General features: G+C 34.8%; 8 protein-coding genes, 1 non-coding gene and 1 pseudogene across 9 annotated transcripts; 2 read left to right on the forward strand and 8 right to left on the reverse strand.

Annotated features, from left to right (window-relative positions):
• Positions 1-2,450: 2,450 nt before the first annotated feature.
• Positions 2,451-3,005, reverse strand: LOC116752709 (annotated as a pseudogene).
• A 7,620-nt stretch (positions 3,006-10,625) lies between these two features.
• Positions 10,626-11,186, forward strand: LOC116753420 (keratin-associated protein 13-1-like). The gene is given in 1 exon segment (XM_032631168.1): positions 10,626-11,186. A coding segment is annotated over 1 exon segment (510 nt). The 5' UTR covers positions 10,626-10,676.
• Positions 11,187-15,274: 4,088 nt separating this feature from the next.
• On the reverse strand, positions 15,275-15,790 carry LOC116753596 (keratin-associated protein 13-1-like). The gene is given in 1 exon segment (XM_032631495.1): positions 15,275-15,790. A coding segment is annotated over 1 exon segment (516 nt).
• Positions 15,791-19,008: 3,218 nt separating this feature from the next.
• LOC116752710 (keratin-associated protein 15-1) lies at positions 19,009-19,451 on the forward strand. The gene has a single exon (XM_032629448.1). The coding sequence runs from the start codon at positions 19,056-19,058 to the stop codon at positions 19,449-19,451; it is 396 nt and encodes a 131-aa protein (XP_032485339.1). The 5' UTR covers positions 19,009-19,055.
• A 10,480-nt stretch (positions 19,452-29,931) lies between these two features.
• TRNAG-CCC lies at positions 29,932-30,004 on the reverse strand. The gene has a single exon. It is a non-coding gene; the product is annotated as a tRNA-Gly (tRNA).
• Positions 30,005-47,707: 17,703 nt separating this feature from the next.
• LOC116752711 (keratin-associated protein 19-8-like) lies at positions 47,708-60,075 on the reverse strand. The gene is made up of 4 exons (XM_032629449.1): positions 60,057-60,075; positions 57,344-57,511; positions 51,986-52,030; positions 47,708-47,802 (listed from the first exon to the last, which is right to left on the reverse strand). The coding sequence occupies exons 1-4, from the start codon at positions 60,073-60,075 to the stop codon at positions 47,708-47,710; spliced, it is 327 nt and encodes a 108-aa protein (XP_032485340.1).
• Positions 60,076-70,502: 10,427 nt separating this feature from the next.
• LOC116752862 (keratin-associated protein 19-3-like) lies at positions 70,503-70,703 on the reverse strand. Its single transcript, XM_032629943.1, has one exon. It carries the CDS (start codon positions 70,701-70,703, stop codon positions 70,503-70,505), a length of 201 nt encoding a protein of 66 aa, XP_032485834.1.
• Positions 70,704-96,211: 25,508 nt separating this feature from the next.
• Positions 96,212-97,342, reverse strand: LOC116753370 (cytoplasmic protein NCK1-like). The gene is given in 1 exon segment (XM_032631084.1): positions 96,212-97,342. A coding segment is annotated over 1 exon segment (1,131 nt).
• A 37,276-nt stretch (positions 97,343-134,618) lies between these two features.
• On the reverse strand, positions 134,619-134,810 carry LOC116752744 (keratin-associated protein 19-7-like). The gene has a single exon (XM_032629508.1). The coding sequence runs from the start codon at positions 134,808-134,810 to the stop codon at positions 134,619-134,621; it is 192 nt and encodes a 63-aa protein (XP_032485399.1).
• Positions 134,811-142,505: 7,695 nt separating this feature from the next.
• On the reverse strand, positions 142,506-142,697 carry LOC116752736 (keratin-associated protein 19-7-like). The gene has a single exon (XM_032629490.1). The coding sequence runs from the start codon at positions 142,695-142,697 to the stop codon at positions 142,506-142,508; it is 192 nt and encodes a 63-aa protein (XP_032485381.1).
• Between the last annotated feature and the right edge of the window lie 1,482 nt (positions 142,698-144,179).

A 144,179-nucleotide genomic window follows, 5' to 3' on the forward strand; every position in this document is an offset into this window, starting at 1 on the left:
ATAATACAGTTTTCTTATTTTGACTATCTACCTGAAATAGGATATTATATTTAATTTCAGAAATAATTGTAGTATTATAAATTCATTGTCTCCACCATTGAATTTTAGTGTTTGTTTGTGATCACTTCATTATACTGCTAGTTACACTTAATAAATCTTTGAGTTGTTTTTATAAATTTGCTTGTTTACTAGTTTTGGTAGGGAGAATAATGGCCCCTTAAAGTTATTTATATACCTTTTGAATATGTTATGTTATGTGACAAAGGTAATGAAAGTAGTAGATGTAATTAAAGTTGCTAACCAGTTGATGTTAAAATAGAGATTGCCAGGTGGACCCAACATGATTATAAGCATACTTAAAAATGGAAGAGAGAGGCAGAAGAGTAGGTCAGAGTCATACATTGTAAGAAGGATCTGACCCACCATTGATGGCTTTGAAGATGGAGGAAGTGGGACATTGGCTAAGGAATTCGGATGGCCTCTAGAAAACAAAAAAGTAAGTAAATAAGTTTTCCCCTAGATCCTCTGGAAAGAAATGTAGTCCTTCCAGCACCATGATATTAGTCCAGTGAGACTGCCTGAATTTTGTCCTACAGAATTATAATAAATTGTTGTTTAAGCTATCATGTGTATATGTATATGTATATGTGTATATATATATATATATATATGTATGTATGGCTTATTTGATATAATTTGTTATAGCAATAATTTAAAAACTAAGATATTAGTATATTCCTAAAGTCAGAAAACTTTCCACTCCTGCATCTCAAATTGAGAGACATTAGTAGATGAGGCATCAGCTTGGCCAACAACTTCAGTTGTTCCCCATGAGTGTTCTGCAGTTGCTTATGTTTTGAAGTTTAAAATTTGATTATTTCTTTGGTTGGAGATTATGCACATGAGATGACCTTGAATCATTAAGATTCATAAGCAGGACACTTTACAGAGGATTTACTGTTTATCATTTAAATTTTTATAATGCAGTGGCTGATGAATTTTTTCCCAATTATTTTTCATTATTCCTTTATTCTTTTCCTTCTAACTATACAGTCACCATAACTATTTCTTAAACATGGGGGAGGAGAAGGAAGAGGGATAAGAAGGTGAGGCAGAGAAGGAGCATATGAGGGAAGAGAAAAGGGAGAATGGTACAGTTGGATGGAATAAAGTCATTCTACTTCGTCACTCTACTATAACTTGCTGTGTAATCTTGTAAAATTCTATTTAACTCCTTTATGCTTTATATTTTATCACGTTGGTTGTAAAGGAAGAAGTAAAGAGAACGTGATGAGAAGACTGAGAAATACTTATAAGACTAGATTTTGCTAAGCCTCTCATACCCTGCAACCCATTTCCTAATTTCAGGGATGTTTGAGAATCTTATAAAATAAAGATAGGAAAAATAATTGAACATTACTTGTTTTATATGGATATTAAGTTTCCAGTTATTATTATTTATGACAGTATTTTACTTTGTGTAACACTTGGATGTCAGAAGAATGGCATAAAATAAAGAATATCCAATTTTATTTCAATATACAATTGAAACATTCATTTTTGATAATATTAAAGCTTTCTTGTTTGCAGTTAGATTCAGTTTCTATGTTGGCTAAGAACTCAGGTGCAACCTCACACCTGCTGATCCTAGTTCCTTCCTAAGTTTGTTGCCTGCCTTCTTATACAAATGGTGATAATTAGAGCAGACTGAAAATAGTAACTGTTGTACAGGGATTTAGTCAATTAAAAAAATGAGAAAAATTCCACCACTGTGATTATCTAAAGCTCAGAGGTGGTCTTAGTCTAAAAATGTACACCCACACACTAGTCTTCCATTTTAATACCCTTTATGCACATGCCTCATCATAGAAGTCTAAATTTCATTCCTACACTCTTAAAACCATTCTCATACATAATATCTTTAGAGATGCATGGTCCATGTTTATTGTGTGAATAAAGATATTCAAATCACTTGGATTTTCTTTTAGAGAAAGTCTGTACCAAGAAACTGTGGGCATTTGGGGAAAACTTTTGCTTAAAAAAAAGAAAAATATCTAAGCCTAATCAAAATTAGTGCATAGTCCCCCAAATCTGACCTTACCAAAGCCCATTAACAGAAGCAATGACAATACAAATCCTAGCTGACACATTACTAGTAAATAACAATATTCACAGCATATTTGGATAGCAGAATATTAAAATCAAATTATTTGATTTTCCATCTATCTTTGGGAGAAGTACAAAACCATAAATTCTATCAACAATTCAATTTGAATTTCTCATTAATTTTGTAGGTTGACAGAGTTAATCTGTCTTTACCTCTGGAGAGGTAAAGAGTTGCCGGTGATCGGGGAACATTAGAATACTTTTCAGTGGAGGAAATTAATATAATAGATAATCACAGTACAGAATCTAAATTTCTTAATGGATTTGACTCTTCTACAAATTAATCAGTAGAAGCCAGATCTACAGATTGACCAGTAACCAGATGAATGGAAACTCCTGGAAGGAAATTTGATTGGGTGCCTGAATCTGGATCCACAGCCCAGGGAAGGGAAGCCACAGACTCCTTAACCCAGGGGTCTGAAGCCATGGGATCCAAAGCCCATTGAGTAGCAGCTTCTGTATCCAGAGCTCAGGGAGAGGCAACTGCTGGACTTAAAGCCCAGACATGAAGCATAAGTTGTCCAGCAGGAACTGCAGAGCCTGGAGGTCCTGGGGTGGTAGCAGGATGACTGGCAGGGAAAGGACACAACACGAGATGTCTGGAACCTGATGGGCTCTTAGCAGATCTCCTGACAGCTACATAATAGAGAGGAGCCCAGCAGGCAGGTGCTAGGAGAGCAGAGGTCAGTGCTGTAGACCAGGTTGCTGGGCTGGAAGGAGCCTGGGCAGCGCAGATAGCATCCAAGGGAGCAGGAGGGGAAGTTTCCAGGGCAGCCATTGTAGGACATGCTGACAGGAGGTATGAGCTCAGTTGAGTTACAGGGAGAAGATTCTGAGTTTGAATTTAACCTTCTGGACAGGTGTGTATATATATACTCTCAGCAGTAGGTGTGGTAACCTACAGGGTCATTTTTTACATATTTGTGCTCCCTCGTTTACATGTGTGTAACTCAGTAATCTTCCCTGTAATTGCAGTTGGAATCGTTTTCTCCATATTGTATTTATGGGTGCTATAATTTTGGTGTTATAGCCAAGGCCAATGAACTACACTATGTCAGAAATGCTATGACTGTTTCACACTAATGCTTATCCCATCATAGTCAGGAAATGGTGAGATAAGCATCATTTTCCTTTTCCTCTTGTCATAATCCTTGTGTGTTTTATGTCTGGCAATGATAAGAAAACACTTTTCTCAAATGGTGGTTAAATAAGATAAAATTATATCTCTTTTTTGTCAATGGATCAAAGGTGCAACTTTGGCTTAAATGAGGAATCTACTAAATACTGACCTTACTTGTCCCTATGTTTTCTCATTCTCCAAAATTATTGCACATCTATTACATTCTATTACATATGTGTCTCAGATACAATGGAGAGGAAAAAATATCAGCCAGGACAAATTGAATATCACTGATGGCTACAACCAGAGAGAAACCTGGACAATTATTTGGAGACATAGTGACAGTGAGGGACAGAACCAAGACAGAGTCACAAATGCAGGCCAGTTTGGACCCTTATGAAGAGAATCAAAGAGCTAAGAAATATTGAGATGAGGGAAGGAAAAATTGAGTTTTAGGTTCAGTGTATCTGATATGAGACCTGTAGTCTTAACAGATTCTCATCTGTATGTGTAGCAGCCCTGAGAATTTACGTCTCAGATCTTCATCTGCAGGAGGCTTGATTGACCAAGGGCCCCCCCCATGCTATGGTCTGAAATCGAACACTTCATTGGCATGGAAACCTTCCTATTCATGTAGGTTCCTATTCCTATTCATGTGGCTGCTGCCAGGCAATGACTGAGCATAGCAGAGACACATGGAATCCTCTGATGGCCAACAACTGAGGATTCTCCAATGGTCTTGAGGAACTATCTTTAATCTGTGGTTACCTGGGGCATGTCCTTCCCTCTCTTCTTCACTTTGGTCAGACTCGTATGGAAGTCTGACATCTCCTAGCCTTCTTCACTCCCTCTCCTAACTCTTTTCTCCCACAGACATTTCGCAATACAATCCTTGTACCTTTAATTCCATCTTGGTGTCTGCTTTATGAATGACCTGTACTAACACAGTAAGTTATGGAGTGACTTTTGCCAGCCCAACTATGTCTCTTCCAGGCCTTACGGATTTGTTGCCAAGAATCTATCTGGTGTTACAGATTTTTCATTTCCTTATTTTTTTAACAGTAAATTCTGCCCTTTTGTTAGTTCACTCTTTTGCTTAATCTGGGATTAATGTACTTTCCAATTTTCACTCCTTAGTGTGGATATGGATTCAGTGATTTTCAGCTATTCTTCTAAAATGTATGCATTTAAGGCTATAACTTTCCTACTAAGCACAGTTTACTTTTGATATTTTATATTTTATTGTGTTTTCTTCTTTGAGGATGGATTGTTTACAAGCATAATGCTTAATTTCCAAATATATGAAGATTTACTAGTTAATTCTGTTGTTCTAGTTGCTATTTCTTCTTAGCTTATACCACTATGATAAGCATATGATCTATTTTGGTAAATGGTTTGTGGGCATTTGAACATAACTGATATTCTGAAGTTTTGACCGCAATGTTTTATGCATGTTACTTAGACCATATTTGCTAATCATGTCTTTAATATTTTCTATGTCCTTATTGTTTGTTTGTCTGTCATCTATTTCTATCAGAAGTGAAAGAAGAGTATTAAATTTCTAGTTGTGATTGTGGATTTGTATATTTCTCTTTGTAGATTGTCATTTTTTTTTTTTTTGGTGTGACAGCGTGAGCCATCTTTTTCTTTGTATTTATTGTGTTTGAAATTTGTGATAGTTCCTTAATCTGTGTGTCAAAGAATTCCCAGATGCATTTCTCTGTTTTGCATGTTAAACATTCTAAATGCTTACTTTAAACATAAGGAAGACAGTCATTAAACTTTGTCTTAAAGAAGCAAAGGCAAGATAAGATTTAAAATACAAAGGGTAGATTCTGGTGAAGGAAAAATGCAGGTAATCTGAGTATGTTGAATCTTGTTTACACATTTTTGGAATTAAACTAATTGGTTGGTGGGTAGTAAAACATTCAGACTGGACATTCTGTCTTGTACATGCCAACCCAGGTTAACAAATAAAATTATTTCAGTTATTTAATAATTAAAGAAAACTGTTTGGAAGTTCAGCTTTGGAGCATTTGTTGCAGGCTGTCTCTAGGTAACGTTTGCTAAAGCCCATCATCTTTCAGCCATCTCAACCTTAGGCCAGCTCTTCTTATTTTCCTCATTACTATTTCACATGTGAGATGATGTCGTTCATCAATTTTGATAAATTGTCAACTATAGTCTCTTCAAGTATTTTTTCTGTCCCATTCTTATTTCCTTTTTTCCCTGAGATTCTAATTATAAGCAAAATACACTATTAAACTACGTTATATATGCCCCTTACAGTCTTTTCTCTATTTTCAATCTTTTTGTCTTTTTACGCTTTACTTTGGGAATTTCCTTCTATTCCATTTTCTAATTCACTAATTGTCTATTCAGCAATGTTTAATCCCCTGATAAAACATATAAATTAGGTTTTCCAAATCAGTTATTATTTTGTAAATTTCTAAAACTTTCAATTAGTTTCTGTTGTTTAGTTTTCAGTTTTCTGTCAAAATCTTCAATCATCTTTAATTCTTTAAACATAACTATTCCTTGATAATAGTATTTTCCTATTTCCTATTGTTAAATTCTTTACATAGGTATTTTAATGTCTGATTTTGACATGTCCATTATATGGATTGTGTATTTCAGATTCTATTTTCTGCTGTTCTGTTTTGTTCCAGTCTTATTTTCTCATATTCCTGCTATATTTTTAGGGTAATAGATATTTCATATATATTTTAAAAACCTGGGTGACTTTACCTCCCTCCAGAAAGATTTGCTTATATTTTTGGAAGGCTGCTAGGATAAAGATGTCAGAATTCTAGATTATTTTAATCCAAAGAGGGATTGAGAGAATTCAAACCTGGGCTTCAGTTCTTATAGGAAACTGTCTATTAGCAACTCAGTTTTACTTCTATGAACTGGTTCTCCATGGTCTGGGATATTTTCCATGGTCCCAACTCTTTAGTAAGTCCAAAATTCTAATTTTATTTCTCTAGCCCTGTTAGTTTATGAAAATTCTCTCAGCTCCTTAGTCACTACTTCCAAAATCAACATATAATTTGAAGGGAATAGCAAACTCCAGATATAGGCTCGTTTCTTTTGATTTCAGTTCTGACCCATATAGTGTCTCTGTGACTCTGGAACATTTTGATATGTCTCTGAAGTTTTCAAACACAGATTTTTTTTTTTTAATTTCTCCAGCTTTTCTATTCTCATTGAAAGGAATTGTTCAATGTTTTAAACAATGTTAGCTTGCTAATTTTATGTAATTTTGAAAGGTTTATTTATGTTTAGAATACATAAGAGCATTTCAAATAAGGGAGTAGCTACAGTGACGGTGACCATTTAAAAGTCTGTTACAGCAGTTTAAGTAGTAATAGATGACACCAGAAGTCATGGAATTTAAAGCTGCTGTTGTGAATATCAACCTTACTTTCTAACCCTGTCTCCCACCCCCGTACCACTTCCCGTGCCTTACACTGTTACAATATGGCCTACACTCACCACGTGCCTTCATACCTTTCTGATTTTCTCATCCCGTTTTAACCTTCCAGACCTTATCTTGTTCTGTTCCATATTTATTGCATCTTTGCTTTTCTAAGTGACACCCCACTCCCAACGGAAGCTGTCCACACCCTCCTTATGTCTCCTGGGTAATCATCTGTATATTCTGAAGGCTGATTCTTCAGCGCATCTGTAAAGCTCTGTCTAAGGACCTTTTCACTTCCCAGGGCATGCTGAGCCCCTGCACAGGAAATCCTCCACTAGAACTGAGCTCCAGATGTCTACAGTGGTGCCTGGCTTAGTAATGCACACCGTACTGCTTTCCTTCCATTCCCTGTCAATCTTCCCACCCCCTGCAGGTGTTTACTGTGATCACCTCCCAAGTAAAAAACTTGCCCTTGAATCCATGTTCTCAAGCTTTGTTTCCAGATAATTTATAGAAAAATACTTGGATGCCTCATTAATACATTTACCGAAAAATCTTCGATGTTTCTCCACCTTGTAAAATTGTAATTATAACACAAGGAACTATACTCAATATTTTATAACTTATAAGAGAAAAAATCTGAAAAGGAATATATATATATAATATGTACATTATAAGTGAATCTGTGCTGTACACCTGAAACTAATGCAGTATTCTAAATCAACCATAATTTAATAAAAATAAATAAATTGTAATTTTAAAGTCCTAGGGAAAAATACCAAGAATATATTACAAAGGGAAATGTGCTTTAGTATTGCATGTGACACATTTACGAAAGGCAGCCATGATATCTTTGTCCAATGAATATATTTTTAAGAACACAGAATTCAAAAGACTTCTAATCTATGTTGGATAATAATAAAGAACATATTTTGTGGCTAATAGGTAATACTAGATAGTGATTAAAGGGGATCTTTATATAAGAAGTATTGGCTTTTGTTTATTGTTTCAAACCTAGATGATTAATAAAAGAAAGATCCCCAGCAGGTTAGTGACAAGTTGACTGGTAATTTGGAGAAGAGTAGTAGCTGGGTGCCGACCATTGTAACTTTTAACTATGGATGAGATTCTGCTGGAAACACACCTCACATATCAAAACAACTTTGTTCATAACATAAGGGTTTAGACTCTGCAATTAAAAAATCAGAAGTCTCAGGATCACAGCTCAAAGTGTTAAATTTTACATGAAATATATATCTCATTTTTTGTTATAAATAACTCAGTTTAAAAAAAAGAACAAAAATAATGGTGGAGGTTTATGGTACATAGAACAAACAATATAATCTCTGTGCTTAATTTCGTCCACGATTAGGGAGTTTACAAATTCTTCTTGAATTTATATTAATTTAAGGTAGATGAAAATTTAGCAATTTAGAGCAAAGGGAAGAGAAGAATACCTCTTCTCAGGGAATAGTCCTTGAACAAGGAAACTGAAGTAACTGAAGACAAATTCACTCAATTTCCCAGTTTTGCCAGACAAATTTATGTTCCCCTTTTAACTCAGGTATTTTATATTCAAACATTTTTAAAATTTTGTCCAGCTTTATTGAAGTATAAATGACAAATAACAGTTGATATATATAGTGTACAATGTGGCGTTTTGCTATAGGTATATATTGTGAAATGATTACTGAAATCAAACTAACATATCCATCACTTCATGTGGTTACAATTTGTGTGTGTACGTGTGGTGAGAACACTTAAGATCATCTCTCTTAGGAAATATCAAGTATACAAAATAATATTAGTGGTATCATTAACTATAGTTACCAGGCTGTACATCAGACCTGCAGAATGTGTTCATCCTGCATAATTAACATCTTGTACCCTTTGGCCAATATCAGAATACTTTTAGAGTTATGTTTGAAAACAGAAAACACGGGGAAAGAATAGTGTCCACAGTATTGTATCAATTAGACATTTTACCTACTTGCTGAGGCACAAAGCAAGGAGAAATGAATTCTGGTCTTGAAGAACAGAAAATAAAGGACTCACCAAGTAACTATTTGAATTGGATGTATTTACTTCTTCCCTGGGTCCTCTTCCTTCTATAAGGTCTACATTATGTTACTTTCAAAGTTGCCATAGTTTTTTTTTTTTTTTTTTTTTTTTTTGCGGTAAGCGCGGGCCTCTCACTGTTGTGGCCTCTCCCGTCGTGGAGCACAGGCTCCGGACGCGCAGGCTCAGCGGCCATGGCTCACAGGCCCAGCCGCTCTGCGGCATGTGGGATCTTCCCAGACCGGGGCACGAACCCATGTCCCCTGCATCGGCAGGCGGACTCTCAACCATGGCTCCACCAGGGAAGCCCAGTCGCCATAGATTTTATTGATAAAATTCAATATTTTTAACATTATTATTTTTTGTAAGTTTATAACAGTTTTATTAGAAAATAAAATAAGAAAATATTGCCATCAACCATAACACTATATTTCCTCGAGTCTGGAATATAATTTAACTGGTTTTATTCTAACATTACATATTTTGTGAATGAACTAGAAAGTATCTGTTTATACTCTCAGAATATGAAAAATCTAGCAAATTTTGTTTTTAAGCTTATAATCTGTAGTTAAGTAGAGGCCATATATATATATATATATATATATATATATATATATATATATATATGAAAAAACAGAAGAGAAAGTCTAAGTTAAGCACAGAAAAAGGAGGAGAGAAAAATGCTACTGTGGGGACAGAAAGAGAGAAGAGAGAGAGATTCATACGTTCTGCAGAGGAAAAGAGAACTGGAAAGAAAAAAAAAAACCTTCAAACTGAGCTTCCCTGGTGGCACAGTGGTTGAGAGTCCGCCTGCCGATGCAGGGGACATGGGTTCATGCCACGATCTGGGAGGATCCCTCATGCCGCGGAGTGGCTGGGCCCGTGAGCCATGACCTCTAAGCCTGCGCGTCCGGAGCCTGTACTCTGAAAAAAAAGAAAACACCTTCAAACTGCAGCTCTGCAAAGGAACAACATATGAAAATTCATAAAATATACTAATTTTGAAAATTTTAATTAAAAAGACATTAGGAAACAGATAGTAATTTTAGTGCAATAGAAAAAAAAAATTCCTGAGCCTTCTCTGTTTCACTTTCATTTGTTTCCTCGCCTCATCAGACTATTCCTTCCTGGCTGAATAGAGATGGGCCCAGATTGATCTTCCCTGGTACTATTTCAACTGAGCCGTTTTTTTGTTTGTTTGTTTTTTGTCATCTTATCTTTACATACACAGCAAAATGTCTTTCAGTTTCTAGCCATTTCTCTCTCAGTCTCTGTTTTATTTATTTTTGGTCTCTCTTCATCAGTTTAAAGACACAATGTAACTGTGATACTTGGTGTATTAGTTTTCTGTTGCTGCCATAACAGATTACCACCAAGTGATTTTGGAGAATGGGAATGAATGTTGACAAGGCGGATCATTCCAGGAAGGATTCCATCCAGCTAGAAACTGTGCCTCTGATCCATTGTACCAGAAGAAAATTGATTTTGTCTCACTCCCCACTCTTAGGAGGAAAACATCTACCAGCAAAACCAGATGTGGATACACAGGAATCAGATTAGCATAAGCCAGAGGAAAAGGTTCTGGTCTTGTTGCTTTCCTGGCCATGATGGGATGTGCATTAATGTAGAAGAGTCAGCATTTCTGACACAGCAGTAGTCCATTGGCTTTGGCTATAACAACAAAATACAGCACCCATAAAAACAAATGTGGAAAACTATTCGAATGCAACTGCAATTACAGAGAAGACTATCTAATTACACATATGAAAAAGAGGAAATCTAACGTAGGGCCCATGACCCCATAGGTGTCACACCTATTGCTGAAAGTATATAAATGCCATAGTGCAGGAGTGACATTCAAACTTAGAATCTTCTCACAGTAACTCAGCTGAACTCACATCTCCTGTCAACATGTCCCATAATTGCCTCTCTGGAAATTCCTCCTTCCACTCCCTTGGGGGCCACTTGTGCTACCCAGGCTCCTTCCACCCCAGCAACCTGGTCTACAGCACTGACCTCTGCTCTCCCAGCACCTGCCAGCTGGGCTCCTCTCTCTACAGTCAGGAGACCTGTTATGAGCCCATCAGGTGCCAGATGTCCCTTGTGGTGTCCAGTCCCTGCCAGACATCCTGCTACTGCCCCAGGCCCTCCAGTCTCTGCAGTCCCTGTTGGACAACATATGCTGGGTGTCTGGGCTTTAGGACCAGCAGCTGAAGTTCCCTGAGCTCTGGATCCAGAAGCTGCTACTCACTGGGCTATGGATTCCATGGCCTCAAACCCCAGGTTTATGGAGTCTGTGGCTTCCCTTCCCCAGGCTGTGGATCCAGATTCTTCTGTCCAACCAACTTTGCCTCCAATAGCTGCCAATCATCATGTTACAGAACAACATGTGGATTTGCTTTCTATCGTTCAACTTGTTGAGGGTCTAGATCCTTTTGAGTATTGAGAGCAAAGTCTCTATCAGTACAGCCATCATTTTCATTCTCACCATTTACCACTGTTCTTTTATTCTAAAATCATCAGTTTCTTGCATCATCAACTTTTGAGAGACTCTGAATTTAATGAATAACCCAATATGAAGTCCTAATATCTGTACTATTGATAGAAAATATGCTATTGGATTTTCTTGGAAGAGCAGTTGAAAATGAAAATCTTAATCTGATAAATTTATATTGTCATCTAGCACCGAAATATATTGTTCGGCTTATTATTATTTGCCTATAGTTTATTTAGGATTTGGGAATTTAAAATAAAGACCAATATGACTCTGAAACTGGGTTTAGGAACATAGATTTTGATAGATTTGAGCAAATTTCTTTTGTCAGTGCATATGTTCCCTACTGGGAGTATTTATTTCCTAGAGGTCCATATTTTGTATGTCTCAATATCAGTGGCACTTGCCTGAGAATGGAGGCATGGATTTCTGCTGATAAAGGAAAACAGAGAAATTGGCACAAAACTAGAAATGCAGGCAACAAGAATACAATATAACTTATAAGATAAGGTTACACATAGACCAAAAACGTACCTGAAAGTCTAGTATCTGAGTGTGGATTTTCAGCTAAGAGAAAAGATTAGCCTTAAACAACTGCTAAGATAGATGTTTTGCTCCCTGTTGCTTGGCATAAGTGCCATGATCCTTCCCTGAGCCTGGTCCCTGAGTATGATCCATTCGTGAGCCGTCCCTATGAACATATGTAAAGAGATGCACAATGACCTTAAGTGGGGAGTAACTGGGTTAAGGCGGTGTGGGAAAACCTCCTGATGCTTCTCCAAGTTTCAAACTGCATTAACTAAGAGCAACACACCTGAGCAATGCCGAACAAACATTTGTATCCATTAGTCTTAGCCTGAACCCCTCTCTCCCCGAAAGCAGAGCTGAAGTCAAAACCTTGGGTGCAGACAGTGTATTTGCCACGAGACCCCAGGGAGCTGGTTTGGGAGACCATGGAAGGTGAAAGAATGAAAGATGAAAATTTCACAAAGGGACATATTTTTTGGTTGACTTTATGGTGGGCACTGGGGACTCAATCGTTCAGGGCCTTTTTAGGAATGTATAGAATGACTTTTGGAATTGTCCACCCCAGGATCTGATCAACAGGGGGAAGCATTTATGCATCAGCTTCTGTTTCCCATTGCTAGAATGTTGCCCGTGATGTTTGTCACTTTTCTGGAACGTCATTACCTGTGCAAAGAGGATTCATAGTGTGTTCCTTTTGTTTTCCTGGCTGTGCCCTCTGAGAAGCCCAGGTAGAGAGTGAAAGAAAAGTTGTCTATGCATGAAGGGAGAGACTGTCTGTGCAAAGAGGGTTGAAACCTGCATGAAATTGTTCACCATAGCTGTGCCTGGGATCATAGGTGAAAAAATGAGGATATAACAGGGAATACAAAGGTACCAGATATGCCACTTGCATTTAATGCTCAAACATCCTTGTGAGAAAGACAGATATTATGTCATGTAGATCTTTCTAGGCACGAAGGAATGAAAAGTCAAAAAGAATTAGAATCTTGCCCAAGGTTATACATCAAAGATCTAGTAGAATCCAATCTCTTGAATTAATCTTTTCTTGTTCTTTCCTGACATGCAGGCTCAGCGGCCATGGCTCACGGGCCCAGCCACTCCGCGGCATGTGGGATCTTCCCCAACTGGGGCACGAACCTATGTCCGCTGCATCGGCAGGTGGATTCTCAACCACTGCGCCACCAGGGAAGCCGTTTGTTTTTACTTCCACAAGAAAACTTAGGATTTAACACGAGTGAAAATGATTTAGAATAGTTATGTGACCTAAATGAAATGTATGCATCAGAGTGATATATTAACACAGCTTTTGCAACTACTAGTGATAAATAATTATCTTTGGAAATAATCATCTTAAAATTTCTATCTTTTGAAATAGATACTGATGCTTCTTCAGCAAAATTGCTTCTTTTATTTTTCATGTGGTAAGTGATATTTCTGATGCCAGTGGTGGAGAGTTAATGTTATTGAATTGCTGTACAAGTCATATATTCACCATCAATTTGCTTTAGTAATAGATATTAAGTATTCACATTTTTAAATTAAATATGAACTTTTAGCTTTAGCTCTTTGCTCCTAAACAGATATTTTTTTTTTGCAAAGGTTAAAGAAGAAAGATGTTCCCAAACAATTAAATGAATAGTTGTAGATTTAAACAATACGACATGTGGCCAAGCCACTGTAGCAAGAGCATTTAGATTAATATTTATATGCTGTGTGCCACCCTCAATTTTAGGCCCATATTTTATGTACACCTAATCAGTAATTCTAAATTCCCCACTATCTCCACCAACTGGTAGTTTGGGGTGTATTATTGCATCTTGCAGGCTGTGGAAAGAGCCGTAGCAGTACTGGCTAGGTTAGAATGACAAATGACCCTCCAGCAAGGTTTGAACATGTGAGCTGTCCTACCACTTGTATCTGAGTGTAATTTGTTTTCCATGGTCCCTCTGCAATAAAAGGAGTAGTTCCATTTTGTTCAGGCAGGATGACCAAAGAAAGGGTAGAATATAGCTTGTCTTCTTTCAGATTTAACACTGGTTAAAGTGAAAACTCTGTATACTATACATGTATGTCATACTCCACTAGATGAAACCATAGGAAAAGCAAAGTGGTTTCCTAAACTGATCATCACTTATGTTAACTCAATTATTCATTATAAATAAAAAGTGAAAAATCTAAGACAATTAACAAATGGGACTGGATGCTTAGACAAATGGAATAAACCAAGACATATGGTTACCCTGTGGGTGAGAATCTAGGTCATCTGTATCTTTCAGTAATGTTGTCCTTGACATAATGGATAAAAGTTTGGAGCATAACTGCTGATTCAGGAGTGATCAGCTCCTTAAACATTTAGTTGAATGTTGTAAAAAGAGAATATTTGCATTGTTTTTGAATTTCATTTTCTTTTTGTTTGTTTTTTTTCCAAACAAATGCTATCAACAGAACTAAAAAAATAGTAGCAATTGGGACTCCAAACTTGTATAACGGATTGTATGGAAAATGTTGGGCTTACTTGCTAATAAGTGCTGGAATGTTTTAGATGTTTCATTTATAAATCAATTAGAAATTTCATTTGATTTCTTATATGCCTGTAAAGCTGGGAGAACTGGAATTCTCACCAAATCTAACTCACTAAAATCTAAGTTCTTACTGAATATCCCCATTTCAATTTCTCAAATATTTTAGAATGTATTTATGATTAACTTTCCTTCCAGAATTATATGATGTAGTCAATTTAATATACCTTACAATCTGTAACTATTTTATAAGAAAATATCCGTTTCTAACCCACGACAAAACCAAAGGTCACAGTTATTTGTTTGTAGTCTTAAAAATGTATTTTCAGGTTTTATCATATTAAGGTATTAACAGATGGAGTAAACATAAAAGATGAGATAATTTCTTCCAAACCTAAAGGACACTGGGCAATTTTACATTTTAAAGTAAAGATTTTTTAAATGATGAATACAAGATACAGAAATATCCAGCCAGATATTTAGAAGTAGTTTTGAAGACAAAAAGTAAACAAATAATGTTAAAGCCAATATGTGGATGTCATACACCACATTTTTTTTTTTTTTCGGTATGCGGTCCTCTCACTGTTGTGGCCTCTCCCGTTGTGGAGCACAGGCTCCGGACGCGCAGGCTCAGCAGCTATGGCTCACGGGCCCAGCCACTCTGCGACATGTGGGATCTTCCTGGACCGGAGCACGAACCTGTGTCCCCTGCATTGGCAGGCGGACTCTCAACCACTGTGCCACCAGGGAAGCCCTACCATATTTTTATTTAAACTTAAAACATTTTTTTTCTACTAGTAATACCAGTTACTGGTATTCAAATTATCCCTAATCCATAGTAGGTAACAGTAGAAGTCAAATTTATAAGTTAAATGTAGGACAAAAGGTCAATAAATAGTATAGATATTGATATAGCAGGTATTGCATTAAATTTCTAGATGTAGTAGGTATTGTGTTCACGCATAATATTAGTAGAAGCCAGGTCCACAGGTTGGTTGGAAAGAAAGAGACTGACAGCTCCTAGAAGAGAGGTAGGTCAGAAGGTAAAAGCTGGATCTACAACTTAGGGATGAGAAAGCACTGGGACCACAAACCGCTGATTGGAAACCACTGGATCCAAAGCCCAGAGATGGGATGCCACAATCAAAAGATTGAAAGTTACTTGGAGCCAAAGCCCAGAGGCCCAGAGACACAGAGTAGGTCGTCTGGCAGGGAATGAAGAACATGGAGGTCCTCCAGTGGTAGCAGGACGTCTGGCAGGGACCGGACACAACATGGAATGTCTGGCACCTGATGGGATCACAGCAAGTCTCCTGAAAGCCAGTGTAGAGAGAGGAGTGCAGACGGCAGGAGCTGGGAGAGAAGAGATCAGTGCTTTAGACCAGGTCTTTGGGGTAAGAAGAGCCACAGGAGGAGCCTGAGTAACACAGGTGGTCCCCAAGGGAGCAGGAGGAGAAGTTTCCAGAGCAGCGGTAGTAGGACATGTTGACAGGACATGTAACTTACAATGGGAATACTCTAAGTTTGAATGTCGCTTTTTCGACAGGGGCATTTATATAACCTTATCATTGACTGTGTCATCCACATGGTTTATAAAAACAAGTCACCTTCCTCTTTTTAAATAAATTGGAAAAGATCAGCATAGTTATACATATGTAGTATTTGTGGTTTTACAACTGGAAAGTGCAGTCATGTTTGTGCCTTGGAATTCAGTTAATAGTATTGAATTTTCAAAGCTCTTAGTCATCTTTCTCTACCAAAGGTCACTGAGCAGATCACTCAGAAAACTTTAGATGTAGTGTCTGGGCTGAGGGAAGTGGGCTTAATTAAAAATAATTGATACCCCTTTCAAAGTCTGTCTCAAAATCGTTGCCATCTGGATAACAAAGTTGCTAACTGATCTACTCAAAGTCATTTTTTCAAAAGCAAAAACATACATTGACTGCTCCCAGGAAGTGGAAAGTTTACCCAATGGACAGTGCCATCAGGAAGCAGCAATGGTAACATGCAGATGTATGAGGATTATTTTTTTTACATCGGATCTTGATTTTAATGGCTTTAGTGAAATGTTAACTGAGAGATCCCCTTATTTCTGATGTCCCTGCTTAAAATTGTATGCAAACTAATGAGTCAGTCTTAGTTTTTCTGTCTTCTGTGTGTGTCTTTACTGTAGAATGAGTTAAGTATTAAATATAAATTTCTTTATATTAGTTTGGAATGTTAGAGGTTATTTATCTAAGATGCTGGAAAAAACAAACATTAAAAATGTGGCAAAAATGCCTAGTATTTCTCTCTCTAATCAGAGGCAATGTTTACCACTAAAAGGATTTCCCAGAATCTGAAAAATGCCCCTGTTCTATAGAAAGTTTATAAGGTAATTGCCTTGAACTTTTGGAGCAAAGGAGTCATCTTAAGCAGATTCTTCCTTTGCCTCAGAAAGCAACATATATCACTTTGACTTAAATTGTTTTCAGGTGTTTCTGGCAAGTATTAGAAAATTTCTAAAATAATCGTCATTTTTTTTTTGTTGTTATTGTTCTATGACTTGTATTCCACCTCTGTGTAGTAGGCTAATGAAGACTGACAACCTTGAAGAAGAGGAGAGATTAAGAAGGTTTATCTTTCTGTGGCTTCTGTGCTGTTTGATTTGTTCATTTCATAGAAAAACATTTCCCTTCTACTTTTGAACAAAAGTGCTTGGGTACACAAACCTCCATTTTGTTGAGAAAAGGATGTTCAAAATTACTTAATATCTGATCTCATAGAATATTCTTCCACAGAAATAGCTTATATAAGAGTGAATGACATTGAAGCAAGCAAATTCAATTTAGCTGAGTTAAATATTTATATGGATGTTTTGATGTTCAATAATTTATTAACAAATAAAACAGGAAGGTTTGGAATCTACTAGAATGTTTTTTTCTATTCATAATTAAGAAGCCTAATAAATAAGAATTGTTTATTACAGAAATGGAGCACGTATTATGTTACCTAGTATACGCAACATGATTGAAGACCAATTTGTCTACTCAAAATGTTCAGACTCATAAAATCTACAGTTTGGAAGGTAGTTTTTCAATTACCTTCAGTACTCTACCATGTTGGAATCCCATTTACAATACCTCTTTAGATGGATATCTAATAAGTGCCCCCAAGATGGAAATCTCACTTACCTGCAAAAGTACCTTGTTTTAGATTTTTAGCTGAATCTTTCCTCAAAACTTCCACTTAGTAATTTCAAGTCTTCATAGAATGAGTCTCAACTCATTTCCATTGGACAATACATCAGTTTTTGAAGATAGATGTCTTAAGAGATTTGCCTATACCCACAGGTTATCTTAAGCCATCCCCTGTACCAGGCACTACTCTATTTACAGTTAGTGATGAACTTTATGAGAGAGTCTAGAAAAATACTTATACTAGTCCTCTAGGCAGAATATATATACGTCATTTGATATATTTACCACATCAGAGGTCCCAAAAGGATTCATTCTCTTTTTTACATTATCATACATTTTGATAACCTCCACTCTCAGTTCAATTTATAAAGATCATTTGTAACTATGAATTTTTCTAACTTGATCTTTCGGTGAAGTTTACCCGGGGTAGACACTTTCCTAATTTCTTGATTTTACTTACCTTCTGTAATAAAAATCCCACTCTATGAGTGAAAACTAAGGGAATAAAAGCCCATTTTTAATGTATACTGCTTATCATTTACTTCTCAGTAACATCAACACCACCAAAAATTACTTAAACTTTATGAGGATAGAGATTTTTTTTTTTTTTTTTTTTTTTTTTTTTTGCGGTACACGGGCCTCTCACTGTTGTGGCCTCTCCCGTCGCGGAGCACAGGCTCCGGACGCGCAGGCCCAGCGGCCATGGCTCACGGGCCCAGCCGCTCCGCAGCATGCGGGATCCTCCCGGACCGGGGCACGAACCCGCGTCCCCTGCATCGGCAGGCGGACTCTCAACCACTGCGCCACCAGGGAAGCCCCGAGGATAGAGATTTTTTTGAGAATTAAATTTATTGATGAGTTCTTTCAAGAAACAAATCAACTTCAGAACAAAAATTTCTTGACTTAAGTATTTTTATAATGTAATCTTCAAAGCACTCCTGCAAATACTGAACCCTTATTTTTAAATCAAAGACTCATGCACACAAGAGCAACTTGGGTACCTGTGCTATAAGAAAACTAGAATGTAAATGTGTTAAACACTCATCTAACGTTTGTACCAATTGAGGATTGTAAGTAGGTTATTTCTTCTATAAGGTACACAAAATTTGGGAAATGGAGCAGATATTGAGGGTTTCTTTTTCTCAATCTGGTTGCTAAACTTTGAACTAAATAAATGTCCCCTCCAGAATACAAAGTATTTTTTAGAGCCTTAAACACAACAAAATTCTCACTGTGTTACCCATTCAATACAATATCTTTAAGGATAGGATGAATAAAACACCAATCTTATAGGTACAATTATAGTACAGTAACATTTTTGCTTCATGAACAATTACTTTGAAAAACGAATGCAATTCTTTCATTTAAAAGTCCACATTCATAAAAAAAGGTCTTTGAAGGTTAATGTATTTCATTTGGACTAGAACCTAATTAAGCGTTCTTATTAAAATGGGCACATGCTATTACACCCATTGCTAGAGTACAGTATATAACTGTCCACTATAGAAGGTAATGTTCACACTCACAAACCTCCCTCTGCAACTCAGTTGAACTTAGAACTCCTGACAACATGTCTTTCAACTGCAGCTCCAGAAACTTCTCCTCCCTCTCCCTTGGAGGTTACCTGGGGTACCCAGTTTCCACCTATGATTCTTTCTACCCCAGCAATATAATCTACCCCCACCCCAGCACTTTCCAGCTGGGCTCCTCTCTCCACGGTGGTTGTCATGAGACCTTCTTTAAGCCCACCAGCTTCCAGACACCCTGGGCTGTGACCAGATCCTACCAGAAATCCTACTTCCATCCAAAAAATATCATCTTCCACAGTCCCTGCCAAACAAATTACACTGGATCTCTAGGTTTTGGAAATACTGGCCTTGGATCTTTTGGTTATGGAAATACTGGCTTGCAGTCTCTGGGGTGTGGATCCAGCTTCTGCTGCCCAACTTACTTTTCTTGTTTTTAGGTAGGCATTCGTTGAAAAATATTTATTGTGTTCTGGTGCTAGACCAGGCATTTATGCTGAATGAAGACATAAATTCCCTGCCTTCACGGAATTCACACACACACTATTTTAGCTCACTGCCATGTAGCAAGTGCAAAATGGTGATAAAAACATGTTTCAAAGGGAACACAAAGAACAGGAACTTCAAAGAATGGTGAGAATATCACACAAAACTCATTATTAACAATAGTAAGTGTAAATTACCAGTTCATATAAAAATATAAATCTTGCTGTTCTAATGTGTTAGTTGTGGTCCTTTGAGAAATAGCTGCTCTCTAGGATTTGACATGACAGATATTTATTGGGGAAAATACCTGTCAGCGAAAATGGGGAGGTAGCTGGAGAAATCTGGGAGATCCAGCAGACAACAATGCAGGTCTGAACTCAGTGAAGGAAAGAGGGAAGGAAGGAAGGAAGTTTGCATTAGAATAATCTTCTTCAGGCAGTTCCAAGAAAGTTTTGGTAAGTCACCCGCAAGTCACAGAGATGGGCCTGCCTGAGTATCCCTGCCAAGCTCAGTTACTGGCCAAGAACAGTGCACAGCATGACCTTGGCATAAACGTGGGGGTAGATTCAGAGACTGGCAGCTGGGACTGTAAGTCAGTTATACTCCCTGAAGTGGGAGATATGAGAGCTACATTTTTTTTTAATTTATTTATTTTTGGCTGTGTTGGGTCTTTGCTGCTGCCCGCGGGCTTTCTCTAGTTGCAGCGAGTGGCGACTGCTCTCCGTTGTGGTGCACAGTCTTCTCATTGCAGTGGCTTCTCTTACTGCAGAGCACAGGCTCTAGGTGCACAGACTTCAGTAGTTGTGGTACGTGGGCTCAGTAGTTGTGGTGCATGGGCTTAATTGCTCCACGGCATTTGGGATCTTCCTGGACCAGGGCTCGAACCCATGTCTCCTGCATTGGCAGGCGGATTCTTAACCACTGTGCAAACAGGTAAGTTCTGAGAGCTACATTTTCATAGTTTCCATGTTCATGAAATTTATTCTGATTTCAAATAAGCCGAAATAATGACAAATAGTATAATAATAACTGAAAAAAGACTTTTCCATGAATTAAGTTCAATATACTTTATTTTACTTTCATCAATCAAAAAAATTAATTCCTATCTTAGACCCTATATAGGACTCACTGAGTGAAAGTCAAACCTTACAACTGAATGTGAGAAACAATTCAGAATTACTGGATGGCCATCTTTGATTTTAAATGCAAGTGATGTATTAAACAGATTGGACCCAGTAGGGCATCATTAGGAAAGTGCTTCATTTTTCTCCTGCTATGGAACTTCACTCTTTTTTTTTTTTTTTTTTTTTTTTTTTTTTTGTGGTACGCGGGCCTCTCACTGCTGCGGCCTCCCCCGTTGCAGAGCACAGGCTCCGGACGCGCAGGCCCAGCGGCCATGGGTCACGGGCCCAGCCGCTCCGCGGCACGTGGGATCCTCCCGGACCGGGGCACGAACCCGCGCCCCCCGCATCGGCAGGCGGACCCCCAACCACTGCGCCACCAGGGAAGCCCGGAACTTCACTCTTGACCTGCAGACTCTAACTTCCCTGAATTTCTGAATAATACCTTGTGCAGATCTATGATCACATTAAGAAACATTTTATTCCATATTAGTAGTTAAGTTTACTCTAGTATAAATTAAGAACCAGTCTTACAGCCATATTAAAGCCTCCTCCCTTTATCCTGAGTTCAAGCCTGTCATGTGATTACGTAGGCCGCCTGTGACTTGGAGGGGCCCAATAATTTTATTTACCTGCTTTGATCTCCTTTGTCTTCCATTAATGTGCTCCTCCTGGCTTCTCCTCTTCAAGCCAAAGAGAAAGGATGGGAGGAAAGGAAATGACAGCTGAGGCCATCTGTCTCAATCTGCTTTAGACCAACTGTGTCAGCATGAGCTAGTTGATTCAGGAAACTTTTCCTGGGAAAAGATGAGACTAAACCAATAAATCATTTCACTGTATGCTTCAGGAAACTCCTGTAGTATGAATACAACAGCCTGTGGACCTGAAAAATAGCTCTCTAATTAAGCAACAGTTAACTTATCAAGAGACTCATGTTGGTACCCTCTCTTTGCCATGCCCATCAATTCTAAACTATCAACTAATAAATTTGCCCAGTGCTGATCAATTCTGTGCCTTGAAACCATCTGAGCCCAAAATCTCACTTCTAATGTCTGTCTATAGAGACGCAGCCAAATGCCTCCATGCAACCGTGTTCCCTTTTCTGCAGGAAGTTTGAATACTCTTCATTTTGCTTTGTTAACAGATTGTCTGGTGATATTCTGAGATGTTCAAAAGGGACATCAAAAGTCTTTCCACTTAGCCAGTGCTAAGTGTCCCCTATGGTTCTGTCTTTGCTGTTGAATATCCTCACTTATCACTCATGTCTGGATACTAGCTCTTTTCTGGTGGTATGTTTTCCAGAAACCACCGTCTTACCACCCACCCCACTCCCTGGGACCCTCTGCACTGAACCGTACCCTGACAGCACACACACTTCCATAACTCCTCCGTAGGTCCTCACCCTCAGTTCCTGCCCACCACCAGTGCTGCACCCACCCAGCTTTCCTCTGCTAGGATCCACTTGTTGTGGAGCCAACCCTCTTAGCCTAAAGGAAACACACACACACACTTGCTACACTACTCATGCAAGCAGAGTCTGGCAGCATGCTTTCGATGGGCAGAATGTCTTCTTCTCTGAAGGTCTTAATTGGTTGAATGAGCCTGCCCACATTAGTGAGAGCAATCACCTTAAAGTCAATGGATTATAAACGACAAATTCATCTGGAAAATGCCTTTACAATGAGAGCAAGACTAGTATTTGACCAAACAACTGGGCACCATAGCCTAGCCAAACTGACACATAAAATTAACCATCAAAGTCTCTGTTTCCAAGAAAATCTGGGCTCACAGTTTCTGTTTCATAAAAAAATATAGTTTAAATTACTGCACAAGACTGAAAGTGAGAGTAAATCAAAATTTTACTTATAAGCAATCTTCCTCTCAGTTTACAAAATTATTTTCATACTTTTTAATAATCAATTTTTCAGATTCTTATGTCTAATTTGTAAGAGAGATTTCTAGCACAATTTCATGATCACTCACTAGAATAACTAAGTCTCAATAAAATGTCTATATTTGTTCACAAAAATTATTTCTTTTCTGCTAATGAGCCCTCTAGCCTCTTTAATATGGTTCTGCTAAGAACACAACTCTGACCCAGCTGTGCACAAGAGACTTATTAGGGCAGAGGTCAATGTTCAGAGAATTTATTTCCAAGATCATTTTTAATCTATTTGCTCAACTTATGCTATTTCTGTCATCATATTTCTCATATTTGCTTCATTAGCTTCTTTCATGCCCCCATTGTTTGTCATGCCCTTCTTTTATCATTTTCTACTTTCCTGCTTTGTTTCCTGTACTTTATACATGTATTCATTCTCTTCACAGTTTCCATAACTTTTGGCACTATCAACATTTAGGATGGATACTATTTTGTTAGGATAGGGCTGTTTTGTGCATTGTATGATGTTTAATAGCATCCCTGGTCTCTTCCCACTACCATCCCCTCTTCACCCCGGTTGTGACAAACAAGTATGTCTTCAGATATTACCAAATGTCCCCTGGAAGTGAAATTATCCCTTGTTTAGAACCACTGATTTAGATAGGTATTCTGAGAATGAGATGTTTGGGATAGGGCTAGAACAGTAAAAATGCAATAGTACTTTATTCCATGGATTAATGAGGTGTTATGAATGATGACTACCCAATAAATATATTTATACTTCATAAATCTAAAATAATGTTGAATACTTACTTGGCAAATATTATTCCACTGTTGCACATAAATACAGTAGTTGTGATTATGTTTACAACTATCACAATTATAATGATCTGTTCAAATATAATTAGAGAAAAGAAAATGGTATGTTTGTGACAAGATTCTCAGCTCTAGAATGTCTAAGTTGTCTGTTGGGATCACACCTATTCTGATCATCCCAGACCAAAAAGTAATAGTAAGATTTAGTTATCTTCTCACTCTGTTTCAAATAGTCAAGACAAATTGAGGCCAATTTCTGGTTTATAGACTCTGCTGTGATATCTCTTGGACATTCAGAGAGCTTTCTTCAATTTATCTGACTCATTCTGTGTACTCCACAAAAAAGACTTCAACTCTTTTAGTACGTGCCAGCAGTGATGAAGTTGATCATAAACTACATTTCTTCAATTTGAGGCTTTGAGGCTTTGAAGCTGACATCACTCTCTAAGTATCTCAACATTTCAATTCAATTCATCATATGGGTACTATGAACTTCAGTTGTATCTACCAAATATTTCATGCTAAATATTTCATCTACTCAAAGAGATTCATATTTCAAATACAAGAAAACAAGTTTATTTAAACAAACATTTATTTGTTCCTGCTATATGCCAGGGTTTATGCTAGATCCTGGAGAATACAAGTTTAGGTAATAATGTAATGAAATTGTTGAAACACAGCTATCAACAATACTGTAAACTAACTATAATTTTAGTTAGACTGATATAATCTCACAAGACAAGACATGAAGATTGGAAGACACTTCCCAGAAAAAGTAAAGCTCAAGGTAGGACTTAGAAGGTAATACATTTGAACAGGCAGATTAAAGTCACAGGAAATAGGACAAGTGAAATAGGCAAAGAGTATCTATGAGTATACCCCCTTGCCTTTGTGTGTGGAAAAGAAGCTTCAGCTTGAACTAGAAAGCTTCAGCTTGAACTAGAAATAGGCAAAGAGTATCTATGAGAATACCCCCTTGCCTTTGTGTGTGGAAAAGAAGCTTCAGCTTGAACTAGAAAGGTTATTTGGCCATGGGTATCATAGTTACAAATTTAGATTATATTATATAAGAAACTGGAGATCAATAGAAATTTCTGAGTAATAATTTTAGAATTTCATTCTGTCACCTCAATTTAATGTGCATTTTGGGGGACAGATTTTTAAATGAGAACTTTCATTTGATTAGTTTAGTCAATAGATTTTTTGCAATATATTTGCAATTCACTTTTTTTTTCATGTTTTATCATTTGGAATCATTCTGGCCAGAAAGGTATTAGAAATATTTTGTAGTTAGAGGGTTATATCCTTTTTTTCCAACTCTTGCCCACTTGCCTGAAAGGAAGCCCCAAGACAAGAACTGTATCTTCTTCATAATTTTTTACCTTAAGAGTATCATTTAATAAAATGCTAACAATTGAGTCACTCTTCTTTTAAGGGAGCACAGCACTTTAGTTATAAATTATTTATTAAATGTAGAAAACTACCTTGATATCTTCTGTCCCTCAGAAGTTGTCTTGATCGACAAAAATCTCTGTTATTTCCTGATGTTTCTGACATGTATCTTATTATGTCGCAGACAGGTCATGTTTCCTGATGAATAGTAGAAAATTTTGGAGACAGAGCAATCCTGTCAAAGGAGCTGAATGTTCCATCTCAGAAGCAGCATATATTTCTTATTAATGACAATTTCAAACATGCTTGTGTGTAAGGACGTTTTGAACAATGTCGCTCCATTAATACCAAATTACATTGTTAGGCTTTTATTGCTGGCTGAAAAAAGATCACAACATTTAAAAAGTTTCATTGTAGACAAAAATAAAAATTAGTTATCACAATTACAATCATTAATTCATCCACTTTTATGTTACTTTTAAAAGCAGTAGTCTAAATTTTGAGGGCTTTCATTTTTAATAATATATGTTATAACAAGATACTCTTATAATCCATAAAACAAGACAAAGAGTTGGGTTGGGTATTAGTTCAGCTTTTTTGTTTGTCTGTTTGTTTTTGTTTTGTTTTTAAATAATGTACAGAGAAGTCAACTTGTCCAAGATCATACAGCTAGTTAGTGATGTATTATAAACTCAGTTTTACTTTTAAAACTTTATCTTTTTAACATATCACCCAATGCAAAGAGTAATAATTAATTAATTAATTTAAAAAGAACACATCCTGATGATGGTGAACCATCACAGTCTTCTAGATAATAAAGTATCTATTTTCCTTATTAATATTTTCTAAGCTTTTGACATCAAGGAAATACTGAGCATTACTTTTTCAAAGGCCTTGAAAAATGTAGCATTTTGTTATTAAGAATCTATGCCATTAACAAATTGCATTTCTTCAAATTTATTCTGTAAAGGCCAGTAAAAGGTAAAATGAATGCTGAAAAACACTCTGAATAATTATAGCCATATGCATGATGGGTATCTAAGAATATTTTTTGAGCAAGTGAAGTACAAATTGAGAAATGATGACATGAAAGAAATAGTGTGGAGAACTGGACAAAATTGCCTGCAATTGAAGAGAGGCTCTATTTTACTTAAATTGTGACACCTCTACGCAAAGACAAGAGTGTTCATGCAGAAGACCCAAGCAAAGAGCAGGCTTTCTTACACATTGCACAATGCAGTCTCATTAAACCCATGTGGCTACCACGTTCTCAGAACAACTAAATTAGAGATTTCTAACTATTATGAGATCAACTTAAGTAATCAGATTTCACATTAATATAGAAGGGACACAAAAAGTACTAACAAGAAAATTAAAATTATGAAACATTTTAATTTGATCTTTTGTATGTCATGCACGGAATATTTTTTGCTGCCTTTTGAAACAGAGGAATGCAAGTCTGTAATGATAACTTCTAAATTGCTTAAGTTCATGGTACCAGGCTTCTGTGAAGCAGTGGTCAAGTGAATGCAAATCCATTCTAGCCCCTTAAAAATTATGAAATAGGCCAATTTTGTACAAATTCTATTATGAGGAATTAGGATGTATTTAGTTTGTTGATTCTTCACCTCAACCCCCAAAGATGCCTTATATTTCAATGAGTACACATAACTATTCATTATTTGTCTATGGTTCTTATTCTGTTGCATATACAACAATTTAATATATACAACCATTTTATATTTATATATAAAATGAGCTCTATTAAGAATAAAAGTGTTTTCCTTTTTTTTAAAGTGTTTTCTGAAACTAATAACACTATGTAATAGAGAGAGGCTGTTTTTATTGAGAAACTGAGATCCTGAATATCCTCTGAGCTCAGTTATAGTGGAAATATGACCCATCTCAGTTTCCACATCTTCTTCTTGAGAAATCTACTTATTTTTTTTTTTTCCTTTTAAACTTAGTTATCATGGGTGACTTTTTCCTGACATACAAACTGACTCTTGGTGACTTACCTCCTAACCTCAATTTCTTCATTTTTATAATTGAATAAAATCTTGTATTTGGCAGGTTTAGACTAGGAATTAAAGGAGACATTATATAAAAAAAAAACACTTGTTATCTAATGGAAGGTGGCCACAAATGTGAGGTCCTTTGATGTATTATTTTTACTAATTTTTAATTTATATGTCCTAAAAGCATGGAGATTTCTTCAGTGGATACTTAACCCTGAATGTCAACAATGTAGCAGTCACTGTTCTGGCCTTGGGTTTACAAAATGAAGAAACATAGTTCTTACCCTCAAACAACTTACATGGTAGTTAGAAAAACTGTAGCAGAAAGAAAGAAAATCCCCATGTGTATTTAAGTGGCATTAGAAACAATAGACTCCATCTAGCACAAGAAGAAAATTGTTTTCAAGTGCTAGAAGAGTAAAATGGGACACTTTGCATAGGAATTTTACTATTTCTCTTTCTATGTATGAGTCTTTAAAACTGTATCCAGAACAGTATCCAGAAGCTGTATCTACTCTTCTACTAGCAGATTTTCCACACCATCCCTGACACAGTGGTCTTCACTATGGAGGCAGGGCAATGGGGGACAGGGAAAGTCTTGTAATATCAGAGCCTTTCAAAGTATGTGTAACCCTGACCGATACTGAGAAACACATTTACTGCAGAACCTATTTCTCCTACTTTCTTTCTCTCTCATCTCTCTGTATGTGTCTCTGTGTGTCTAGTGTGTGTGTGTGTGTGTGGGTGTGTGTCGTACTCTCTCTTAAAAAACCAAACTTTCAGAAAAAAATGTGAGATATACTCTGAAATTTTTCCACACTCCCATCCATCCGCATCCTAATCCTATCCTATTCTATTATTCCTCACTAGAAAGAAGTACTTGGTCACCATCAAGAACTAGATTTTGTGCACCCATTAATGATACAAAAACTCACATATAGAAACTTTTGCTAAGGATATTACCCACTATGGGAGTTACTGAAGCACGATAATTCCATGTCCTTCTACTTAACCTTATCTCGAACATTTTCCATTATTTTATATAACATCCCACTATCTCTCTCCCAGTAAGTGGAACAAAATTCCTATTAAACAATGGTTCTACCATGGGTCACTAGATGGTCATAGAAGAAATCTTAGATTTCTGGACATGTTTTTTCAGATGAAATTACAAAACCTTAGATGGAAAGATGATTTAGGACAAAATCAGAAGTTGCTATTCTAAAAGGAGTAAATAACAATTAGGAAAGTATATGGATGCAAATTTAATAATCAATTAAAAAGTAATTCACATATATCTCTGCTTATATTTGTAATCAAAACATATTAATCAAGTACCTATTCAAGTTTGAATTATTTCAAGTAAAACTCTTAACAAAGTTTAATGTTCCTTAATTTTCATATAGTGTTTTACAGTTTATATGGTTTTTTAATACATTACATTGTGAACACCATCTATTGTACTATAGAAGATACAGGTATTTACTACTTTCTCAAAGGTATTGCATTACAATATCCTAATAATGGAGAATTTGCAGATTGCTAATATTCAAAACCAGAAGAATCCCAACAAAAGGACCAGCACGTTGATTGGTAAGTCCCACACATTCAGCCATAGGTCCTGGACACTCATGTACCAGTTGCAAGGTGACCAGTTTCTCCACCTGGTGAGATATCACAAGGGATCATAACTTAAAGATGGAAACCCAGGTGATTCTCTGCTCAGATGGTAAACTCCATTTCTGTAATCCCACTATCTGGTATAAATTCTTTGTCAAGAATGAGACAGGGAGAAAGTTTTGGCTGGATACACAGGGGTTGAGCACAGATAGTGAATGGCATTGCAGAAAGAATCATGGCAGCCTTCGTGGATTTGAGAGCCATCTTGAAAAGCATGAAGAAGAGAATTAAGTAGCTTGGATAGGAAGAATGAAGGAGAGAAGCTAAAGGTATGAGGAAGAGAATAAAGTGACTTGGATAGGAAGAATGAAGGAGAGATGCTAAAGGGAACCCTAAGGACCTGACTGAAGTTTCCAGAATGTCAGTTGGTAATAGTTCTGATGCATTCGTTTTTAGGGAGTGGTCTGAGAAAGTATTGCACCCAGTATTCTAACCTTTGTGCCTTACTAATGGATGTGATATCCAACCATGATATTTGGATGAATCTATCACCTTAATGAAACTGCAGGCAGAAATGTCATGATCATTAATATTTAGTTGAATTTCCTAGGAGTTGGTGGTGAGGGAGACTTACTTATATGTTATAAATCTAATAAAATACTTCATTTTCAGAAATCTTTTATCTTTTTATAGTAATTATTTCACATAATTTTAGCCATTAATTCTCAAAACACTGAATTAGAGTATGTGCCATGACTAAGCATCTAGGACAACCTGAGCTAACTGGATGCCTAAAAAGTAGGCCTTTAAAAATAGTCTGATAATACAGTTTTATCAGATATTTTTCACCTTATAATTTAATCTAATTGCCACCCACCCTTCTGGAAACCTTTTAAGAATATCACATATCTTCAAAGTAACTGTGGGAAACCAAAAGAATTAAAAACTGACACCTCTTGCCATTAAGATACTTAGACTCCAACTAAGGTAGTAGATATGCAAGTAAAACGTTAGAGCAAGTGAGTCAGAATGGGTTTCTACATCAATCAGTCAATCAGTCAACATCCTTTGACCCATTATGTGTCAGACATGCTGGGTATAGAGTGTTGAACAAGATAGAGAAGATTGCTGACTTCGGAGAGCTTACATTCCACTGATGTTACCAGGTCTAGTCACTAGAACAATAATAATTCAAGGCGCTCATGCAAATGCTGAGTTTACAATCTAGACTGACTCAAAACAATCACAATATAACTCATCAACTTGTAACAAATAAAAAGTGTAACGTTAAATACACATATCATGAGAACAGAGAAAAAATGAACAAGTTGGTGAAATCTGATTGCCTGACGCAGCCCCTTCCCCTGCCTCCATACTAGTTACATGTCCCATCCCCATTTTTCACCTCCATGACTCTTACCGACATCTACAAAGAAACTTTCTTTTTATTTTATTTTTTAATATTTGCTTATTTATTTGGCTGCGCCAAGTCTTAGTTGCGGCACGCAGGATCTTTGTTGCCACGTGCAGGAATCTTTAGTTGCGGCATGTGTGCTCTTAGTTGTGGCATGCACGTGAGATCTAGTTCCCCAACCAGGGATTGAACCTGGGTCCCCTGCATTGGGAGTGCAGAGTCTTAACCACTGGACCACCAGGGAAGTTCCTACAAATAAACTTCATATTTGATGTCTCTTCTTTTTCTTACCTGTTCACTCTTTGTTGGCCACCGCCACTTCCTCTCTGCTGAAATGCTGAGTTAGTGGTCACCAATGTCCTGCTAGTGATCAAACTCAGTACTTTCCTTCTCATTCTTAAACTTACCTGCCCTCCCTAAACTGTGTCATAGGACTATTTTTCTACATTCTCTTGAAATTCTCTCTTCCTTTGAACTTCTCGTGAAACTATTTATTTGATTCTGTGTCATTCAGATCTCTCACCATGCACCTCACCATAAGTTCTCCATTCCCATGTCCTTCTATCCAGTCCTCAAATGTAGGAATCTTACAAGATGGAGTACCATGCTCTCTCTTTTTTTAAGCTCCATATTCCCTCCCAGGACAATTGCATCTTCTTTCATGTTTTCCACTATCAATGTTGCAGATAATTTTAAAATTTGCATTCAAAATCTTAACTACTTTCCAAAGAAAGTCTTGAATGTCAACTAATTCCTAGATATCTCTTATACCTCTTGCCATGTAGTTCTTTTTTTCTTTTTAGATCTTTTGATGTGGACCTTTTTTTTTAAGTCTTTATTGAATTTGTTACAAGATTGCTTCTGTTTTATGTTTTGGTTTTTATGGCCCCGAGGCATGTGAGATCTTAGCTCCTCGACCAGTGATGGAACTCGCACCTCCTGCACTGGAAGGTGAAGTCTTAACCACTGGACCACCAGGGAAGTTCTGTCTTGCCATGTATGTTAACCATCACTATCTCAAATGCAGCTTGTTAAATTTGAACTCATTGTTATATCTTATTTCTATTAAGATAAACCATTACTTCTGTAACTGAGACTCAAAAATCTTGATATTCATTTGATTTTTATCTTTCTCTTAACCTTCATTCACAACCAATCGGATTAGTCTGTACTTTAAAATGTTCTGAATAGCTACCATTTCTTCTCACTTCTGTCCTACTCTCTTATGTAGGCCTGTGTGACCTCTTGTCAGACAATATTGCAAGAACTTCACTGCGTCTGGTTATTTTCCACATAAATCTAGTCTCTGCATTGAATAAAACAGAATTTAATTGATAAAACGAGTTGAATAATAAGACAGAGTTGTCTTCTTAAATCAGTTCAGATAATATCATTTCTTCCCTTAAAAATGTTCAGTGGTTTGCCAATGATAACAAGAATAAAGATTTATTGAGAACTATCTGTTGGCATATATGATACATACTTTACTTCAGAGTTCAAAAACTGTGGGCCACATTGGTCCTGCATTCATTTATTCAATCAATCATTCATTCATTCAGTCATCATTCATTCATTCAATAAGTAGTTATAGAGAATCTCTGTATGCCAATGATTCTTCCAAGTTTTGTTCAACTGACATATGTTGATTGCCCTAGTGTTTTTTGTTTTTTTTTTTTAATTTGAATAGGTTTTCAAGATTTTAAAAGGGAGAAATTAAAAGATATCTTGCTACTCGGATTTTTTATTTTTAATCTGGTAAGTCTCAGACTGACTCCTACAGGCCAATAGATTAAAACTGTAGACATATTTCCTTTTATCCTGGGATATGATCCTCACTTTGCAGCAGTTCACCTCTTTCTTTTAAACTGAGAACTAATGTGATTAGAATTTTTTAATGTACTTGCACTGTTTTCTATCATACAGTAAAATTTTAAAAGCGGTGAAATATTTCTTGAACCCTAGTCTCTATCAAAAGTGAAAAAAATACTGAGAGGTTTCTATGTTTTTAAAAGTATTAAAGCACATACTTCTTTGTGAAAGACTATTTCTACATACTGAATACACTAACCACACTAACCAAGTGTGTTTGTGAGAAAAAAAAAGGAAGCTAAGACACCATTTGAAAAATGATATACTGAATCCTTATGTGTGGCTCTCTTGTACTCATTTATATAAAGTGCCTGGCTCTCATTGCTGTTTAAATATGAGGTCTCATCTTTGTATGAGGTAGCTTAATTCTCACAACTCTGTGTGGTTGGTACTAGAAGTCAGGGAAAACAAATAATATGCCCAAGGGCACACAGGGTTAATAACTTTTGGAGCCAGGATTCTTAGCTCAGTCTGAATCCAAACTCATCTTTTCAGTACAGTTCTTTCACATAATAATCTATGATTTGGTTCCAACCTACTGTTTCCAGTTTATTTCTTGCCACACTCCAAATTATTCATCAGTTCCTCTTATACTATGCTTTTATATACATTTGCTTTTGTTTTTGACCTTGCTCTGTTTTTTATATATTGAAATACTCGACTCTTTCTAAGCCTGTTCTTACTTTCACCCTCTCAGAAGTGTTCCTCTGTTCTATGATATTGCTACTTATGACAACCATTTTTCTCTTTGTATTGGGAAATTTATGTATGTTTGTTTCCTACCATTTGAGTACATACTTCATTAAAAATCTAATACAGCATCCAAACCAGGTTTCTATTTTTTATTGCTATATACTAGAAATTTCATTTTTATTTATTTCATTGGACTTAATGTAGAGAAGGCTACCTAGACAAACAATGTTTTAAACAGTCTTAAACAATGACCCCTACAATATTGCTCTTCTTTCCAATTTTATGGCCATTAAAAAATATGGAAGTACTATGAAATGGTAATCATTTTATTTGTAATCTGCTACTTCTTTAAGAGATAGTTGATGTTGTTCTGATGAGGTGAGATATTGACATCACATTTGGAGTGCACACTTAGCTTGTAGCAGATGTTCCCAAAAATGTGAATTCTTGCATGAGTAAATAAATATTGGAACTTACACATAAACATCACTAGTTTAGCATCAACAGTGGGGTCAAAAGTGTTTGTACCTTTTTCCAATTTTCTCACCTTTTCACTAAAGGCACTGGAATATGGTATACTCACAGTGATGACTTTCTGAAAGGTTCGACAATTGTTTTTTCCTTATGAAAACCATGTTGCTAAGCAACACTTGTGCATTGGTATATTTATTTCCACAACCTTCTATCATGAGAACAGTCCAGGGTTTTTTCACTTGTAATTACCAGAGTCCCTTGAGAAATAAACCACAACACAGCCACTAAGCTTTGCTTCACATTTTGCATTGATTTAATAGGAGATGAGTATTCCACTTGATCCCCGAATGCAAAGATTGTTGCCAGCAGAGACATTTGCAAATTGAAATAGAATATGATTTATGGCATGCCTCAGAAACCACGTCAGATGCTGTTCTCCATTATGTTGCTTAACTCTGATCTGTATGAGGGATTCACCTTACAGAGACTGTGCCTTGCAAGGCAAATTGAAAATCATGTTTTCTATTATTGATACACAGCCTCTGTTTCCTTCAGGTTCAAGTGTTAAAAATCAATTGGCTGAGAATGCTCGGTTTTTATATTCTATTTTACATTTGCATTTCAATTTGTCCTGAAATTGTAATAAAGATGTGTGTGTGTGTGTGTGTGTGTGTGTGTGTGTGTGTACAGAGAAAAAGCAAGTGAGAGAGAGAGAGAGAGAGAGAGAAATCTCCTTTTCTTTTTGTTGACAAAGGCAAAAAGGCTGCAGTAGTACCTTCTGTACACCAAGGATTATGGTTCAGTAGTTTCAAAAATCTATATACTCTTTAATAACTAAAAATAAAGGATTTTTGCTAATGAATATTTTTTCTTTAAGAAGCATTAGACAGTATTCTAGGACTTTTTCTATGTGTCCTTAAGTATCACTAACGTTTCATTGATTTTCATGGGAATTGTTCTAAGTAAGGTCAGAAAGATCCTCAGCAAACTAGCAATGGAGTACACCATCCAAAGCATGTAAAACTAGGTCGTGCTCTTCCTAATTTGCAGCAGTTTCTACCTCAACAGAAGTGTCAGGCTTAATAAAACAAAGAATTTAGGCTTTGAAATAAAGAAAGTTTGAAGAGATTTATTCCAATCTTAAAATGTCTCTCAGTCGGCCTATAAACAACACTTGCAGTAGAAACTCCCAGCCAACTTCAAGGTCTTCAGACTCCAGGATAAAATTAGAAGAGACCAAAGGCAGTCTTGAAAGATAACCAAATGATCAATGAGCTGATGAGCAAGAGAGAGAGTGAATGAAAGTTCTGAAAATTACTTCAGAAATTTCCTAAGTGGAAAGTGGAGAGTAAACAATGGTGACATGCCCCCTGGTGGACAGAGGTACCTCTGCAGCCGTTTGCCTTGCTTAAAGGAAAAGATGTCTGCCTGTATCAGGGATTTTTAGAGGCTCTTCAATCTTGAGAAAATCAAATACAGTCTTTCCACAACCATGATTTTTTTTTTTTTGCTTTCAAATATTACTTTATTTACAACTACATTTAATTAACGCTTCATTTATATGACCTCTGCTGTTCAAACCATCTGCCCTCTAATAATAATCCAACCACTCTTAGCACAGAGAAGCTAGACTTTATGTGTTAGGCAACATTGCACATTAGGAAAATGCTCCATGAAGAGAAGAGTCCATCTTCCCTTTTCTTGAGAATCTGTGCTCCATTTGGATTATACTTTCAAATTTTCTCCTTCTAAATACCTAGGCTACCTCCCACAAAATGTCTTATTCCACCTGGGAGAATATTTGCAAAGTTTCCCTTACTTAAAATTTAGGGTTTGAGACATTATATATCCCATGGTGAAAGAGAGAGAGTAACAGGAGGATGAAGAAAGATTAGAATCTGCTGCTTACATGACTATTCTTCCTTCACCCATATCCCACTAGAGCGAGACTCAGTGTTGTGATCCTAAGCCTTACGAATTTTCCTCTATTTAAGTGATTTTCTGTCCATCCTCTACTTAAAATTATAGGTCTTGTTCAACAGCTATACACAAAGTATTTATTAATATCTGTTTCAATTTATGTAAAATCTGATATGCTAAAACAAAACACTATAGAAAATTACTCACAGTTGGCTTATACTAAAGTTTCCTAAATTTTTCCCAGGTATATGCCAATGAAAAACTTATGATCTTAAGCAAAATTCATTTTCTCTATTTTTTTCTGGTTTCTAAAATTCTATTGAGTTTTACCAATTAATGCTCAATGTAAATTAACCAGTGAAGACTACAAAATCAATATCATCTCTCGCAGTCCACAATTTATCCCAAATATCACCGCTGATGCCTCTCTCTGGCAACAGCAGGGTGTAGCATAAAGAAAAAACATGGGTTTTGAATCCAGATTCAAATCCTGACTTTACCATCTACCAGCTGCTTGGTCTTGGACAAGTCACTTTCACTGTCTTATCCAATTCCCTTATCTTTACAATGGGGATAGTAATTTTTTCAGAGTTTATGTAAGGTATTCAAAATGCCTGACTTAAATTAGGTAATTAATAAGTGATGTCTATAATATTTTTGTATATTATATTTCTCCTATTGTACTTGTCTCTTCTAAAGTTCTTAGTATCTTTAATGCTAGCTAATCTTATATCTTTTCTTCTCTGCAACTACATTTTTCTCCATATTAATTTTTTTATAAGGTCAATGCTTTATAAAGTCACCCATGGAAACTTCAGTACCTTTCACTCAAAATAGAAATAGCAGTACCTGCACTCCCATGTTTATTGAGCATTATTCAAGACAGAAGCAAACTAACCGTCCATCTCCAGATGAATGGGTTAAGAAAATGTGGTATATTCATACAATGATACTACTATAACACTGTTTCTCAATCTTTGTATGACAAGAACTAAAGCAATTTAGCAAAACATTTCTTCTCTTTTCTCTGCACTTTTCATTTTGATTTCTGAAGACTCAATTCTCTTCCTTAAGAGACTCACAGAAAAGGTATGGAAGGTGATGTGTTTAAAATTATGTCTTCACAATTCAGTAACACTAGCTGATGAACACTCAGACTGAAACAGCCAACTTTAATATTTTATCAACTCATATTAAAAGTACTTTCTCTTTTTCTTCTGCTTGGAGGTTAGATGCTCAAAAACCATTCAGTCATATTCAAAATTGAATGTATTCCTCTTAAAATTGATGCGGATAAAGATTAATACAAATTTCATTTTAAATAGTCTTCAAGACGGTCCTCACATATAGAAAGTTCAAAATCTACATATACATTTGTTCAAATGCAAACACATACTTGATATTTACCCCAAAAAGGGAGCTGTTTTTGATATTTATAGTTTCTGTCTAATCTGTCAAGGGATGATTTAGTTGATTCTGTATGTTTTTCTATTATTTCCTTTTAATCTAGAGATATAATGTAGGAAGAATTTAAGGAGGTAAACATGTTGGAAAGGAATTATTTTTTGTCTTTTGCAGTAAAGGAAATGTTTAGAGAAAAGAACGGGAAATTTGGACAAAGGTGATTAAAAGTGACCTAAAGAAAATATAATAAAGGAAGAAATTGAACCAATAAAAATAAGTTGATGAGTCCAAAGGTACTTTTGACAACTATTGCCTTGTAAGGAAGGGAATAAAACCTTAGTGAATTTTATGAAAGAGAGGGGTTTTCTTTCTTCCTCTTCCCCATCTATAGATATATGAGGAGGATAGAATGTTTAGTGTGAAATGGCACACTTAAATGGCAACTTTTTCTAGCTTTATAGAGGTATTATTAACAAATAAAGTCTGTATACATTTAAGGTGTACAACGTGCTGTTGTAATATACATATACATTGTGAAATGATTACCATAATCAGATGAACTAACATATCCATCATTTCACATAGTTAACTTCTTTTTTGCACTTGAAATTTACTCTCTTGAAAAATTTCAGGTATACAATACATTATTATTAGCCACAGTCCTCATGCTATATATTAGGTCTCCAGAACTTATTCACCTCATAACTGAATGTTTATGCCATTTGACCAACATCTGCTCACTTCCCCCACCCCGAAGACTCTGGAACCACCATTCTATTCTCTGTTACTATGAGTTTGACGTTTTTAGATTCCACATGTAAGTAATATCACACAGTATTTGTCTTTCTGTGTCTGGCTTACTTCACTTAGCAAAATGTCCTCCAGGTTCATCCATGTTGTTGCAAAATATTGAGCTTTAAATGGTTGATTTTTTATTAAGTTAAATTTAATTGATCCCAGGTGATTAAATTTGAGGCCAGCCAGACTAACTGCTAAGCACTGTAGCTCAAACTCATCAAAAAGCATATGCTTACTTGTTTTATTTTTAGCAATAAAAATCAATTCGTGAAGGGTAAGAAAATATCTTGAAAATAAAAATCAGTTAACCCAAGTTATTTCAAGTCATGAATTTAAAGTCTCAGTAGATTCTTCAGTAAACACTAAAGAGCAGTTATCTTTTATGCCTTTGTACGTTAGGTAAAGCTGGAAATATATTTGGCTTGAATGTTGTAGCACTTTCCTTGCAGATTTTATAGGCTACCTATTAGATAATCAGACAACTAATAGAGACAAGGAATCTCAGCTTGCTAATAATAATAGTAAAAATAGTGTCTATTCATACTTATTATGTGCCAGAAACTTTAGAAGTATTAATTCATTTAAGACAATCATCCTGTGAGGTAGATACTATTATTACCCCCATTCCACAGATGTCACAGAGCACTTAAGTAATACCATGCCCCAAGGCATCACAGCTATTAACTGCATAAGTTGGTTTTGAATTTAGCTAAGAGGCTTGAGAGCTTATCTGGTTTTCACTTGCCTGAACTGCTGATTTAGAGAGCCCCCAGAGGAGAAATAAGATAGACACTTCTTGATTGTGTTTCTACAACACACTTAGAACAAGTAAAAGCTTGGGGCATAATTTTTGTAGAGGTGATTGATCTTTGGTGACTTCTCATCCATTTCCTTTTGGTCACTGTCTCTCACCCCTGTCACATCTGTTCTTAGGATCTCTGTCACCAAATGCTTTTCCCTGAGTTTGTCGACTGAAACAAAAAAGCACAACCTAAAAATTGAGAACTATGTTTTATTTGGAGGACTTTATGAAGAACTTCAAGCTGGGGAGACAGCCTCTCAGAAGAACTCTGAGGGACTGCTCTGAAGAGGTAAGGGAGGATCCAGGATGTATAGGGGTTTTTACAACAAAGGCCAGGTAGTCGGAACAGCAAAAGATTACTATTAATTAAAGAAAACCAGATACCTCAAGTTAATGAATTTAGCACTTGTCTATGTATGGGAAGATGCAAGAGTCTGGGCTCATTGAGATTATGCCTTTAATATACACCTTAGCTATCCAGGGTCAGTATCCTGTGCTTTCTCATCCTGAGTCCCCTTGGGGTACACTGCTGGGGAGCTGCAGTGGCTGAGAGCTTGGCGGTGGGCAGCCCATTTGTCTCCATCCTGAGTTCCCTCAGGGCTCAATGATGGGGATGACTGTAGTGGTTTGATGGCTGCAACCTCCTTTGTTTACTAATATGGAGGGCAACATTTTTCATTCACAGGTTCCAAGGCTCTCACTGTGTCACTCCACATGAGTCTGCCCTCTTGACACCATATCTCTTGCTCCAGATTTATCTCTTTGTTTTCTTCTTTCCTTTTCCTCCCAATATTTTTGTGTCTAGTGTTTCAGGGACAGGTGGGGAGTAATGTACCGCCTGTGCACTCAAACCCTGGGAAATAAATTGACAGTTCTAACCATGATCACATGTCATACCTTAAGTGCTAAGTGGTGATTTGATTTGATTTAGGGAAATTTTCACCACATAGTAGAGAACTGGAGGAATTGTTTGGAAGGTGCATCTTTGGGGTGTCCAGATAAACTGAAGTAATAGTGTATACACCACACACACACACACACAACCTGAGGCTGGAAATTCAGGCAGGACTTGCTACTGCAGTCTTAAAAGCATTCCAAGTCCTTCTTTGGGAAACCTTAGTTTTTGCTTTTAAACGTTTCCAATTGATTGGTTTAGATCCACCCACATTACACAGGTAATCTCTTTTACTTAAAGCGGACTAATTGTAGATGTTAACCACATCTCAAAAATACTCATGGACTTGAGGACATGAGGAGGGGGAGGGGTGGGCTGGGACGAGGTGAGAGAGTGGCATGGACATATATACACTACCAAATGTAGAATGGATGGCTGGTGGGAAGCAGCCGCATAGCACAGGGAGATCAGTTTGGTGCTCTGTGAACACCTAGAGGGGTGGGATAGGGAGGGTGGGAGGTAGATGCAAAAGGGAGGAGATATTGGGGATATGGTGTATACATATGGCTAATTCACTTGTTATACAGCAGAAGCTAAGGCACCATTGTAGGGCAATTCTACTCCAATAAAGATGTTGGAAAAAAAAAAAAAGAAGAAGAAATACTCTCACCATGTAGTGTAAACCCTTGACAGTTGTCTTGTTTTGCTTTTTTCTTTTTGTAAGTCAAGTGGCCCTGACTTAAGCTTTGATTACCCAGGCATCCACTTCAGAGAGACATCCACTTCAAAGAAGGTATCTCAAATAAACACATTTCAGCCATATGATTAGATAAAGAGAGTCAAGCCACCTTTGTTTTAGAGCTCTTGGTTGATTTCAATAATTGACCATTTGGGCATTTGTTCTTTTCTCTTCCTGCACTGTAAATTCTCACTCTTATGTATTAATTCACCAATAAAGAGTAAGACCATGAAACCCTAGGTTTTCACCCTCAACCTCAATAAAGCAGAACCTCAGACCATGCATTCCCTCTCTCGTCCCCTTGGACCTCGCTGTGTGACCCAGGTGTGCTGTGTAATTTCCAGGTCCTGTAAGTAATAAACCTTTCTTTTTCCCCAAAGTTTCCTGATTATTGCTAATAGTTTCTAACAATTATAAAAACCACAGGGCTGGTCCCACCACATCAGTCCAACTGTGACAGTAATGGATAAAGTGATATTGTAACAAGACTATTGCTGTAGCATTGGTTTGGTTGCTATTCCAGCCATCTTTACATCTCTGGATCCTGTATGGTTTGTTAAATTCATCTCTCAGCTTACCAACAGGTTCTTTGAGTTACCTGTACTATCAATAAATTTATTTTTTAAGTGGTTTCCATCTCTTCCAATCAAGAACTATGTTAGATATATCCAATTTCTCCTTCCATTTTTACTTCTGGAAGAAAAGTACACGATGAAGACAATGATAATGACTTGGTAATCTTTCTTTTAACTACTTCCTTGCTTAGTAAATAGTGCTTTCCTAAGATCTCTGAAGAGAACCTTGGAGTAGACAGGTGGATAGAGGAAGTAGACTGGTGGAGAGAATGTGGGTTTGAGCCTCTTCATATGGTACAAATGACTGTTGGAATGTGGGTTCTGATAATTTAATTGTGTATTTACTGTCTACCTAGGAAGCAATGCAGTGTTTTATATGGGCTGTTTAAATCTTTTTAGCAAATTATTTCCGTTCTCATTTTAGCATAAAAATATAGCATAAAAGAAATTCAACTTATAATAAGATCATATCAAGTTTAAGAACCATCTGGTATTACAGTTTTAATAGGAATCTAGTATTACAGCAATGAATGGAAAAAGAAAGACATCTCACTGTATAAGTCTGTAATGAATTTCAATGTAGCTGCATTAAACTTGAGTAAATCTAGACTTCAGTGAAGGAGCTCACTATTGAGCAGGGGAGAAAGATAAGTAAACGTCACATTATAAAATAAAGGTTGTTGTGAAAAAATAAAACAGGTGAAAAGAATATAGTTGAGGACAGATTTTTTATTTTATTTTTTTCAGGACCATGATGTAAGAATAGTTTTTATATGCTAAGCCTTACAGGATGAGGAGGTGCTTCTATGGAATGAAATAGAGGAAAAAGGTATTATACAGCAATGAAAGTATTAGAGTAATAATTATACTTATAGCTCAAGTCTATTGTTTACTCTGGCCATTCTTTGGGCTTTACAAACATTAGCTCATTTAATCCTCACAACATTACAGGGAAAACAATGAAATCATCTTCAATTTTCAGATAACAAAAATGAGACTTAATGAGGTAAAATAAATTGCCCAAGGTAATAGAGTTATTCGACATTGACATTGTAACCCAAGCAGTCTGACTTCAATGGATGTAAAAGAGAATGTCATCTTAAGATGTGAATGGAGTAAAAATTGATTTAAGAAGACTCTTAATGGAGAATATTGTGATGAAGAGATGAAAAGATGTCAAGTAAAGGAGAAAAACTGGTGATGAAGAAGATGAGATCTTTTTTAGGAAGATTTAAATGGCAGAATTAAAGATAAATCAATGAATGAGGAGAGGAGACAAGTTGAGAATTATTTTCGTGACTGATATTTCAGTCTTGTAGTATTAGGTGGATGGAAATACCAGAACAAAGGGTCTGGAGGCAGAAAGAGTACATGCGTAAGAATAAACTATTAGACCATGTTGAGGTTCAGTTGCCTACATAGACACACATTTGGAAACATTCTCCAAGCAGAAAAATATCAGAAGAAAGGCTAGATTAAGACAGATACAATATAGTGCAAATAAAAAAACAGAGTGATGGGCTTCCCTGGTGGTGCAGTGGCTGAGAGTCCGCCTGCCGATGCAGGGGACACGGGTTCGTGCCCCAGTCCGGGAAGATCCCACATGCCGCGGAGCGGCTGGGCCCGTGAGCCATGGCCGCTGAGCCTGCGCGTCCGAAGCCTGTGCTCCGCAACAGGAGAGGCCACAACAGTGAGAGGCCCGCGTACCGCAAAAAAAAAAAACAAAAACAAAAACATAGTGCCAGTTAAATTTGAATTTCAGGCAAATGATATTTTTTTTTAGTACAAGTACGTTCCATTTGATATTTTGCACGTGCCTATTTTAAAAATGTATTTTTTGTTTATCTGAAATTTAAATTTCACATGTTGTCCTGTTTTTAATTTGGCATCCCTACAAACTGGAGATATAGGTTTGAGAGTCATCAGCTTGCAGAGAAGAGATCACAGATTACCTTGAGTAATGGCATTACCTAAGAAAAAGAATTCTCAAAGGTGAGGGTAGACAATGAGGTCCTTGATAAAATACAAAGTTTTGCCCCTTTTCTCGACTCTCTTTGCCTTATGAATTTTTAGTGTTTTCCCAGCCTGATCCCTAGTTCAGCCATATAGGATGATTTGACCAAGAAAATGAGATAGAATTAATGGTGTGTCAGTTCTGGGTTTGGGTATCCAATATCCTTGCAGGTATTTATTTTGCTGTCATACCCCTGACATTTGCATGAAAACACATCTGGTCTAGCCTATTGGAGTATGAAAGATGTGTGGTGCAGAGCCAAGTACCCACACCAACCCCCAGTCATGTTAGTGAACCCAGAAAATCTATCTCACTTCCCCCAGCTCTCAGATGAGTGTAAGACTTATTTTTGTATACGATTGAGGTTTGTAGTCATTAACCAGCAATGTGATGGTAGCATGAAGGTACATTCTTATAACCGACCATCTTTACTACATGTATACGAACTTGTGCTGAGGTTGAAAATCTTTTACTTTTTAATTTATCATTGATTATTATTATCTCACAACTCACTATTGTGTGATTTGGGATAAGTAATTTAGCCTCTCAAACTATCATTCCCTCACTTATTACCCTAGAATAGCAACAATCTCTTAAAATTCTGAAGTTTAGGTGTGACAATGACAGGCAAAGTAAGAACACAATAAATATGTTATTATTACTAGTAGTTATATTGACGTTGGCTTATGATTATGCCTTTGTACCAAGCAGAGTGCTTAGCATATTGTAAACGATTAATAAATATCTGTGAAAAAGATGATGAAGCATGATGTTTAAAATAAAAATAAAAGTTTATTTTTCATCAATAGAATCATATTATTATAATAAATGACTTCTAATTTAATGAAGAATGTGACATAAAAAATAATTAATAGATTTAGTGCTAGCAGAGTTTTATTCAGTACATACTTTATGAAATACTTTAAGTGGATCAAACATTGCTCTAGACACTGAAGATTCAGCAGTAAGTAAAACATATTAAGTCTCTGCTCATATGGAGTTTACACTTCCTGAGGAAGACAAACCATATATGTGAATAAATAAGCAAATATATAATATCCATTGGTGATATCTGTTATGAGGAAAAAGCTACATAGGGGACTAGAGGACAATAAGGTAGTCAGGAACGGGCATTTGTATGTGATGTTGTTGGGTGCCTTGTGGAATACAAGAAGGCATCCCAACAGAGATGATAATTAGATTGATATTTGAAGATGAGTAGGAGCTCATCATGAAAAGAGAAGACCATACCATCTGAGGTGAGGAAGGAGCTAGGACAAAGGCAATTATTTGAGAAAGATTATGGATTATTTAGGTAATTACACATATTCATTCAGTCAGTGTTTACTGAGCTTCATATCTGGTGGGCCAAATTTATGATCCATGTTTTTCTGCAAATTGATTTTTAATTGAATTCTTTCCATATCAGCACATTGGGAGCTGAATTATTCTCTTCATAATAGCAGCATAATGTGTCATCCCAAGTCAGATAAGAAACCATTTTAAACAAACGGCTTTCAACAAAGGGACCAAAGGATGAAAGGAGGCTTTGAGGGCTTTCCTGGTGGTGCAGTGGTTAAGAATCCGCCTGCCAATGCAGGGGACACGGGTTCGAGCCCTGGTCCAGGAAGATCCCACATGCTGCAGAGCAACTAAGCCTGTGAGCCACAACTACTGAAGCCCGCGCGCCTAGAGCCCATGCTCCGCAACAAGAGAAGCCACCACAATGAGAGACCTGTGCACCACAAGGAAGAGTAGCTCCTGCTCGCCACAACTAGAGAAAAGCCCGCACGCAGAAATGAAGACTCAATGCAGCCAAAATAAATAAATTAAATTAAATTAAAAAAAAAGAAAAGAAAAGAAAGGAGGCTTTGAGTCCTGGAAACCAGACCTAGAGACTGGTCATACAGTCATACAGAGTGAAGTAAGTCAGAGAAAATAAAATATCATATAATATTGCTTATATGTGGAATCTAGAAAAATGGTACAGATGAACTTATTTTCAAAGCAGAAATAGAGACACAGGTGTCGAGAACAAACTTATGGTTACCAAGGAGGGAAGGAGTTGGGATGAACTGGGAGATTGGGATTGACATATATACACTACTATGTATAAAATAGATAACTATTATCTATAGAGAACCTACTATATAGCACAGGGAACTATACTCAATGCTCTGTGATGACCTAAATGGGAAGGAAATTTAAAAAAGAGGGGATATATGTACGTATAACTGATTCACTTTGCTGTACAGCAAAAACCAACACAACATTGTAAAGCAACTATACTCCAATAAATATTAAATTTATAAAAAGAAAAAGAAAAAAAGAATAGATGAGAATGTATAGCCATAGCCCAAGAGACAAACGATGACTATAGACTTTAAAAAATTAGTAAACTGAAATACATACATTAAGTAGGCAGCACAAAATGGTTACCAATTGGATATGGATGAGAGAAAAGACAGGTGAAGCCTCTCCAAATTCTGACCAGAGTGGCTGTATGGATCACTGTGCCATTATCAACAAACTGGACAATAGAATCCACATGGTTTCTACAGCCCATAGCAAGGTGTTTGGCAAGAACATAACTAAATATATGCCAATATTAAGCCTCAGAATCTCCAAGTTCATAGCTATAGTTATAGGCGGATTCATAGATTTAGCCTAGGTCCCTTCATTTGGAGACCAGCAATTATATTTGTTAAATATATTTAAAAAAAATAAACTTTGATTCAGATTTGGAAAATGGACTAGGTATACTGACTTTTTATTCTATACATACATATGATAAAATATTTACTAAACTGCCCTTTCATATTAATAGAGTACTTTTCATTGATTAAAGAGTTTTTATATTTATTTTTATCATTAGATTTCCTGTGACCAATTTAAGCTGTAATGAGTTGTGATTATGCATGTTATGTCTCTAAAACCCTTTTTAGTGGGGGTAAGAAATTTTACTTTTTGTATCCACATTTCAAGAAATTACTCTCCCTCCACTCTATCCTTTAACATTAATCTTGGATGCTAAATTATGCAACATTTATTTACTAGCATACCAGGGATAAAACTAACACTATTATGCTTTCTTCAAAATTAGGACCTTATTTTTAATCAAGAAATTTCTCCCCTACTTATTTTCTAACATATTACTGACATAATAGATCTAAACAAAATTCTCTCAACAGAACTATTTAGTGACCGCAATTTTAAAATGTTTCATGTTCCTGGCTTCCAATTCTTTTACAAGCTAACTAAGGACATAAACATCACTTTTGCAATATGCTTCTAAAAGATATGACACTCAGGAGAATCACTAATTATGTTTGGGCACAAATCCAATTTAATAGCATCTAGACAGTTCAAAAAATCAGAAACACCTTCAAATAAGGCCAATATTTAAACATAACATACATGGTATACAAGGTCATACTTAGTAGGAGGTACTATCTGTCTGGAGAAAATTAAGTTGAGCAATCACATACTATATATTCCAAGTAATAGTCCTCTAGAAGGCTCATATGTTTTGTATGTTTATCAGAGCACATGCAAAATCAATTCACATATTGTTAAATTTTAGACAATAGAAAATGAAAATCAAAGATATGAATCATACAGAACAAGAAACTACAATTATCATCATTATTAATCTACAAGGATCATTCCATTGCCCTTTTTAGTTAAAGGACAAAATAATTATCTGAAGAACTCTTCTATTTTATCCAAGGGATTTAGAACACACTAAGTTTTATGCATGAAAATACAAAGTTTATATATCACTAGCAAGGTTAAATGCATACAGAGGGATCTTCTGGAGATTCTTTGAGTTGATTGCCTTCCAGCTAATAGCACTGGGTGTGTGTTCACTCTGAGCTTCATGTCATCCCCATCATGTAAGCCATCTCTATGTAAGACACTGAGCCCTTGATCTATGAATTCTTCTTTTTCATTTATTTTTTTTCTTTTGCTTCTCATGTTTGTTTTTTAATTTGAAATCTAAACTGCAGTGTAGGTTAAAAAGTAACACTTTTTCAGTGGGAAATTTTTCATACAGTAATGCTCTTCCTTTAGATTTACAAAAGGATAAAAAGAATTTCTCAAGAGATAAGCAATAGTGGTCCAAGTATGATTTTAAGTGGATTCAGACATGTCTGGTCGTGTCAGACAAACTGGTGAAAACAGGCTGCTCTGGCCTGTTGGCTAAGAAACCTTCTAGAGGGAGGAGTCAATCTGTGTTCACTGTTTTTGTTCCAAAAGGCTTGTTCCAAGTGGTGAATGATGAAATAAGCTAAAAAGAAAGTCCCTCTAGAGAAACTGAGGAATTTTCTGGGAGAGAATAAATCTTGAAAGAAGAAAGAGCCAACCAATTTTCTTGACCTTGACTGAATAATGGAGCCAGAGTTGACAAGCCGTGAGAAACTCTTATCAGCAAAGCATCTTTTGTGTTACTCAGGTTTGACTTGTACCATCACCCATTCATGAGAAAATGTATAGAATATTAAGAACACTGCTAATAGAATGCCAAAAGAAATGAGAAAAGACCCCCCACCCCTATTTTCCATAGAACACTGTACCTCTATGATCCAGTGCATCCTGGCAGTGCTAGGTGGATCAGCCTTGTAAGGGACAATGGCCGTCAGTAGATGCCAACTATAGATAATGTAGTTCCTTCCCAGGAAATGAGTGATACTTTCCCCATGCACCTCCCTTGTCCAAGAGAGAAAAGTTTGGAAGTAAAGCAAAGGCATGTCTGGCCTGTGGTACCAAGAAGATATTCAGTGGGAGAAAGGATGAATAAGAGTAGCATAGAAGAGGTTTAGGAGAGTGAAAATATTTTGTATGATATTATAATGATGGATACATGCCATTGTATATTTGTCCAAACCCATAGAATGTACAACACCAAGAATGAACCCTAAGGTAAACTATGGACTTTAAGTGATTATGATATGTCAATGGCAGGTTCCTTCAGTTGTAATCAGTATACCACTCTAGGGAGATATTGGTAGTGTGTGGGAGCAGAGAGTATGTGGGAAAATCATAATACCTACTCTTCAATTTTGCTGCGAGCCTAAAATTGCTCTAAGAAAAAAGTCTTAAAAAAAGAATATATTTAGCTAACAGCAATGTCACACAGAAGAATGTACTTGAATGCAAATATGAGAACCCCAGGAATCCTTAGTCATTCTAGGAACATTTGAGGGACATTTGAGGGGGCTGATATCCTAAGTGAGTAAACAGGGACACATTAATTTCATTTAGTGTTAACTGACACCCTAGGTGTTCTCAAACTTATATAATGTGGTGAACTAGAAACATTTGCATCATACTATAACATGTAACCACAGCTCTCACTGCTTCACAAGTAAATTTTTTAGATTAGTTTCAAAAGAAGGAGTTAAAAAAATAAAAGCATCAGAAAGAAACATTTATATTTTATTAAAGTATCAGTTTATTAGACAAAAGCAAAATACAAGTTTTCTCTGTGGTCTTGCTAGAAAGAGAACATCATGGTAATGGTGGCAAGAAGAGTAAACCAAAATGAGGCTATCAAACTAGAATGGTGATACATATTGACTATGCATTTAGATGGCAGCTTTAGAGGTAAAAAGTCACCAAATATTCATAGGGGCACTGTAACCATTGATAAATGCTATTAATTGATCATGGATAAAATAGGGTGGATGTTTTGGGGATGAAAGCACAAAATAGGACCAAACAAATTTGGAGGTTTTCCCTCTGCATCCAATTTCCATTTTCTTTAGTAAAAACTAAGGAATCCATATCCTCCGTAGCACGATGGATGGTGACAGCAGCTGTAACTGTAGCTTCCATAACCAGAGCCATATCCATAGCCTCTGAAGCCACAGCCATGGCCCAGTCTTCAGAAGCTTCCATGTCCACAGCCATGACCATGGCCCAGGCCAACAAAGCCTCCATAGCTGAAGCCCAAGCCTCCATATAGTTGCTGTAATGACTCATGGTATCAGAGGTGGTGAGTTAGTTTGCTGTTGCATGCAAGACACAGAGTGTGAATGTCGACATCTTTACAAGGAGGCTTATATACCCTAGTCAGAGAATGAGATAAAACAGGTGCCCATCCTTTGGTTTCATTAATTAATTATACTTGCCTAAGAAAACTCCTTAATCTATGATGCTCTGACCATACTCGTTAAGAATGTGTTAACCAGCTTGGCTCCCTAGTTAGGTTGTTCCTGAGATAGGTGCATTAATTTTCTTAAAATGAACTGCTCTTTCTTTAAAGTATAGGCATACCAAACCTTAAATTGAATTCTTTATCACCAGTCACTTAACATCAGTTATATTAAATGTTGTTGAATTTCTAATTATCTTCTCATCACAGGCATTTGAGGGTTGTCATAACTGATTCTAGGAAATATCAAGACATTTAAATTGGTCAATTTTGTCAAAAGGCACACATATTTTGCAGCCTGAGACACAAAGGATGCACTTTTCTTCAGAAGATAAAAGAATATTCTAAGTCCAGAAAGATTTGGTTCACTTGCTGTGTGTACCAGAAAGCGACAACAAAAGCTCACTTGATTTCTAGAGTTTTAGAACTTTGACCATGTACTATGGTAGATTTATTTTTGGTTTTACACACCAGCATACTTGTTTTGGTTTAAAAACATAGCAGAATTGGACTCAGAAATGGAGAGACTATCATAGTGATCAAAACTCCATCTTGTGAAAAACCTTCACGCACAGTTATTTTTTTTTAATATCCTGAAGAGTTTCCCCAGAATAAGTTCTAGTCTCACTGCTGCTCCAAATGCAGATTATACTCACCTCCACACATTTTCTCTCTTTCTCTACTCTTCATCATTTATCCATGTACTTTACATCTTTTTCGAATTCCACTTTGAACATCATCCAACTTCCTTCCTCCATGATTCATTATGCATCCAGGTAAAAGTGTGAATAGAGAAAAATGGTTTGGGCTCCAACCTACATACTCAAATCAACACTGCATTCCTTCCATCTAGATCTCATTGGCAATATATTACATTTGCCTTTGTCTTCTCTTTACCTAGTCTTTGCCAATTTTTTGTTACTAGCCTTTTCTAAGATATCAACTAGACCTTTCTATAAGATATTGATACTTGTTTAAAACATATTTCAACTCCTAAAATCATCTGAATTTTAAAAGGACTTGTACAATCTGGAATACTTAAGTTATCTAAATATGCAGCATAATTGTTAAAATGGACAGAGAATAAGGAGACACTCTTTGGAAATGTTTGGCCTGATATTCACAGAGTTCCTCACCTCAGCCCATAGAGGTAGTTACTAATACCCAAAGTTGATCCCATACCTGAATAAGCCCTAGATAAGTGTGCCCATATCTTGAAACTTGAGACTCACAAAACATGTCTTATATGACTATAACCATATTGCTAAGCTTTTGCTGAGATTTATAAGTAATATTTGGATGACATATTTTTGACAGGTTTGTTCACTAAGCTGACCCTAGTATCTAAATAAAGCATAGCAACAGTTATTTTTTTAAAGAATTATAAGACTTTAATATTAAAACAAGGAACATGCATATCATAGCCTGAGCAATTCACTGGCTATTCTAGAAATATTTTAAGTTTGATATGAGTTCCAACAGGCTTTCTGGTTACAGACTAGCATTTAATCCAGTATAAGGCTCTAAACTCCATACTACTCTAACCCTACTTTATTCCATTTTTATTCCTCATTTCAGAAAATCAGCCAATTGAAAATAAGAATCTTTTATTTTTAATGAATAATTTACAAATATGAATAAATTATATAACGTTAAGGATTTCACATTCTTCTTGAGTAACTCTGTCAGAGCATGCGACCACGATTAAGAGCTATTTTTTTAAATGTATAAGACTGTCTCTACTTTATATATGGAAAGAATATGGGATACAAATGAAAATCTTCAGTAACAATAATGTTAAATGTGTTTTCAAAAAAGAAAACATGTGACAAAGGTATGCATATTTCATAAATGTCCATTAGTTGCAAAAGCAAGAAAAGCAGTTGAAAAATATGGAACAAATCTGTATTTTTTTTCTCCACATGCACAAGAGAAAAAGTCATGTTGGAACTTTCTTTGGGGAGTTATTATTTTTCTGTCCAATAGTGGATCAAAAGCAGATTTGGATTGTCATTATATTTTTTAAAGTTTTAACTCATGACCTAAAGTTTCTGTTCATGGAGTGAAAAATGTTCTCACATTTTCCCTGGAAGTAAAGAAGTCTTTTGTTATAAATTCAAAACATTTTCTCTCACCTAAGACATAGATCAATGCAATCTAGCACAGAATTATGATAATTTTTTATTATACTAAGAATGTCGGCAACAATAATAATATTGTTTGATTGTATTGATTATTTACTCCTTGTCAGCTCCATGGATACTGTCCCTAGAGTTATTACCAAATGAAAGGAAACAGAATTTTTGTCCTCCTGGGTCAAAGTACATAGTCTGATCCTTCAGTAGAGTAACTTGTCTTTATTTCTCCTGTTCATCCCACTGTGAAGCTACATACAACTTTTAGGTAGCAATGACTAAAATAAGAAGTCATGGGTTTTTGTTTTGTTGTGTCTTGTTTTTACTTAGACTTGAGTTTTAACATTGCTCATTGTTTAGTTACATTCAACAGCAGATAGACTAGAAAATTATAAGTACAATCTCTATCTCAGAACTATAAAAATGTTAAAGAAGCACAGGTGTTAATCAAGGTAAAGGGACCAATCTTCAAAAATCAGTTGTCATAATTTAGCTCTTCTTGTAACCATGAACAGAACATTTTAAATGGTCTATTTGACAACCTTCAAAGAGAAAATACATAAAGAAAGAGTCAACATAGTATAGTTGTCCTGGGACTCAGGACAACAGGGTTCAGACCCTAGTCTTACCACTAATTTTCAAGGGAAAATCATTTATTCTGAAATACCCTGCCTGCAAGATTATGAGGCAGCATTATAGAGTTCTAACATCCCTTACAGTTTTTTAACTCTATGATTTAATTTTAGTCCTTTTTTTAAAGTTATATTTGCCCAGTTTATACCAAATATTATTTTTGTTTATATCATTACCTGAAGATATCATTCAGTTTTTAGGAAAACTAGTTAGGAAATCTTTTATTTTACCTATTCTATTCCTTATTTCTTATGCTGCAATAAATGATTGTTTTTGAAGAGATAATGTTTGACTGAAATTCCTCTTTATATCAATTTAAAAAAAATTATTGAATGGTAATTTTGGTCAGTTGAAGGTAAACAATGTTTTGCTCCTTGATGATATTTCCGTTCATTTATTGTTCTTACTGGATTACAAATACTTCAGTGTAGTAATGATGATGAAGATGAAGGACAGTGTTCCCATAAAAGGATAAATGAGATGAGTTGAATGTCCAAAGTTCACATTTTTATTATCCAATTTGTCAATGACTTTTAAGTAATTTAAGTCAGTCTTATCTTACATGCATAACAAACTAGATGAAAGCAGATTGTGAATAAAGGAAGATAACATATAATTCAAAGATTCACAGAAAAGCAGAGCTTACATTCTCTAAAAATTTAGAAATATGGATTATAATATTTGTGAAATGCAAGTATGCTCTGACTACAGTTTTAATAATATGGATGGCTAGCAACTATAAATAGGTGTGTCTAACATGACTTGTTTTTATAAAAAAAATTAAAGGAGATAATCCTTGTATTTATAATTGACAAATAACAAAAATACATATAGATATGTATACATAACTGAGTTAAATGAACCCCAAAGAGCTATATTTTCTATTTCAAATTAGGTCATTTATTGGTAGTCAACATACATCATCTGTTAGTGCCCAAGCTAACAGATGCCAGAAGACATAAGACAGACATGCTTATAAATAATAAATTCTCTGAAATTTTTGTTTCTCTTGCTAAATAGGTCTAGGGTAATCTCAATTCATTGACTGAATAATGTTGTGTCAAATCCACTCATGGTAGCAGATATTGGGTTACTAGGGCCATAGTTCAGTAGAAGCTAGAGAATCCATAACCTCCATAGCACAATGGACCACAATGGCAGCCAGATCTGAAGCTTCCATAAACAGAGCCATGTCCGTAGCCTCCGAAGCCACAACCATAGCCCAACCTGCAGAAGCTGCCACATCCACAGCCATAGCCATAGCCCAGACCACTGAAGCCTCCATAGCCACAGCCTAGGTCTCCACAGTAGTTGCTGTCAGGGGTGGTGAGTTTGGTTTGCTGTTCAAAGCAAGAACCTAAGTGTGAATATCAGCATGTGTAGAGGGATGCTTATATACCCTGGTCAGAACATGTGGTAAAACATGTGGCCATTCTTTTGTATCATTCCAGATTATTCATTTACTTGAGGAAAATTGTTCATCTGTTTGCTGACACAAGGAAAAGCACACACTCTTTAAAATTTTTGAGCTTGGTTAGCTGCCTGCTCAAAAGGCCCTTGAACTCATTAGTCTTTTTTAATGAGAAAAAAAAATCTGTCTTCAAAGTCACAAAATAAAACTTCCCTGAATAGAATTCTTCATTACTAAGCATATGACATCATTCATATTTGATGGAGTTTTCTCATTAAATATTTTCTCATTTTCATAGCATTCTTTGGATTGTTGTGTATTAATTCCACCTAGATTTAAATACGCTGATCAAGATTAAAGTTTTTTGTTTTTTGTTTTTTTGTTTTTTTGCGGTATGTGGGCCTCTCACTGTTGTGGCCTCTCCTGTTGCAGAGCACAGGCTCCGGACGTGCAGGCTCAGCGGCCATGGCTCACGGGCCCAGCCGCTCCGCGGCATGTGGGATCTTCCCAGACCGGGGCACGAACCCGTGTCCCCTGCATCGGCAGGCGGACTCTCAACCACTGCGCCACCAGGGAAGCCCAAGATTAAAGTTTTTAAATCTATAAAATTCTCCAAACAAATATCGAATTTATTTCCCATTTGTATATACATATAAAATATATATACGTATACATATATATCATATATATATACACACACAAGACAAACTCACTTCCAAAACCAGTCTGAAAAGCATTAAAAAATATTCCCTTTACACAATTACCCACTTTTCCAGAATGGACAATACCCAAAATATGATCTAAAAATGCAGATGATCTTGACTCTATGCTACACAGTTACCATTTTTCTTCTCTTCTCTATGCTTCTTTATAATCCATATATCATTCTCTTATTAAGCATCTCTTTAAATCTCATTCTACATTCATTCCCAATACATGCTTGCACCAGCTAGGTCTTTTGTTCTTACCCACTTTTTCCAATCAATATTTTATCCCTCTACTCACGTCTCTAATTTTATCATAATATTTTTACTCTTAAATTTTTCTTTTCCAATTCTGTGTATACCAGACCCTTATTTTTTCTCAGGTAATCAGCAAATATTTTTTTCATAGTTACTTATTCATTAAGGTTTTAAATTTAAGGTATATATATATATATATATATATATATATATATATATATATATATGTTTGCATGCTCTTAAAATCATACAATATTTTTTAACAGGGCTTCTTAAAATCCTCTTGCCTTGAAATCTCCAAAAATGAAAGTGCAGTGGTGAAATGACTGAGACAGGAATCAGGTATATGAAGTAGTGGGCCAGTCTTCTGCTGTTTCTCAGTTCACTCTGTGAAGATAGTAAACCCATTCCAAGTTTAAGCCCCACTGAATGTGCCTATATCTTGGACACACATATATATGTAACACATTTTCTTTATCTATTTATCCATCACTTGTCTCTTAGGTTGATTCTACACCTGGGCTATTGTAAATAATGCTGCAGTGAACATGGGAGTGCAAATGTCATTTTTTTTTTTTTATCCTGTTGCACAGCTTGTGGGATCTCAGTTCCCTGACTAAAGGTTGAACCCGGGGCCCAGCAGTGAAAGCCTAGAATCCTAACCACTAGCCCACCAGGGAACTCCCCGCAAATATCTTTTAGAGTTAGTGTTTTTATAACATTTTTGATAATACATTTCCCTAACTGGATTTGTTTACTGTTTTTCCAAACAAAAAATATTTGTTGAATTAATGAAAAAATAAATTCTGCATGACACACAACTTGTAATAATTCTCTAAGTTGAATTATGGACTCAAATGGCTTTCAGGTTTTAAAGGAATATTTAACTCAAAGGAATAATTAATCCTACTGTTAAATCTTGTTTTTTCCTTTAGCAAATGTTATTCCATCTTTATTTTTTATTCTGAAAAAGAAAATAGTTGGCAAAAACTATCTTTTTTCCTCAGTGAGTCATTTTGAAGTCAAATGATCACAAACAAATCTAACAAGTTTAAGAATCCCATGAATGATTAAGTAAATTTGCTAGATTGTCTGTGATGAGGGCTAATTTATGTTCTTATTTCCAATGAAAATAGCTATGCTCACATGAGATAAAATCCAATAGATTTTACAAATTTTTTAAAAAGCTCAGTAATGAAATATACCATAACTTATTTGTGTATTTTCAAAGAAAATAATATTATGCAAATATATAATTAAGAACAAAAATTGTGAAACAATGCTGTGAAATATATGAACCAAATATTTTTTATTGATTTTTTCTGGGTTAAAAAAATAAAACAATTGTAATATCCTTTGGATACTAATTATCTTTGAAAACTGAAAAATGTTTATTTCTTTTGAGTTTTTTTGGGTTTTTTTTTGTTGTTGTTGTTGTTAATTCAGTGGACTCAAAGACTTACACAATTCTTTGTTAATCTTTTTGGGAGCTTTCTACAAGAAGACAATCAGTTGATTGTGAAGCTCAGATCCTGTGTTGATGTGCTAAATGATGAAAATATATTCTTCCACTGGCCAAATTGTAGCTTTTATTAGGGAGCTAAGGGCACTTCTACCATGAATTCAAAATGTGTTTCTTAGACATAATTAATTAAATCATAAAATAGGATGTAATAAAATATGATAATGTATTTCACTAAGAGTATCATGCACACTAGATTGTTTCTCAGTCTAATGACGTTGACGGCTATTTTTATTTTTAGATCTATAAGGCATGTCCATAGACTGTGGAACTATTACCTCATTAAGTGTGCAAAATGGAGCCACACAACTCTATCTCACCTGCTCTGTACACTGAGAATCTACAGCACCCAGACTGAATTGATTGAAAGGATAGGTGATAACTAATGCCTGAGCAAATTTCTCTTTATGTAGGTTAAGTATGTATCTTTCAAATGAAGACTTTGATCTTGTATAAATATAGGTATACATGTATAAATATAATAGATATACATATAGATATAGGTGAAATCTAGATAAAGCTAACAGTGAAATTGAGTTTTATTTTTTATATGTTCTATAAGAATAAAATGTTATAAAAATGGTAATTCTATCTAAGAAGGTGAATCTCCTTTCACATCCCCCATAAATTCAGCTAAGTTCATGGAAGCTGAGCAAAGCTTTCAAGTTACTCCATTTGCTTGTATGAATGGGGAAAATACACTGAAGAAGGCAGCTGCATTCTGGCACCTAGATTCAGAAGATCTTGGCCTTGGTCCTGATGCTATCACTAGAGCTAATATATAATTCTATAGAAGTCAATTACTTTTCTGAGATTTTTTTAAGCTGAGAAATGCGGTACAAAGCACTGCTGACATTTAATGTTTGTGTATGATACTGCTATCTGACTGAATCAAATATATTTGACCAGTTTAAACAAAATATCCCCTCATAGATACAGAGAATAGATTGGTGGCTGCCAGAAGTGAGGGGGTTGGGAGTGGGCAAAATGGGTGAAGGAGGTCAAAAGCTGCAAACTTTTAGTTACAAACTAAGTAAATCATGGTGATGTAATGTACAGCATCGTCACTATAGTTAATAATACTATATTGCATATTTGAAAGTTACTAAGAGAGTAATGTTAAAAGTTCTTATCACAGGGAAAAAATGAAACTGTGTGTGGTGATGGATGTTAACTAGAATTATTGTGGTGTATACAAATATCGTATACAAATACTGAATCATTATGTTGTATACCTGAAACTGATAGAATGTTATATGTCAAGTATACCTCAATAAAAAAATCTTAATTTTATATTATTACCTGAATATATCATTTGATTTAGGAAAAAATTGGTATTTGCTTACATATTTTTCTTATTTCACCAATGAAATGTCCCCTCTTGTCCATTTTTATAAGGGGAAATTCAGATTTAACTGAAATTCAGATTTATAGGAAAGCTCTTTGGATATAGCTGTGCTTGTTATCAGCTTAAGCTAAAAAATAAATTAGTTCACGATTATGTCTTGCTGGTTTTTTTTTCCCTTCTTAGGTTGAAAAAATGGCCAAAATAATGATGGTAGTAAAGAATACCATGTCAAGTCATGAAGATTCAGTAAGAATATAGGAAAGCTAACAGAAAAGTCTTAGTTAAAATATTTTGAGTTAAATGACCTCATATGAAAAACATTACCCTAATTCATTATTTACTTATAGATCAGCTGCTTGATGAAAATATCAAAGAAAATAATGTGTAGAAGACTATGATACACAGGGTGGATTATACTAAATATAAAAAATTTGGAAAGGTGGTTTACTTTCATAGCCTAGTGATGGTTTGATCTATTACCATGTATTTGCATTTACAATAAAAAGCCAAATAGATTTTGAATAAATGGAAGGATTCATTATGCATTTGGACTGAATTGAGAAATGTGAGTTAAGTTAAATAAAACACATGTATTTGATAAATAAATATATAGATATGTTAAATCGACATTGCTTTTTGTTGTTGACTTAAATCTGAATACTATCTAAACAAAAGCAAGAGATGTAAAAATATTAAATCACTAACAGTCTTGAAAAAATCTTTTCATATTAGTCTAGAATTAGTCTTTACATCAGTCTTTCTATCTGTATGGATATTTATGAGGTATATGGAAAAAAAAATGATTCTAAGCCAAGGAGATACCATCCCTTACTGACAATTGAGTAGAATGGAACCATCATCACTTCCATATAATTGAGTTTCATGAACAAGACAAAAAACATATTTTGTTTTCAAATTTAATGTTTTACTGAAAGGTAAACAGATAATCCAGTTAGCTTTAAAAAAAATATTAGAGGAGTCTAGGATTATGATGGAGGTATAGGAGTGTATTGAAAAATTGTCCAAAATTCTGAGAAGCTAGATACTTCTGTGCAGATAACTCCAGTATGATCTTTGTGGTCCAATTTTTGAGATCAGATTTGGAAAGCCCCCTGTAATTTCAGATATAGGGCTCCTAGGGTAGGATTTCTGTGGAAGCTAGAAAATCCATATCTATCTTCCACAGAATGATGGGTAGTGATGGCAGCCATATCCAAAACTTCCATAACCAGAGCCATATCCATAGCCTCTGAAGCCACAGCCATAGCCCAGTCTGCGGAAGCTGCCACATCCACAACCGTAGCCATAGCCCAGACCACCAAAGCCTCCATAACCATAGCCGAGGCTTCCGTAATAGTTGCTGTAATGGCTCTTGGTGTCGGGGTGGTAAGTTTGGTTTGCTATTCAAAGCAAGAACCTGAGTATGAATGTCAGCATGTGTAGAAGGATGCTTATTTACCCTGGTCAGAGCATGTGATAAATCATGTGTATACCCTCCTTTTATGTCATGTTTACATTATATATATACTTGGAATAACTCATTAATTCTTTGTCCCCTGACACAGGGAGAAGGCCTCACACTCATTAAAAGTTATTGTCTCTTAAAAGTTATTGCATCAATTTATTAAATCATCACTTGGCACACTTTAAATATACACAATTATATTTGTCAATTATACCTCAAGAAAGCAGGTGAAAAAAGTTATTGAACCACTTTATAAGAAAGAATGCTGTATCTTCAAAGTCTAGACATATCAGACCCCAAATACTATTCTTCATAGCCAGGCATACCAATCAGGTTTGATCGTGTTGTAGTTTTCAATTAAATATTTCATCATCTCTGGTTTTCTTTAGATACTTTACTTAAGAAAATTAAACCAAAGAAATTGGTCAAAGTTCTGTAATCGATAATATCCTTTTAAAGCATATTTTCCTCTGTCCCAAAACTGAATATTTATTTATTTCAGAAATAAGAAAACAGAAACATTTGAGAGCTGGAAAGAACCAGTTTGACTGTTGTGAACACTAGTAAGGAACTTTAGAAAAATAAATCTACTTTTTATTTAGTTTTAGAACATTGACCATCATAACTGACATACTTTTTACTTTTCATGCTACTTTAAAAAATAAAAAAAATTTTTTGCTTTTTATGTTGATGAGCCAATAATGACATATAATTATTAATTAAAATCCATAGTTTACTCTTCATTCTTTGTGTTGTACCCTTCTATGGGCTTTGACAACCATGGGATAAAATTGTTCAGAAACTGATGGCAAATCACAGTAATCAAAAATTTATTTCAAAAGTAACTTTAAAAGCATATTAAAAGTTATCTTCTCAAATCCTGACCCTATTCTCTGGCATGTCATCTATCCAAGTTGCCTCCAAAGTGTACATATTCCTCCCTGTCTTTACATTCACCATTTCCTCCTGTTTATTCATCCACATATCTATCTTATACAATATTCTTTTTTTAATTAATAAACTTTATTTGAAGAAGAGTTTTAAGTTTTCAGATTAATTGAGCAGGAAATACAGAATTCCTATATGTCACCCCCTATACACACACATACACACTAATATTAATACATTAATAATTAAAATCTGTAGTTTAGATTAGTGTTCACTCTGTGTTGTACTGTTCTGTGGGTTCTGACAAATGCATAATGTCATTAACCTCTATTACAGTACCATACAGAATAGTTTCACTGCCCTAAAAATCCCCTTTGCCCCCTCTATTCTTCCCTCCCTCCTTCCAAACTCCTGCAAATACTAATCTTCTGACTGTCTCCATAGTTTTTTCTTTTCCAGAATGTCATAGTGGAATCATACAGTATTTTGCCTTTTCACACTGACTTCTTTCACTTAGCAATATGCCTTTATGATTCCTCCTTATCCTTCTGTGGTTTGATAGCTCATTTCTTTTTATCCCTGAATAATATTCCATTGTCTGGATGTACCACAGTTCATTTATCCATTCACCTTTTGAAGAACATCTTGATTACTTCCAAGTTTTGGCAGATAGGAATAAAACTTCTATAAACGTCTCTGTTCAGGTTTTTGTGTGGACATAAATTTTCAAGCCGTTTGGGTAAATACCAGGGAAAATGATTACTGAATCTTTCCAATAAGGCCATTTTTAGCTTTGTGAAAAACTGTAAGACTGTCTTCCAAAGTTGCTGTACCATTTTTCATTCCCATCAGCAATGAATGATAGTTTCTGTTGCTCCACAATCAAGCCAGCATTAATTGTTTTTAGTACTTTAAATTTTAGCCATTCTAACATATACATTACTATCTCTTTTTACATATCATCTAGCCTCTGCCTTCCAATTAGCCATTAGGCTATGGTGGCTAGGTAAAATTGTGATGTACATAAAATTTCTCTCTGGCACCCATCAATTTTCACTCAGTCTATAGTTACTTAGTTAATCTCTTCCTTTTCCTTCTTCTTCTGTCTTTACTTTTATGAAAACAGTTTTCCCTTTTATTCCCTTTGTTTTTTCTGTGCTTTATTTATTTATTTTTTTGGTCCCCTTATTCTCAGGAAACACCATACTAATCTCACTAAGATATTAAATGTTTGTTAAGGTTTCTGATGTTAAAAGAAATAATACAAATCCAAGGGCTCTATCAAATTCAATAAGATACCATTAACATTGGAAATGTCTTCAGCATATCTAAATTGTAGATGTTATGTTAAAAGATAAGGGGTGAAAAAAGACAATTGAGAACAAAAGTCCCTCAGCTGACTCTAAGAAGTTAGTCACTTATAGCTGAAGCTTATTCCAAACCTGGTTAAATTTATCTAGTTTTGCATTTAACATTTGGCTCTAGTCTTTAAGTTCGTGTGAACTTTATATAACCTCAAATGTATTGTTCAGGTTCTTTTAGTCTTTTAAGTAATTTTCAAATGATGCATTCTCCCAACTGGATTTATTTACCTCTCTTAATAGCTACCATGTAATAAGAACACAACAAATATATGTTGAAAGGGTGAATGAATTCTAAGGTCTTTAAAATTAAGCATCACACTTCTGACAGGCATGGGTAACTCTGTGATGGCATCTAAACAATAAAGATTTAAAGGAGGAATAAGCTCAAATGGCTTTCTGAATTTAGAGGAACATATAACCATCATTTCATTTGCACTGGGTTTTTTTTAAAGCATAATAATGAATTATATATAAATTTCAGTGTAAAATTTGATGAATTCTTATAAATAGGCATACACTACCAATACTAAGCATGCCCTAATGCCTAAAGTGTCTCTACTGCTCCTTTTTCTTTTTGTCCTCACTCTCTAGAGATAACCATCCTTCTAGATTTTGACAGCAGTTTTTTTAGATCTTATCAATAGTTTTCCAAAATGATTTTCAGGTTTACAGTCCCACCAACAATGTAAGAGAGCTCCACTTGCTCTAAATCTTTGAGAACACTTGCTATTTTCAGACTATTTAATTTTGATCATTCTTGTGGGAAAGTAGTAGTAGCTGAGCATTGTTTTAATTTGGCTTTTACCTGATGAGTAATAACACTAGGGACCATTATATACATTTATTGATAAGCTAGATAACCTTTTAGAAGTGGCTGTTCAATTATTTTGTTCATTTTTAATTGAGTTTGTAATATTTTAGTATTGATTTGTAGAGTACGTGGGTAAAAGTATTTTGTCAAATCTGTTTTAAAAGTATTTTCTCTCTGTATGTGGCTTGTTTTTGCACTTTAAAGTGATGTCTATGTATGGACAGAATTTCTTAATAGAATGAGTCCAGTTTATTAATTTTTTAATTTTATGTTTAATGCTTTTTTGTCTTAAAAAACTCTTGACTACCTCACCTCTTATTTTTTAATTCCTTTGTCTTCTCTCTTCAGAACTTGTTCCATTTTTTATTGTTCATCCTACATTAAAAGAGTTGTTAATTTCAATATTTCATTCTCATTGTCAACAGGAAGCCATAAAATCAGAAATAACTCAAACAGGTTTAATGATGTCACACGCTGACCATTTAATTCTGCCATATCTTCCCTCAGTTGTGGTGCTGATGATCCTGTGATGCATCTTCTCCGGACCAGTAACAGCTTTTCCCTAAAAGAAGATTTTGGAGCTCTTCTGTTAATTCCAACACAAATCAATATAATGTACCAGTAAGAGGTATAATAATAAAGCTGCATTATACTAAGAATGCTAAGCAGTTTCTCCAAATAGTTATACTGACTATAGTTTTTCTTTAGCTACATAAAGTCTTTCTTTAGACTATGATTCTATTGTCCAGTTAGGAGGTAAAGTATTTTCATATGAAATTATGTTTTATTCAGTCAAACTGAAGATTATCATCCTCCAATGGTGACACTGAAATATATCTACCATGACCTATTTACTATGAAGCTATGATTCCTCTCCTGAGTTGACTAAAAGGATATGATCTGGCTGAGTAAATCCATCCATATGTGCAGTAAACAAGTCTAAGCTTTTCAAATGCATTATAATAATTTTTTAAAAGTAGAGTTGGCTTTAACACTATTTACTAGAACCTATTTTTACAAAGAAGTTCAATTAGAAATTGATAGTTCGGAGGAGGAGCTTCAAGATGGTGGAAGAGTAAGATGTGGAGATCACCTGCCTCCCCACAGATACACCAGAAATACATCTACCTGTGGAACAACTCTTACAGAACACCTACTGAACGCAGGCAGAAGACCTCAGACTTCCCAAAAGGCAAGACACTCCCCACATACCTGGGTAGGGCAAAAGAAAAAATAATAAACAGAGACAAAAGAATAGGGACGGGACCTGCACCTCGGGGAGGGAGCCGTGAAGAAGGAAAGGTTTCCACACACTAGGAAGCCCCTTTGCGGGCAGAGACTACAGGTGGCAGATGGGGAAAGCTTCGGAGCCGTGAAGGAAAACAGAGCAACAGGGGTGCAGAGGGCAAAGTGGAGAGATTTCTGCACAGAGGATGGGTACCGACCAACACCCACCAGCCCGAGAGGCTTGTCTGCTCACCTGCCGGGGCGGGAAGGGGCTGGGAGTTGAGGCTTGGGCTTTGGAGGTTGGATCCCAGGGAGAGGACTGGCGGTGTGAACACAGCCTGAAAGGGTTAGTGTGCCACAGCTAGCCAGCAGGGAGTCCAGGAAAAGGTCTGGAACTGCCGAAGAGGTAAGAGACGTTTACTTCCCTCTTTGTTTCGGTGCATGAGGAGAGGGGATTAAGAGCGCTGCTTAAAGGAGCTCCAGATAAGGACACGAGCCGCGGCTAACAGTACGGACCACAGAGACGGGCATGAGACACTAAGGCTGCTGCTGCATCCACCAAGAAGCCTGTGTGCGAGCACAGGTCACTGTCCACACCTCCCTTCTGGGGAGCCTGTGCAGCCCGCCACTGCCAGGGTCCCGGGATCCAGAGACAACTTCCCCAGGAGAACACACAGTGCGCCTCAGGCTGGTACAACGTCACGCTGGCCTCTGCCGCCGCAGGCTCACCCGGCATCAGTACCCCTCCCTCCCCCAGGCTTGAATGAGCCAAAGACCCTGAATCAGCTGCTCCTTTAACCCCGTCCTGTCTGAGAGAAGAACAGACGCCCTCAGGCGACCTACATGCAGAGACGAGGGCCAAATCCAAAGCTGAATCCCAGGAGCTGTGGGAACAAAGAAGAGAAAGGGAAACTCTCCCAGCAGCCTCAGGAGCAGCGGATTAAATCTCCACAATCAACCTAATATGCCCTGCGTCTGTGGAATACCTGAATACACAATGAAACATCCCAAATTGAGGAGGTGGACTTTGGGCGCAACGATATATAATTTTTCTTCCTTTTACTCTTTTTGTGAGTGTGTATGTGTATGCTTCGTTGTGTGATTTTGTCTGTATAGCTTTGCTTTTAACATTTGTCATAGGGTTCTGTCTGTCCGTTTTTTGTTTGTTTGTTTTTTATTACTTACAAAATATTTTTTCTTAAAAATGATTTTTTATTTTAATAACTTATTTTATCTTCTTCTTTCTTTCTTTTTTCCTCCGTTTTTTTGTTTGTTTGTTTGTTTTGTTTTGTTTTGTTTTTGTGCGTGTGTGATACGTGGGCCTCTCACTGTTGTGGCCTCTCCTGTTGCGGAGCACAGGCTCTGGACACACAGGTTCAGTGGCCATGGCTCACGGGCCCAGCCACTCCACAGCATGTGGGATCTTCCCGGACTGGGGTACGAACCTGTGTCCCCTCTATCGGCAGGCGAACTCTCAACCACTGCACCACCAGGGAAGCCCTTTTCCTCCCTTTTATTCTGAGCCATGTGGAGGACAGGCTCTTGGTGCTCCAGCCAGGCATCAGGGCTGTGCCACTGAGGTGGGAGAGCCAAGTTCAGGAAACTGATCCACAAGAGACCTACCAGATCCACGTAACATCAAATGGCAAAAATCTCCCAGACATCTTCATCTCAACGACCTTGGAGTTGAGAATTGGAGTTGCCAAGACCCAATTCCACTCAACGACCAGCAAATTAGAGTGCTGGACACCATATGCCAAACAACTAGCAAGACAGGAACACAACCCCATCCATTAGCACAGAGGCTGCCTAAAATCACAATAAGGCCACAGACACCCCAAAACATACCACCAGATGTGGACCTGCCCACCAGAAAGACAAGATCCAACCTCATCCACCAGAACACAGGCACTAATTCCCTCGACCAGGAAGCCTTACACAACCCACTGAACCAACCTTAGCCACTAGGGACAGACACCAAAAATAATGGAAACTACGATTCCTGCAGCCTGCGAAAAGGAGACCCCCAAACTCAGTAAGATAAGCAAAATGAGAAGACAGAAAATCACATGGCAAATGAAGGAGCAAGGCCAAAACCCACCAGACCTAACAAATGAAGAAGAAATAGCCAGTCTACTTGAAAAAGAATTCAGAATAATGATAGTAAAGATGATCCAATATCTTGGAAATAGAATGCAGAAAATAGAAGAAAAGTTTAACAAGGACCTAGAAGAACTAAAGAGCAAACAAACAGTGATGAGCAACACATTAAATGAAATTTAAAATTCTCTAGAAGGAATCAATAGCAGAATAGCTGAGGCAGAAGAATGGATAAGTGACCTGGAAGATAAAATAGTGGAAATAACTACTGCAGAGCAGAATAAAGAATGAAAAGAATTGAGGACAGTCTCAGAGACCTCTGGGATAATATTAAACACAACAACATTCGAATTATAGGGGTTCCAGAAGAAGAAGAGAAAAAGAAAGGGAATGAGTAAATATTTGAAGAGATTATAGTTGAAAACGTCCCTAATATGGGAAAGGAAATAGTTAATCAAGTCCAGGAAGCACAGAGAGTCCCATACAGGATAAATCCAAGGAGAAACATGCCAAGACACATATTAATCACAGTATCAAAAATTAAATACAAAGAAAACATATTAAAAGCAACAAGGGAAAAACAACAAATAATACATAAAGAAATCTCCATAAGGTGAACAGCTGATCTTTCAGCAGAAACTCTGCAAGCCAGAAGGGACTGGCAGGACATATTTAAGGTGATGAAGGAGAAAAATCTACAACCAAGATTACTCTACCGAGCAAGGATCTCATTCAGATTTGACGGAGAAATTAAAAGCTTTACAGACACGCAAAAGCTAAGAGAATTCAGCACCGGCAAACCAGCTTTACAGCAAATGATAAGGGAATTTCTCTAGGCAAGAAATACAAGAGATGGGAAAGACCTACGATAATAAACCCAAAACAGTTAAGAAACTGGTAATAGGGATATACATATAATTACCTTAAATGTAAATAGATAAAAGGCTCCAACCAAACGACATAGACTGGTTGAGTGGATACATAAACAAGACCCATATATATGTTGTCTACAAGAGACCCACTACAGACCTAGGGACACATACAGACTGAAAGTGAGGAGATGAAAAAAGATATTCCATGCAAATGGAAATCAAAAGAAAGCTGGAGTAGCAATTCTCATATCAGATAAAATAGACGTAAAAACTATTACAAGAGACAAAGAACGACACTACATAATGATCAAGGGATCAATCCAAGAAGAAGATATAACAATTGTAAATATTTATGAAGCCAATATAGGAGCACCTCAATACATAAGGCAAATACTAACAGTCATAAAAGGGGAAATCGACAGTAACACAATCATTATAGGGGAGTTTAACACCCCACTTTCACCAACGGACAGATCATCCAAAATGAAAATAAATAAGGAAACACAAGCTTTAAATGATACATTAAACAAGATTGACTTAATTGGTATTTATAGGACATGCCATCCAAAAACAACAGAATACACATTCCTCTCAAGTGCTCATGGAACATTCTCCAGTATAGGTCATATCTTGGGTCACAAATCAAGCATTGGTAAATTTAAGAAAATTGAAATTGTATCAAGTATCATTTCTGACTGCAATGTTATGAGACTAGATATCAATTACAGTAAAAAAAATATGTAAGAAATACAAACACATGGAGGCTAAACAACTCACTACTTAATAACAAAGAGATAACTGAAGAATACTTAGAAAAAATACTTAGAAACAAATGGCAATGAAAACCAAACAACCCAAAACCTATGGGATGTGGCAAAAGCAGTTCTAAGAAGGAAGTTTACAGCAATACAATCCTACCTTAAGAAACAAGAAACATCTCAAATAAACAACCTAACATTACACCTAAATCAATTAGAGAAAGAAGAGCAAAAGAACCCCAAAGTTAGCAGAACAAAAGAAATCATAAAGATCATATCAGAAATAAATGAAAAAGAAAGGAAAGAAAGAATAGCAAAGATCAATAAAACCAAAAGCTGTTTCTTTAAGAAGATAAACAAAATTGATAAACCATTAGCCAGACTTATCAAGAAAAAAAGGGAGAAGACTCAAATCAATAGACTTAGAAATGAAAAAGGAGAAGTAACAACTGACACTGCAGAAATACAAAGGATCATGAGAGATTACTACAAGAAACTCTATGCCAATAAAATGGACAGCCTGGAAGAAATGGATAAATTCTTAGAAATGCACAATCTTCTGAGACTGAACCAGGAAGAAATAGAAAATATGAACAGACCAATCACAAGCAATGAAATTGAAATTGAGATTAAAAATCTTCCAACAAACAAAAGCCCAGGACCAGATGGCCTCACAGGCAAATTCCATCAAACATTTAGAGAAGCGCTAACACCTATCCTTCTCAAACTCCTCCAAGCAATAGCAGAAGGAGGAACACTCCGAAACTCATTTTATGAGGCCACCATCACCCTGATACCAAAACCAGACAAAGATGTTACAAAGAAAGAAGACTACAGGCCAATATCACTGATGAACATAGATGCAAATATCCTCAACAAAATACTAGCAAACAGATCCAACAGCACATTAAAAGGATCATACGCTATGATCAAGTGGGTTTTATCCCAGGAATGCAAGGATTCTTCAATATAGGCAAATCAATAAATTTGATACACCATATTAACAAATAGAAGGACGAAAACCATATAATCATCTCAATAGATGCAGAGAAAGCATTCAACAGAATTCAACACCCATTTATGATAAATTTCCTCCAAAAAGTAGGCATAGAGGGAACTTTCCTCAACATAATAAAGGCCATATATGACAAACCCACAGCCAACATCATCCTCAGTGGTGAAAAACTGAAACTATTTCCACTAAGGTCAGGAAAAAGACAAGGTTGCCCACACTCACCACTATTATTCAACATAGTTTTGGAAGTTTCAGCCACAGCAATCAGAGAAGAAAAAGAAATAAAAGGAATCCAAATTGGAAAAGAAGAAGTAAAGCTGTCCCTGTTTGCAGATGACATGATACTATACATAAAGAATTCTAAAGATGCTACCAGAAAACTACTAGAGCTAATCAGTGAATTTGGTAAAGTAACAGAATACAAAATTAATGCCCAGAAATCTCTTGCATTACTACACACTAATGATGAAAAATCTGAAAGTGAAATTAAGAAAACACTCCCATTAACCATTGCAACAAAAAGGATAAAATATCTAGAAATAAAACCTACCTAAGGAGACAAAACACCTGTATGCAGAAAATTATAAGATACTGATGAAATAAATTAAAGATGATACAAATAGATGGAGAGATATACCATGTTCTTGGTTTGGAAGAATCAACATTGTGAAAATGACTCTACTACCCAAAGCAATCTACAGATTCAATGCAATGCGTATAAAACTACCACTAGCATTTTTCACAGAACTAGAACAAAAATTTTCAAAATATGTATGGAAACACAAAAGACACTGAATAGCCAAAGCAATCTTGAGAAAGAAAAATGGAGCTGGAGGAATGAGGCTCCCTGACTTCAGACAATACTACAAAGCTACAGTAATCAAGACAGTATGGTACTTGACACAAAACAGAAATTTAGATCAATGAAACAGAATAGAAAGCCCAGAGATAAACCCACGTACATATGGTCACCTTATCTTTGATAAAGGAGGCAAGAATATACAATGGAGAAAAGACAGCCTCTTCAATAAGTGGTGTTGGGAAAACTGGACAGCTACATGTAAAATAATGAAATTAGAACACTCCCTAACACCATACACAAAAGTAAACTCAAAATGGATTAAAGGCCTAAATATAAGGCCAGACACCATCAAATTCTTGGAGGAAAATATAGGCAGAACACTCTATGACATAAATCACAACAAGATCCTTTTTGATCCACCTTGTAGAGAAATGGAAAAAAAAAAAAAAACAAATTAGACCTAATGAAACTTCAAAGCTTTGGCACAGCAAAGGAAACCATAAACAAGACCAAAAGACAACCCTCAGAATGGGAGAAAATATTTGCAACTGAAACAACAGGTAAAAGATTAATCTCCAAAATTTACAAGCAGCCCATGCAACTCAATAACAAAAAAGCAAACAACCCAATCCAAAAATGGACAGAAGACCTTAATAGACATTTCTCCAAAGAAGATATACAGACTGCCAACAAACACATGAAAGAATGCTCAACATCATTAATCATTAAAGAAATGCAAATCAAAACTACAGTGAGATATCATCTCACACCAGTCAGAATGGCCATCATCAAAAAATCTACAGACTATAAATGCTGGAGAGGGTGTGGAGAAAAGGGTACCCTCTTGCACTGTTGGTGGGAATGTAACTTGATAAAGCCACTATGGAGAACAGTATGGAGGTTCCTTAAAAAACGAAAATAGAACTATCATGCGACCCAGCAATCCCACTATTGGACATATACCCTGAGAAAAGCATAATTCAAAAAGGGTCATGTACCAAAATGTTCATTGCAGCGCTATTTACAATAGCCAGGACATGGAAGCTACCTAAGTGTTCATTGACAGATGAATGGATAAAGAAGATGTGGCATATATATACAGTGGAATATTAGTCAGCCATAAAAAGAATGAAATTGAGTTACTTGTAGTGAGGTTGTTGGACCTAGAGACTGTCATACAGAGTGAAGTAAGTCAGAAAGAGAAAAACAAATACTGTATGCTAACACATATATATGGAATCTAAAAATAAAAAATAAAAAATGGTCATGAAGGACCTATTGGCAAGACGGGAATAAAGACGCAGACATACTAGAGAGTGGATTTGAGGTTATGGAGAGGGGAAGTGTAAGCTGGGATAAAGTGAGAGAGTGTCAAGGACATATATACACTACCAAATGTAAAATAGATAGCTAGTGGTAAGCAGACGCATAGCACAGGGAGATCAGCTCCATGTTTTGTGACCACCTAGAGGGGTGGGATAGGGAGGGTGGGAGGGAGAGAAATGCAAGAGGCAAGAGGTATGGGGACATGTATATGTATAACTGACTCACTTTTTTGTAAAGCAGAAACTAACACACCATTGTAAAACAATTATTTTCCAATAAAGATGTTTAAAAAAAAAGAATTTGGTAGTTCAAGATTCTGTGTCGGAATATTTGCAAATCAAAATAAATAGAGGTGGTCCATCAGCTGTGATAATTTATCTCTTCAAAGACACATGGCCAGAACTTTCAAGATGTTTTATTTGATAGCACTTAAAAGGGAAGTGCTCAAGGAATGAGATAGGAAGCATGGTGAAGCAGACTGTCTAGTATTCAGTAAAACTGGTTCTCATCTTAGGCTGTCCTGCTCATGCCATTTTTGATCATTAGCAATTCATTTTACTTTTTGGAGGTACTTTCCCATCTAAGATCCTGTTTTGTTAAGTTTTACAGTGCCCCAGCCAGCTTCACAATTCTATCATTATATTATTGCCTTGGTTTTATTGAATTTAATAACTCAAACAAAAGATATTCCCTTTTGTTTCACTACCTAAATATATAACATTTTTTTGGCAAAATGCTGACATTTTGTTATGTGTTTTTCATGGTCAAATATTTATTTGAAGTACTAAGAAGAAGTGACCCACTTTTTGAAGGCCAACATTTTAAGACACTTGCTAGAATGTATAAAGCTTCAGATCAGCCATAACCTCAATACAGATTAAAAAAAAAAAAGAACCTATATACACTACCAAATGTAAAATATGTCCTGACCAAATGTCATCCCCAAGGAATGACAGTGATTTTTAAGTTTCCCTGATGAACTGCAAAATATTTCAATGTGCTGATAATACTGAAGAACAATGTCATGTCACACCATGGCAGACCATGAGGAAAACATGATAGAGATTCACAAAAAGAAGTTCATTTTTCAGTGTATATTTAGAGAGGTTTTATTCTATCATCATGTTTTCTTATCACTGAAAGAGCTAAATAAATATCAATTTTGAACAAAACAGAAGAACATTTATTCTTCATGTTAGCTTCACTTTAAATGTGAAAATATATAAAGTTGATATTTCAGTGCTGGTTTTAAATACCAATGTTATCTAAATAAAAGCATTGAATAAGATCTGGTTTAGTATTCAGAGAAAAAGATCTTTATTTCAACTGAGGTATGGTTTATGTGTATCTATCTAGCCATATGGGTGAGTGTAAGATCTCCTATTACCTTAGCTCTTCATGGAGTAGTTTATTTTTTTCATTGTCAATTAAGTGCAATTACAAATAATCACATTGATATTGTGAATTAAATAAAAAAATAACAGCCATGTATGCTGTCTTAACTTAGGAAAATTTATTGTAAAAGGATTAGATAAATCCCACAGTTAAGAAAGCATGAATAAGAGACAACAAGAAACATGAAGGAGACAATTATGAAATGATAAATATTCCTAAAATCTTAGACACTAAATACTTTTGATCTTGGCTTGGTCCTGGGTGATCTTGTTTGGTATAGTTATTTTAGTCAGACTTAGATAATTCTTTTATGGCCTCAAATATTGGCCTCCTGGGGTAGGATTTCAACAGAAGCTAGAAAATCCATATCATCCATAGAAGAATGGGTAGTGATGGCAGCCATATCCAAAGCTTCCATAACCAGAGTCATAGCCATAGCCTCTGAAGCCACAGACATAGCCCAGTCTACAGAAGCTGCCACATCCACAACCATAGCCATACCCCAGTCCACCAAAGCCACTATAGCCATAGCTCAGGCTATGGCTATAGTATTTGCTGTAGTAGATCATGGTGTCAGGGGTGGTGAGGTTTGTTTGCTGTTCAAGACAAGATCCTAAGTGTGGATCTCAACATGTGTAGAGGGAAGCTTATATACCCTGGTTAGAGCATGTGATAAATCATGTGTCATTCTACATATTACCTGTATAGTCTTCCTGTGTGTCATTCTGCATATTACCTGTAATGTTATAACTCATTATCTTCTGTCTCCTGACACAGAGGTCCTCATTCTCATTAAAATATTTCAGGTTACTTACCTTCTTATTTAAGATGTTCTTGAGCCTGTTGATTTGATTTTATGGTAAGAAATGTCTGACTCTTCAAAATTTGTGCATTCCAAACTCTAAGCTGAATTGTTTATTATCAGGTATACTACACCATTTACATTTGATGGCATTTTCTTTATAATTAAACATTTCCTCTGTTCTGTCATCTCCTGAATGAATAACTCCATCTCCAACTAAATTCACAGATATTTGTTCAATTTATAGGCATTAAATCTATATTTTTTAGAAAGCAAACTTATGGGGTGAGGACTGAAGAAAGTGCCTCTATTTAGAATATATGAAAACATTTTAAATATTTTTTTAAAAAGCCATATGTTGATTTTTAACATTTAACTCATAATAACCTTTATAATTTTTGGCTTTACACACGATCTTCAGAACCTTTTGGTTGCAAAACATGGAACAATTAATTTCAGAAATTGAGGGCACAAAATCCAGCTTTTAGCTGGCTTATCGGAGTAGCAGTTCAATTTTCATTTCAAATCCTAAAACCTTCCTCCGTAATTGGTTCTATTCAAAGTCCTACTAAAATTGCAGATTGCATCTGCGTCTATGTTTTTGCACAAGCCAGCTTATTTCTCCCTTTCTTTACCCTTCTTCAGTTATCCATATATGATCTCTATTTTCATTCTCACTTTAGCTCTCATTCTTCTTCCCTTCCTCTCAATACTCACAAGGTACAACAAGGTAAATTTTTAAAGTTGACAATATTTCCCCCTACCCCAGTCTTCCACTTGCTATTCCAATAAATGTCTTTCTTTCCACCTCTTCTTTATATTTACCATAATATCTTTCCATTTGTTTATATGTGTGTCCTGTACCCATTCATCTTCAGGCGATTTCTTACCACTCACTACTAATCTGTTAATTTTTCATTAAGGTCTTATCTTTTTAAACATACAACAAACTCCTAGGTCCTTCTGAATGTTAAAATAGTATCTTAATATTGAAAATATCTTCAAATTTTTGAAAATGAGAACACAATGTCGAAATACACAGAACCAAGAAACAAGAAATATATGTGAGGACTTTCGTCCTGGACTTCATGGAGTTCCTCTGCTAATTTCACTGAGTTAGTCAATGAGGTCCAAGGTTGACCCTACACTGGATTAATCTCCATGTAGCACCTGACCCTTGACTTGGGTCAGTAAAAAGTTATTTAATTTACACGGTCTTGAACATGTAGTTGAACTTTTGTAAGATTTCCAAGTGTTTTATCAAAGATTAATTTCTTCAAATGGATGTTTTCAATTCTAAACAAGAGAGTAGGGAATTAAGAATTGTTTATAGAACTAATAAATAAAGTATAAGTAAATTACATTTACTATCATGGCTACCACAATCTGTGCAACTCTCTGACTGCACCTTAGCAAGCTACCTTTTGAAGCCACAATATGACTCAGTATGCCATAATCCATTTGCCATGTGCCTTTTATCCAAATACTGTTTCATGACTTCTCATTCTGAACTAGAAAGAGTTGATAAGCTCAATTTTCATTCTCAATCAGTCCTTTTGAAGACATAGAATCACAACTAATTCAGACTGAGTTAAGGATATCACATTTTGCCCATACAACTCAGCCATATTGTGTGAGAGTGATTAATGGAGAGTCTTGTTTGTTTGCAATAAAAAAGATGCATCATCCTGAGATAGAACACTAAACAAAACATAAATGGAAAACTTCAACAAATAAAAATCAAAATAGTTTCAAGGAATAAAATGTGAGAGTTTTGCCCAAAACCAATTCGATTCATGATCATTGGCAATAAAATATCAACACTAAAATATTATAGACTCTATAGAACAAATATTTGCCTTGTTTTTTTCCTAAGTGAAAAAAATGATCAAAATGAAAGTATCTATTGGAAAATGAGCGATATATATTTCTTTAGAGAAATATTGCTTTTATCCTTCATTGTTAGACCCTAAATAGACTGAATGATGATTTTTTTTTCCCTTCATTTCACTTTTAGGAAGTTTCCTTTGAAATTTATGTTAAACAATTCTATGATAATGGATGGCAAAGAAGAAAATGTGTTTTCTTTTGGGGTAAGTAATTGTCTTTACTTATATGTAATGGAAACTTTTGTTATACATTCCATAGTTTTCCTTAAAATTCAGACACAAATCAATAAAGTATGCAAATGTAGGTTACAAAAATATTATATTATACTAGGAGTGCCACACATGCATATTTCTCATTCTAATTTTTTTTATAATTATTTTTCTTTGCAACAGCTTCCTCAGGCTGTGAAGATACTGACCTATGTGAGAATAGAATAGTTTCAAATGAAATTTGGTTATATGGGTCAAAGTTCCTTTAATGGAATGACCAAAATTTAACTAGCATAACCTCTCCTATGAAAGCATAACATATGATTGGACAAGTGACCAGAACTGGCCGAGTTTTTTTTTTTTCTATCTTCATATAGTTTAAACAAATTTAAATCTAATAAAAAGTCATGATCTTGAGAATTGAGCTTTAAAATTATTCATTCTTCATTTGCCTCGAAGCAAAACTAAATTAGAAATTGAGAAGTAGGAGATTACATACAATAAAATAAAATTGTAACAATAAAAATGTAAAAGGAAACACAATAAGAGGTAGTTAATCTAAGAGGAAATTAATCCCCATAAATTTAGCTATAAAATTATAGTTGTTCATGAAAACATGATGAGAACTTTCCAGATGGTATTCAAATTTTTAAAATATACAATGAAAAAGAAACAGCATGATGGAGCAGAACACCAGAACTCAGGCGAACTGTTTTCTGATCTTGGTTCTGACACTTGGGTTTGTGACTCTAGGCAAGCCATTTAACCATTTGCAGTTTCCCTAGTTGCACTATAGGGGGCAGCACTATACAATCTTAATGCTAGGTCCAGTTCCTATTTCTGTTGTTGTCCTTATTAGATTTCACCAACTTAAACAACAACAATAAACTTCACTGTACATGAATTATTCATATTATTCATATTACCTGAACATGCCATTCAAATTTGAAACAATATATTTATATTGTATCATTTATATACCCAATTATGTGAAACACCAGCAATAAAATGTTTGCTTTTTGGTGTGTGTTAATTGGTTGAAATTCCACTTAAAAAGAAACAACTCTTTTGATGATTCTCATTAAGTAAAGCTGCAGAGTAATATAGTTATTTGTTATAACTAGGTGTTTGCATTCATTTACAGTTGCAGAAGAATTTAATGTCATGATGATGATGATGATAGTGAAAAAGAATATCGTTGCATGCCACAGAAAAACAGTAACAATAAAAATCAAACCAATTTATATTTTTAATACTACATATATTTTAATTAACTAGCTTGTAACATTTTTAGCAAGATTATAAGATAACTCTTTTCATGAGAATACCAAGTGAAATAACAGCAAATAGAGAAAGATGATATATATAATCAAGAAATTCATTTAACAAATATTTTTGTTTCCTAGAAGTTTGGAGTCTACCACTGTTCTTTAATTACCTCAAAAGGACAGATTTTGAAAGAAGGGATGGATTATTTACATATTTTGGACTGCATTGATAAATAAAATTGCATCAAATGTAAAACATATAAATCATTTTTATTTGTTACCATAGATATGTTACTCAAAATTGTTAAAGTTGAATTTTTTATTGTTGTTGAAATAAACTCTAAGTATTATCTGATTAAAATCAAGGAAATAAAAATTCAAGAAAGTATATTAAAATATTCCTTCAATGTTGACTAATATTTATACTGAGTTATATGTATATATAATTGAGAATAAATGAATTAAACCAAAGCTATATTTGTTGTTTCAAATTAAGAGACTTTATTAAGGAGATTGAGGAGACCTGATGTAATTATAAACGTACTAAAAGTCTTCGGCACTAATTATATTGAACAAATGGACCGAGCATAATCTTGATTGGCCCATGATTGAAATCAGATTAAGCAAGTCTACTTATGGAGCCAGATATTAGATTCATAAAGAAGAATTTTAATACAAGCTAGAGAATCCATATGCTCCACAGAAAAATGGGTAGTGATGGCAGCCATATCTGAAGCTTCCATAACCAGAGTCATATCCATAGACTCTGAAGCCATAGCCCAGTCTGTGGAAGCTGCCACATCCACAACCATATCCATAGCCATAGCCCAGGCCTCTGTAGTAGTTGCAGTAGTAGCTCATGGTGTCAGGGGCTGAAGTCTTGGTTTGCTATTGAAGGTGTGTTTCCTGTGTATGGATCTCAACACCTGCGCTGAAGTTCTTATACCCTAAGTTACAGGTGTAGTAAATCATTCAGAACTACCTCATTTTCATTCCTCAGAAGAAATTTTATGAAACTAATGTTATTGGCTATTTGTTTTGTTTAATATGCACGGAGTCATCGCCCATCATAGTAAAACTTTTAAATTAACTCTTTAGCTCAATTAGGATTCCTCTGATTAAATTGTGTCTATAATAAGAATTATTATTTTCAACTTCAAGACTGTTCTAACATAAGGACTGACATAACCTCCACCTCATTTAGGCTTTTGAGAATCTCTCCAGTCCAGTTTAGTGGCTGACAACACCGTGAAGATGACTCTCCTTTGCTGTGAAGGCTCTCTGTCTTTATTTTTCCATAATAATGACTAACTCTTATCATTTGAGGTAATCAAGGCACTAATTATACTCCTAAATCCATGTCTCATTTGAAATTAAAATCACTTAGATGTCAAATATCTAAAAATACTGATATACAAACAAGTTCTACTTGATTGTGTGCAGTTTGAAGCCAACTTAGAACCAATCTTGTTTAAAGTGTCCAGCATAGACCTATTTCTTAATTTTTAATGGACAATATTTAAAACCTTGATGCCTCCTTAAAGAAGGCATTTCCAAACCTGAGAAGAGATAGAAAGAAGAGAGAGAAAACAAAGCAAATAAATGTTCCTTTTCCCCTATATTTAAGCCTAGTCAAAACCGACAGTGCCCCAGTTAAATAAATGTTGACAATCCTTTGCAATAATAACCTCAAAAAACTCAAGAGGGCATTCTGGAAATTTAGGACTGGTTTCTGGAATCCAGGATTATGATAACATGCTGAAAATAAGTAAATGGCTCTATTGATCTTGTGCAGAAACTGGGAAGAGGAACAGAGTAGTAGACAATGTGAGCCTACAATAGTGATTTCTTTCAGAGATTAATTATGGATATCTTTAATATTACAGATCTTTTAAAAAATTTGGACACATTTTAAAAAATTCATCACCATCAAAGGATGAGCAAATGAAGGAAATATTTGTTAAGGGTTTACACATAATGTTAATGGGCTATTTGATATTCCACTGCCTGATATCCATGTGATTCATTTTTGAGAACCTGTTACTAAATGACTAGAAACATATTTGAAGTTCTCTGAGGTGAGATTACCACAGAGCTTCAAGATAATTATGGTGACTTAAAAAGTCACAAAATACTTCATGCCATTGCTTTATTCTACTTTCTCAATTTTGGATTTTATTGAGCTATATCAATATTATGATTATATATATAATGACCAATTGCTCAAAACTGGTTCCACCCAGGACAAGACTAATACAATAGAAAACAAACTAACCTGATTTTCCAAAGGCTTTCTTTTTTTTTTAAATTAATTAATTAATTTATTTATTTTTGTGTTGATTCTTCATTGTTGCACACGGGCTTTCTCTAGTTGCGGCAAGCAGGGCTACTCTTTGTTGCAGTGTGTGGGCTTCTCATTGCAGTGGCTTCTCTTGTTGCAGAGCATGGGCTCTAGGTGCATGGGCTTCAGTAGTTGTGGAACACGGGCTCACTAGTTGTGGCTCATGTGCTCTAGAGCACAAGTTCTGTAGTTGTGACTCATGGGCTTAGTTGCTCCATGGCATGTGGGATCTTCCTGGACTAGGGTTCAAACCCAAGTCCCCTGCATTGGCAGGCAGATTCTTAACCACTGTGCCACCAGGGAAGTCATCCAAAGGCTTTCTTAATACCAAATAAGATAAAAATCAAGCGCTCTGTACAGATTTCTAAACTGCATACTGCTTGGAAGAAGTTAAAATATTCTTCAAAATAAAAAGTTTCCTAAAACTGAAACAAGAAAAAATAAAGACTTTAAAGATTATATTTCTTAAGAAAATAAATTTGTAGGAAAAAAAATAGACTTCTAATAAGAAAACACTAAGCCCATATTGTTTTAATGATGAATGTTAGCAACTATCTAAATAATTCTAATTAGTGCAATAAATAATATTAATTTTACACTAATTATTTTATAAAATAAGTCCAAGTTTAATTATATACAAATTAATAATACAATTATACATGAAAAATTGGAAAATAAAACGTAAAAATATCTTTGAAAAAATAAACTCAATCTACAAATCCAGTATGAAATTATACATTTAAAATTAGAAAATAAAATGCAAAAATATCATTTAAAATATTATCAGAACACATAAAATACTTAGAGATTATTTTAAAGAGAGATGTGCAAGACCTAGTCCTTGATAGTTACAAATTAATGCTGGAATAAGTTAATAAATATATATATGTTTATGTATAATGTTTGTGTATTGACAATAGATTGAATACCTCAAAATTATATATTAAATAAAATCTTAATCAAAAAGCCTGTACAAAATATGTATTTACAAAGTATTCTAAAATGTATAAGGAAATCCTAGGGACCTAGAATATCCAACACAATCTTAAAAAAATTGCCTTAACTGATTTTAAGACATTAAACTAGTATAATCAAGAACGTGTGATATTCAAGTGAGGATACACAAATAAAAGAATGGAAAATATTAAGAAGTCTAGAATTCGACTTTTTCTTCTACAAAGATTCCAGAACAAAAGACTTTTCATTAAATAGTACTGAAACAATGAAATACTCGTATGAAAACAGAAAAAATGGCTTAATTTATTCATAGTATACATAAAAATTAATTCAAAATGCATTATAGACCCGAGCATAAGAGCTAAAATTCTAAAGCCTCTAGACGTTTTTGTTTTGTTTTGTTTTAGATGCAGAAAGCACTGACTATAAAATAAAAATTGTGAAATCTACGTCATCAACAGCAATCCACAGCCTGGAAGAAATAAAGTATAAATATAGATAGATATACATATAGATATAAATGATATAGATATAGATTAGACACAGGGAATACAGATACAGATAGAGATCGATATATTCATCAAAAGATCTCCTACAACTCGAATGTCCAAAGATAAAACATCACTAAAAACCTAGGCACACTGAAACAAAGACATACAAACGTCCAATAAGTAAATGAAATGTTTGACATCATCAGCTATCAGAGTTATCAGGAAAATGCAAATTAAAAACCACAATTATATACTCATCCACTAGAAGTGCTAAAATGAAAAAAATAGTTATGTTCTTTTTACTCAATGGACTATGATTTAGATTAATTGTGATTTACAGAAAATTTCCTATCAGGTTAATTTTTAAATGTTTCTAATTTAAATTAGGGTGACTTTCAATTAATTTCCCAATTAAGGTTCTGGTGCAGAGTACCAAAAAGACTCTGTGAACATGCTTTTAAAAGGTGGAAACAGCAAAGATTTGGAGAAAGAAAATCAATCAAAATTTCTAGCTGATGAGCAGCTTAAGTAGTACTCACCCTATAAATAAGTCGTGAGTCAGCTAATTAAAAGACAAATAACAGGGTCTGTGTGATAGGATGGGTAGACTCTTTGATTCAGTGGTTCAGTATAAAGCTCTACAGCTCATTGATATCAATTTCCCTTTGGTGATTCAGTATACTATCTGTAGATATAACCAGAGTCTAGGTGGCTAAAGAAATTAAAATCAAGAATGTTTATAACCAGAATCTCAACCCAGGGATTTTAGCACACAAGATCATTGCCATAAATTGCAGTTAACACCAATATAAATTTTTATTAAAAGTTCAAAAAGTCATTGAGGCCATATTTACTGTCTAATAAGTACTTCAGTGATGACTGATGACACTACTTAGGACTGGAAGTCTGGATTCTCATTCACAAACAGAATAGAGAAGAAAAAAAGCAAACCAGGAAAGATCAGCAATCTCTCCCTCTCAAACTTAATTTGTGTTATTTGTTTTCCACTGACTTAATAATAGGAATAAATGTTGTCTTCAGGAAGGGAAACAGTTGCCTTCATTTCAAATACCATAAAACAAAGGAAACTTATTAAGATAAATGACTAAAGTTAAAACCATACTATAATGCCATCTTAAACACATGTATTGAAAAGTGATTATAGAGGTCTTTCCCAGCGTAAAATACACAAAAGAAATTTCAAATGAAAAATCATTATCTTGAGAGTGCAAGGAGAGATAACTGTTGTGGTAAAATATCCAATATTTATAGAATAAGTCCAAATTGCTATTGAACAGCTGTACATATGCAGACAGCTCTTAAATCTTATGCCAACAAGTTGTAAGCTTGCAATTCATCTCGCTTGTTACAAGCTGGAAATAGAATTGATAGGATGAAACACTTGAAAAGTTTGATTTTGTTGTTGGATCATTCCCCCAAGAATCTTAGGTCCTAAAATTTAGTAGAAACCAGAGGTGTCTTCCATAACAAGCTGGATGGCAGCATTCATATCCACCACCGCCTAGTCTCAAAAGCTGCCACATCCACAGATTAGCAACACCTCTGGCCACAGAAGCCACAGCCCAATCTATCTTATTGGCCATTAATTTTTCATCATAGTAAATGATGCAAATGATTTCTATCTCTTCAATGTTCAAGCTGTCTCTTAGACCTGTTAGTCACTGAAGTTGCAATGCTAATAAAATTATAATTAATTTAACATGACAAGAGGGCAATTATTTAGTAATATATATGCTTTTTTAACATTTATTTCATTCAAATTTTGTAAACTATCTGATGCTACATTTTACCATTTATTTTCTGCATCATGTTTTAATCTTTTGATAACACAAAAGTATTTCATGGGTGAGAATTTTGATCTTAGCATTTTAGTAGGCAATCAACAAGAACAGCATTTAATATTTACAATTATGTTCTGGTAATAGCAAGAAATAGTATATTTTCATATTCTTCTGTCAATACTACTTCAATTTCTTATATCAAAAAGTAATAACAGTAATTAAAGATTACTTGTAATCCTAATTACAAATAATTATGAGTAATTAAAGATTTCTACCAAAATCTGTCTTTACATTTGTAAGGCTAAATAATTTTATAATTGTATTGTGGTTTCTTGGTTATTAAAGAAAAAGTTAATTTTTATGTATACTTTATTTACACAGAGCTATCCCTTCCTTCCTTCCTTTTTTTCTTTTTCCTTCCTCTTCTTTCCATTCTTTCTATTAACTTCATTCTAATTTATATATATATATATATATAGTCATGCAATATTTAAGAACTATATGATATTTTTGGACAATAAATGATGAATAGTACCTAGTTTTTACTATAGTTATAAAATTCAGTATTATGGAAAATAAATATAAAATGAAATATATGTTTTATAATTCAATATTGTCATAGTTTTGGTAGAATATAAAATCTATTAAATTTAATGAGTATTAAATTTAAATATTTAAGAGAGCAGAATGTGGAAACAGCTGGGGTGACCAGTTGTCCTTGTTTTCCTGGGACTGTGCCAGTTTGGGCACTGAAAACCCTCAATACCAAGTAAATTGGGATGGTTGGTCACCCCAGAAGTAATTCATATCTTAAGAAGCTCAAACCAGCAAACCTCCTATAAACATGATTGCATATGTATAAGTTTTTTCAGAAAGAGAAACTAAGAATTTAACAGGTAGAAGAAAAAAGGAAATATAACCTTTTATGCTGAAGGAACTTTAAGTAGCACGCTATAGAACCACAATACTTCATAATTTGTATGTAGAATAAAGTTTAATGATGTTGGAATGAAAAGCGACAGGGGGCGGGGAGGTATTGGTATAACATAAGGTAAAAAAAAGAAAACCTTTATTTCTAAAAACCTTACATGCCCATTAAAGTATTTTTATTTTATCTTTTAGGTCTGATAATATAAAAACTATAGCCCATGGGCTAAATCCTGCCAGTGTTTGTAATTGTAAATAAAGTTTTATCGAACAAGTACACTCTTCATTTGTATATTTTCTGTGACTACTTTCCTATTACAATAACAGAATTGAGTAGCTGTGTTAGAGAATATTTGACCAGAAAAGCTAAAATATTTACTGTCTGGCCCTTTACAGAAAAAGTTTGTCACTGACTCCTGCTGTAGATATGCGAAAGCCCACAGAGGTATCCAAGAAGAAGGGATGTGATCAGCCTTACCCAATCTTTGTATTTAAGTAAAGATACTGCCAATACACCAGGAGGTTATCTCCCAATGAGATATTTAAGGAGAATATGGGTTATTTATCCTTTTAATCCTTGAAGTGAGAGTCATCCTAGTAATAACTTATTCCCTCTAAATTACTATTCCATTTTGTAACTTATTCCATACTCCTGTGAAATGAATGAAAGTAAGATCAGAGTTGGTGGAGAATGGGAGAAACATGTCTCTTTGAGATATCACAAGAAATTTAACAAAGTCTGTTTGTTTGTTTAAGCTTAGGGGAAATAGCAGTAGTTTAATAACATACTTCAAGTCTGTAATTTAGAACCAACATGAATGAGGATAACTCATTTGAACAAGGGCAATTTTGAAAGTATCTCAAAACTTTTATCAAAGTTAACTGCTGTAGGAAAAAAGCATGTGAATATTCATACCTAATGTGGGATCCATTTGATCTCCTAAAGGGAAAACAACTGAGTCAACCTGTATAAAACAACCCAATCTTAGAATTAATATATTTAGAAATGGAATATTGCCTGCCATATGATAGGTACAGAGTAAAGGAACAAAGTAGGTATTTAAATAGTTAATCCCACTAGGGGATTGTAAGTAAAGAAAAACGTGTAGGAGACCCCTGTAATTGATGACTACTCAAGAAAACAGGTTTACTTAACCACAAAACAAAGAAAGCTTGCTTAGCAACAAAAACCATGCGACAGAGACACGAGACATGCTCCCAAACAATAAAACAATAGTGGCATGAGACCCACATCCTGCCCAGTAAGCTCAGTAATTTAATGACCCCTAGGACATGTTCTCTGCACACATAAAAAAAATAATAATTTCCATAGTGCCATGACAGTCCTGGCCTGACCATGTAGGGACAAGAAACCCAATCTAGAAGAGGAGCTGATGAAAGCATGATGTCTACTCAAGAGTGAAGAAGAAAATGGTCTTTGCCCCCTTCCCTCTCTTCCTTTGATTATAAAATTGTAGCCCACTAAGTTTTCCGGGGACAGCACCTTCTCACTCGCCCACTTGTAAGACTCACAAGCATCTTATTCTAACAAATCACTTATCTATCATTTTGCCACTCACTGAATTCTTTCTGCACTGAGGCATAAAGGACCAAGCTCCTCGGAGCCTCTGGAAACGACACCTAACCATTTCAATATCAGTAAGCAAATGATGTCACAGTCATTAGAGATTGCAGTCACCAGCCGAAGGTGAGCTGGTGCGCCCTGAGGGAACTCAGGATGTGAAAACACAGGATACTGGTCCCAGATAGCTGAGGTACATATCAAACGAATGATTTCAGTGAGCCCAGACTCTTGAATCTTTCCATACAAAGTGCTAAATTCCTTAACTTGACATATCTGGTTTTCTTTAATTAGCAACAATATTTTGATGTTCAGACTACCTGCCCTTTGTTGCAAAACTCCTATATATCCTGGCTCTCCCCTTTGTCTCCTCAGAGCAGTTCTCTCAGGCTTACTTGAGATGCTGCACCTCAGGCTTGAAGCCTTAAAAATTCCAGCTGAATAAAGCATAACTCAGTTTTTAGGTTGTGAATAATTTTTTAGTTGACAGTCTCTAGTTTCTAATGATTAAGTTAGCAATAGAGGTTTTTTTTTTCTTACCTGTTATTTATCAAGTTGAAGAAGTTCTACTCTGTTCCTAGTTGGAGGTGAGTTTTTAAACATAATAGAGAATTGCATGCCCCACATCCATTTACATGACCATGTGGTTTTGCTTCTTTGTTAATTTGTTTTCGCCTTGATGACAGATTGAAATCATAATGGGATAATCATAGTTCAGGCATACAAAATGGAGTCGGACAGTCACTGAGTTTCTGGTCTCAGATACGTTTCTATACCACTGAGAACTTGAACTTTCTGAACTATACCAAACCCAAGGCAACTACCAGCCATTTTTAGTACATCTGTTAGCTATAACCTTGCTGCAAATATGCAACCATTTCAGACCCCAACTAATCCTTGCTTAACAATCACTCTTACTTCTTGCCTCTCCAATCATAATTCTGGACAAATAACATGTAACTGGAGCCTTGCAGCCTTTGCCCTTATAAACTTCCTCTATTTTGTAGTCCAGTGAACCACAATTCAAGTGCTTCTTGAACCTATGTTACCAGGCTGCAGTCTTAACAAACCCAAAACAAATGTCTCTTTATTTCAATCAAGTCTTTTTTTCTGAAATTTTGGTTAACAGTTCATTGATATGGTGGACTACATAAACAGATTTTCGAATGTTAAACCAGCCTTACATACTTAGAATGAATTCTACCTCATTCATTTTTTTTAAATAAATTGTTAGATTAGATTTGCCTGAGGATTCTTGCAACAAATTCCATGAGACATTGTTTTATAATTTTCTTTCCTGCTAATATTCTTCTCTGATTTTGATATTAGGATAATGTCCCAGCAGAATGAGTTTGTAAATGTTTTCTCAGATACTATTTTCTGGAAGTGATTGTGGAGAATTTGTAATATTTTTTCCTTACATGTTTGTTAGAATACCCTAGTGAAACTGGAAAAGCACTGGGCCAGGTGTTTTCTCTTTTGGAAGGTTTTTAATTATTGCTTTAATTAATTTAATAGATATAGGGCCATTTAATTATCTATTTCTCCTCGTGTGAGTTTTGATAGTCTGTGTCTTAAAGTAATTTGTCCATTTTATCTAAATTTATGGGTGTAGAATTGTTTGTAGAACCCTTATTATCATTTTAATATCCATTGGATCTGTGGTCATGACCCCTATTTCATTTCTAACATTAGCAATGTGTGTCTTATCTTTTTTTGTCTTGGCTAGAAATCTATTAATTATTGAACTTTTCAAAAAATTAGCTTTTGGATTTGTTGATCTCCATCTTCAAGTTTATTGATTTCTGCTCTAATGTTTTCTGCTCTATATTTTCTTTTGCTTACTTTGGCCTTAAAATGCTCTTCTTTCCCTAGTTTCCTAAGGTAGAAGTAAGGTTATTGATTTAGACCTTTCTTGTCCTCTGTCATATACATTTAATGCTATAAATTTCCCTCTAAGTACTGCTTTTGCTGATTTTGCACCTTTTAATAAGTTGCATTTTCATTTTCATTAAGTTTAAAATATCTTTTCAACTTCTCTTGAGACATATTTTTAATTTATGTGTATTTAGAAGTATGCTGTTTACTTTCCAAACATGTGGGATTTTCCAGCTATCTTTCTGTTATTGATTTTTAGTTTAATTCCTTTGTGGTCTAAGAACATATTTTTTTTATGATTTCTATCTTTTAACTGTATTAAAGTGTGTTTAATGTCCCAGAATATGGTCTATCTTGATGAATGCACCTAGCAAGCTTTAAAAGAATATGTATTCTGCTTTTAATGGATGGAATATTTTGTGAATATGAATTGTATCAAACTGATTATGAAAAGATATGAACATATGTCATTTATATCCTTATTGATTTTTTTTGTTTGATTTATCTATCAGTTATTGACAGAAGGGTGTTAAGTTCTCAGCTACGTTACTTAATTTGTCTATTTCCCTTTTAAGTTTTTGCCTCATATATTTTCACATTCTTTTGTTAAGTGCATACAGTTTAGAATTATGCCTTCTTTGTTCTTGATCATTTTCCTTGTTCTGAAGTATTTTTGCCTGAAATTAATACAGGAACCCCAATATTCTTTAGATTTGTGTTTGCATAGTGTATTTTCTCCATACTTTTACTATATCTGAGTCTTGATACTGAAAGTGGGTTTTTCTTTGCAGATAACATATAGTTGAGTCTTGGGTGGTGTTTTTATTTTTTTGTTTGCTTTTAATCTGTGTTGACAATCTTTGTCTTTTCATTGGTGCATTTATATCATTCACATTAAAAGTGCTGTCATCCTTCTAGACCTTGGTTTTCCCTATATACCCCTCCTCAGAGAGAATCTGTGTATTACACCCCTTTCAGTTTGAATCCATTTTAATTTATTACACTGAAGCCCTTCAATGTATTGCATTGGCCAAAAGTTTTGTTTGTTTTCTGTAACATCTTACAGAAAAACCTGAACAAACCTTTTTGGTCAACCCAATAATAGTTTGGTGATAAGATGTGGGGAAAAGGATCATTCTACAATCTTCTGATTAAGTATCATTTTTTTTTACAGGGACTGGTCTTAGTGGTATGACCTTCTTAAATTTTTCTTCACGTATATAGTTTCCCTCCCACTTCTCCTTACTCTCTTCCTTGACTGCTGCATCCTTGGAATTAGATCTATTTCCTTCATCTATTTCTTGTTATTTATTCTCCTCAGTCTACTTTAGGTAAGGCAAGAAGGTTGGAGGAAGCTGTAGTTATGAGAATTTCTTTCCCTCATCTGGGGTAAAGTTTCAGAATTGCACTCTGGCAAAGTTTTTCGTTTTGTGTTTTTGTTTATTTTTCTCCTGGAGATTAGGCCTTTTTTATCCAGAAGACTCTGGGCATATATTACTATGGTTACTCTTCCCTCTCCCTTCCAGAATCAAAAAGAGTTCTTTCCCTTTTTCACAGTGAAAACCTGGTGAGGTTCTTGGAGGGAAACCCAAAAAAAGTATGAGGACTTCCACACACGGTTCCCCCAGCAGTTTCTCATTTATGTTTGTATAGAAATTCACAAAAATATCACCATTTAACTGTTCCCATCATTTTATGACTTGCTCAACTTCTGCTCCATGTAAGCAGATTTTGGTAGCTGTGTTTTTCTGAAGGTACACGTTTTTCTAGTTTTGAGGTGGTAGTTTTCCCAGTAACTTTAGTTCTCTGAAGAATCTAAGAAAATTAATTGAGTCTCAGTTTGTCTGAAGACTTCCAAGCTCTTTACATGCCAGAACTGAAACTAGGTGTCCTGTATATCACAGGATATTTTCCAAATAACTCACCTGAAGGTCATCTGACTCTTTAGTGGAATAAAACTTTATTTGAATAATGGATTAGGGCCCAGCATTTTCCAACTATAAAACTGAGGAAGTGTGATGAGGCTGTTTTCATGAGCATAGAGAACTACGAAGATTACTGTTTATTGCCCACTTGCAAATTAATCATTTTTTTTATCTAACTTAGCTATCTCAGTATTTCTTTTGTTCACTGCTAATGAATATCTTGGTTTTTTACATATTCTTTTGAACCAGTTTTGCCATTCTGTTGGTTCCCTGATTAATGCATATAGGAAAATTTTGTGCATGCTTACTGTCTCTTTTTATAAAAATTACAGTCTTTAACCATTATAGAACCTATGCTTTGATGGTACCTTGGTGTCAGATTGTGGAAGGCTTTATAATATGATCCAAAGGATTACAAATTTTATGGTGTACTTATTGATGAAGAAAGTTATACTATACCATAATTATACATAATAATTTGCATGACTTATGCCTGTCTGGACAACATTTCTCATGTTAATAAGCACGTCTTGTTTCTTTCAACCTTCTTATTTGCCAAAGATGAAATACATTTTTCAGTACTTAACTGAGGCCTCACATCTTCTTTTTTTTAATGCATATATCTTCTTTTTTTATTGAAGTATAGTTGATTTATAATATTGTGTTAGTTTCAGGTGTACAGCACAGTGATTCAGTTATACATATATGTGAAGAGTTTTCATCCAACGTTAAGGTTAAAAATTATTGCATTAAAACAGACTTTTCTGTTATGTATTTTCTCTCCTCAAAAATTGCATAATATTTAAACTTTCTTGAAATAATGGATTTTAGCTTGCTCATCTTAGGAGTCCCAGTAGTTACCATTGTTGTTAGAATGCAGTAGAAAAAACGTAAAGTGTCCAATAAATTGAATGGAATACAAAAATAACAGAATGATGGTCCTGCCTCAACATGTTTCATTCCAAATGGATAGATAAATGAAGAATAAAATTTGTTTTAATAGATGTCAGTATGTATATGTTTAATGATATAAGCATAGATAAAAATATACTCAAGTGTAGAGGAAGGTATAACTTATAACAAAGAAAATACTTAGGGCTTCCCTGGTGGCGCAGTGGTTGAGAGTTTGCCTGCCGATGCAGGGGACACTGGTTCGTGCCCCAGTCCGGGAAGATCCCACATGCTGCTGAGCAGCTAGGCCCGTGAGCCATGGCCGCTGAGCCTGCGCATCCGGAGCCTGTGCTACGCAACGGGAGAGGTCACAACACTGAGAGGCCCGCATACTGCAAAAAAATAATAATAATTAGAGTCCATTGAGGGAGGAGACGTTGACCTGTTTTGAGAAATATAGACACTGAGAAGAAGAAAAGTCATTTAAAAGAGAGAAAATAGTAATAAAGAAAGTACGGAGACACTCAAGGAATGTATATATAAGACAAAATACATTTTTTCCACTAAATTTTACCTTTAATTATTTAGACCAAGTAGTTCTAGAGGTCAATACTAATAAAAATACTATATAAAATGGGAATCAAATAATAAAAACTTTTTAAATGGTATTGTAATTGAAAAATTATTATATGCAAGAATTTTACCTAGAAGACTAATAAAAATGGAGCATTTTTTTTGCTATGTGAGCTAAGGACATTTTTTTTTATTAATCAGCAGAAAATTCACACAGGAGAAACCTGTGTTTAAGAACAGTTTGACAATGATAGCATGGTAGAACATTTTCCCAATAGCGCAATCCATGAAGGTGTATGAGGTGTGAGATCCTGTTAACACAATTTGTACTAGCATTTATTCAAGAGTACACATTCTTCATCATTAGGCTTGCATGTGACAAAGATTAATTTCTTGACCAAAATTTATCCAGGTTCCTCTGAGTTCCCTTCAGAGCTAAGCCTTAGACTTGACTTAGAACTGCAACTCTCAGCCTTCCCAAACTCAGCAGTGCCCAAAGAAGTTGGTTGTTCCAGCCAAAAGTTGACCATAGGCCCCTGACCACCCTTTTCTTAGAAGCATTTACTTTAACAAGTTGTGACTGTAAATTCCTTCTCTGTCCCTTTTAGATGTATCTTCCACAACCCAGGACTGTCTCCTCCTGGACCTGGGAGTCATCTCTTTGCAATGGAAACCTCCAAGGTTTTCCATTGCCTCTAGTCCTATAAGAGGGTCAGGGCTTAACTTCACTAGGTGCCCTGATACAATTTGCAGAACTACCTCTTGCCATGAAGATTTGAAAAGTTGTTTTTCCTTCATATAGCACAATGAACAAACCCAGATGGCCTAATCACATTAGTGAACTTCTCTTCCTGTTTTTTTTGTAATTTTTAACTGCTCTGACTCTGCTCAAGGCCATGTTCGTTCCTCTACCCTATTCCCTCATTTGCTTTCTAAAGCACCCTGTCATTTCTGCATAGATTGGAATTCAGCTCGATTCTATGAAACTTTTTCCCCTACCCCAGTAGTAGTGAATAAAATCTTTCTTACTACCTTTAATCAGTGCCCAGATTTGTTTTTTGTTTGTTTTGTTTTGTTCTGTTTATTTTTGTTTGTTTGTTTCGCCACTGGATGCCAAATAAATAGCTACAAGCCAAAGAAAAATCAAATATGAGGTTTATGATACATAAGAACATGCAAGTAGAGGTAACACATGACTGTGTGTAGCTTCTAAGGGCCTAAGAGATCAGCAAGTTCTACAGAAAAAGTAGAACCCAAAGGACCAGTAATTTCCATCAATAGAGGAAAGGTAGTAGTAGTAGTACAGCCAGAACCACTATAGCCTTCAAATCCATTGCTGGAGCTAGAGACATGAAACAGGCCACCAACACTAAATAAGGCCACTGTAGGTGTTTCCATAGTAACTCATCATATCAGGGGTCGAAGAATTGGTTTGATGGTGAAATAAATGTCCTGAGAATGAAGACTGGAAAGAAACCAGTTCATTTTGGCATTCTCAGTGAAACATGTGGCAAGCCACAACGTAAGCTTCGTTGTCTTTGAAAATGAATATCTGATTAAAAAATAATACCACTTGGACATAACTTTATTACTAAGGGTAGTTTTAAACATGGATGAAGTCAATTTTTCCTTTGAATTTATTTAAATAGTGTGTCTAAGAACCAGTCTTTATATAGAAGAACGGGTTTTATGTTCAAAGCTAAAGACTACACTATTTCTACATTTAAAATGTAATCATCAAATCCCTTGCATCAGGCAGCTCATTTCTGTCGTTTTCTGAGAGTTTGGATTTGTCAAAAGATATTTCCTTCACTTTGCCTACAACAGAGTTTCAATTTGTACCAAATATCATGTTTTCTTTCTTTTAAAAATTGAATAAACTAGCATAACATAAAACTACCATGCATAATTATATAATTTTAAAACAAGAGAGAGAATTTATTCAATATTTGACCATCCTTCTGTTTGCCTTTTCTGTAAAACAACATTCTAACTTCCTGCATATTGTGTTGGTCAAATTCTATTAGATTATATTCAAGCCTAACTTTCTTCTCACGCTACCTGTCATGAAGCATCCATCCTATATAGAAGGATTATCCTATTGTTTCTAAAACTGCAATTTGTATCTATAGTCGAAGCTTGTTCTTACACCTTTCAACTAAATGTTCCTACACTTCCTACACCTGTGGAATATATTCTCCTTATAGTCTCTTTTAATATTCCAGACCACAGTCATCTATTGAATTGCTCTCTTTTTGTATTACTGAGTCCCTATCATATAAAAGGTAATTTACCATACTTTTAGACAGGAAGATGATAAGTGAGAAAAAATAAATGATTACTTCATGATCCTAGAAAGCTTACCCTTTCATTATAGACCCAAGGGGTGCTTGTGTGTGTGTGTGTGTGTGTGTGTGTGTGTGTGTATTCTACATGTGTATGTGTTGTATGCAGGTACAAAGCTAAATATATGGAAGTAGAAAATTAAAGGAAGTTAAAATTATTTAAGTTTTTTTAGAGAAAGAAAATCTATAATGGGCTGGATTGTCCTGTAAAAGAAATTCTGGAGAAGGTTTAAATTAGGCTGAATCAAAAATAAATTATAAGAATTCAATAGGGAAGAGAAGAGGAGACTTCCTCAAGAGGCCATGGTTTTAACAAATGCTGAGGAGGAACACTAAGCAAGATGTGCATGTAGACAGGACAGAAAACTTCTGCGAAGAATAACTGCAGATTAAGAAGTACGTTGTTTCCAGATCCATGAGGATCTTTGCAGATTCCCTGCTGATTATGGAGAGACAATCATTCTATGGTTATATCCTGGGTACTGCCACAAAGATATGACATTTTAGGAATAATTATTTGATGTCAGGATTAATTGCTTGTAAAGCCCAGAATAATTTAGATATTTGTGTGGTCTTTTGTGCTTCCACATGAATTGCACAAGTTTTTGGTCTTTTTTTTTTTATTTCTGTAAAAACGACATTGGTTTTTGATAAGCATTGCATTTAATCTGTATATCACGTTGGGTAGTATGGATATTTTAACAGTATTACTTTTTCCAATCCATTAACACAAGATATCAACCCATTTGTTTGTGTCTCCTTTAATTTTTTTCATCAGTGTTTTGTAGTTTTCAGTATATGCCTTTGTCTTTCACCTTCTTGGTTAAGTTTATTCATAAATAATTTTTGTACCATTAAAACCCATTTCTTTGCATTTCAGTTACTAAACTACACTTCTAGAAATCTTCAAATATACCTAATTAAGGAAAACTTACATATCAAGTTGAAGCTTTCCAAATGCTATATTCAGCCTAATTATCCAATATCAAATGTTGAAATTTAGTTTGCTTTTTTATTTTAAATTAAAGAATTTTTAAATATAACATATCCATTTCATATTCAGAAAGCATCAGCTGTTGTGTCATTTGTTATGCCTTTGATCAACTAGTTCATGTCTCAACAATTTTGTAAGGTTCAGATAAACTATAAACTATATTCTCCTCTGATTACTTAGTTTGGTGTGATCTATCTATCCAGGTTCTTTAAGTCCTGTATCGCATATTTTTCCATGATAGAAATTTTCATATACTTTTCATGGAAAAGTACAAACATGGATTATGTAATAAACCCATAAATGAATGTCATTCATCCTCAGCTATAATCAATTCATTGCCAATTATCTTTCATTTATACCTATACTAATGCCCTGTTTTTATAATTCTGAAAAAAATCCAGACATCATACCATTTTATCTAAAGGTATGTGTGTATATAATATATATGGAACATGGAAACATAATATACAGAACATAAGGACCAATTAAAATAATGGAACCAATTACAGTTGTACTTTGATCTTTCTTATTTCCTGGTAAAACAGGCTTTCATTAGTAGGGTCACTTTTTAGATTCTACTGCAGTGCTGCATAAATACTTGCTACTGAATTGGGTGAAAAACTTCAATTCTCTGTGGAATTGGTGAGTATCATTCCTGTAATCATGCATAATTTCTCTAAGTTATCAAAAGGAATGACTACTGACACGCTTCTTTCTTGAATTCATTGCTGAATTATTGTGAGAATGGATTATGACATGGAAACACAATAGGCTCACAATCGAGTGAATGGTAGGTCAGGAGGAACATTGTGTGAGATAGAGAGATAAGAAGAGAGACCTGAGGAAGACAAACATGAAGCAGAAGTTCACGGCCCCTCTCACGGATGAAGCCAAAAACCAAGGACAAGATCTCAGAAGTAATTCCTGTCAAGTTTTAGATAAGGAGAAAATAGTAATTGAACAGCTGAAAGTCACTAAGAGAATTAATCTGACTTAGAGGTGATGGGGTTTAATCAATACATCATAATGCCTTTGGCTTCTAAGAAGACACATTGCATTAAAGTATCCTGAAGGCACAACAATTGTTCACAGCTACCTGTTTTTTTCACCACTTAGTAATTCAACAAAATCTGATGTCACCAAAAAGGCATCCCACATGTTACAGCACTGAAGAGTCTTAGTAATGCATATAACAATATTGAAAATAAAACAGGTGTTCCATGGACTGCTGAATTTTGTAGAGGAAAAGTATCTTCATTGGAATTCAGAAGGTCTAAAACTATTTGGTTCTGTGGGATTTCCAATCAAATGGAAACATGAACTAAGCAAAACATGTATCACTGGAAGGAGTTATAATCTTAAACATCAGTGAGTGTCATGTATAAGGGAACATAGTAGGAAGTAAATAATTCCACTTGGAAAAATAATTTGATGAAAAAACATTATTATTACAAAGCTTGAAAATCAATTATGTCAAAATGAATGAAAGAAAATAAACCCAAGTTTTTATGCTTGTGAAAAATATTTATTAGAAACTATGCCCAGAATTATCACAAAATAGATTATGAAAGAAGCTACATGTCAGTAATGTTGCAGGAATGAGAACGTCCAGCATGAGTGATGAAACTCTGGTTTAGATTCATATGTCTCCATTGATTCAAAATGTCAATCTTTATTGCAATATCTTCAATAGCCTCTCAAAAATTTCACTGTTTGCTTTGAAGGAAACAAAACAACTAATTTATTTAAAAATTATTCAAAGGGCTTCCCTGGTGGCGCAGTGGTTGAGAGTCTGCCTGCCGATGCAGGGGACACGGGTTCGTGCCCCGGTCCAGGAAGATCCCACATGCCGCAGAGAGGCTGGGCCAGTGAGCCATGGCCGCTGAGCCTGCGCGGCCGGAGCCTGTGCTCTGGAACGGGAGAGGCCACAACAGTGAGAGGCCCACATACCGCAAAAAAAAAGAAGAAAAAATATTTAAAAATAATGAGTGAGTAACAGAAAAAAAAAAAATTCCGAAAAATCCAGAGAACCAGTATCTTCTATAGAAAGTAGGATCGAAATAGCCACAGCCATAACCACCATACCCTCCAAGACCATAATAGCCCAGGCCTCCAAAACCACCAAAGCCATAGCCAAGGCCCCCAGAGTAGTTGCTGCAGTGGTAGCTCATTGTGTCAGGGGTTGAAGCTTTGGTTGGATGTTGAAGGTGACTTTCCTGAGAATGAATATCACCAGCTGCACCCCGCCTTTTATACTCCCTCCGTGTGGGTGTGGTAAACCACAACACACAAGTGTCATTCTCTCTGAAAATCCATCTTTGGTGAAACACAGTACTATTAAGCCATACCTTTCTTTAAGTAGGGTAGTTCCAGAGATGCACAAATATGTTTTTTCTTTGAATTGAACTGAATTTGCATTCTTCAGAAACAGGCTTTGTGTTAATAATTATTTTCATGTCTTCAAAGTTTATGTTTTTACATATTTCTATACCTACATCATAATGATCAGGCTCCCTTATTTTAGATAATTTGAGATTTTGATCTTTGTCAATGATATCTCCATTTTGCCTCAGATAGGGTTCTCTTCAATGATGATTGTTCCTTATTATTTATGATGAAATAAACTAGGGTAAAATTATTAAATAATCCATAAATGATTGAGAACACATATTTTTAGAAAGGAAATATGCACAAGTATGTGGCTTTTCTTTCTTGTTGCATATTTGTATGATAACCTTCTAAGCACCTTCATACGTGTAAAGATAACATTCAAGTCTTGTCATAAAATAATCTAAGCCTACTTCCTCCAGTTTCTTGGCGCTACAAATGGCAATAAACCTCCACTCTACCTAGGTGAGCCCTCTCCAATTGTTTCTTGAAACTTCAGTTGCCTTTCTCACTCTAAGGTTTGTATCAGACATCCTTTCTCACTCTAAAATAACCCCCTCTCCTCATAGCTTTCTTCAACAATTCTAGTCCAAAAACACCTACAAACATACATCTACTCTTTTAAGTTGACACTGCCTCTTACAAAATTTTTCATTTTTTGACTGGTTACTGGAACTGATCTAAAAGCACTTCAAAGGCATGAAGCTGACACCTAACACAATACCTGTAAAAGGAAACAACATACGTATTTGCTGATTTTTTTAATTTCTTTTTTCCTGAAATGCAAATTCATATTGTATGAGTTTTTTGTAAATAGAGAAGTATTTATATGAAGGGATATAAATATTTATATTTATATACTTCAAATTGTAAAAAAAATCAATTAAAACAAATATACTCAATAAAATATTCATATTTACATTATATTATGAGAAAGAAACAATGATAAGCCTTTGGGAAGGGAGATGATAGGTGATAAATATATAAATGATGACTCCATTTACTTTAAATCCCACAACTTAATTGTATTCTCAATTGTATGTGTGCTTGTGTGCTTGTCTCTTTATGTTGTATGTATGTGTGTGTTATTTGATGTACGTGAATGAAGACATATGTGTTTTTTCTTATAAATATCATAAAGTAGTATAATGGAGGAGTAAAATGATGGATAGTTACACTGATTTCAAGGGTAATTTAGAGGAATTAACTATTATGGTGGCTGCAATGTCTTGCAAGTAAGAATTCTGTAGAAATGTATAATGAGCTGCATCTAGAGGATATGTTTAAGAATTTTACAAAGTGAGAAGAGGAGTTTCCAACACAGAAACTGGTTTTAGCTTATGATCAGCTACAAAGGTAAGCAAGGTGTGTCGTCAATGAGCAAAGCATTGTGGTTGGAGCACAGAGTTTAAATAAAGAATAATTGATGGTTGGGAAGCATTTTAACTTACCTGCAGGGTGGGCCATACATTATATTCTATAGTTTTGTTTCAGGCTATGGGTTCAGAGAAGTGATGTTTTAGGAATATATATTTTCTCTGAAATGTGGATTGTATGGTGAATTCTTGAAAGCAAGAGTACCACTTGAGAAGCTCTTACAATATCCCGTCATAGTATGAAATAAGAAAAATGCACTAGAAAGGATGAACGTAAGGTATATTATTAAATATCAGTAGTATTTGTGCAGATTTTAGAGACAAATATGAAACTTACAAGACATAGTTATTATTTTTCCTTGTTTAAATGTAATGTGCTATTCTCCTTTAACTTTATTAAAAATTAAATAAATAAACAGTATCAGGCCCCAAATTTCTCAGTACCAAATAATTATGACAAAATCCATTTCCTTGGAATTCTAGTCAGTCAACAGCCAATTGGAGGAGAAATATATTTGTAAATACCTGGGAATAAGAACACATGAATACAACCTAATTATAAAAATAAAAAGAAAACTCTAAAAAAATAAATATTTTGGTGCCAAGACCAACTTTGGAAAGTCACTTTGATTCCTTTACTCTGTATTTAAGATGCAATTATCTGCTGTGCAGGAAGTAAATTTTGAGGCATTTCTTCTTAATTACAAATAATTTATAAGTGGAACTTACATGATGAAAACATTAACCATAATATTCTGCCAACAAGGTATCTTCATTTGGCAATCAAAGTGGCAGTATAGATGCAAATATTCTGAGGTCAAATCTTCTTGTCTTTTACTCATACATATGTCTATTTCTCTGCTCATAAGATCATGAGCAGGAACTTTATTCGGCCTCGAGTCCTGAAAATGTGAACACAACTCACATTCTTCTTCTTTATCATCATTCATATGATCAGTATGCATGACATTCTTTTTTTTTTAACAACTATCCAAGAAATTTATTTTAGCATATGCCATATATTGATATAATTGATATAATAATTTTATATGAAGAGAACAATTGCAGAAGTAACTAAGGTGGTGCCCTTACAAGGAAATAAAAGAAAGGCAATAAAGAAATTCTTCCATATAAAGACTTTCAATCTGCATAATTTTTTTCAAAATATAAAACCTTAATATTAGAAGCAAAGAGAAAAAGAGCAAAAAAACAATAAAACAGAAGACCAAGGATAAGGAATTGCTCTATGCAGATGTTTGGCATCTGTAGTATATATGTATGGACTGAGTTATAATAAAAATACTTATGTATTATAGTCAATTTTCATATAGAGTTAGAAACAGCAATTTCCAATCAAGCGTGATTGGACTGATATTTTCTCAGTCTTCAATTACATGATGAATTGCAACTGTATCGAAGTCACTTCGGGTCAGCAGTATCATGATAAATGCTTGATCAGATATAATTTTTCTCCTTGTTCACTTGTAAAAATTGGTGCCTTTTTATAATGTTCTACAAGTTCTTCCATGGTGCTGAATTTATGCAGCCCAATGCAGTAGACTGTCTCTTTTAGTTAGACTTTAAAATGCTTGTTTTTCCCTTGTGCTTTCAGTGATACTGAAAAATAATTTGGCGAAGATTCACTATCATGAATGAGGAAATCAACTTCATGCCCTCTTTCATTTAATGCCATTTCTGCTTGATGCCTGGTGACTTTCCCATAATACCATGGATTGCCAGCAAACTTTCCAGTGAGTGAAAGCCTAATGTAATCACACTGTGGAGGCAATGGTTCCAAACCTGAGGTTAATGGATTATTCTGCCTAATGGTAACATAGTTTTTCAGCACCAGAACAACCATTCCATTGATCTTCCTGCATTTCCACCACTCAGGGTCATTTTCAAGTTTTTCAATAACATCCATTGCATCGCCTTTCTCAAAATTAAGTTCTTCATCATTGGACGAGCTGAATGGGTAAAGAGCCTGTACCAGATGTAACACTTGCCCAGTATTTAGGTTACTGACAACTGCTGCTAATTTCTCTGACAAAGAACCCACATGGTCACCCAAAGGACTGTCGCCTTCCTCAGTCACGTAGTTTGAAGGGAACCATCCAACATGTCCATTATAGCTACCCCACCACCACCCATCACTGCATTTCTCCATGACGATCATCTTTGTCCATTTTATCAATGACAATTCATCCTCTCTCTCTGCCATGTCGTTAAATTTTACATAAGCAGGCACGTTGAGGTCATACAGACATTCCCCTGGGTCAAAAAAGCTATCATCAGCAGGAGATGCAGAATCTGGCACACGAGATTTTCTTTTCACTCTTCCAATGCCTAACGTATCCTTTAGGTTTTTTACAATCGATGCTTTCCGAGCACTGTTTTTCCTTTCCACGTAGTTAGAAGGCACAAAACCCATTTTATCCATGGAATTTTGAACTCGCCACCAGGACTTAGAATCATCCAGAAGCCACAATCTCTCATTCTTCTTGATGTCCAGCTCTTGTTCTTGTTGGGCCACATAATCAAATTTGGCTACTACCACCACTTCTGCCATTTTTCAGCAGCTTCTGCACGGTTCAAATCCATACTTACTGCTCTTTCATCTGATAATCAGCGTTAAGGGAACTGTCTTTATCACCTTAGGAATCCCCTTTGTCTCTCTAGAATTTGATTTCCTGTTTACTGTATTCTGCATGACATTCTTGAAATAAATCTCCTCAAACTGCTTTCATTTCTAGTCCAGACCCCATATATGGGCACAGTGTTTGAGCTGGAACTTCTTGGGTATGTGCCAAGATTACAGTATTTTATCTGCATTTCAATTATTTTCTTTTAAACATTTTTTTTCTGTGACACTGCTTTTTTAAATTTATGGCAGTATGAAATGAAAACCACTTTCATTATTTAAAGATGTCCATATACTATATTCACTCTAATAATCCAACAATGACCCTAAAGCTCCAATTCCTTCTTTATCTTATGGAACATATTTTTCTTCTCCCTCCCCATGACAATGCACATGCTGTTCTCTTCTTCAACTCTGCCCTTCTCTAATTTGTTTAAAATACCATTTTGGCAGGGGGTACGCAAAGTAAGGTTCTATTCAATACATCTCTCCACATTCCTTAAGTCCTAGAGTCCTTCTCACAAAATAAAACATTTGTTTCTGAAAATATGGTTATGGAAAAAAAATTAAATACAGAAATACAGTAATACAATATAAAAAACTCCCACCAATCATTCATTCATTTTAATGAATTACCAAGTCAGGGTCAATTGTATTTCAAACATAGCCTCACATGCTTCCTTCACTGTTGCATCATTTTGAGATGCCCTGCTTTTTAGGTCCATAAATATTTCAGTATATACCTGATAGATATAAAGATTCTTTCTTTAAAAAAAGGTATTGGGTGCGTGATTTTTTAAATTATTATTTATTTCCTGGAATTTAAGCCCCATTATTTAAAATGTCCTGTCAGGTTGGATTTAGTGCTATGTAGGTAACTGCTAATAACTGAATTGAAGTTTCTGATTTCTAGCTTGAATCAATGAAACTCATCCTCCAAATCATTTCTCCATTCACTAAATCACAAAAAAGTCAGCACAACTATTAGTTTATTAACACATTACTGAAGTATTAGTAAGAATCACTGGAGATCCATGAAAACTTTTGCAACTTACCTAATTAAATGAGAGTTATATTGGGAGTCCCAACATGTATAATTTAAAGATGAAAGTTAGGGATCTTAAGACCCTAATTATGAGAATATGAAATAAAAATCCATAACAGTCTCAGGTTTGAAGGAAGCCACCGCCCCCCAAAAAATAACCTGCAATAAAATCCCTCTCAAGACTTAAATGAGGAACAAATATTACTCAATCTGAGTTGGAAAAATTATAGAAACATTGATTCAAGCCTCATTTTTTTTTAACTTATGAAAAAAGTAAGGTAAAACCTGAAAAGTTACATAATAAAATGTTAAAATAATAAGGAAAGTCTGAACATAGAAAAAGAAAACCCAGGTTTTCCAATTTTTTATAAAAATTGAAGCTGCTGTGACTTTCCTGGTGGCACAGCAGTTAAGAATCCGCCTGCCAAGGCAGGGAACACCGGTTCGAGCCCTGGTCTGGGAAGATCCCACATGCTGTGGAGCAACAAAGCCCATGTGCCACAACTACTGAGCCTGTGCTCTAGAGCCCCCGAACCACAACTACTGAGCCCATGTGCCACAACTACTGAAGCCCACACGCTTAGAGCCCATGCTCCGCAACAAGAGAAGCCACCGCAATGAAAAGCCTGCACACAGAAACAAAGAGTAGCTCCGCTTGCTGCAACTGGAGAAAGTCCGCGTGCAGCAACGAAGACCCAACCAACGTAGCCAAAAATAAATAAATAAATATATATTAAAAAAAAAAAAAAAACACAAGGCATACTTAAAAAAAAAAAAAGATTGAAGCTGCTGGAGTGGGCAGTGTGTATGTGTTTGCCAGCAGAGGCTGGAGTGGGCAGTGTGTATGTGTTTGCCAGCAGAGGATGGGGAGGGGGAAACGATTCAAACAACATGTATCCCTGTCATTGTTTTCTGAGGAGGCTCCTAGTAGAGGGCACATTGAACAAAGACCGAGCAAAGAGGTACAGACAGCTCTTCCTTACAAGCTCATAAACATAACAGTTTCTAAAGAGCATATAGGTTTAAAAATATTCTTTCCCTGATATACTGAGAATAAAGTAGTTATATTAAACTAATAACTTTACAAAGAAGTGTTATTATATTCATAAGAATTAGTTTATGCCTAAATATTTTGTTTTTATAGGATGTCAAATCTAAAAAAGAACAATATATGAGCAAGATATCACATGAGATGTAGAAGTTACAGGCTAAAATTTAATAAGATCAGTTCTAAGGAAGTAAATAATTATAGGGAAAAAATAAGTTTCAACCAAATATATTAATCAAATATGCAAAACTTATGAATAAATAACGCATTTAGGTAGGCAAAAATAATGAAACAAGGTCCTGAATGTTGGACCAAATTTTATTGGAAATACTTCCAGAAATATCACAGGAGGGATGAAGGAGAAAGCTTCATGTCAGTAACATAGCAGGAGTGAAGATAGGCAGCCTGTGTGATGGATTCTGGATGGGGGAAACAGACCATTGTAGATGTAGAATGCTTTCAGTAAAATCCAGATGACCGGTATCTTCCATAGAAAGAAGGACAGAAGTAGCCACAGCCATAACCACCATAGCCTCCACGACCATAGCTGGAACCATAGCCGTAACCCAGGCCACCAAAACCACCAAGGCCATAACCAAAGCCACCATACTAGTTGCCGTAGTAGTAGCTCATTGTGACAGGGCTCAAGGATTAGGTTGGATGTTGAAGATGACTTTCTTGAGAGTGAATATCACCTGCTGCCCCCAGACTTTTGTACTCCCTCCATGTGGGTGTGGTCAACCACAACACACAAGTGTCATTCTCTTTGAAAATCCATCTTTGGTGAAAAACAGTACTATTAAGTCATAACTTTCTTATGAAGGGGAGTTTCAAAGATGCATGAAATGTTTTATTTTTCCTTTGAAACATTTTTATTTTCCTTTTGTCATAACTTAAATTACATATATTCCTACAGTTAAAATATCAGCCTCCTTCACAATAGATAGATCATTTCTGGTATTTCCTGAGATCTTTGTCATTACCAGACAATATCTTCTTCATGTTTTCTTACACTCAATTTTTGTCTATTTTAAATATCATATTTTCTATCTCTTTTTCGCTTAGCTTTCAATAAATCAGGGTACCAAGTATTAAATAACCATGAATGGTTGAAACTAATCCAAAAATGGAAGACAAATTATTCAGAATAAAAACTACATTTCAGTGACTCTAATTTGTAAAGACAAACTCCATAGAAGGATATTCAAGTCACAATTGAGATAATACTTCTGGTATTAGTTTCCTAGGACTGCTGTAAAAAATAACCACTCATTGGTATTTTTTTTCCCAAAACAGGAGAAATTTAAGTTCTCATAGTTCTAAAAGCTGGAAGTCTAAAATCAAGATATTTACAGGGCCATACTCCCTATGAAGGCTCTGAAGAAAAATTATTCTTTGCCTCTTCCTAGCCTCTGGTGGTCCCTGGTAATTCTTAGCATCTCTTGTCTTGCTGCTACATCATTCCAATCTCTGCCTCAATCATCACAGGGCCTTCATCCCGTCTTGTGTGTGTGGGTGTTCATGTGTGTGTGTGTGTGTGTGTGTGTGTGTGTGTCTAAATCTCTGTCTTCTTATAAGAACACCAGAAATTAGATCTGAGGCCCATCCTAATCTGGTATAAACTCATCTTAACCTGATTACATCTGTGAAGACCCTCTTTCCAAATAAGCTCACATTCACAGGTTAGAACTTTATGATTTCTTTTTAGGAGACATAATTCAGCTCCTTAACACTGCCTTTTTGATGAAACATACATCTTTTGTCAGATTGTATTTTGAAAATTAAGCTAAATTGAGATGAGTTTTCAGAAAATCACCTTCCTATATAGTTATAGGTTAGTTAGGGTGGAAAGAAATATTTTGCATGAGATTTGGAAGGCAGGAAATTAAACTAAAGCTTAATCTCTCAGCCTTCCCTTTTGTGAGACAGGAAAACTACAGGGGAGTTGAGTGAGAGGGATGCCCTTTTCCCAGGGCTCGGAGACAAGGCTCTGCTCATCCCCCTTGAGTTGAGACCTTTCCAGTTATGGGAAAGACTCTGGGTATCTTTCACAAAACTTGCTCTTCTTCTCCCACTGCCATAGCAAAGAAGGGATCTTTCTCAAATTTTCACGGTGTGAACCTGGTAGAGTTCCTGTAGATAAATCCCATAAAAGTGTGGGTCCCTCTAAGACAAAAGCCCCTTAGAGTTTCTCACTTTTGCACGAATCCATACTCAGCCTCTAGTAACTTGTCACAATGAGAGTTTGAGTATTTGAGTTTATGACTCCAGAGGCTTCTTCTGTTAGTAAGCAAATCTCAGCTGTGACTACAGATTCCCCCATTTCTCCAGATTTTAGGAGTGGTTTGTCCTGAAAACTCAGTTTTCTGCTAGATTCTAGAAAAGTCATTGATCTTTAGTCTGTGCAGCTTTATCTTGTTGTAAAGACCAGAGTGACAATTTCCAAGCTCTTGCCATGTCAGAGCTAAAACAAGAAGTCTGAAATTTTTATTTAATGGAAAATAGAGCAGTTATTTCATTATTTAAAGAATGGAAGACTTTAAAGTTTAGGTTACACACAGAAAGGAGTACAGGTGAAATGAAGATTCATTCAATCAAATGATAAGTTTGATTGAATACCTGGAATATTAAAGTTATTTCACTTTGCTTTGTACAAAGTATATGATAAAAGGGAAACATATAAATGGCCACTCATGGTCTTAGAAAGCCTGCCCTTTAGCTGTGGTCTAAAAATATCTGTGTCTTGTGTGTCTATGATTTTCTGAGTATTGTAGCCTGGAGGCAGGGCTGAGGGTGAGGAATAGATTGAGCCACATGAGGGAGTATAGAGAAATGTAAAATGAAAGGTAGTGACTCCTATTTCTAAAGCAACTTAAAAGAGCTTAATATTTCCATGGGCTAGGTTCATTCATCAAAGAATTCTGGAAAAGGTGGGGCACACTGGATGTGAAGGATGTGTAAGATTCATTGAACATCAAAGAGAGACAGAAACTAGAAAGAGGCAATGACTTTAGCTAATGCTCTGAGGCAAGACTTAACCACATATATCCTCGATGTGCATGTGTAGGTCAGTGTATCTGGAGCAGAGTTTATATACAGACTAATTAAATTTGGGAGGTACACAGATTACAGTGCAAGAAGGGTCTGGACAGAGAAAGATAAATACTGTATGATCTCACTTATATGTGGAATCTAAAAGAGCAGAATTCAGAGAAACAGAATAGAATGGTGGTTACCAGAGACTGGGGGCTGGAAAAAAATGGGGAAATGTTGTTCAAAGGGTACAAGCCTCCACTTATAAGATGAATAAGTTCTGGGGATCTAATGTAAAACGTGGGTATAGTTAACAATATTGTCACATACTTGAGAGTTGCTATAAGGGTAAATCTTAAATGGTCTCGCCACACACAAAAGTGATAATTATATGAGGTTATGGAAGTGTTAAACTAATCCTATTGTGGTAATCATTTTACAGTATATATGTGCATTAAATCATCATGTTGTATTCCTTAAATGTATACATTCTATTTTGATCATATCTCAGTAAAGCTGGAAGAAGTTTAAGTAAAAGAAAAGAAAGGCTTGGGATTTGGGATTGAAAAGTTTGTCATTTATGGAGTAATCTTCTAATTTGGGGCCAGGGAAGTACTATAAGAAAAGTGACATTTAAAAATACTTGGTTTTTGGTGCAAGCTGGGTGGTGTGGGGAGATGTGGAAAGTAAGGAGATGAGCTAGATAATACATCAATAATTATAGTATAGTATGGTAAGAGCTGGAATTAAGGTTTTGTAACAGGGATGGCTGGGAAAGGATGGATATAAGATGCATAATGTTAAAGGAGTAGCACTCATATGCTTCACTGACTAAAAGTAGAAACATTACCAAGCTACAAGTTTGTATTCTTTATATCATTTTATTTTTAACTTTTAAATGAATATAAGATGATAAAAATGGATTTCCTGTCAAGAGTAAAAAGCATTATGACCAATGTTTGCTTTTTAATAAAATGAGTGAAATACTTCATGTGTGTTTTAATACATATGCAGAAGTCCACTGCATTTTATTTATTCAGTAGCCCATAATTTTTGAGATAAAAGCATTTGAGAACAATAATAAAAAAAAACATGTTTTTGATAACAATCTATATTTCATAGTGGAAGTCACTGAAAGGCAACTTTAAAAGTTCAGTTATTTAGGGCTTCCCTGGTGGCGTAGTGGTTGAGAGTCCGCCTGCCGATGCAGGGGACACGGGTTCGTGCCCCGGTCCGGGAAGATCCCACATGCCGTGGAGCGGCTGGGCCTGTGAGCCATGGCCGCTGAGCCTGCACGTGCGGAGCCTGTGCTCCGCAACGGGAGAGGCCACAACACTGAGAGGCCCACGTACCGCAAAAAAAAATAAAAATAAAAAAAATTTTTAAAGTTCAGTTATTTAGAGATAAATAAATATTTCATCTCAAGTCAATTTTTGGAACTTTACCATGACTCCAATTACCAATACTCTTCTCAAATTATGAAGGGAAATTTTGAGATGTTTGCTAGTGAACAAAATGAATATTAAAGTAATAATTATAAACCATAAAGCAAATAATATATTCCTATATGACATCTTACCTTTGAAATTTGAGTGGTATAACTAGCATATTTGATAGTAGCATCAGATCATTCCTCAATATAACAAAATCATATTCAGTAATAATCATAAAATAAACAGTTATAATGGCCAGAAACAAAACACACATGACAAATATTGTTTTATTAAAATACATCTGTAAATTTTATAAATTATTGTCCATTAAGTAATCGGTGAATTTAAACAAAAATAATATACCTGTAAAAAATTTGTTTTTACCAAACAAAAATATTACATTGTATAGTTTCACAATGTTTCATTGTTTTGAATTTGAAACACACACACACTCACATACACATATACATACACACTGCTCTAACTGAGCCATGTTACTACAGACTTTCTATCTATCTCTTTCTTCCTCCCTCCCTCTTTTTCTTTTCTTCCTTTCTTTCTTCCTTCCTCTCTTTCTTTCTTTCTTTCTTTCTTTCCTTCCTTCTTTCTCTCTTGCTTTATTTTCCTCTCTTTCTTCCTTTCTTTCTTTCATTTTCTATCTTTCTCTCCTCTCTGTCTCTGTTTTCTTTTTTACTGGAGAAGCAATATGTCTGTATAACAATGTGATTTTCTAAATTTAGTTTTTCTTTCCTATCTTTCGCTCAAAGTCAACAGAATATGAAGAAGTCAAATATCTTTGTCAGTCAGTTAAAGCTCCCTATAAGCTGTATTCTTTTTAATAAGCCAATATTTCTCCTCAAATGACAATCTCTCCATTATTTCATGGATACTATGTTCTCTTCTTCATGCCTGTGACAATGTCATATTTTCTAATGAATTTTATTATATAAACAGTTAAGTAAAATATAAGAATAATATGGTAAAAGGAATCATTATATACATAACTCATCTTCATAAATTATCACCTTGTGACCAATCATATTTTCTCTGTACTTCTGTCTTTTTCCTTCTTACCAGCTGTGAAATTTTTAAGCAAATCCCAGGAATCATACCATTTTATCTATAAATATTGTCATATGGCTCTCTAAATGATAGAGACTTTTAAAAAGCACTGTCAATAATTTTTTTTAATCTTATTTTTGAACTGAAATAGATTTTTCAAGTAAGGTTGCAAATTAGATTTATTTTGAGATTGATTGAAAAGTTAAACCTTTATTCAGAATCTGTGTGATTCAGCATTCTTAACATTCCTAATTTCATAAGATCATTAAAAGAAATGAAAACAAACTTTACACTGGAAAGATTTTTCTCTTAAGCACAGTGTTGGAAATACCTATGGGACTCACTGGAGACTCATGAAGGTCCATGGGATTCACCGAGTTTATTGGAAATGACATCAGTGAATATCTTTAGGTAGGACTCAAAGGTGAAGCCTAGTATCCAAGGAAAACAAGACTCCACACAAAAGTCAATGACCCATCTCTGGAATAGAATTCTGATCAAGGTATAAATGAAAAACAAAATCCAATCCCAAACTAGAGTTGGAAAAAGGAGTAGGAACATTAATTTAGAGTCAATTTTTAAGTTTTAAGTGAGTTTAAAGAGAGTTTATCTTAAAAATTGATTTGTATATGCTATAATACTGGGATAACCAAGAATGCTAACTATGGTGAATTCTCAGGTTTTTCTCTCTTTCATAGAGTAAATGAAGGCTATCAAGTCACATGTTTTCCCACATTTAAATTATACAAGGAGGCACACTACTATATATAAAATAGATAACTAATAAGGACCTAGTAAACAGCACAGGAAACTCTACTCAATACTCTGTAATGGCCTATATGGGAAAAGAATCTAAAAAAGAGTAGATATATGTATATGTATAACAGATTCACTTTGCTGTACACCTGAAACTAACACTAAATCATAAACCAACTATACCCCAATAATTTTTTAAAAAAATAAATTTAAAAATAATAAAATTATACAAGGAGGAAACTGACAGAAACAGTTGGAATAGTGAGCTACAAATCAAGGACACTACTTTCTTGATGAGCTCAGAAAAATAGGAATACCTATTGGGTGAGTATAGCACCAAGAAGAGCCTCTTCATACAGTGCTGAAAGTCTCCTGACTTTTCATTAAACGAAAGAGAGAATAGATGGCCCATCAAGCTTCATATATTTACATATTTTTAATGAGGGACATATCTTCATAAGTATTAGAAATGTCTGTATATATTTGGTTCTATGGGATTCCATATTTTAAAAAAGAGGCATCAATTTAGCAAAATAAATAATCTAAATGAGTTATATACTTAGTTGAACAGTAAGGGTTATTTATAAGGAAACATGAATACAAAGTAAATATGTTCCATGGGAAAATATTTTTCAATGCAAAAATACTACTAAAATTTTGGAAAACATCTAGTGTTTTGAAATGGTTGAAAGAAATAAAGTTTGATATTTAATGTTCAGCAAAAAAATATTTATTCAAAAGTAAGTCCAGAAATATCACAGAAGTGAAAAAGAGCAAAATATAGGTCATTTTCCAGCAGAGTTGACTATATCTTGGTAAAGCATTCAAATCATTCATCAGAAACATGAGTGTCTGCTGATCCAAAAAGTTCCAAGTGCAGGGTGATAACGTTTTTGAAGAAAAGTAATAGATAATAAAATTAGACAAACATTCTGAATCCCAAAATAATGATCAGGTCTTTCAGAAGAATCCAGATGACCAGTATCATCCATAGAAAGAGGGACAGAAGTAGCCACACCATAACCATCATAGCCTCCAAGGCCATAGCTAGAACCATAGCCATAGCCCAGGCCACGAAAACCACCAAGGCCATAGCCAAGGTCACCATAGTAGCTGCTGTAATGGTAGCTCAATGTGTCAGGGGTTGAAGGTTTGGTTGGATGTTGAAGGTAAGTTTCCTGAGAATGAATATCACCAAATGCATCCAGACTTTTATACCCCCTCAGTGTGGATGTGGTAAAGCACAACACACAAGTGTCTTTCTCTTTGAAGATTTATCCTTGGTGAAATATAGTACTATTAAGTCATACCTTTCTTATTAAACATAGTTCCAAAGATACATGAAGACATTTTTCCTTTGAATGTAATATAAATTTTCATAACTCAGAATTAATATTTGCTTTTATTATGTTCATTATCAAAACTGATTTTTTTTTTGGTATTTCTACATTAAAATTGAATCTCCAAGCTTTCTTCTATGAGATAGACAATTCTTGGCATTTTCTGAAATTTTTAAATTTGCCAGATGTTATTTCTTTTTTCTACCTCAGACTTTTTTTATCTTTTCCAAAAACCTGTTTTCTTTACTTATTCAATAATTGAATCACATAATTGTTAAATTTAATTATGAAAAATAAAACATGTTTGTCATCAATTAGATAAAAAGATGCCATTTATTTAGAAAAAATTGGACAATTTTTGATTATCTTCCTTATTGGATATTCTGTGTCACAACCTTTTAACCACCTTTATACTTGAAAGTACCAAATTCTGTATGAGGAGTGACATGTCCTAACACAAAATGCACAATTTTCTTCTGTACCCTTACAAAGAAAATCTCTCCTGACCACATGTGATATACCAGTGTTTCTTGAAACTGGCAGTTGACATCTTTGTCATATACTTTTTCTCACATGTATTGAATACTTATTCTCTTGGAGAAAAAAATTTGTCTCTTGTTCTTATGCCATTTTCACCCATTCTAGTCCACAATCCTACTAGCCTACTATTATGTAGTCCTTCCCCCTTCCACTCTGCCACCTAGTGGCCTGATTTCTTTATTTTTATGTTTTATTAATTTTTTTTTTCCCTTTTACCCTATTGTTCCCAGGGATTTATTTATTTATTTATTTTTAACATCTTTATTGGAGTATAATTGCTTTACAATGGTGTGTTAGTTTCTGCTTTGTAACAAAGTGAATCAGTTATACATATACATATACATATGTTCCCACATCTCTTCCCTCTTGCATCTCCCTCCCTCCCACCCTCTCTTTCCCACCTCTCCAGGTGGTCACAAAGCACCGACCTGATCTCCCTGTGCTGTGGCTGCTTCCCAGTAGCTATCTACCTTACATTTGGTAGTGCATATATGTCCATGCCTCTCTCGCACTTTGCCACAGCTTACCCTTCCCCCTCCCCATATCCTTAAGTCCATTCTCTAGTAGGTCTGTGTCTTTATTCCTGTCTTACCCCAAGGTTCTTCATGACATTTTTTTTCTTAAATTCCATATATATGTGTTAGCATACGGTATTTGTCTTTCTCTTTCTGATTTACTTCATTCTGTATGACAGACTCTAGGTTTATCCACCTCATTACAAATAGCTCAATTTCGTTTCTTTTTATGGCTGAGTAATAGTCCATTGTACATATGTGCCACATCTTATCTATTCATCCGATGATGGACACTTAGGTTGTTTCCATCTCTGGGTTATTGTAAATAGAGCTGCAATGAACATTTTGGTGCATAACTCTTTTTGAATTATGGTTTTCTCAGGGCATATTCTCAGTAGTGAGATTGCTGGGTCGTATTGTAGTTCTGTTTGCAGTTTTTTAAGGAACCTCCATACTGTTCTCCACTATTAATTTATTTTTCACCCTACTCCATGGTCAGCATTTCTGTTCTTTGAGAATCAAACACTATGATGGAGTTAGGAATATTGAGGAGGAGCAGGAAAAGAGAAAGGTAAAGAGAATAAGTAGGACTGAGCAAGGGAGATGTGAGACCATAATACAGATCCTACAAATTCTCTGACAGCCCAGCTGGACTCTGCAGAAAAGATTGCTTTCAGAGGAGGCCTATGTTAAGCAGAAACGCTGTGCCTAGTTATTGGCTGCCCTAAGAATAGTGCAACTCTGGCTCAAGGGCTGAGGTAGACCCTGACAACACTGACATCTTGTTGTACTCTAGGTAGGGACTCCTTTCTGGAAGAAAGATTTCAGAGATCGATCTCCATGTTTGCCACGTCCTCCAGTTTGATTATAAACAATTTTAAAGCATGGACCATGATTTAGTATGACTGAGGCTTAAAGTGATGTAATATCTTATAAAATAATGTGTATATATATATATATATATATTTAATATATTTGTTTTAGAAATACTATTTTAAGACCTTAAAATGTTATATTAAAAAATAATAGGTATGTCATATAGGATACCTCAAACTTTATTTTTCAAAGGAATGGGATGATGATTTAAATCATTTTCTTTAAACAAATTCTTACCGAATGCCTGTTATATGAAAATATTTTGCTATGCATTTGACCAGAGAGATGATGCGTTGGAGATATATAAGAATCTAATACCTAGCCTTAGAAATGTACCTTTTAGTTTAAGTCATAGTTGTGTGTGTGTGTTTGTGGTTTGTGTGTGGGAGGGTATGTTCCGGTGTGGCAAATGCATCGTTTATATTTGTGTATATGGATACTGTAAAGCAACTAAGCAACAGTAAAATAAGAGGTAGTGAGATTTATTACAAAAACAATAAAAGGTTAGAGTGGGTTATATTGATCTGCAAATAATTTCTTAAAAAGGTGGATTTGAGGTAGGCTCTTGAGGGACAGAAGTTATTCAACAGAAAGAGAAGAAAAGAGGAGACAGCATCTTGATGCAGTGAACAGAAGTGAGACCAAGCAAGGTGTGTCTTCCATGCGCGGAGCAGTATGGATATAGCGGAAGGTTTGCAAAAACAGTAATTGAAGGTTGTGAAGACACTGGATCCCATCAGGAGGTGACTTCATTGATTATTAGGCTGAGAATTTTATATTTAGTTATGTCCTGTTTTTATTCAAAGACAATGACATGACAGACGTAATATTTCAGAATTACTTTTTGGTGTTCAGAATAGATTATGTGAGCAGAGCTTGGGGGCAAGGAGATCAGTTCAGTGGCTATAACATTGTCCTGGATTTGATAAAAAGGGATGGGAATAGGTTTGTAGTGAAGTGAATGCCAGGACATAATGGACAGAAAGTATACTAAAAAAATTCAAGAACAGATATTAGGGGGGAATAACATTAGAAAAAGAAAGGAAAAAGTCACCTAGTTGCATAATCTTTGCTGTCCAAATATAATGTATTTTACCCATTATAAAATTATGATATATCATAGGTAAACAACAACACACCATATGCTTTCTCTTGAATTTTGTTTAAAATGTTTAAGACCTTCAAAAATAATTTAATATATATGCTTAACTCCATTGCATTTGACATTTACTCAGTTCATAATCACTTGGAGGAAAAAGTATTTGAAAGAGTTAGAAAAATAGGTTTGGGGTTTAACAGTATTTCATAATAGAAGGCATCAAAAGACTGCTTTAAATAACTGGTAAGTAAATATGTTGGCCCCAAATCCAGTTTTGGAAAGTCTTTATTACCCCCAAGTTCACAAGCTCTGAGCTGCTCATGAGACAGTGTTTGAGAGGCTTTCTGAATATACTCTGAAATGTTTAAGATGAATAGATATAAAATAACTAGATTGAAACATTAACAATACCATCTTAAAATATTTTCATTTGGCAATCTAATGTACAATAAAAATCCAAATTATCTGAAAGGAAATTTATTTTCTTTCTATGTAAATGTGTTTCATCTTCCAATAGTCTTTTCATTACCAGTCATACTAACTTTCTGGAAAGTCACTGAGCCCCAGCACATTCATGCTACTTTCACATCACTTTTATGATCAGACTGATTAATTATTTTGGACTGTTTCTCCTTAAAACTACCTTCTTTTTTCTTCCAACCATCAAACCTCACTAGAAAGAATGAGGTGGGACCTGATTGCCACATGTCTTGAACTCTGCACAGCAGCTTTGCTGGTTAAAAGTTATTTTGTAAACACAGTCATGTTCTTGTTACTCCTTCCTCCAAAAAATCCACACAATATGAAGGGAAAATATCCCTTTACATAATGTCTGAGGTTTACCAAAAGCTGTTTTCACTCTAATAAGTTAACATTGAACCTCAAGCTTCACTTTACATTATTACAGTATACTCCTTGTCCCCAGGAAATGCACCTGTTGATCTTTTTACCCATTGTGCCTTAGGCTGCTAGTTCAAATTCTAACCTTTTTCAAGGTCCACATGAAATAATAATGTTTAATATTACTTCATTCTTTCATTTTAATTCAATTGTCTCTGTTCCTTATGTCCTATAGACACATAAAATGACACAAAAGATAGTTGCTTGTGTCTGTATAGTGTAACTATTTTGCTAGGGAAAAAAATATGTGTAAAAAGTAGACTAGTATATGGTACCTAAATGTTCTGTCTTAAACAACTGACATCTCATTGCTTATTGTGTCTCCTTTAAACCCTTTACCACACTCTACTCCTGTATTGTTTTGAAGTAAGTCTCAAGCATTATATAGTTTCATCCAGAAATATTTAAGTATATATTGTACATATGAACTAAGGTATCATTCATTAAAGCCATTTGGTGGTGAAACACTTGCTTCAGTGTTGATTGAAAAGCTTAAGTTTTGGGTGAAAACAGCAAGAGGGAACTACCTTAGCTTTCCCAATCACATGGAATTATCAAAAATGATTATTAAAAACTGTTGCTTTAATACCCATTTTTTGGTTATCTTTGAATCCAATGTTAGGAGTGCATGTAAGAATCACTTGAGTACCACAAAGACCTGTATGGCTCATCCAGTTGAATGAGGCTTCCATCAGTGCTTGTACCTGTGATAGTAGGGGTATTCAAAGGTGATAACAGAGGTATGAGGAATTCAGAGGTGATAATAGGGATATGAGAAAGCTGATAGTTGAGGCAGGAGTCAATAACCAATCTCAGGATTGATTGCAGGAGGTCAAGGACAGGGATTAGAATAGAATTCCTAGCAAGGTTTAAATGAGTGACAAATGCCAGCAGCCATCCAGACCAAGAGGATTCATTCTAAATCCATGTCTGTAAGTGAAGAAAATGAAGAATCAAATATCAAAAAGTAAACATATAAATTATAGTGCTGAAATAACCGAGGAAGAGAGAGCACGGAGAACTCTCAGGCTTTCTCCTCTTTTGTAGGAGAAGACACTACAGGAGTCTAACAACTTTGACTTCTAAAGACACAGGGGCACTGAGTTATTCTAAAGACAGGGAAAGATGCAGAAACTGCCTTCTTTTTATACAACTAAGAAATATAACAACAACCACTTTGGGACACACGCACAACACACACATAAAAATAAAACTCTTTTTTTTCTTCTTACATACTGGAGATTTTTAAAAACACAGTGTTGTACCTAATTCAGAATTAATGTCACCAGTGGGAAAGAAAGAAAGAAAAAAGGAAGAGAGAGGTAGGGAGGAAGGAAGGGAAAAAAGAAAGAAAAGGAAAAAGAAAGCCTTCCTGAAAAAGAAGAGGAAGAAGCCTAATTTGTAACTTTTGCTGATTTCTGTGGTGTCAGTATTCTCACCATGGTCTCTTTCAACCAACCAAAGTGAAACCACTAAACATGAATTTGAAAAGAGATGCTCAAAATTGGCTCTTGTGAGCTAGTATGAGCGAGCTCCAGCCCACCAACAAAAAACTGTGTATACTGGAGATGTCAAGTGTATATGTAATTAGGAATGTCTAAATTTTTTACTTCCAATGAGTGTTATATGATAATGAAAACCTGGTCTGAGTAAATTCATGACAACTAAACAATGTTCCTGAGAATGAATATTACCACCTGTACTTGAATTTTTATACTCCTTCAATGTGGGTGGTGTCTCCTCCATAGATATTTCTCATTCCTATTTGTTTTCATAAATGGGCAAAACAGCCCAATTATACCTTTGCCTTTTGATTTTAAAAGGTTTAATGCTACTCATGAATAATTTCAATTACATATTTGCTTCATTTATGCGTCTTACAGCTGGAATCTTTTAATAAAAGACAATTACTATCAAGTCTTCAAAGCCTGTGACTGTGCTTAACATAACCTACCTAGACTACTGGGTGCAATCTACCCTCTTCTTGCATCACATCTAATTTTTCTAGTCTTTGGCTTTTATTTTCTTCCTTTAGAAAGAGCCAGAGCTCTCCTCCTAAGCCAGAAATTTATGTTTTTTTATTTACTTCTTGGAATGTGTTTTAAGGTGTTGGAACACATTGGTTGAGAGCCCAGTATATGGAGCCACACAGTCCTTTGGTTCAAATCTTGGTTCTCTCCATTAGACATTGTGTGGACTTGAATTTCTCACTCTCTTAAAAATATTAATTTTCACAAAGAGAATAATAATTTCCATCTCTGTTTTTGACCTTTGCAGCAAAGTTCCCTAAGCATTGAGTAACAATCCCTGTGTGTTTTACTCCTCTCTCAGATCACAAAAGTAATTATGTCAAAGGAATAAAAACAGAACCATGGAAGATTCCCTTCTTAGATACCTTCAAAGATGCTTAAAGGTGCACAATCAAACTGAAACAACAAGAAAAAGAAGACATGTGAGAGTTCTTATCTGTAAAATGAAAGGGTAATACCTTTGTCATTTTGGGGAAAATCTATACTTAATTAGTTCTGAAATATTTGAATTATGACAAGATTGTATCATTTTAAGAAGGAAGGACATATTATAAGGAAGCTTTATTTAAGTCTTTTATAAGGAATCATTACTAAGAAATATAATTCAAAAGGAAGCATATTGTTTACTGTAAAAATACTGGCAAAACTTAACTGAAAAAACTCTGTTTAGAGAAATAAATAAAATTTAATCCACTTTTGCTGTGTCAATAAAACAATTTTAATAGAAGCACACACAGATATTTTCTCCATGGAATAAGAAAGTTAGAACAACGTTATTAATGTGGCAATGATATAAGAAATTCTCTCTAGGGGGTACAATTCTAAATGAGAGAAATAGGGTCTCCTGTTTCACATGTCCTGAGAATGCAGTCTGCAGTGTGATTGCTTCATTAGTGGTCCATGGTAAGCTATCAGGAGAGCAATTGCAATAAAGAGGTCAAGACTATTCATGATTTGCCTGACACTGAAGAAGCAAAGGAAGAAATAGACTACAATAATAAAGGTCCAAAACACTGAGAGATCAACAAATTTTGAATGCAATGTAAAGAAACTATTTGCTCCATAGAAAGAAAGTAGTTAGTGACCATAGCCTAAATCAGTAAACTGCCCATTTTAAATCCAGGCCATCAATACATCAAGAACAATTATAGTCTAGTCTGCCACAGTTGTTTACCACAGTAGATCACAGAGGCTAGAGCTCAGTTTTGATGATGAAGATGCACCTTCTGTATCAATTTACATTCCCACCAACAGTGCTAGTGGGTTCCCTTTTCTCCACACCCACTCCAGCATTTACTGTTTGTAGATTTTTTGATGATGGCCATTCTGACTGCTGTGAGGTGATACCTCATGGTAGTTTTGGTTTGCGTTTCTCTAATGATTAGTGATGTTGAGCATCCTTTCATGTGTTTGTTGGCAGTCTGATATCCTCTTTGGAGAAACATCTATTTAGGTCTTCTGCCCATTTTTGGATTGGGTTATTTGTTTTTTTGATATTGAGCTGCATGAGCTGTGGAGGACAGTATGGAGGCTCCTTAAAAAACTAAAAATAGAATTACTATGTGATCCAGCAATCCCACTACTGGGCATATACCCTGAGAAAACCATAATTCAAAAAGAGTCATGTACCACAATGTTCACTGCAGCTCTATTTACAATAGCCAGGACATGGAAGCAACCTAAGTGTACGTGTCCATTGACAGATGAATGAATAAAGAAGATTTGGCACAAATATACAATGGAATATTACTCAGCCATAAAAAGAAATGAAATTGAGTCATTTGCAGTGAGATGGATTGACCTAGGACCTGTCATACAGAGTGAAGTAATTCAGAAAGAGAAAAACAAATACCGTATGCTAACATATATATATGGAATCTAAAAAAAAAAAAAAAGGTTCTGAAGAACCTAGGGGCAGGACAGGAATAAAGATGCAGACGTAGAGAATTGACTTGAGGACACGGGGAGGGGGAAGGATAAGCTGGGATGAAGTGAGAGAGTGGCATGAACAAATATGTACTACCAAATGTAAAATAGATAGCTAGTGGGAAGGAGCCACATAGCACAGGGAGGTCAGCTTGGTGCTTTGTGACAACCTAGAGGGGTGGGATAGGGAGGGTGGGAGGGAGACACAAGAGGGAGGAGATATGGGGATATATGTATATGTATAGCTGATTCACTTTGTTATAAAGCAGAAACTAACACCATTGTAAAGCAATTATACTCCAATAAAGATGTTAAAAAAAAAAAAAGATGCACCTTCTGAGTTCAAAGGACACCATCTACAGAGGGATGTCTACAATTCAATCTTGAAAAGAGTAGCCAGCATTACCCTGTTGTTTTTTATTAATTTCTCAAGAAAAATGAACAAAAATATTTAGCTGCTTTATGACTTTTAGCTTGGTTTAAATTTTATTACAATTTATTTTATTTAATGCTTTTCATAATTGACATTCCTCATTCCATATTCTTTCTAATTCTTGCTACTGCTGTACCATTGTTAGCTGACTTTTAGAAAATACTTACCCTATTTCTGTTTTCTTATCTCTATGTTGATAATATTTTTTTTTCTGAAAGACTTAGTTGTTAATGATTTAATTAAATAAATGATTTTTCAATAATTAGAAGCTAAGGGGGAAAGCAACATTTATATGGATTTTCTCTAGTTGTATACAGCTGCAATGAATTTGACCTTACTTGATGACAATTATTCCCAACAAAATTACAAAAAATATGACAAGATAGTGAGGGCAGGACTCTTCATAAAGTGATAAGACCAGTGAAAAATCTGTGTTAGTTTAAGTGGCCAAAATAACAAATTATATAACAATGTTTTCTTAGCATTAGTACCAGAGTCTGCAGTTCTGTGTAATTTATGGAAAGGAAGGAGAAATTATGAAGATCTAAGTCACAGTAGTGAAAGTCAAGCAAAGTAACTACATTCAAGTTTTAAGGCATTTTCCAAGCCACATACCTAAAATTAGAATACCTGTCAAGGGTGTGAGGAGCACAAGCTCTCTTTCAAGCAAGTGTCTTAGCTAACTTACTCTGAGAAAAATTTCTAAAGAATTCTTCCTAAGAAAATTAATCCTGGAGGAAAAATAATTGCTCAATATGAAAATATGTTGCTTAGATGTTTCAAAACTTACATAAAACATGTTCATCTTAATGCATGGACAAGAAACAAAATTTGCAATGGTAACAAAATAAGCTTATAGGAAATATGATCAGGATTATTATCATAAATAAGGAAGTTAGTACCATGTTAGTGAGCCATAATAATGAGAGAAATCAGTCCTTTATATGGAAGCTATTTCCAAGGTATTTTTTTTTTGTTGAGTTTCTACCTTTTGTGGCCAAACGTGGGCTCCAAATAAAATAGTTAAAATTAAATAAGTCCAAAATGAAAATAACATTAAAAAGATTGAAGAACTCAGTAGAATAAATAATATTGTGCTAATGATATAAAAGATCTGATCTTCTTAATATAAGTTTTTCAGCAGAATAGAAAGGAAAAATATCTTTCAAAAAAAGAGGAACAGTGTAAGCTGAAGCCATATCCACGATGGCCATCAATCCATAGTTAGGGGCAGAGACAGAGAGAGACAGGGCTCAGGCTATCATAGTAGATTTATAGAAGCTCATAATTCCACCGTCTACACGGTGCTTTTTATATTCTCTCATGAGTAGGAGTGGCCAACCCCATATCCAGAAATTCTTATTGAATTGGAATAAGGTCAAAGCATCAATATTTTTAAAAGCTCCCAGAAGATTCTAGAATGTCACAAGAGTTGAGAATTAACAACTTAGTGACATGACAGGATCCCAACTGGATTCCATCAGTTTTCCAATAATTATTTATTTAAACCTCCCTTTATACCAATGTTCTATGTTAAAAGGCAAAGCTTAAAAAAAAGAATGCCTGTCTTCATTAGGATTACATTCCAGGGAGAAGGCAAAAAAATGCATTATGTAATAGAGATAATGTGTATAAAGAAAGTAATTATATACAGAGTGGCAGCATAGGGGGAAATGCCACTAACATGAGATGATCAAGAAAAGTCCCTTTGAAGAGATATTTGGACACAAGGATGAAGTAAAGGTGATACATTTGTTAAGTGTATAAGTCAAAGAACAAGCTAGGCTGAAGGAAATTCCCATCTAAATGTTCTAAGGTGGGAATTATTTTTGCATAATGAAGCAGTGAGAAAGCTATTGTGGCTAGATTACAGCTAATAAAAGAGAGGGTGTGGGGAGATAAAGTCAGAAAGTTAAGCAGGGGTTAGATTATCCAGGGCATTCTGAGGCTTGATAATGATTTTTAATGGAATGTTAGGTGTAATGGAAAGCTATCAAAGATGTTTAATTAAGAGCAGAAGGTGATTCGATTGACATCTTGCTACTTACTGTGTGGTGCATGAATTGTAAGAGCTCAAGAGTGGAAGCTAAGAGTCCAAGGTTATTGCAGTAATTCAGGCAAGAGATAGTAGTAGACTCTATAAGGGCTTGCTGGCGGGTAGGATTTAGATGATGAGTAGAAATAAAAAAGGAATAAAGGGTAACATTCTTGGTTTGAGACTTAAGAATTTGTTGGATGTCTGTGATATTATATTTAAAGGGAAGCCTAGATGGGGGAAGAATGTTAAAATATCAAGAGTTATGATGTGCATGTATGAGATGTCTTTAAAATGTTGAATAGATAGTAGGATATGTAACATCAAGCTACAAGGAAGAGGTTAGGAGAGAAGATATAAACTGGAGAGACAATTATTAAAACGGTGTTTACAGCATGATACTGCATGGGATAATTGGAGAGAGTAGTTAAGAGTTCAGCCCTGGGGACTTACAGCATGTAAAGGTTGGAAACAGAAAAAGAATCCAGCAAAGGAGACTTGGCATCCACTGCGCAAGTGGAAGAATAGCTTTTAGACAGGTTAAGCTTGTCCATGCACTGTAGTATGTAGAAGGTAGATTATATGTTGAGAAATGATTGAGGAGGACAGAATTCTAAAGACATACCATAAGTGTTTTCTCTCTCCTGGTTATTTAATCGAAGATGATTCTAGGTACTGCTGTGAAAGGACTTTGCAGATATAATGTTTTGTTTTTTTATGGCCACACCGTGGCTTGCAGGATCTTAGTTCCCTGACCAGGGGTCAAACCCTGGCCCCGGCAGTGGAAGCGGAATCCTAACTACTGGACCACCAGGGAATTCCCTTTGCAGATATAATTAGTTATTAATCAGCTGACCTTAGAATAGGGATATTATGCTGGATTATCTGGGTGAGCCCAATGTAATCACATGAACTATTTTTTTTTTTATGGAAACAAATTTTTTTCAGCACTGAGACAGTATTTTTTTAATTGAAGTATAGTTGATTTATAATATTGTGCTAGTTTCAGGTGTTACAGCAGAGTAATTCAGATTCTTTTCCCTCATAGGTTATTACAAAGTATTGAGTACAGTTCCCTGTGCTATACAGTGGATCTTTGTTGGTTATCTATTTTATATAAAGTAGTGTGTATATGTTAATTCCAACTTCTTAATTTGTCCCTCGCCAACCCTCTTTCCCCTTCTGTAACCATAAGTTTGTTTTTGAAGTCTGCGAGTCTGTTTCTGTTTTGTAAATAAGTTCATTTGTATCATTTTTTTTTTAGATTCCACATATATGATATCATATGATATTTGTTTTTCTCTGTCTGGCTTACTTCACTTAGGATGATAATCTCTAGGTCCATCCATGTTGCTACAAAGGGCATTATTTCATTCTTTGTTATGGCTGAGCAATACCAATGTTCATTGCAGCACTATTTACAATAGCCAGGACATGGAAGCAACTTAAATGTCTATCAACAGATGAATGGATAAAGAAGATGTGGTATATATATACAATGGAATATTACTCTGCCACATGAACTTTTAAAAGCAGGAGAGAAAGGCAGAGAAATCAGAGAGATATATCAAAAGAGAAAGGCAGAAGAGGCAGGTCAGAAATGGAGCTCAAGTATTAGACTTCTGAAGAGGATTTGATCTGCCATTTCTAGTTTTTCAAATGGAGGAATGGAATCTGTGAGCTAAGGAACACCTGCAGCTTCTAGAGGCTGAGAAATGAAATGGGGATTTAAACCCTATAACCACATGGAACTGAATTCTGCCAACAACCAGGAGTTTTGAAGCAAATTTATCCCCAGAATTTCCAGAAATGAATGCATTTCTGCCTTGTAAGACTCTATACAGATAGACACCTGAGCTACTCTGTACCTGCACTTTTGACCTACAGAAACTGCAAGATAATAATTTGCATTGTTTTAAACCACCAAATTTGTGAGAATCTGTTACAGCAGAAATAAGAAAAAAATGCAACGATGATAGATAGATGTTTAAATCTCTATTGTTCCTAATTTTTTGTGACATTTGAAACAAGCCATAATTGGATGAGGAGTAAGGCAGGTTGTGTCAGAAGTTTGAAAAAAGATAAGGAATGAAATAATTATTTTAGAGAGTGGGAGAGTGAATTTAATAGGAAAATAGGGAAGAATTTCTGGGGAAGGCAGAATGCCTAAATAAGATTTAATATAATCAATTTAACATAAGACACTTCAATAAGGCTGTATTTCTCTAGCCCAAATCCTCTGAATATGAGCAAGCAGAGTAGGCAAAGAGTTGGATTTCAGCAAGGGTTGGAGTTTCAAAACACTGATACAACTGGAAAAGTAAGGCAAGGGATATAAGGATGTAGGTAAGTGGATACTCTTGTGGTAAAAGTAGAAGTGAGAACAAGGATGATGTACAGTAGAAATTTGATGCGGTTCATATTTTATGGTTGTAATGGGGAAAAGAATTGTTTAAAAAATAAGGTTAGTTACATAAATCCCTAAAGTGGGAAATAGAAAACAAAAGCAGTTGAAAGTTGAATATAGGGACCAGAGCATATCAGAAATCTGTCAAGGATATATCGAGAGGTAAATACCAGGGGTAAAAAATAAGCAGAAAATTGATTCAGCATCTAAATCCAAATGTATGAATAAGAAAAAGTTTCAATAAAGGCAAAATAGCTCTCTACTTATTGTAGTGGCATAGAAAGAGTATCTTAGGCAGGGTTCAACAAGTGAAACTACTTTCAACTCCTAGAATGACAAATACCACTCAAAACCACAGAACACAAAGAAGATGTCTCCCTTTAGGAGATGTAGGTAAGTCAAGGAGAAAATGTTTCACAAAGGAAGACCCCTCTCCTATATAGCAATGAAGATTAATAGTCATACTATAATTATACTAAGACTGGAAAATGATAAACTAAACTTTATAGTTGTGGGATGAGAGGGCAAAATTTCAGAGGATATGAGGAATATTTGTTTGTCGATTCTCTTGGATGTCAAATCAGATAGAGAGCATCATTCTGAGCAAGATATTATAGAATAAATGTTCATTTTAAACCTTTCTGTGAGCATAATTTTTAGAGAAATATTAATAATAAAAAATCATATCTATAGACATAAATATTAACATATAAATGTATGTTTCAGAAAATTATACTTAGGTTTTGCAAAGAAAACCCCATACTTGTATGTATACAAAATTCTTTAAAAGAAACAAATAAAAATGAAAGCAACATTGCAATGCCAATGAAGAAACTTTATTGGGAAACAGGCATAGAGCTGTCACATGGAGATCAATGAAGTAGCAACAGTTCCAAAGTGTAGCCATTCTGAAAGTAAATCCAGCTTCTTTGATGACGTTCTTCTGAGAGGAGTGTCTTTTTGCTCTGATTTCTTCAAAGGGCCTTCCACAATGGTGTGTGACATTAGTAGCCTTTGCAGTTAATAAGGTTAAAAATGTGCCTGACTTTGAAGACAGAAAGAAAAAAAAAGAAGTTCCCCAGTTAGAGTGATAGAAAGTTTCTAAAATTTTAGTGATTGAAAGATTTTTTAGTGGACTCCAGAGGGCAAATATATTCTCTAAAAAGAGGGACCATAGCAGCACTAGATGAATCTACCATAATCAATATAGCCAGAGTCATTACCGCAGCTACATCGTAGGTTTCCAACGACATTAAGGCTATAGCCAAGGCCACCAGGGTAATTGACATGGCAGCTGGTTGGTAATATGAACTTCAAATTAAATTTGTTTTTGTTTGTTTTTGTGTTTGTTGTTTTCCTCGAGGTCCAGGAGCTTTTGGACAGAGTCCTGTATTACTCTGAGGTTCTTGGGGAATCTGGGGTTATTCTTTACTCTTACCTTGGGACATAATCCTGCTCTTTTTGTACTTTTGCTGCTGTTGTACTATGCTGGCACAAGGCTCTTCTCTATTGGAAATAGTAGAAAGTGAAGTAGCGAGTCCCCTACACTTCAATTGCCCTCACCTCACCTTCAAAATTTAGCCAATTAGAAAAAAGTGAGACATTGGATCCACTTTCATAGAGCCACTAAAGTATAAGCTCAAGCCACATCTCTAAAAATTTTCCTCATTCCTAGTTTAAGGTAGTTTATGAGCTAGGTAGATTTTTTGTTTTTTGGGTTTTTTTTTTTTTAACAAATTCACTTCTTTGTATGTTAGTGTATTTTTAATTGGATGTACTGCACAACTGATGAAAAAGATCTGGGGAAATATAATATCTAATTTATTTATAGGATAACTTATTTATAGTATAACGATTCCTTTAGTTATTTGCTTTTGTTTAACCATTGCAATCTATATGATCTTTCTACACTCGTTGAAATCTATGTGATCTTTCTACACTAACTTATTAATTCTGAAGTTGTTTTGTAGATGCTTTAGGATTTTCAGCATACACAATTATGAAATATATGAACAGGGACAGTTTTATTACTTTTTTCTAACACATATGACTTTTATTTCATCTGCCATATTTTACTGACTAAGTCTTCCTGTTTGATATCTAATATGGGTACTGAAACTGGACATTTTTCCTTGTTCTTAATCTTAGGAAGAAAACATTCAGTCTTTCACCATCAAGTATGATTTTAATCAGGATTTTTATAGATACATTTTTCAAGGTGAAACTGTCTCCTTCCTAATTCACTGAGTCTTTTTTATTAATGTATGCAGAATTTTGTAAAAATATTTTCTGTATCAATAAAAATGATCATGAGGGTTTTCCCCCCTTCTTTTGCCTGCTAATATGGCTTTCATTAACTTATAAATATTGAACCAACTTTGCATTCTTGGGATTTGTCATGGGATATTATTATTTTGTAATTTATTTATTTATTTTTGTTGTGTTGGGTCTTCGTTTCTGTGCGAGGGCTTTCTCTAGTTGTAGCAAGCGGGAACCACTCTTCATCATGGTGTGCAGGCCTCTCACTATCGCGGCCTCTCTTGTTGCGGAGCACAGGCTCCAGACACACAGGCTTAGTAGTTGTGGTTCACGAGCCTAGTTGCTCCGTGGCATGTGGGATCCTCCCAGACCAGGGCTCGAACCCATGTTCCCTGCATTAGCAGGCAGATTCTCAACCACAGTGCCAGGAGGAAAGCCCCGGGATATTATTATTTTTATAGACTGATGGATTGCTAATATTTGTTGAGGATTTTATCTAGTTTTATGTGAATTGTTATTTAGTTTTCTCGTATTGTACTCTCTCTTCAGTTTTGACATCAGGGAAATGCTGGCCTTATAAAATGAGTTGGAATGTGCTCTGTCCTCCTTCCCTTTTAATATCTGTGAGATCAGTAGTGATTTCTCATCTTTCATTTCTCATTTTTGTATTTGTGTCTTCTCCCTCTTTCTCCTCCCTTGTTTAGCATGCCTAGATATTTATCAGTTTACTTTATGTTTTCAGTGTACCAGATTTTTGTTTCATTGATTTTCTCTATTGTATTTCTGTTTTCAATTTCACAGATTTCTGCTCAGATTTTTATCACTTCCTTCCTTCTGCCTGTTTGGGGTAAATTTCCCATTTTTCTATAGTTTCCTAAAGTGAAAACATTGATTTCTCATTTTAGAGCTTTCTTCATTTCTAAAATATTCATTTAATGGTAAAAAATGCCCTCTAAGTATTACAATAGCTGTTTTCCAAAATTTTGGTATATTGTATTTCCACTTTTGTTTATTTCAAAATATGTTTAATTTACTTTGAGACTTCCTCTCTAACCCATGGGTTATTTAGAAGTGTATTGTTTAATTTAAATGTATTTGTTGATTTTCTAGTTATTTCTTTGTTTTGGTTTCTGCTTGATTCTCTTAGGGTTTGAGAACATATTTTATATGATTTATATTCTTTTAAATGTCTTAAGGTTTGTTTCATGGCCTAACACATTTTTTTGTTGGTGAACATACCATGCACACATGAAGAAACTGGGTATAGTGTTATATAAATATTAGGTTAAGTTGGTTGGTAGTGAATATCTCTATATCCTTACTGATTTTCTGCTTATGTGATCTGTCAATTATGGAGACAGGAATGTTGAAGCCTCCAGCTAAAATTATGCATTTGTCTGTTTCTAATTTTGAAGTGACCCATTCTTCATTATGTAATGTTCTTCTCCATCTCTGATAAATTTGCTGTGCTTTCTCCACAACTTTATTTTTAACTTATGTAAGTCTCCATATTTAAATTGGGCTTTTTGTTCACAGTACATGGTAAGATCTTGCTTTTTTCATCTACTGTGACAATCTTTGTTTGTAAACTGGTATGATTAGACAATTCTTATTTAAAGAACTTTTAATATAGTTTGATCTCAATCTGCCAATTTTTTACCTATTTTATGGTGATTGCATTTTTTTTTCTTTGTTACTTGTTTCCTCTTATTCTGTTCTCTCTGGTTTTTATTGAGTATTATTTTTGAGTACGTTTTATCTCATCTATTGATTTGTAATTTGTGCTTTTTGAAAAGTCTACTTATTAATCTTTCTAGAGTTTACAATATTCATGTGTCAGTAATCTGAATCCACATTCAAATAATATATACTGCTTCACATATAATGTATAAGTCCCTACAACAGATACTCCCAATTCCTCCCTTCCATCTTCATGTCATTGTCATATATCTTACTTTTACAAAAGCTATAAATATACAATGCATTGTTATCATCTTTGCTTTAGTCAGTTATCTTTAATAGAAAATAAAAATAAGAAAAAAAAATTAAAATACTTTTTTACCTTTATTTGTTACATTTTTACACTGTTAGTTTTTTTGTGTGTGGTTCCAAGTTTCTCACCTAACTCATATTCCTTCTGCATGGAAATCTTCTTTGAAAAATTCTTGACTTTCCTCAGTTTTTGTTGTTGTTATTTTAGTTTTGTTTTTGTTTGTCTGATTTTTAGAACGTCTTTATTTCTCCTTCATTTTTAAAGTATATTTTTGCTTTAAAAAGACATACATTTCTGGGTTGATAGTTTTATTTTACTTTCAACATTTTAAATATTTCAATTAATTTTCTTGCTTGTGTGGTTACTGATGAGAAATAGGCTGTAATTCTTATCCTATTGCTGTGTAAATAACCACCCCTCTCCCAGGGTGCTTCTAAGGTATAGTTTGTCTCTCTTTCTGTCTCTCTCTTTCTCTCTCTACTTTTCATTTGTTTGAGTATGCTATGCCTTGATACACTGGGGGTTTTGTTTGGTTTAGTTTGGTTTAGTATTTATTTTGCTTGGCATTCTATTCTTTAAGCTTCTTGGATCTGAGGTTCAGTGTCTGTGACTAACTTTGAAAATGTCTCATCCATTATTTTATCAAATATTTCTTTTGCCTCATTCTCTCTTCTTCTGGGTTTCCAGTTATGTGCATGTTACACCATTTAATATTGTCCCACAGGTCTTAGAGTCTCTATTCTTTTTTTTCTTTTTTACCTTTTTTCTATGTGCAGTTCAGTATTTTTAGATTTGGTTACATTCTCTTCTAGCTCATTGATTCTTTCCTCAGCTGTGTTGAGTCTGCTTACAAGTATGTCAAAGGTAGTCTTCATTTCTGTTGTATATTTTTTATTTCTAGCATTTCCATTTGATTCTTATATTTTCTATTTCCATACTGAAAGTACCTCTCTGATCTTGCATTTTGTCCACCTTTTCCATTACTTCCTTTTACATATTAATCATTACTTTATATTTCCTCTCTGATAATTTCCACACCTGTGTGATAACTGTGTCTTGTTCTGATGATTGCTTTCTCTTTCAAGATTGTAATTTTTCTTTCCCTTTGGTATGCCTAGTAGCTTTTTACCAAAAGCTGGACATATTGCACAGGATTGAAGATACTGTGGTAAATGTAGGATTCTTGGAGATAAACTTGTTTCCTTTAAGGCCTTTAACGCGTAGATTTGTGTTAATATAGGCCAGTTTAGACCTGTGTTTGAACATATTTTTTGTTGCTCTAGTAACCAGAGTGAATACTTGTTATTGATAATGGCACCAGAGACTTCAAATTCCTTCTATTTGTGCCAACATTTGGACTTGTGTATTCCATGTGTGCTGGTCTTTAGAGTATCTGTTCCTTTCATTTCTTTCAGCTGTATTCCACTGTTATTTGTACTCAAGTTTTGTTAGTGTGGCTGGGGGAGTGATGAAAAAGAGTGAGACTGATGTTTTAATTACTGACAGATTTTGGAGTTTCAAGGGTGTGGCCTTCAGAAGAGTTTTATCCTTCTTTAGATGTGAAGCTTCTTTTTTTAATTGTTTCCATTCTTTTCTCCTGCATGCAGTGGTTATCCACAAATGTCCTTTAGCTATGGGTTTGAAGTACCTCCCCTTGAAGATTGAGGATTTTCTCTTTTACCTAGGGGTGATTTAAAAAAAAAAGTTTGGGGGTAAGATTTTGGTGATGTCTTCATGTTCTTCTGGTTACAATGATGTTCCACTAGTGTGCTCAGAGTATAAACCTCCTTGTTCTTCTACCTACAGGTTAAGCCTTTTATTCATCTGCTGTTCCCCCTTCCCCAGGCAACACCATAGGGAGGGGGAGCAGGAGGAGGAAGGGAGAATCCTTTCTATGGATTCTCCATAGTTCTCTGTAATTATCATGAAATTCCTGAAAGAAAAACAAGCAACATTGTTTGAACCCCCTATGAATGTGACATCCCAAACTTCATACTCTCAACCTAGCCCACACTTGGCCTTAGTCAAAACATCTGATTTAATCTTCTACTGACTTAAATGCATCCTGTGGTATCTTCCCAAGGGATGAAAATTCTTGGAGCTTGTTTCTCTCCAAAGACACCTATCTCTAAATTTCAGGATGGTCATTTGACTTACAACTTTAGTCTCTAATAGGTCAAGAAAACTTTGGTTTTCATAGTTTCTCACTTTCTATCCTTCTACATCTCTAAACTAAAATCAGGAGCCTAAAAATTTAATTATTTTTAATTTAACTTTCATTAAATTATCATATATTAAAAGTATTTTGTTTTATTTTGGTGTGTAGATCTGAGTCTTTGTACATGTACATATTTGTATAACCACAACCACAATAAAGATACAGAACAGCTCCATTACTCTCAAAACTCCCTTGTACTATAGCTTTATAGTGACATCATCTTCCTGACCATATTCCTTGTCAACAACTACTCTGTTTATTATCACTATAGCTTTTACATTTAGAGAATCTCAAATAAGAGGACTCGTATGCTATGCAATTTCTTAAGATTTGCTTTTCTCATCCAAAATTATGACTTTGAGGTTTGTGCAATTTATTGAATCTTTTCTTTTTACTGTAAGTAGAATTCCATTGCATGTATGTGTCACAGTTTATTCACCATTTGAAGGATATTTAGGTTGTTCCATCATTGGGCAACCAAAAATAAAGCTGCTATGAATATTTGTGTACCTAAGTTAGTTGTAAATATTTTTAAACACCAAATTTACCCTCACTAGAAAAACATAGCTTCATCACTGAAAGCATTCCAAAATTGTAGAAAAATTATGATTACAGAAAAAAATCAAACACACTAGCTACATATCTATTTAGTACCTCAAAGGAAAAACTTATGCAGAAGTATATAAATCAGTATGTATTTATAAAGCCACTATTAATATGACATTAGAGTCTAATATTGCATGCCAAATGGTACTCTTGGCTGCAGCAAAAAGTGGTTCCACGTTGGTTCCATCAATGAGTTCTTACTTGGATTTTATAAATTACACATGTATTCTTTTCCTGATGGTTTCCAGTATTATTGCTTGATGCAAAAGTAGCCTCCTTTCCTTTAGTCACATTATCAGAGGAGCCAGACTAAAATCAGAAATCTCTTACCCATTAGAGTTAGTCCACAGATAAGTGTCAGACCTTTATTTATTGTGCACATAACTGAAGAAAAATAATATAGTGCATTATAAGTGGTTTTAATATCCTGCTCATTCAAGTAAGGGAGAGAGAATACCCTATTTCCCTTCCAGAAGTGGACTCACAGGACACTAATATATTTCTCCCAAAATAAATAATCTGGGGCTTCCCTGGTGGTGTAGTGGTTAAGAATCCACCTGCCAATGCAGGGGACACAGGTTGGATCTCTGGTCTGGGAAGATCCCACATGCCGCAGATCAACTAAGCCCGTGCTCCACAACAACTGAACCTGCACTCTAGAGCCCGAAAGCCACAACTACTTAGCCCACATGCCACAACTACTGAAGTCCACATGCCTAGAGCCTGTGCTCCACAAGAGAAGCCACCACAATGAGAAGCCTGCACACTGCAATGAAGAGTAAGCCCCACTCACTGCAACTAGAGAAAGCCCATGAGCAGCATCAAAGACCCAATGCAGCCAAAAATAAATAAATTAAATAAATAAATTTATAAAAAATAAAAAAACAATCTTTGAAAATCCACATTCACACTTTCAAACCATCTGTCTCTATTTTCTGTTGAGCCATTTGACTGATTCTTGGATACAAACTGAAGTTAGATACTCACTTAAAATATCACATTTATTATATGGTGGTCCTTCAATAGAAGCTGTTAACCTAACAATTCTATCTTACAAGGTTGGCAGCAGCAGTTATAGTCACATTCACCCAGAGCTATAGCTGTAGCCAGCAAAAGAATGGTCCAGGTCTCTAAGCTTTCATATCCACAGCCATAGCCCAAGAGACCACCATAATTGCTCTTAGTAGCTCATTTTGGCAGGAGTAAAAAAATGAAAATAATCTGTTGAAATAAATGAATGTAAGCAAAAGCCATGTTTGCTTTTGCAAAATGAAACATAATGGTCATTTATTGCTAAGTCCTATAAACATCACATTTTTATTTAAAATAAACAGCTCAGCTAAACATCACAATTCCATGATTAGGAGCCACCTCTAGTTAACTGTCAAAACCATATGAGACAGGCACTGGACACAATTTGCAGAGGGGAAAATGAAAGCATATAGAGATTAACTTGCTCAAGTTCACAGAGTTAGGGAGCAGTGGGCCAGAATTTGAATCTATCAGGCTAATGGTGACCTTGTAGTCTGCAGTTTACTCTGTCAAGTCTGCTTCTGGTAACCAGTTATCAGATAATAATGACAGTAATTCTGTAGAAGCCAGAGAACAAACCACAAATTGTATGATAGCCACCATACACAGAGGCACATCCATATACCAGTCTACAGAAGCTGCCACATCCATCTCTACACTCATAACCCAGAACTCCTTAGTAATTTCTATTGTAGCTCATGATGTTAGGAGCTAAGGATTTAGTTTGATAAGATTGTCTACATAGGGTAGGTGAAGAAAGATGTGGAGAAAAGCATACATAATCTAAAAAAGCTGAAAACTTTTTGGCAATGAAAATTTGGGGAACGATCTTGATTTACATCATTAATTTGAACAACTGGTGAAAAATCACAAACCCGTTCTCTGAAATCAATTATAAGCTGCCTTGGACTAATACCTCTGCTTTTGCTGATGAGGCTGTTTCACTGTACATACTTATGAGAGGCTATAAATTAAACCACAAGCTCTCTAATGGGCAGTTATAAATGGCTGTCTAATTGTCAGTTTAAACACACCCTATTCTAAATCAAAGTCATCATTTTCTCTTCTTAAATGTCTTTCAGTTATAGGAAGAGATGCTTAGAATTGTGGAAAGAATTTTAAGACTGAAATCAAAAGTCTTATGTTGAATTATCTGTTTCCATTCAATCACCTATTAATTACATGATCTAAATAAAATAATGTTAAACAGAATATTGATCACTATTCTTGGTTAAACTTTGCCCCCCGCCCAAAGATATATTCAAGATGTAACCTGCCCCTTCATACCTGTGGAAGTGACTTTATTTGAAAATTGGGTCTTTTGCAGACTTAACCATCTTGAGATGAAGTCAAGATCATTAGGGTGGGCCCTAATTCAATGCTATTATGTAATGACTGTTGTCCCGATTAGAAGGGGAAATTTGGACACAGAGACAGACATTTATAGAAGAAGATGTAGAAACACAGAGGGAGAGCACCATGTGATGATGCAGGGAGAGACTGGAGCTATACAGATGCAAACAAGGGACACCAAGAGCTGCTAGCACACCACCAGAAACTAGGAAGAGGCAAGAAATGATTCTCCTGCAGGTTTCAGAGGGAGTGTGGTCTTGTTGACACCTTGATTTTGGATTTCTAGCCTCCAAAACTGTGAAAAAATAAATTTCTCTTGTTTTAAGACACCCAAGCACTGGTACTTTTTACAGCAGTCCTAGGAAATTAATACAATCACCTACTGTGTCTTATGCACCATAATATACTAATTTGCTTGCATGCATGTGTGTGTAGTGTAGGGTAGGTTTATTTTAAAACAGAATTTTAAAATAAAAATGATCATCAGATTTGAATAATTAAAAATATATCAAAAAAGTTAAGAAACTTGCCTTATATCATACAATTAGTCAGTAGTAAAGAGAGGATATAAATCCAAGTCTCTTTGCTCACAGATCTGTATTTTTCCCAATATTCTAGCTACTTTTTAAAGTTGTTTGAAGATTTTTTATACTTTTAAAAAGAAACTTTTTATACTTCACTTCCTATTTTTTGAAGTATTATGAAAATCAAACAATAAAAATTATATAAAACACCTTGCAAAATATCTCACACATAGTAGGTCAGACATTTTAATTATCTCCCCCTTTCTCACTAATCATTTCTTTTATGCAACAGATATTTATCGAGCTCATGTTATGGTTCAGAGCAGCTTAATCTCAAAAGCACCTGTAAAGGGCTTCCCTTCAGTCTTTGGTTTTCCTTTAGTTCAATCATCTTTCAACTAATTCTATATAAATCTTCAGGTAAATGAAGACCAATAATCTCTCTCACCATTATCCTATTATGGCTTATGAGAAAGAAAAATAAAACACAGTCACATATTATAAACAGTCTAAGAAAATCTTTGTCAAATCAGTGTTCTCCCTTCTTGCTGAACTCTGAGTTACCTCAGGTGGTCAGACCAGCATCTGAATTTTGATGGAAAGAGAAAGACTTGAAAGAAGAACAAACAGTAGGGTTGTATTAGGATTCTAAAGTTCCAAAGCACCAATCTTTTTTCTTTTTCAATAGAAGCCAGAGAATTGATATCCTTCATAGCACAAGGGGTGGCAACAGCTGTATCTATAGCCTCCCTAACTAGAACAATAGTCATAGTCTCCAAGGCCATATCCTAAGCCCTAAGCCTCTAAAGCCACCACAGGCACAGCCATAGCTCAGGCCACCATAGTAGTTGCTAGGGTTGGAGATATATATACATATATATATCTATATATCTATATAGATATGTAATATGAATGTTGTTTTTCAGGTATGAATTTTATTATCTGCCCATAGACTCTTATATACCTCAGAAAAGGATGTGACAACAAAACCAGACTTGCATAATTCTCATTCCATGGCTCAATGACATGAATAAAATCTCATTAATCTTTTGTCTTCTAAATTTAAGACTGTTGACACAGATTCCAATGAAATACTTTGTGTCTATGCTGACAATGAATGTAGTATCATCAAAGACTACACATAAGATGACTGATATCTGTAAAAACCTCTAGCCAGGTATCATATCTCATTTCTATTCAAAATAATGGGTACACTCTTCACTGGATGAAGTCAATATCATAGGAAACTAGAGCAAATTTTCCAGTTTTTAAGATTGAAAGAATGTTGGTGATGCTTGTTCAAAATCCCCAAGTATACCACTTTTCCACTTCACTCTACTCCATTAAGAGTTTGAACAATTTATTTTTTTCCTACTAAAATCGAGTTGCTTAAAAGTTCGGCCATAATCAAGTTTCTCCTTGATTCAGTGAAAAAAATCAGTGTCATTAAGGATAATTAGGTTTCCTCTGATAGTTGTCTACTTATTGGACCACAGCTCCAAATTTCATTTTATAATAAAAACATCAAGGAGACAGGATTTGAATTATTTAGTAGATATTAATTATTAATACTAGAAAGATAATACCAAACAACAGTTTTATTGCTGTGGGTCAACAGGAAACATTTTTACATTCAAACTACAAAATGTAAATTTAAATTATGCATCAGTTATTTCACAAATGAAATGAATGTCCTTTTTTCCTTAAATGGTAGACATGTCAACATTATAAAGCTTCATCTATCTAAGACATCTGTAAGTAAGCCCTCAAATCTTTGACCTTTTGATCTTCTAATGTGAAATGTCCTAAAAAGGCACCAATTATATCACTTCCTGCAGGAACTCTCAGACACAGGATTAACCCAAGGTGAAACACATATGATAAAGAGCAAATCTCTTTGACCTACTAGGAAATCTAGAGATCAGAATTTTCATTTTTAAAGGTAGCAGAATTTCATTTGAAAGATATACTTAATACAAAATTTTTTAAACATTTATGTATTTTTCTGAATAAGCTACACCAAAAAGGCTTTTGCAAAATAATTTATTTATAAAAATTAGTAATTTGAAAACACTTTCACATGCATATCTTCCTCTGACCCTAACAATAGCTCTCTGATTTTTGCTGAGAAATATTATTTTCTTCTTTTTATAAATATATTTTGCTTTTGGAAGTAGAATTTTGCAACTTCATAATCATTTATGAAAGGCCTTAGCCTTAAGGTTTTCTTAAAGTTATATAAACAAACAAAGAGGCTTTAGTTTGATTTATATCACTTCACTCCTGATTCAAATTATCTGAAGGGAATATATCAAAAATCAACTTTTAAGAATCAAAATATTCAGTTAAAAATACAATTTGGTTTCTAAACAGGATGTTGGAAATCAATTGTCAATGCCTTGCTCATTCTTCAGCTAGTACTTTAATTCTGTCATTCGAGATCCTATTGAGTAAATTATTTGGATCACAAAATTTTATTATATATATATATTTTAACAAATATTAATTAAGCACCTCTCTGTGTTGGGTAGTATATTAATACAAGGGGTTCATATAGACCCTGACCTCAAAGCCTGCACTATAATAGAGATATTAATTGTCCATCTCACCAATCCACAATTACTATGAAAGGCACTAACAAAAATGTTCCATATTTCTCCAATCCAGGGAATAAACATGGAATAGCTTGTTTTTAGATCCAAATTCACTGTCTTAATAAAAAAAGGTACAATTTTATTTCACAACAATTTGACACACTTAACTATTAAGTTAAGAGACAGCATACATTTTTCAGCATCTAAAGGTCAAGAGAAAATGCTTGTTTATTTTATTAAAGGTGATTTCCTTAATTTTGTACTTGAAAGAAAATGATCAGCAGTAACATGAAGTCTGGTTGAATAATGAGAAATTATTTTGCCAGTTTTATTTCCAATTTTACTTTACTAAAAAGATTAAAAGTAAATGATTTGCGGGCTTCCCTGGTGGCGCAGTGTTTGAGAGTCCGCCTGCTGATGCAGGGGACGCAGGTTCGTGCCCCGGTCCGGGAAGATCCCACATGCCCGCAGAGCGGCTGGGCCCGTGAGCCATGGCCGCTGAGCCTGCGCGTCCAGAGCGCCTGTGCTCCAAAACGGGAGAGGCCACAGAAGTGAGAGGCCCACATACCGAAAAAAAAAAAAAAAAAGTAAGTGATTTGCAAATTCACCAGGAGCCCAGTTTCCCCAATAAGCATGTGAATGTTAAAATTAAGTTTCAGACAAATGCCTCCAAAAGCTCATCAAATAACCATCTTGTAGAAAAAGGCACTTAAACAAGAAAACATAATATAAACTGAACAGTTTTATTTCCATCTTTATGAAGAAATTGTTTGAAATAAACACTCCATGAACTACCCAGAGCAACATGATGAGAAACTTCAGTTTATTATTTTGTCTTTTAATGTAATTGTCATATCAGATCTCCCCAGATCTTCTTCCATGTGTACCAAGTCATTGTACTAGCTTTTACAAAACATGCTCTTTGAGACGCAAAGCATCTGAAAGCTACCACAAAAATGTTGTTCATGGGAAGAGGATGAGGGTAGAAAGTGATATCAAGCATTGCTATAGCATAAGAAATTGAAAAGATCTTGGATACCATCTAAAACAGTGATTTGCCAAGAAAGTTTTGACTAATAGAAAGTCTGAGGATCTAAACAAATCTATTAAAACAAATTATCTAAGAGTATACCCCAGGAAACTAAACTGGTAAATGCACTCCAGGAGTTTTAAATTTAGACAGTCCTAATGCTTACTTTTGAGAAAAAATACCTTTTGAGAAGTAAGACCCTCACTCTATAGGTAGGGAAACAGGAAACCCAATTAAATCAGTTAACTTTTCAAGGAAGCAGAGTAGACTTGTATACATATATATGTATATATATAAAATGTATTTCTTTCAAGATAAAATTGACCTGATTATATATAAAGAACATTAGAAATTTGAAAATTCATTGTTGTGTACAGGAATGTTTTTAATGCACCCTTTGTACCTTTCATATTACTATAAATATTATTTTGTATCAGCTTAATGTTCTATTTTAAAAATGTTTTCTTTGGTCACCATAGATTTACCATGCCATAATAAACCTGAGAGTAAAAATGATGACTATTGGAATAAAGTTTGCAATGTTATCATTCTTTAAGTAATAGAAATAATAGTGTACAGATGATTTTATAAAAATGAAATCACACACAAAATACCCTGGAAACAAATGAAAGATGGGACACATGAAAGTATACAGGAGTTTAGTCCATCTTATTCTCCCATATCCTCAAGACTCAAAACAATGCTCAGGACATGGAGACATGAAGTGAACATTTGTTGAATCAAATTCATTATTGAATCAAACATTGTTGAGTCAAAACACCAATTCAAAGAAAAGGAGAGTAACATCCTGATTGAAATCCCATATACCCGTTAGAAATGTACTAAAATGAATTGATACAGCCATGCTCCCTATGCCAGTTAAATATGTTCATTAAAAAATTTAAAATACAGGTTACACTTGGTCACAGCTGATGTTAGTGACTAAATAAAAATCAATAGAAAGATTCCAGGTTCTTCCAGAGGAAGAAACTAGTTCCTTTGGAGCAGGAAGCCAAAAAATTATTAATATTTTCTAAACTTTGAGAAAAATGTTCACATCACTGAAAGATATGAGTAACAGCATGGGAATAGAAAGAGTCTGAGGATCTACAAGTTTTTAGTATAAGCCAGAAAAACTATATCCTCCATAGCATGATGGGCAGTAGCAGCCATATCTGTATCCTCCATGGCTACAGCCATGGCCCAGTCTGGAGAAGCTGCTGCATCCACAGCCATGACCATAGCCCAGGCCACCAAATCCTCCACAGCTGAAGCCCAGGCCTTTGCAATAGTTGGCATAGTAGCTCATGGTGTCAAGTATTAGAGATCTGATTTGGTGCTGAAGAGGAATTTCCTGAGTGTGACCATCTCTACCTTCCCCGAATGTTTTTATACCCTCAGCAGTGCAATTGGTAAACAATGACAGGTGATATTATTTCCACATAACAGAATAATGTAAAGTCTTAAAATTACTTTAAATTGTTATTTTCTTACTTACCAAAGGGTCCAAATTTTTGTTAAAGGAATTTTAGTAATAATAATTATTTTTTAATGAGTTTGCATTCCTAAAAACAGAATGTTTCCAAGATGAGAAATGATTATAGCCCCTTCAGAGGCCATACTGCCCTGGTATTCTAGATAAAATTGTCTAATCTAGTTGATAGCTTCCAGTGGTCCTATAATTACATAACCTCAGATTGCTTCTCTTATTCCATTGTCTTAGCTACTGATCATTCCCAGAACCCAAGACCTTTTATCCATGGTGGTCAGGGCATAGTCACAAAGTCATTAGTGATTTCCAGATAGTCAAATTAAAAAACACAAAAACAAAACTGAGAAAAACCTTCTTGGTTTTTTATTTTGTTTTTTGTCAGTTATTTGGTTTGTTTGAACCTTCCTTGACATTTGCCCTCCTCACCCATTCATTCTTCTTTTAAAGCTTTCTTCCCTTATTTTCTATGGCAAATGTTCAATTAGCTTTCTCTCTCAATTTCTTATGAGTCTTCTTCCCAATTTCTTATTCCTTTATTAACTCTAAAAGTGCCCCTTTTCCTCCATTTTCAATGTATATACTTTTCCCATGGAATTTCAATAAATATTGTGTTTAATAACTGTGCTTATACCGATTACTTTCAAAAGGCTTCTCTAAATATCAGCTCCATCAATTTGACTATTTACTGGATATGTCCCATTTGAATTGCATTCAAATTTCATGTTTAGTAGTAAATTCATTTTTTTTTCTCACAAAACTGCCTCTTGCCTGTGTATTAGTCATTCAAATCACATACCAGAATATGATCTTGGAATTAATTCTCTTTCATATTTTATAAATATCTTCCCTACTCAGTGCATATTGAACCACAGCAACTCAACCATGTAAATGATAATTCATTAATATTCATGTCTGTTCATTGTTTTCACTTAACTCAGTCCTCCACCACTTTTTCCTGGATTAATGTAAGAGCCTCCCCACCAGTCACACTTCCCCAAGGCAGGGCCCTCATCTGATCTGTTCTCCATACTGAGTCCAAATGAACATTCTGAAACACAAATCTGATCATTTCATTTTTCAGCCATTATACCTAAGTCATTAAGGAAAAGAATATACTCCTAAATTCACAAACAAGGTCTTTCATCACCAAACATTTTTCTCTATCCTGGTCTCTAACAATCTACCATATATTTCCCTTTATTCCATACACAAATAACAAAGACATTATTAACCCACTGCATGCTTTTGAGACTTTACAGGAGCTGCTCCTTCATTCTGGAATCTTCTTTTATACTTATTTACCCATCTTATTCCAACCCGCCCTTCAAAATATAGGTCAAATGTCACCTTCTCCAAGGACACCCTAAGCTACTACTACCTCTGCCTGATTTAGAAAATCCTTCAGAGTGCAGCTAAATGCCCTGGATAAAAGTCTGTCTTTGCATTTCATCAGATTTTAGTATACCAATTTGTTTACTGCCTTTTCCATTACATTATTTACTCCTTCAGGTCAAGAACACTTATTATAATCATATTTTATACTTCTGTGAATGGAATGGAGTAGGCAATATATTGTTAGTTGAATGAATAAATTAGTAAATGAACAGATCCATAGAAAACAAATAGCAAATATCTCTAACAGTCTCATCCACAAATTCAGAGATGCAAGAGGTGTTCATGTATACAAAGTATATAATAAAAACAACAAAAATGATTATCAAAGCATTCAACTAATAGCTTGCCCCTCCAGAAGCAGAAGAAAACTTTAATGAAATACTTCATATTAAATTAAATATTAAAAAAATTAAATGTAAAAGAGATAAGAAGAAACAAAATGCGTTGAAAAACAGGAAAGAAATTTATAAAAAGATAAAATCATATCAGAAGGAAGACCAAGTTCCAAGATTCATAAAGAAGTTTGGATTCTGATGAAAACAAATGATTTCATTGAGGAAAAGCAGGAAAATAATAAGGTAGAAAAAGTTATTTGATATTTGATTAAGTAAATGATACTAGTTGACATTCATTATTCAAAACTGAAAAATTAGCAAAAGTTTAATAAAAGAAAATGAGGAGCTAAGGACATTTTTATAAAAAATACATAATTAATCACTGACAACCACTAAAAAAGTATCAAAACATTTCTAAATAGCTAAAGATATTTTTAAAATATTGAGTAAATAAAATATATAAAGAAGCAGAGTAAATATAACAGTACAATAGTAATTATAACAAAAAAATAGTTTTTCAGAGCTGACACTAAACCTAAGAGCAACTTAATAAATATGAACTAGCTTAATTTACCTCTTAAAATATTATTTGGACTCACAAAGAGTCAACTATTTTTGAGAGAAACATTTAAAGCCGTTATTAAGAAAGTCTAATAATAGAAGTATCAAAATAATTCAATAATGAGATACTACTAGGCAATTATTGAAAAGGATAAAATCCCAGAAAATGACAATACCAATTGCTCACAAGAATGAAAAACAAAAAGAACACTCATTCACTGTTGGTGAGAAAGCAAAATGGTATAGTCACCATGTAAGGCAATTTGGCAGTTTTTTAAAAAGCAAAATATCCTATAATCCAGCAACTTTTCTGTCTGATATATACCCGAATGATTTGAAAATTTTTGTCTATTCAGAAACCTGTATGTGAATATTTATGGCAGATTTGTCATAATTTCCAGCAACTGGAAGCAATATCCTTCAAGAAGTAAATGGGTAAACAAATACAGTACATCCATACAATGAACCCAGCAATAAAAAGCATTGAGTTATCAAGATGAAAAGATATACATGAATCTTTTATTAAGTAAGTTTCTGACAGTGGAGAAACTTGACAAACACTGTCTCAGAGAGTTCAGAATCAACATCAACAGTGAAAACTTATGCTGATAGCATTCCTGATATGATGGAATGAAAATAGCAATTTACCTCTGCCACATTCCTTGCAAACACCATAATTCCACTCCAATCATGAGAAAAACGTTGAATGGATCCCACTTGAAGGACTTTCTACAGAACACTTGACCAGTTCTGCTGGAAAATTGTTAGGGTGATTGGACTAGGGAAAGTCTGAGAACATGTCTTGTCAAGAAGAGCAATGACTAAATGCAATAAGGTACCCTAGATGGTATCCTAGAAAAGAAAAAAATATATTAAATAAAAACTAAAGAACTCTGAATAAAGTATGGACTTTAGTTGGTAATTATGTATCAACATAGATTTATTATTAGTTGTAACAGGTGCACCATACTAATGTAAAATGTTAATAATAGGGCAAATTGGGTGTGGGATTTATGGGAACTCTTTGTGCTATCTGCATAACATTTTCTGCAAATCTACAACTGTTCTACAAAATTATCTTTTTAAAATGTATAGGCAAATGTATATCAATCAAAAGAGAATGAAAAAGCAGTTGTTTGTAACTGTTATCAAAGTAGAATCTAACCAGATGATAAAACACAACAATGGAAGCCATCTTATAAAGTTAAAGACACTTTAAAATAAAGAAATAATGGTTACAATTGTATATGGAAAAACAACACGGCAACCACCTTTATAGAGCAAAATATACTAGAGATGCATGGAGACATAAACAACACAGCAACGACAGAACAAGACAGATAAAATGGAAAAGCATAAGTAATAATATGGAGGACCCAAATAATATAAACAATAGTGACTGACTTTAAAATTATATATAACTTTACATTTTGATAATAGAAAATAAAAGTTATTCTCAAGCACATATGAAACATTACAAAAATGTATGATATCACAAAGAAAGCATTAAAAAGTTCCATGAAAGAAATATTATAAAGATATTCTCTAATAATAATGTAATACAAGTAGAAACTAATAAATATAAATCAATAAAAACCCAGAAATTAAAACCAACACAAAACTATGAAATCTTGAGTGAAAAAAATACAAAAAAGTCACAGAATTTTTAAATGGTGATAATGATAGTGAAAATGCTACATATTATAATATGGGGTATGCATTACAAAGATAGCATAAAAGAATTTAGTTTTAAGCACATATATAAGTAAAACACAAGTATGCAATAAAAGTACAAACAAGTAAACTAAAAGAAAGCAGAAGGAAGTTATAATAAAGATCAAAACAGCTATTGATCAGATAAAGCACAGAAATTTGTAGAAAAACAATAGAATAATTAATTACACAAAATTATGGTCATTGGAAACAAAAAATAGAAAACTACCAGCTAAATTAATTTTAAAAGGGAAGAAGAAAAATATAAATAAATTGAATTAATATATATATATAATATAACATAAATGTAAGTAAACATATACAATTACATAGAGAAAGAGAGACAGACAGCGAAAGAGAGGGGGAAATCTTCTTTGTAGACTTTTGCTCAAATAAATTTGAAAATCCTCTCAATACTCTGTAATGACCTATATGGGAAAAGAATCCTAAAGAGAGTGGATATATGTACATGTATAACTGATTCACTTTGCTGTACTGCAAAACTAACACAGCATTGTAAATCAACTGTACTCTAAGAAAAATTAATTTAATGTTAAAAATTTTTTTTTTTAAATTGAAAACCCTGAATAAGATACATAACTTTCTAGGGGAAAAGTTTTACTAGAATTGAGCCCATTAGAGATAGAAATATTAAAGACTAATTTTTGAGAAGAAAAAGAAAGAACTGCTCCACACACAAAAAGCTGGAGGTTCCATTAGTTTCAAAGGCTGGTTTACCAAAAATTCTAAGACATAATCCTTATGCAACATAAACTGTTCAAGAGCATTGAAAATGAATGAAGTCTCCAAATATGTTTTTTGAATCACTTATCTAACATTTATCTAAATTCAATGAAGAAAATGGCACACATGAAAGAAAATTACAGACTAATATTACTTCTGACTACGTATGCATAAATTCTGCATAAAATATTAGCAAACAGAATCTAATACCATCATAAAAACAATACATCATAAGGAAATGGAATTTACTTGGAGAATATAAGTGATGTCGATATAAGGACACTCATTAATATAATGCATCACATTAATTGATTCAAGGAGAAAAATCATATTACTATTTCCATAAATGCTTAATAACTTTTGGCAACTTTCAACATTCATTCCTTATAAAAGCATTCAAGAAAATAAGAATTGATGGTTAATTTTCTAACATAATAAAATTGACTTAAAGTTAGCATTTTAGGTAACTGTGAAACCCTAGAGGCATTTCCACAAAATTTAGGAGAAAGACAAAGATGCCTACCCTATGCACTAGTATTAAACTTTGTCCTGGAGATATTAGAAAATGCAGTTGGGCAAAAAATATCGATAGATGAGTAAGAACTAGAAAAAGATTTTAAAAAGTAAAACTATCTCTACTTGCAGGCAACACAGTAGCATATCTGGAAAAAACCCTTGCGAATCAATGATGAAACTAACTCAAAAACTAAAGTGATTCATCAATAACAATATAAAATTGTCAAAGAAAATGAATAGTTTTCATATACACAAGGAAGTAAAAGATATCATGATAGAGAAATACCTATTAACAAAAGTAAAAAGTATATAAAATATTTCAGAATACACTCAACAAAAATTGCAAAATGTATATTCAGTGTTTTAATTCCTGAAAGATTTAAAAGTAGACTAGAATATTTTTTTAATTCTGTTTGTTGAATGGATGATTCAGTATCATAAGGTTGTAATGTTAATGTAGTAGATCAACTGCGTATAAGGCTAGTAAGAAGGTTAAAAGACAAAAGTAGTAAAAAATAATTCTGTTCAGATATTTTTTATTATAATTGCACTGAATCTATAAATCAAATTTGACAGATAATGATTCTTCTGATCCAGTCATGATATATTTTCCTTATATTTAGACCTTCTTTAACTTCTATTAGTATGTTTTAATATTTACTATTAAGAAGAATTACACACTTCTGTTAGATTTATTAATAGGTGTGCAACCACAAAGGTTTGACTTGTCATATTCTCATGGTACACAAGTCTGACACAACATCAACATTACTAATGGAGAGCAAAGGACTCAAAAGTGGAGCAACAGTATTCTCTGCATCAACATATGATAGACCTTAAACTACCAGATATGGTTTTCAGAATCCACTTTTCCACAAAAGACACACTTTTATTTCCAAGTGAGGAAAGCTAATAGGCAAGAGAAGGTTTCAGATATGTCAGCATCTAAAGTTTGATATTCACATAGCCTTCATCTGGCTACATTACTAATTTCCAATCTTAAACAGAACTGTGGTCCATAAATTTCAGATTCATTTACAGTGAACAATCTAGATAAACCATATCCAGCATTCTAGGAATGCTAAAAGCATTTACACTTTTAGCATTCCTAGAATAGTCAACTGTTGGATAGAATAACCCATTCAAAATCCTCATGATTCATTTTCACTTTTAGTCAGTAAATTCCATCACTCACCAAAGGACAAACTTGCCTCAGATACCTCTGGCCTTAAATTAGTATTTTGGGAAAAGTTTTAATCATAGATTTAATTTTTATATGAGAGAACTATTCAGGGTTTTTTTCCTCTTGGGTCAGTTTTCATAAATTTAATTTATTATAATAATATACATTTGAGTTCAAGATAAATGGTTTTTGCTTCTATTTTAGATTTTTTATTTTATAAAATATTTTAAATATATCAAAAAGGAGAAAGAATAAATATTACAGCAAATATTATCTACTTAACAATTGTTAATATTTTGATATAATTCTTTCATGTTTATTTTCTCAAGTGTTCTAAAATAATTTACTGCAAGCTAAAGTTTTTCCTTATCATTTTGTTTTGAAATTAACAAGATAATTTCCAAGGAATAATGAATTTTAAAAAATACACTAAAATTTGATTATCATCACAGAGCCTCTTCAACCTTTAGACATAGAATTCTTGTGTTTGGCCAGCAAAGAAAAAGATAGATATTGATAGTGAGGAGGAAGAGGAGAATGATAAAATAAAGGAGAAGAAAATGAGGAAAAGGAGAAGGAAGAGGTAAGGGGAAGAAGAAAGGAAAAAGAAGAAGGAGGAAGAGATAATTATGAAATAAGACATATTGGTAAATTTCTTAGCTATAAGAAGAAAACGTAAGAAGAAAACGTTGCCATGGTTGATGATTGTATTAATACATCACAGCAAGTTTAATGTGATTAAAAAATTGAAGTTTAAAACACATTTACTATGTCAGAAAAAGTTTATTATTAGACATTGGATGCTAAAAGGCAAAGACTTGCTAGAGTATAGTGACTCTCCATCCTATATAGAAGGAGAATCCCTGAGAGCATCACTAATCAAACACCAACATCTAGTTCATCAACTTGTCTTCACATTAATGTCAGAAACCAGGTGGCCCAAATAACAGTTTCATTATCAAGACAGGATAAATGAAGCAAGCAGGTTATGGAATAAAGTTTTCTAGATGAATCAGAGTCTCACAGAAGACGAAGTCCACAAATTGTAAATCTTCATATAATTATTCAGTAGAAGCCAGAACACCAGTATCTTCTATAGTAATATGGATGGTAGCAACCATATCCATAGCCTCCATAACCACAGCCATAGCCCAACCTGCGGAAGCTACCACATCTGCAGCTGTAACCATAGCCCAGGCCACTAAAGTCTCCACAGCTGTAGCCCAGGCCTTGGCAGTAGTTGCCGTAGTAGCTCATGGTGTCAGGAGTGGTGAGTCTGACTTGGTATTGTAGGCCAGCTTTGGGACTGTGACTGCACAAGAGCATTTATATATGCTGGTGGGTGTGGAAAACCACACCTCTAAATATCACCCCATAGAACACATTATTTGAAAGCTATGTCAACTATCTTGTTTCCTAACTTCAAACCATGCCTTCCACTTGTTTCGTGACTGCTTATTTAAAAGTTATGTGACACATTTTATTTTCTGTTTTATTTGAATTCCTAGAAAATTATTTTACTGCTAATAAGACACTATTGTGTTTATAATCCCCAAACGTGTTTGCGTGTCTGAGTTTCAAGCTCCATAAACAAATTTCTATAAACTTCCATTCTTCAAATTGCATCGCATGAGATTACATTTACCCTCTAATTATACCCTTCCCTTTGCTGTTCCATGGCTGTTGACTCTTTTCTAAATTATGGGTGTTATCTTTCTTCTCCGAAGAATTCACATAAATTGAACCATAATTTTCTCCAAAGTACTAGCCCTATGAAAAATGACAGTCAACTATGATGTATGTCTTAAAACAAAGTGCTTTTAAAGTCAGCTGAGAACCCCATTTAGTAGTGCAGTGATGTCATTTAATTTTTAAAAGAGCCACAAACTGAAGGCAAAGGAATTTCTCAATCATCACATTTCAGGTACAGTAAGCATGCTTGGTATATACCATTGAAGATTGCATAAAAAGAGTTCTTCCTCATCACTATAAGTAGCTTAGTTCCCTACCCCCAACTATATTCTTATTCCAGATACTAAATTCCATATTATGATAAGATCATAAAATTTCAGGATTCAGAGAAACTTGACGTACAGTTTATTTGTGTCCTTTATTATTTTATAAACAAGTGAGAAACCTGCATCTCAGACAAACAATTATACAACAATGATCTTTAGTGACAGTTGAGGACTAAAACCTTAGTTCATCAGGTAAACTTGAAATTTCCGCACTGCAGGTTAGCGAGTTTATTTTCCCATAGTGCACAGCTGCCTTATATTTTTGTTTATTCCCCTGTTTATTCCCACTATCCTTAGATATGGATGCAAGTAACCTGAAGCCAGTATATTCAGCTTGTCCCACTTAAAAAAAAAAAAAAGCTCAAAATAATTGAATATCAAAAAGAGTATTGATGATTTTTGAACTTCCTTTACACTTAATACACAGGTTTCCCCTACCAGGTAATTAAGAGTGCAGTGTGATTAGGTGTTTCTATATTTCTATATTGATGGAACTTTCAAACTACAGATTGAAGGGAATTATTAGTGGTAAAGAACTGCTCTATTTGAATCTACTTTAGCTGGAAGAATTTAGTTTCAATGAAATTTAAGGTAAATTTTTTTAAAAAACTATTGTCTTTGGTCCTGGTCATAACCCGATAAGACCAGTCATTTTGCTTTATCCTCAATAACAGAGGTTCTCATGCGATTCAACCTAGGAATTCTTCCTATGTCCAGTCCT

This window comes from Phocoena sinus, chromosome 4 (genome assembly GCF_008692025.1).
Source record: "Phocoena sinus isolate mPhoSin1 chromosome 4, mPhoSin1.pri, whole genome shotgun sequence".
NCBI lineage: Eukaryota > Metazoa > Chordata > Mammalia > Artiodactyla > Phocoenidae > Phocoena > Phocoena sinus.

Coding starts and splice junctions, on each gene's coding strand:
- LOC116752710 (XM_032629448.1), top strand. CDS start 19,056: ATGTCTTTCAACTGCAGCTCCAGAAACTTCTCCTCCCTCTCCCTTGGA.
- LOC116752711 (XM_032629449.1), bottom strand. Junction 52,031..57,343: donor CAGAGGCTATGGATATGGCT/CTGGTTATGGAA, acceptor GCTTCAGATCTG/GCTGCCATTGTGGTCCATTG. Junction 47,803..51,985: donor TGGAGGTTATGGATTCTCTA/GCTTCTACTGAA, acceptor GTGGCTTCAGAG/GCTATGGATATGGCTCTGGT.
- LOC116752862 (XM_032629943.1), bottom strand. CDS start 70,703: ATGATCTACTACAGCAAATACTATAGCCATAGCCTGAGCTATGGCTAT.
- LOC116752744 (XM_032629508.1), bottom strand. CDS start 134,810: ATGAGCTACTATGCCAACTATTGCAAAGGCCTGGGCTTCAGCTGTGGA.
- LOC116752736 (XM_032629490.1), bottom strand. CDS start 142,697: ATGAGCTACTACGGCAACTACTGCCAAGGCCTGGGCTACAGCTGTGGA.